The 144,179-nt window shown below is 41.8% G+C and overlaps 5 protein-coding genes and 2 long non-coding RNA genes across 11 annotated transcripts in view; 3 read left to right on the top strand and 4 right to left on the bottom strand.

The window, feature by feature from the left end:
- The window catches only part of LOC124285203, a 54,967-nt gene extending 13,384 nt beyond the window's left edge, over nt 1–41,583 (top strand). The window contains exons 8-20 of the mRNA XM_046721389.1: nt 701–722; nt 1,108–1,250; nt 1,937–1,973; nt 5,144–5,239; nt 10,547–10,692; nt 20,115–20,220; nt 21,389–21,538; nt 23,681–23,799; nt 30,259–30,403; nt 30,623–30,737; nt 30,840–31,083; nt 36,039–36,247; nt 40,035–41,583. Of these exons, the coding sequence (XP_046577345.1) occupies nt 701–722; nt 1,108–1,250; nt 1,937–1,973; nt 5,144–5,239; nt 10,547–10,692; nt 20,115–20,220; nt 21,389–21,538; nt 23,681–23,799; nt 30,259–30,403; nt 30,623–30,737; nt 30,840–31,083; nt 36,039–36,247; nt 40,035–40,039 (1,537 nt within the window). The 3' untranslated portion in view covers nt 40,040–41,583. The remainder of the gene's footprint in view (nt 1–700; nt 723–1,107; nt 1,251–1,936; nt 1,974–5,143; nt 5,240–10,546; nt 10,693–20,114; nt 20,221–21,388; nt 21,539–23,680; nt 23,800–30,258; nt 30,404–30,622; nt 30,738–30,839; nt 31,084–36,038; nt 36,248–40,034) is intronic.
- Nucleotides 41,584–55,159: 13,576 nt separating this feature from the next.
- LOC124285209 (persulfide dioxygenase ETHE1, mitochondrial-like) lies at nt 55,160–77,074 on the top strand. Of its 3 annotated transcripts, XM_046721397.1 has the most exons (9): nt 55,160–55,185; nt 55,338–55,400; nt 66,021–66,141; nt 68,232–68,376; nt 68,876–69,061; nt 71,622–71,714; nt 72,177–72,266; nt 74,431–74,547; nt 75,439–77,074. In XM_046721397.1, the coding sequence occupies exons 3-9, from the start codon at nt 66,097–66,099 to the stop codon at nt 75,477–75,479; spliced, it is 717 nt and encodes a 238-aa protein (XP_046577353.1). In that variant the 5' UTR covers nt 55,160–55,185; nt 55,338–55,400; nt 66,021–66,096; the 3' UTR covers nt 75,480–77,074. The 3 variants fall into 3 exon arrangements, 2 of the variants coding, with proteins under 2 accessions (XP_046577353.1, XP_046577352.1); XM_046721396.1 differs by lacking the exons at nt 55,160–55,185; nt 55,338–55,400 and having other exon boundaries at nt 65,814–66,141; XR_006900753.1 differs by lacking the exons at nt 55,160–55,185; nt 55,338–55,400; nt 75,439–77,074 and having other exon boundaries at nt 65,813–66,141; nt 71,622–71,736.
- A 775-nt stretch (nt 77,075–77,849) lies between these two features.
- LOC124285211 (splicing factor U2AF 35 kDa subunit-like) lies at nt 77,850–100,487 on the bottom strand. The gene is given in 9 exon segments (XM_046721398.1): nt 77,850–78,310; nt 79,298–79,393; nt 79,533–79,600; nt 79,602–79,667; nt 80,856–80,927; nt 85,054–85,130; nt 90,829–90,895; nt 94,228–94,315; nt 100,339–100,487. Coding segments are annotated over 9 exon segments (723 nt in total). The 5' UTR covers nt 100,383–100,487; the 3' UTR covers nt 77,850–78,165.
- Nucleotides 100,488–100,697: 210 nt separating this feature from the next.
- Nucleotides 100,698–107,518, top strand: LOC124285212 (gamma-secretase subunit pen-2-like). The gene is made up of 4 exons (XM_046721399.1): nt 100,698–100,814; nt 102,697–102,774; nt 104,152–104,256; nt 106,259–107,518. The coding sequence occupies exons 2-4, from the start codon at nt 102,714–102,716 to the stop codon at nt 106,396–106,398; spliced, it is 306 nt and encodes a 101-aa protein (XP_046577355.1). The 5' UTR covers nt 100,698–100,814; nt 102,697–102,713; the 3' UTR covers nt 106,399–107,518.
- A 1,690-nt stretch (nt 107,519–109,208) lies between these two features.
- On the bottom strand, nt 109,209–114,366 carry LOC124285232. Of its 2 annotated transcripts, none has more exons than XR_006900758.1 (4): nt 113,985–114,366; nt 112,233–112,484; nt 110,486–110,713; nt 109,209–109,656 (listed from the first exon to the last, which is right to left on the bottom strand). It is a non-coding gene; the product is annotated as an uncharacterized LOC124285232 (long non-coding RNA). The 2 variants fall into 2 exon arrangements; XR_006900757.1 differs by having other exon boundaries at nt 112,243–112,484; nt 113,985–114,361.
- Nucleotides 111,262–112,217, bottom strand: LOC124285233. Its single transcript, XR_006900759.1, has 3 exons — nt 111,785–112,217; nt 111,431–111,674; nt 111,262–111,313 (listed from the first exon to the last, which is right to left on the bottom strand). It is a non-coding gene; the product is annotated as an uncharacterized LOC124285233 (long non-coding RNA).
- Nucleotides 114,367–123,062: 8,696 nt separating the features above from the next.
- LOC124285230 (CD82 antigen-like) lies at nt 123,063–142,406 on the bottom strand. 2 transcript variants are annotated; one of them, XM_046721432.1, is made up of 8 exons: nt 142,306–142,381; nt 141,681–141,760; nt 129,876–130,097; nt 128,553–128,627; nt 126,053–126,161; nt 124,940–125,149; nt 124,093–124,176; nt 123,063–123,787 (listed from the first exon to the last, which is right to left on the bottom strand). In XM_046721432.1, exons 2-5 carry the CDS (start codon nt 141,732–141,734, stop codon nt 126,084–126,086), a joined length of 429 nt encoding a protein of 142 aa, XP_046577388.1. In that variant the 5' UTR covers nt 141,735–141,760; nt 142,306–142,381; the 3' UTR covers nt 123,063–123,787; nt 124,093–124,176; nt 124,940–125,149; nt 126,053–126,083. The 2 variants fall into 2 exon arrangements, with proteins under 2 accessions (XP_046577388.1, XP_046577387.1); XM_046721431.1 differs by lacking the exons at nt 123,063–123,787; nt 124,093–124,176; nt 124,940–125,149; nt 126,053–126,161; nt 128,553–128,627 and adding an exon at nt 129,512–129,751 and having other exon boundaries at nt 142,306–142,406.
- Between the last annotated feature and the right edge of the window lie 1,773 nt (nt 142,407–144,179).

The raw sequence follows: 144,179 nt of genomic DNA, 5'->3' as shown, positions 1-144,179 counted from the left end.
TAGTTGAAATAGATGCCTATGGATATAGTTATATTGCATTGAAGGATACTCTTATGGATATAGTTATATTGCATTGAAGGATACTCCTATGGATATAGTTATATTGCATTGAAGGATACTCTTATGGATATAGTTATATTGCATTGAAGGATACTCCTATGGATATAGTTATATTGCATTGAAGGATACTCTTATGGATATAGTTATATTGCATTGAAGGATACTCCTATGGATATAGTTATATTGCATTGAAGGATACTCTTATGGATATAGTTATATTGCATTGAAGGATACTCTTATAGATATAGTTATATTGCATTGAAGGATACTCCTATGGATATAGTTATATTGCATTGAAGGATACTCCTATGGATATAGTTATATTGCATTGAAGGATACTCTTATGGATATAGTTATATTGCATTGAAGGATACTCTTATGGATATAGTTATATTGCATTGAAGGATACTCTTATGGATATAGTTATATTGCATTGAAGGATACTCCTATGGATATAGTTATATTGCATTGAAGGATACTCCTATGGATATAGTTATATTGCATTGAAGGATACTCTTATGGATATAGTTATATTGCATTGAAGGATACTCTTTGTGCTGGGACTACAGCAAAACGAACCCATGGAGCCTTGTTATAGTGAAAAACACTCTCAAAACATGATCACTTGTCTCTTTTTCAGGTCGTCAGCCTTAAAGATTTTGGTACAGTATTTTGGAGACAAACGTAAGGTATGAAGTTTAATGTTTTCCTATATCAGACTTATTCATTGCATTAAATCATAGATGCATATAGTCCAGATTGGTCCACACCTATGACATTGGCAGGAAACACCGAGATCTATTAGCCAATGAGAGACCCACAGTTTATTACCTTATGTAGATGACGTGCATGGAAACATTCAATACAAGTGGCCAGTCAGGTCTGAGTGCCAGGGGCACACATCATTGACACATTATGTATATCAGACTGCCACTGAAGCAGGGCAGTAGTTGCGGACATGTCATAAGTCAAATATTTATGAACTGGAATGACTGGCAGTGTAACTTTGTCTACAATGTCACTGTGTTGACAAGACTATTTTGACAGAGCCACCCAATCTGGCCGCAAGTGCCCTTCTCAATACGGAAACGTCCTGCATTTGAGTTACCATGGTTACTGGAGGAACTGGGAGACAAGGGAGGGCTCAGCAAGACTCTGACTGATTTGAATGTGTTCAGCACTCTGATGAAGTAAGTGCACTGACTTCCCGATATGTACATGAATCACGTCCATGCAGCTGCTGTCAGTAGAACTAGGAAGGTCTTCTCATGTTACAGGTGTTAGGACATTTGACCCTCCCCACTCTCCTCCCCTCTCTCGCTCTTCCTCCCTCCTCTCTCCCTTTCCTCTTTCCCCCCTGGACACAGTGTTTTTGTAAAGATTAAAATGGGGTGTCCTTAAGAAACAGCCCCTGTCTAAATATAAATCAAGCAATCCAAATCTTTGACTGCTGATTATGACGGGAAGTTATCCAATACTATACTGAACATATTTTATATGATATTATCTGAGGGCATACCATTATCCAAGAGGTAACAAATGACGGATCGTTTTTCATTTTCTGCAATGTTTTTAGAAATATTATACCCAATATGTTGTGATGACTAATATCTCCTTAACCACATTACCCACATATGTGAAATTTTGGATATGGCTTTTCTATCAAAATAATCTGATTCCTTCCTTCTCCATGGAAGCTTTTTCAAACGTGGACATCAAGAAATTGTTAACCCTTGACAATATGGATGTTGTGGGTTTAGAGGGGATGAGTACAGTTTGGGACCTGTGGAAATCACTGGCCACTCACTGACCGCACTGGACTGGTACATGAGAAAGCATATGATGACGCCTGAAAAGTCAATAACACATCAGCCAGGTTGTGTGTTCTTTCCACATCCCACCTGTCACAGAAGGTAAAAATGTTCTGCATATCTCATTATCTTATCCTTCCATCACCACATCTCCATTGTCTTATCCCCTTCCATACCACATCCCATTGTCTTATCCCCTTCCACATACCACATCTCCATTATCTTATCCATACCACCACTCCATCCACATCCATGTCCATTGTCTTATCCCCTTCACATGTCCATCTTGTGTCTTATCCTTCCATTGTCTTATCCCTCTTCCACATCACATCTCCATTATCTTATCCCCTTCCATTATCCCGTCTCCATTATCCATTCCTCCCACTCCATTGTCTTTATCCTCTCCACATACCACATCCTCCATTGTCTTATCCCCTTGTCCATACCCATCTCCATCTTATCCCTGTCCATCTCCATTGTCTTATCCCTCCATTCCACATACCACATCTCCATTGTCTTATCCTCTCCCACATACCACATCTCCATTATCTTATCCCTTCCACATACCACATCTCCATTGTCTTATCCTCCCATACCATACCACATGTCCATTGTCTTATCCCTTCCACATACCACATATCTCCATTATCTATCTTCCATCTCGTTGTCTTGTCCTTCCATCTTATCCCTCTCCGTTATCACATCTCCATTGTCTTATCCTTCCACATCCTTGTCATGTCCATTGTCTTATCCCTCTTCCACATACCACACTCCATTGTCTTATCCTTCCATCATCCCCACATATGTCCATTATCTTTATCCCTTCCACATACCACATGTCCATTGTCTTATCCTTGTCCACATTCCACATGTCCATTGTCTTATCCCTCTTCCCACATTCCACATCCTCCATTGTCTTGATCCCTTCCCACATACCACATCTCCATTGTCTTATCCCTATCCTTCCACATACCACATCTCCATTGTCTTATCTTCTCCACATACCACATGTCCATTGTCTTATCCTCTCCACATTCCCATTGTCCATTGTTGTCACATCTCCATTGTCTTATCCCCTTCCATACCACCCACATGTCCATTGTCTTATCCCTCTTGTCATACCACATCTCCATTGTCTTATGTCCCATACCACATGTCCATTGTCTTTATCCTTCCATGTCCACATGTCTTGTCCATGTCCATTGTCTTATCCCCTGTCATATCCACATCTCCATGTCCATTGTCTTATCCCCTTCCCATGTCACATGTCCATTGTCTTATCCCCTTCCACATACCATGTCCATTGTCTTATCCCCTTCCACATGTCCGTTGTCTTTATGTCCATTGTCTTATCCCCTTCCACATACCCATGTCCATTGTCTTATCCCCTTCCATGTCCACATGTCCATTCATCTTGTCCCTTCCATTACCCATGTCCATTGTCTTTATCCCCTCCACATACCACATGTCCATTGTCTTATCCTTCCACATACCACATGTCCATTGTCTTGTCCTTCCCTCATCTATCCCTACATACCACATGTCCATTATCTTATCCCCCTTCACATACATACCACATGTCCATTGTCTTATCCCCTTTCCACATACCTTACATGTCCATTGTCTTATCCCCTTCCACATACCACATGTCCATTATCTTATCCCCTTCCACATACCACATGTCCATTGTCTTATCCCCTTCCACATACCACATCTCTATTGTCTTATCCCCTTCCACATACCACATCTCCATTATCTTATCCCCTCCCACATACCACATCTCCATTATCTTATCCCCTCCCACATACCACATGTCCATTGTCTTATCCCCTTCCACATACCACATGTCCATTGTCTTATCCCCTTCCACATACCACATCTCCATTGTCTTATCCCCTTCCACATACCACATCTCCATTGTCTTATCCCCTTCCATTTACAGAATCCATTTACATCCCCATTGTGCTGACACCCTTCTACAGAATCCACGTCTACAGCTGCAGACATCTGTAGCTCCACATACCCCATTGTGCTGACACCCTTCTACTCTCTATAGCTGCAGAATCTGTGTACATCCCCATTGTGCTGACACCCTTCTACTCTCTATAGCTGCAGAATCAGTGTACATCCCCATTGTGCTGACACCCTTCTACTCTCCATAGCTGCAGAATCTGTGTACATCCCCATTGTGCTGACACCCTTCTACTCTCCATAGCTGCAGAATCTGTGTACATCCTCATTGTGCTGACACCCTTTCTACCCTCCATAGCTGCAGAATCTGTGTACATCCCCATTGTGCTGACACCCTTCTACTCTCCATAGCTGCAGAATCTGTGTACATCCCCATTGTGCTGACACCCTTCTACCCTCCATAGCTGCAGAATCTGTGTACATCCCCATTGTGCTGACACCCTTCTACCCTCCATAGCTGCAGAATCTGTGTACATCCCCATTGTGCTGACACCCTTCTACCCTCCATAGCTGCAGAATCTGTGTACATCCCCATTGTGCTGACACCCTTCTACCCTCCATAGCTGCAGAATCTGTGTACATCCCCATTGTGCTGACACCCTTCTACCCTCCATAGCTGCAGAATCTGTGTACATCCCCATTGTGCTGACACCCTTCTACCCTCCATAGCTGCAGAATCTGTGTACATCCCCATTGTGCTGACACCCTTCTACCCTCCATAGCTGCAGAATCTGTGTACATCCCCGTTGTGCTGACACCCTTCTACCCTCCATAGCTGCAGAATCTGTGTACATCCCCATTGTGCTGACACCCTTCTACCCTCCATAGCTGCAGAATCTGTGTACATCCCCATTGTGCTGACACCCTTCTACCCTCCATAGCTGCAGAATCTGTGTACATCCCCATTGTGCTGACACCCTTCTACCCTCCATAGCTGCAGAATCTGTGTACATCCCCATTGTGCTGACACCCTTCTACCCTCCATAGCTGCAGAATCTGTGTACATCCCCATTGTGCTGACACCTTCTACCCTCCATAGCTGCAGAATCTGTGTACATCCCCATTGTGACACCCTTCTACCCTCCATAGCTGCAGAATCTGTGTACATCCCCATTGTGCTGACACCCTTCTACCCTCCATAGCTGCAGAATCTGTGTACATCCCCATTGTGCTGACACCCTTCTACCCTCCATAGCTGCAGAATCTGTGTACATCCCCATTGTGCTGACACCCTTCTACCCTCCATAGCTGCAGAATCTGTGTACATCCCCATTGTGCTGACCCCTGTCTTCCTGCTGCAGCTCCTGTTTCACCTGGAGAACGTGCGGTACTTCATGGACCTGGCAGGATGTAAGGACGGGGTGGCAAAGGCTGGACACAAGGTCATCCAAACCTTAGTAAGATCAACCAGCACTAAACACTCCTGTTACCATGTAGCTACATCAAGTACTGGACACTGCCATGCTTATTGTAATGTGACTGTTTGTGGCTCCATCTTGGCATGACAAGAATGTGTGGAGCTTGTTGTATATTTATTTTTGTCACATATTTGTTGTTTTCCTTCGTTTTGAAGAGAAGTATTGTTTGTTGATGTGATGCTTGAATAAGATGTTGTGTCACCTTGATCACTGCCTGTCAATGTTTTATTTTTATCACTATGGGGTAAGTGTTGTCATGCGTTCTTTCACTTTGTTTAAGGAAACATAAACTATAATATTGAACCATTTATACCTGTTACATTCATTATTGAAAAACATTTTTTGAAACAGTCATTGTGTCATATTTGTCAATCTTAACCTGGTATCTATGCAGAAAATCTTTTAACAACAATGACACCATCTTTAAAGGTCACATGCAACGTAAAACACAACTTTGCAGATTCTGATACCTTTCCGTATGGACTTACCGAAACAAATCATCAAAAATGCAAATTCAACAATAAAGTTGAAAAATAATGCGATGAAAAAAACCGCGCGAAATCGTAGTTCAAACGATTCACTAACTTTCCCCCAGCGTTTGGGGAATTGAAGTGGTTTCAACAGCTGGGCTGCGCTCATAGCACATGCGCAGTGAAATAGGTTCGCGGAGCTTGGAAGCGGGTTGTCCGGTGAATATTCGTTGAAGGCTTTGGTGTGAGCTATTTTTCTAATGTTTTGTTAAATATTTCACAGGCGCGAGCTTTTTATATGTTATTACAGTAGATTACCGATTTAACTGTTTTTATGATTTCATTTGTCTATTTCACCACACTTTCTTCTTACCGAGTCACTTTCTCAGTTCGATACTTAAAAGCAATGTCATTATTTAGCGTCGACAGAATTTCTGACTTTGATATAGATATGTCGTTGTCACAGACAAAACTCAAAGTCTGTTTTATTGGCACCTATGTGTCTGCCTGCCCGTCTGCTAATGACAATATTCAATACACAATTTCAATCACTGACCACATGCAATTTGAACCAAACACCTATCAGGCTATACACCATAAACAAAACGCATTGATTTATGGCCCGAGTTCGGTCTCTGTCACATTATGTAATTACACAGACAGGCAGGTGTGATACTTGTACACATGACATGTTATGATGTCTGTTGATTGCAAAATGTTATACACAAATAATGAGCATGTATTTATAAAACTCAACATCTCTATATATACACACACAATGAGCCGTGAGGGCATCTGCAAATGAACCGGCCGTTACACTTGAGTGCACACCCACCCGCTCTGACTGGGTTCGGTATCCCGGCTGCTTCGTTTCTTGGGAAGTAAACCCAAGTACAAAATATTGCACTTTTTATTTGCGATTGTACGCTTATAATTTTGTTTTTATGTTTTTTCATAACCAGCAATGTATATTATATGTCATGAATAAGTGATAATTGTGTTTTAATTATTATGTTTGATTTTTTGGTTACATGTGACCTTTAATGTAACTCCAACTTAATGCTAAGTCACAAACGGAACTAAACATGTGGACATTGCCAGTGGCCAGTCAGTGCGAGAAGGCTGGATTATGTTGTTGTATTGAGGCTGGAGAAGCTGAAGGGTCAGTGCGAGGAGACTGGGTTATGTTGTTGTATTGAGGCTGGAGAAGCTGAAGGGTCAGTGCGAGGAGACTGGATTATGTTGTTGTATTGAGGCTGGAGAAGATGAAGGGTCAGTACGAGGAGACTGGGTTATGTTGTTGTATTGCTGGAGAAGCTGAAGGGTCAGTGTGAGGAGACTGGATTATGTTGTTGTATTGCTGGAGAAGCTGAAGGGTCAGTGCGAGGAGACTGGGTTATGTTGTTGTATTGAGGCTGGAGAAGCTGAAGGGTCAGTGCGAGGAGACTGGGTTATGTTGTTGTATTGAGGCTGGAGAAGCTGAAGGGTCAGTGCGAGGAGACTGGATTATGTTGTTGTATTGCTGGAGAAGCTGAAGGGTCAGTGCGAGGAGACTGGGTTATGTTGTTGTATTGAGGCTGGAGAAGCTGAAGGGTCAGTGCGCGAGGAGACTGGATTATGTTGTTGTATTGGGCTGGAGAAGCTGAAGGGTCAGTGCGAGGAGACTGGGTTATGTTGTTGTATTGCTGGAGAAGCTGACGGGTAAGTGAGAGGAGGCTGGATTATGTTGTTGTATTGCTGGAGAAGCTGAAGGGTCAGTGCGAGGAGACTGGGTTATGTTGTTGTATTGCTGGAGAAGCTGAAGGGTCAGTGCGAGGAGGCTGGATTATGTTGTTGTATTGCTGGAGAAGCTGAAGGGTCAGTGCGAGGAGACTGGGTTATGTTGTTGTATTGCTGGAGAAGCTGAAGGGTCAGTGCGAGGAGACTGGATTGTGTTGTTGTATTGCTGAGAAGCTGAAGGGTCAGTGCGAGGAGACTGGGTTATGTTGTTGTATTGAGGCTGGAGAAGCTGAAGGGTCAGTGCGAGGAGACTGGGTTATGTTGTTGTATTGCTGGAGAAGCTGAAGGGTCAGTGCGAGGAGACTGGATTGTGTTGTTGTATTGCTGGAGAAGCTGAAGGGTCAGTGCGAGGAGACTGGATTATGGTGTTGTATTGAGGCTGGAGAAGCTGAAGGGTCAGTGCGAGGAGACTGGGTTATGTTGTTGTATTGCAGGAGAAGCTGAAGGGTCAGTGCAAGGAGGCTGGATTATGTTGTTGTATTGCTGGAGAAGCTGAAGGGTCAGTGCGAGGAGACTGGATTGTGTTGTTGTATTGCTGGAGAAGCTGAAGGGTCAGTGAGAGCAGACTGGATTGTGTTGTTGTATTGCTGGAGAAGCTGAAGGGTCAGTGCGAGGAGACTGGATTATGTTGTTGTATTGCTGGAGAAGCTGAAGGGTCAGTGTGAGGAGACTGGATTATGTTGTTGTATTGCTGGAGAAGCTGAAGGGTCAGTGCGAGGAGACTGGATTATGTTGTTGTATTGAGGCTGGAGAAGCTGAAGGGTCAGGGAGAAGCTGAGGAGACTGGATTATGTTGTTGTATTGAGGCTGGAGAAGCTGAAGGGTCAGTGCGAGGAGACTGGATTGTGTTGTTGTATTGAGGCTGGAGAAGCTGAAGGGTCAGTGCGAGGAGACTGGATTGTGTTGTTGTATTGAGGCTGGAGAAGCTGAAGGGTCAGTGCGAGGAGACTGGATTATGTTGTTGTATTGCTGGAGAAGCTGAAGTCAGTCAGTTGCATTGCAGGAGAAGCTGAAGAGGAGGCTGGATTATGTTGTTGTATTGCTGGAGAAGCTGACAGGTCAGTGCAAGGAGACTGGATTGTGTTGTTGTATTGCAGGAGAAACTGAAGGGTCAGTGAGGGGAGACTGGATTGTGTTGTTGTATTGCAGGAGAAGCTGAAGGGTCAGTGAGAGCAGACTGGATTGTGTTGTTGCATTGCTGGAGAAGCTGAAGGGTCAGTGCGAGGAGGCTGGATTGTGTTGTTGTATTGCAGGAGAAGCTGAAGGGTCAGTGTGAGGAGACTGGATTGTGTTGTTGTATTGCAGGAGAAGCTGAAGGGTCAGTGCAAGGAGACTGGATTGTGTTGTTGTATTGCAGGAGAAGCTGAAGGGTCAGTGCGAGGAGACTGGATTGTGTTGTTGTATTGCTGGAGAAGCTGAAGGGTCAATGCGAAGAGAGTGGATTATGTTTTTGTATTGAGGCTGGAGAAGCTGAAGGGTCAGTGCGAGGAGACTGGATTATGTTGTTGTATTGAGGCTGGAGAAGCTGAAGGGTCAGTGTGAGAAGGCTGGATTGTATTGTTGTATTGAGGCTGGAGAAGCTGAAGGGTCAGTGCGAGGAGACTGGATTATGTTGTTGTATTGCAGGAGAAGCTGAAGGGTCAGTGCGAAGAGGCTGGATTATGTTGTTGTATTGAGGCTGGAGAAGCTGACGGGTGAGTGCAAGGAGACTGGATTGTGTTGTTGTATTGCATGAGAAGCTGATGGGTCAGTGCGAGGAGACTGGATTATGTTGTTGTATTGCTGGAGAAGCTGAAGGGTCAGTGCGAGGAGACTGGGTTATGTTGTTGTATTGCTGGAGAAGCTGACGGGTCAGTGCGAGGAGACTGGATTGTGTTGTTGTATTGCATGAGAAGCTGATGGGTCAGTGAGAACAGACTGGATTATGTTGTTGTATTGCATGAGAAGCTGAAGGGTCAGTGAGAGGAGACTGGATTGTGTTGTTGTATTGCTGGAGAAGCTGAAGGGTCAGTGAGAGGAGGCTGGATTATGTTGTTGTATTACTGGAGAAGCTGACGGGTCAGTGCAAGGAGACTGGATTGTGTTGTTGTATTGCAGGAGAAACTGAAGGGTCAGTGCGAGGAGACTGGATTGTGTTGTTGTATTGCAGGAGAAACTGAAGGGTCAGTGAGAGGAGACTGGATTGTGTTGTTGTATTGCAGGAGAAACTGAAGGGTCAGTGAGAGGAGACTGGATTGTGTTGTTGTATTGCAGGAGAAGCTGAAGGGTCAGTGCAAGGAGACTGGATTATGTTGTTGTATTGCAGGAGAAACTGAAGGGTCAATGCGAGGAGACTGGATTATGTTGTTGTATTGCAGGAGAAACTGAAGGGTCAATCCGAAGAGACTGGATTATGTTGTTGTATTGCAGGAGAAACTGAAGGGTCAGTGTGAGGAGACTGGATTGTGTTGTTGTATTACTGGAGAAGCTGAAGGGTCAATTTGAAGAGGCTGGATTATGTTGTTGTATTGCAGGGAGGAGAAACTGAAGGGTCAATGCGAAGAGACTGGATTATGTTGTTGTATTGCAGGAGAAGCTGAAGGGTCAATGCGAAGAGACTGGATTATGTTGTTGTATTGCAGGAGAAACTGAAGGGTCAATCCGAAGAGACTGGATTATGTTGTTGTATTGCAGGAGAAACTGAAGGGTCAGTGAGAGGAGACTGGATTATGTTGTTGTATTGCAGGAGAAACTGAAGGGTCAATGCGAAGAGACTGGATTATGTTGTTGTATTGCAGGAGAAACTGAAGGGTCAATGCGGAGAGACTGGATTATGTTGTTGTACTGCAGGAGAAGCTGAAGGGTCAATGTGAGGAGACTGGATTATGTTGTTGTATTGCAGGAGAAGCTGAAGGGTCAGTGTGAGGAGACTGGATTATGTTGTTGTATTGCAGGAGAAGCTGAAGGGTCAATGTGAGGAGACTGGATTATGTTGTTGTATTGCAGGAGAAGCTGAAGGGTCAATGCGAAGAGACTGGATTATGTTGTTGTATTGCAGGAGAAGCTGAAGGGTCAGTGTGAGGAGACAGCCAGACAAGATCTCCTTTCTGAACATCGATACTACCTGGCCTGTTGTCTGTGTGACCGGGGCGAATACAGGGAGGCAGAGGCACTACATGCACAGGTCATCCAGTACTGGAGAGAGTGAGTAAACTGTTCCTGTAGTCAGGTGTCAGTATGATAGGGAGACAGAGTCACTACATGCACAGGTCATCCAGTACTGGAGTGAGTGAGTAAACTGTTCCTGTAGTCAGGTGTCAGTATGACAGGGAGACAGAGTCACTACATGCACAGGTCATCCAGTACTGGAGTGAGTGAGTAAACTGTTCCTGTAGTCAGGTGTCAGTATGACAGGGAGGCAGAGTCACTACATGCACAGGTCATCCAGTACTGGAGGGAGTGAGTAAACTGTTCCTGTAGTCAGGTGTCAGTATGACAGGGAGGCAGAGTCACTACATGCACAGGTCATCCAGTACTGGAGGGAGTGAGTAAACTGTTCCTGTAGTCAGGTGTCAGTATGACAGGGAAACAGAGTCACTACATGCACAGGTCATCCAGTACTGGAGGGAGTGAGTAAACTGTTCCTGTAGTCAGGTGTCAGTATGACAGGGAGACAGAGTCACTACATGCACAGGTCATCCAGTACTGGAGGGAGTGAGTAAACTGTTCCTGTAGTCAGGTGTCAGTATGACAGGGAGAGACAGAGTCACTACATGCACAGGTCATCCAGTACTGGAGGGAGTGAGTAAACTGTTCCTGTAGTCAGGTGTCAGTATGACAGGGAGGCAGAGTCACTACATGCACAGGTCATCCAGTACTGGAGGGAGTGAGTAAACTGTTCCTGTAGTCAGGTGTCAGTATGACAGGGAGGCAGAGGCACTACATGCACAGGTCATCCAGTACTGGAGGGAGTAAGTAAACTGTTCCTGTAGTCAGGTGTCAGTATGACAGGGAGACAGAGTCACTACATGCACAGGTCATCCAGTACTGGAGTGAGTGAGTAAACTGTTCCTGTAGTCAGGTGTCAGTATGACAGGGAGGCAGAGTCACTACATGCACAGGTCATCCAGTACTGGAGGGAGTGAGTAAACTGTTCCTGTAGTCAGGTGTCAGTATGACAGGGAAACAGAGTCACTACATGCACAGGTCATCCAGTACTGGAGGGAGTGAGTAAACTGTTCCTGTAGTCAGGTGTCAGTATGACAGGGAGGCAGAGTCACTACATGCACAGGTCATCCAGTACTGGAGGGAGTGAGTAAACTGTTCCTGTAGTCAGGTGTCAGTATGACAGGAGACAGAGTCACTACATGCACAGGTCATCCAGTACTGGAGGGAGTGAGTAAACTGTTCCTGTAGTCAGGTGTCAGTATGACAGGGAGACAGAGTCACTACATGCACAGGTCATCCAGTACTGGAGGGAGTAAGTAAACTGTTCCTGTAGTCAGGTGTCAGTATGACAGGGAGGCAGAGTCACTACATGCACAGGTCATCCAGTACTGGAGGGAGTGAGTAAACTGTTCCTGTAGTCATGTGTCAGTATGACAGGGAGGCAGAGTCACTACATGCACAGGTCATCCAGTACTGGAGGGAGTAAGTAAACTGTTCCTGTAGTCAGGTGTCAGTATGACAGGGAGGCAGAGTCACTACATGCACAGGTCATCCAGTACTGGAGTGAATGAGTAAACTGTTCCTGTAGTCATGTGTCAGTATGACAGGGAGGCAGAGTCACTACATGCACAGGTCATCCAGTACTGGAGGGAGTAAGTAAACTGTTCCTGTAGTCATGTGTCAGTATGACAGGGAGGCAGAGTCACTACATGCACAGGTCATCCAGTACTGGAGGGAGTAAGTAAACTGTTCCTGTTGTGTCCTGACAGAATGATGAAAACTTCAATGCATTTGATATATGTCATGCCCAATTCCTGGAATTACTCATTTCCTGGGTCTGGGCAACCGCTCTGCCCCATTCCTAGGAACAGGGCAATTCATGATTCAATTTGCACTATCCCTATGTCAATGGGCAGGGATTAAAAGATAATCCAAATGAGAGACATCATGACTAATGTTTATTCTGACAAAACAGTATCTTGATACAATGTAACACATCCAAACATTTAGTTAGTTGAAAGTTCAAATATATATTATTTTTAAAGCTGAAATTAATGGTTATTGTAACAAAACAGTATCTTGATACATTGTGACATATCAAAACATTTAGGTAATTAAAAGATCAAACATCAAAACTGAAATTATAACAACTACTTATTTTCACACTTGATATTTCGAAGATGGCAATGGCTAGAGCATTTATTTACATCTTTGCAGCACATGTGTTGTAGCCCTGTCCGGTGCCAACACTGTCCATTACCATACATGTGTTGTAGCCCTGGCCGGTGCCAACACTGCCCATTACCATACATGTGTTGTAGCCCTCTCCGGTGCCAACACTGTCCATTGCCATACATGTGTTGTAGCCCTCTCCGGTGCCAACACTGTCCATTACCATATATGTGTTGTAGCCCTGGCCGGTGCCAACACTGTCCATTACCATACATGTGTTGTAGCCCTGGCCGGTGCCAACACTGTCCATTACCATACATGTGTTGTAGCCCTCTCCGGTGCCAACACTGTCGATTGCCATACATGTGTTGTAGCCCTCTCCGGTGCCAACACTGTCCATTGCCATACATGTGTTGTAGCCCTGGCCGGTGCCAACACTGTCCATTATCATACATGTGTTGTAGCCCTGGCCGATGCCAACACTGTCCATGACCATACATGTGTTGTAGCCCTGGCCGGTGCCAACACTGTCCATTACCATACATGTGTTGTAGCCCTGGCCGGTGCCAACACTGTCCATTGCCATACATGTGTTGTAGCACTGGCCGGTGCCAACACTGTCCATTATCATAGATGTTTTGTAGCCCTCTCCGGTGCCAACACTGTCCATTACCATACATGTGTTGTAGCCCTGGCCGGTGCCAACACTGTCCATTACCATACATGTGTTGTAGCCCTGGCCAGTGCCAACACTGCCCATTGCCATACATGTGTTGTAGCCCTGGCCGGTGCCAACACTGTCCATTATCATACATGTTTTGTAGCCCTGGCCGGTGCCAACACTGTCCATTACCATACATGTGTTGTAGCCCTGGCCGATGCCAACACTGTCCATTGCCATACATGTGTTGTAGCCCTGGCCGGTGCCAACACTGTCCATTGCCATACATGTGTTGTAGCCCTGGCCGGTGCCAACACTGTCCATTGCTATACATGTGTTGTAGCCCTCTCCGGAGCCAACCCTGCCCATGACCATTCATGTGTTGTAGCCCTGGCCGATGCCAACACTGTCCATTACCATACATGTGTTGTAGCCCTGGCCGGTGCCAACACTGTCCATTGCCATACATGTGTTGTAGCCCTGGCCGGTGCCAACACTCGTCCATTATCATAGATGTTTTGTAGCCCTCTCCGGTGCCAACACTGTCCATTACCATACATGTGTTGTAGCCCTGGCCGATGCCAACACTGTCCATTACCATACATGTGTTGTAGCCCTGGCCGGTGCCAACACTGTCCATTACCATACATGTGTTGTAGCCCTCCGGAGCCAACACTGCCCATGACCATACATGTTTTGTAGCCCTGGCCGGTGCCAACACTGTCCATTATCATAGATGTTTTGTAGCCCTCTCCGGTGCCAACACTGTCCATTACCATACATGTGCTGTAGCCCTGGCCAGTGCCAACACTGCCCATTGCGATACATGTGTTGTAGCCCTGGCCGGTGCCAACACTGTCCATTATCATACATGTGTTGTAGCCCTGGCCGGTGAGCCACTGTCCATTACATACATGTGTTGTAGCCCTCCTGAGCCAACACTGCCCATGACCATACCTGTTTTGTAGCCCTGGCGGTGCCAACACTGTCCATTATCATAGATGTTTTATAGCCCTCCGGTGCCAACACTGTCCATTACCATACATGTGTTGTAGCCCTGGCAGATGCCAACACTGTCCCATACATGTGTTTGTAGCATGGCCGGTGCCAGCACTGTCCATTGCCATACATGTGTTGTAGCCCCATTGCCATACATGCTATATGTGTTGTAGCCCTCCGGAGCCAACCCTGCCCATGACCATTCATGTGTGTAGCCCTGGTCGATGCCAACACTGTCCATTACCATACATGTGTTGTAGCCCTGGCCGTGCCAACACTGTCCATTACCATACATGTGTTGTAGCCCTGGCCGGTGCCAACACTGTCCATTGCCATACATGTGTTGTAGCCCTGGCCGGTGCCAACACTGTCCATTATCATAGATGTTTTGTAGCCCTCTCCGGTGCCAACACTGTCCATTACCATACATGTGTTGTAGCCCTGGCCGATGCCAACACTGTCCATTACCATACATGTGTTGTAGCCCTGGCCGGTGCCAACACTGTCCATTGCCATACATGTGTTGTAGCCCTGGCCGGTGCCAACACTGTCCATTATCATAGATGTTTTGTAGCCCTCTCCGGTGCCAACACTGTCCATTACCATACATGTGTTGTAGCCCTGGCCGGTGCCAACACTGTCCATTACCATATATGTGTTGTAGCCCTGGATGGTGCCAACACTGTCCATTACCATATATGTGTTGTAGCCCTGGCTGATGCCAACACTGCCCATTACCATTCATGTGTTGTAGCCCTGACCGGTGCCAACACTGTCCATTACCATACATGTGTTGTAGCCCTGGCCGATGCCAACACTGTCCATTACCATACATGTGTTGTAGCCCTGGCCGGTGCCAACACTGTCCATTACCATATATGTGTTGTAGCCCTCTCCGGAGCCAACACTGCCCATGACCATACATGTTTTGTAGCCCTGGCCGGTGCCAACACTGTCCATTATCATAGATGTTTTGTAGCCCTCTCCGGTGCCAACACTGTCCATTACCATACATGTGTTGTAGCCCTGGCCGATGCCAACACTGTCCATTGCCATACATGTGTTGTAGCCCTGGCCGGTGCCAACACTGTCCATTGCCATACATGTGTTGTAGCCCTGGCCGGTGCCAACACTGTCCATTACTATACATGTGTTGTAGCCCTCTCCGGAGCCAACCCTGCCCATGACCATTCATGTGTTGTAGCCCTGGCCGGTGCCAACACTGTCCATTATCATAGATGTTTTGTAGCCCTCTCCGGTGCCAACACTGTCCATTACCATACATGTGTTGTAGCCCTGGCCCGTGCCAACACTGTCCATTACCATATATGTGTTGTAGCCCTGGATGGTGCCAACACTGTCCATTACCATATATGTGTTGTAGCCCTGGCCGGTGCCAACACTGCCCATTATCATAGATGTTTTATAGCCCTCTCCGGTGCCAACACTGTCCATTACCATACATGTGTTGTAGCCCTGGCAGATGCCAACACTGTCCATTGCCATACATGTGTTGTAGCCCTGGCCGGTGCCAACACTGTCCATTGCCATACATGTGTTGTAGCCCTGGCCGGTGCCAACACTGTCCATTGCTATACATGTGTTGTAGCCCTCTCCGGAGCCAACCCTGCCCATGACCATTCATGTGTTGTAGCCCTGGCCGATGCCAACACTGTCCATTACCATACATGTGTTGTAGCCCTGGCCGGTGCCAACACTGTCCATTACCATACATGTGTTGTAGCCCTGGCCGGTGCCAACACTGTCCATTGCCATACATGTGTTGTAGCCCTGGCCGGTGCCAACACTGTCCATTATCATAGATGTTTTGTAGCCCTCTCCGGTGCCAACACTGTCCATTACCATACATGTGTTGTAGCCCTGGCCGATGCCAACACTGTCCATTACCATACATGTGTTGTAGCCCTGGCCGGTGCCAACACTGTCCATTGCCATACATGTGTTGTAGCCCTGGCCGGTGCCAACACTGTCCATTATCATAGATGTTTTGTAGCCCTCTCCGGTGCCAACACTGTCCATTACCATACATGTGTTGTAGCCCTGGCCCGTGCCAACACTGTCCATTACCATATATGTGTTGTAGCCCTGGATGGTGCCAACACTGTCCATTACCATATATGTGTTGTAGCCCTGGCTGATGCCAACACTGCCCATTACCATTCATGTGTTGTAGCCCTGACCGGTGCCAACACTGTCCATTACCATACATGTGTTGTAGCCCTGGCCGATGCCAACACTGTCCATTACCATACATGTGTTGTAGCCCTGGCCGTGCCAACACTGTCCATTACCATCAACACATGTGTTGTAGCCCTCCTCCGAGCCAACACTGCCCATGACCATACATGTGTTTTGTAGCCCCTGGCCGGTGCCAACACCTGTCCATTATCATAGATGTTTTGTAGGCCCTCTCCGGTGCCAACACTGTCCCATTACCATACATACTGTTGTAGCCCACGATGCCAACACTGGTCCATTGCCATACATGTGGTTGTAGTTCTGGCCGTGCCAACACTATTGCCATACATGTGTTGTAGCCCTGGTCGGTGCCAACACTGTCCATTACTATATATGTGTTGTGGCCCCCTCTCGAGCCAACACTGCCCATGACCATACATGTTTTGTAGCCCTGGCCGGTGCCAACACTGTCCATTATCATAGATGTTTTGTAGCCCTCTCCGGTGCCAACACTGTCCATTACCATACATGTGTTGTAGCCCTGGCCTGGTGCCAACACTGTCCATTACCATATATGTGTTTGTGGCCCTGGCGGTGCCCAGCACTGTCCATTACCATATATGTGTTTGTAGCCCTGGCCGGTGCCAACACTGTCCATTACCATTCATGTGTTGTAGCCCTGGCCCGTGATGCCAACACTGTCCATTACCATATATGTGTTGTAGCCCTGGATGGTGCCAGCACTGTCCATTACCATACATGTGTTGTAGCCCTGGCGATGCCAACACTGTCCATTACCATACATGTGTTGTGGCCACAGCCTGTGCCAACACTGTCCATTACCATACATGTGTTTGTAGCCCTGGATGGTGCCAACACTGTCCATTACCATAAGTATGTGTTTGTAGCCCTGGCCGGTGCCAACACTGTTCATTATCATAGATGTGTTGTAGCCCTGGCCGATGCCAACACTGTCCATTACCATACATGTGTGTTGTAGCCCTGGCCGGTGCCAACACTGTCCATTACCATACATAATGGTTTGTAGCCCTGGCAGATGCCAACACTGTCCATTATCATAGATGTTTTGTAGCCCTCTCCGGTGCCAACACTGTCCATTACCATACATGTGTTGTAGCCCTGGCCGTGCCAACACTGTCCATTACCATACATGTGTTGTAGCCCTGGATGGTGCCAACACTGTCCATACCATACATATGTGTTGTAGCCCTGGCTGATGCCAACACTGCCCATTACCATACGTGTGTTGTAGCCCTGGCCGGTGCCAACACTGTCCATTACCATACATGTGTTGTAGCCCTGGCCGATGCCAACACTGTCCATTACCATACATGTAGTTTGTAGCCCTGGCGGTGCCAACACTGTCCATTACCATACATGTGTTGTAGCCCTCTCCGGAGCCAACACTGCCCATGACCATACATGTTTTGTAGCCCTGGCCGGTGCCAACACTGTCCATTATCATAGATGTTTTGTAGCCCTCTCCGGTGCCAACACTGTCCATTACCATACATGTGTTGTAGCCCTGGCCGATGCCAACACTGTCCATTGCCATACATGTGTTGTAGCCCTGGCCGGTGCCAACACTGTCCATTGCCATACATGTGTTGTAGCCCTGGCCCGTGCCAACACTGTCCATTACTATACATGTGTTGTAGCCCTCTCCGGAGCCAACCCTGCCCATGACCATTCATGTGTTGTAGCCCTGGCCGGTGCCAACACTGTCCATTATCATAGATGTTTTGTAGCCCCCTCCGTTGCCAACACTGTCCATTACCATACATGTGTTGTAGCCCTGGCCCGTGCCAACACTGTCCATTACCATATATGTGTTGTAGCCCTGGATGGTGCCAACACTGTCCATTACCATATATGTGTTGTAGCCCTGGCCGATGCCAACACTGCCCATTACCATTCATGTGTTGTAGCCCTGGCCCGTGCCAACACTGTCCATTACCATATATGTGTTGTAGCCCTGGATGGTGCCAGCACTGTCCATTACCATATATGTGTTGTAGCCCTGGCCGATGCCAACAGTGTCCATTACCATATATGTGTTGTAGCCCTGGCCTGTGCCAACACTGTCCATTACCATATATGTGTTGTAGCCCTGGAACGTTGCCAACACTGTCCATTACCATATATGTGTTGTAGCCCTGGCCGGTGCCAACACTGTCTATTATCATAGATGTTTTGTAGCCCTCTCCGGTGCCAACACTGTCCATTACCATACATGTGTTGTAGCCCTGGCCGGTGCCAACACTGTCCATTACCATACATGTGTTGTAGCCCTGGCAGATGCCAACACTGCCCATTACCATACATGTGTTGTAGCCCACTCGGTGCCAACACTGTCCATTACCATACATGTGTTGTAGCCCTAGCCGGTGCCAACACTGTCCATTACCATACATGTGTTGTAGCCCTGGCCGGTGCCAACACTGCCCATTACCATACATGTGTTGTAGCCCTGGCCGGTGCCAACACTGCCCATTACCATACATGTGTTGTAGCCCTAGCCGGTGCCAACACTGTCCATTACCATACATGTGTTGTAGCTCTGGCCGGTGCCAACACTGTCCTGTCTTGCAGCTGCTCTCACTGACATTTCCTCACTTCTTTTCACATCATCCATTTTCAGAATGTTTTGCTCACACCGCTCAAATTACTTCTATTATTTTGCTATAGTCTTCTTCGAAAATAACTCAGGTGTTTGTTTTCACCAAACTGTCAAATATTGCTTTTTGCACCATGGTCTGCAATTATTGTAAAAGAAATGTCAAATACATAGCAAAATAAACAGACCAAGCAAAGTTCACAGCACAACAACACAGTCAATCAGCATGTGTATGTTATCATCCAATCCCAAGGAATGAGCAGTCATTAACGGATTAGCTGGCCAATCAGCGAATTTGAGCAAGCCACCATCCATTCACGGGACTGGGTAACACTCTTGCTCCAACCCACAGAATGGGCACTTCCGGGAATTGGACATGACATATATATTTCTTTGGAAGGTTTCTAATTTGGTAACAATAATTCAATAACAATAACCATTTATTACACTACATCTATATTAAATTCCAAATCTCTATTACTCTTTACCTATTTCATATATTTCACCTATTTAATTCGGCCTCCCATTCAAATTTCCCTTAATACTCAGTTGCTTTTTTGTTTTTTTTGGCGCTTTTTCTGGGTAGTAACACCACTCTTTCAAACTTTCTATTTTTAGTTCCCCCTCATTTCTTAATAAGTGTACTACCTCGTCGCCGAAATAACTTAGTTGTGCGTGCGACGTTAAATAGAGCAAATAACAACATCTAATTTGGTGCATTTCATAAGCAAAGCGTCTTCACTTGAATTTGTTTAAAGCTGTATAACAGACATGAAAACTCTTTTCCAGCACAATTGCCAGTGGAGTAGTGGACATTAAACAAGCTGAGACTAAACTGGCCTGGGCTCTGAATGGACGTGGTTTGGTTCACTTCCAGCAGCAGCAGTATGCAGAGGTACACAGCAGGCACCATTGATTGACATTATAACCAGCCTACCCAACGCTCTAGATCATGTAGACATTACAGGCTACCATGTGTCCTATACTCTAGATCATGTAGACATTACAGGCTATCATGTGCCCTACTCTCTAGATCATGTAGACATTACAGGCTATCATGTGCCCTACTCTCTAGATCATGTAGACATTACAGGCTATCATGTGCCCTACTCTCTAGATCATGTAGACATTACAGGCTACCATGTGCCCTACTCTCTAGATCATGTAGACATTACAGGCTATCATGTGCCCTACTCTCTAGATCATGTAGACATTACAGGCTACCATGTGCCCTACTCTCTAGATCATGTAGACATTACAGGCTACCATGTGCCCTATACTCTGATCATGTAGACATTACAGGCTACTCTAGACATTACAGATCATGATCATGTAGACATTACACATGCCCTACAGATCATGTAGACATTACAGGCTACCATGTGCCCTACTCTCTAGATCATGTAGACATTACAGGCTATCATGTGCCCATGTAGACATTACTCTAGATCATGTAGACATTACAGGCTATCATGTGCCCTATACTCTAGATCATGTAGACATTACAGGCTACCATGTGCCCTACTCTCTAGATCATGTAGATCATGTGTAGACATTACAGGCTATCATGTGCCCTACTCTCTAGATCATGTAGACATTACAGGCTACCATGTGCCCTACTCTAGATCATGTAGATCATGTAGACATTACAGGCTACCATGTGCTAGATCCTACAGGCTACCTCTAGATCATGTAGACATTACAGGACATTACAGGCTACTCATGTGCCCTACTCTCTAGATCATGTAGACATTACAGGCTACCATGTGCCCTACTCTCTAGATCATGTAGACATTACAGGCTACCATGTGCCCTATACTCTCTAGATCAGTGGACATTACAGTGTAGACATTACAGGCTACCATGTGCCCTACTACTCTAGATCATGTAGACATTACAGGCTACCATGTGCCCTATACTCTAGATCATGTAGACATTACAGGCTATCATGTGCCCTACTCTCTAGATCATGTAGACATTACAGGCTACCATGTGCCCTACACTCTAGATCTGTAGACATTAGGTACCATGTGCCCTGTCTGTTCAGATCATGTTCATTCAAGGCTGAGCCCCAAATGAGAGAGTCTGAAAGCTACCACAAGAAACATGGCAACAAGTTGAATGAGGCGGACTGCCTGGTGAACCTGGGCCTGGTGCAGCTGAGGACAGACAACCCCAAGAAGGCTGTAGAAGAGTTCCTTGCTGCTCTCAAGGTGACCTGTCAGGCCATCTCACTAGGTCGTAGTTACACTGGAATCTCACTGGGTGGTAGTTATACCAGTATCTAACTCGGTGGTAGGTATACCAGTATTTCACTGGGTGCTATATATACAAATATCTCACTGGGTTGTAGTTATACTGGTATATCACTGGGTGGTAGTTATACCAGTATCTAACTGGGTGGTAGGTATACCAGTATTTCACTGGGTGCTATATATACAAATATCTCACTGGGTTGTAGTTATACCAGTATCTCACTGGGTGGTAGTTATACCAGTATTTCACTGGGTGGTAGTTATAACAGTTTCTCACTGGGTGGTAGTTATACCGGTATATCACTGTGTGGTAGTTATACCAGTATCTAACTGGGTGGTAGTTATACCGGTATATCACTGGGTGGTAGATATACCAGTGTCTAACTGGGTTGTAGTTATACCGGTATATCACTGGGTGGTAGTTATACCAGCATCTAACTGTGTGCTAGATATATGAGTATCTCACTGGGTGGTAGTTGTAACAGTATCTCACTGGGTGGTAGTTATGCCGGTATATCACTGGGTGGTAGTTATACCGGTATATCACTGGGTGGTAGTTATACCGGTATATCACTGGGTGGTAGTTATACGAGTATCTCACTGGGTGGTAGTTATACCAGTATCTAGCTGGGTGGTAGTTATACCAGTATCTAGCTGGGTGGTAGTTATACCAGTATCTAGGTGGGTGGTAGTTATACCAGTATCTAGCTGGGTGGTAGTTATACCAGTATCTAGCTGGGTGGTAGTTATACCAGTATCTAGCTGGGTGGTAGTTATACCAGTATCTCACTGGGTGGTAGTTATACCAGTATCTAGCTGGGTGGTAGTTATACCAGTATCTCACTGGGTGGTAGTTATACCAGTATCTAGCTGGGTGGTAGTTATACCAGTATCTCACTGGGTGGTAGTTATACCAGTATCTAGCTGGGTGGTAGTTATAACAGTATCTAGCTGGGTGGTAGTTATAACAGTATCTAGCTGGGTGGTAGTTATACCAGTATCTCACTGGGTGGTAGTTATACCAGTATCTCACTGGGTGGTAGTTATACCAGTATCTCACTGGGTGGTAGTTATACCAGTATCTAGCTGGGTGGTAATTATACCAGTATCTAGCTGGGTGGTAGTTATACCAGTATCTAGCTGGGTGGTAGTTATACCAGTATCTAGCTGGGTGGTAGTTATACCAGTATCTAGCTGGGTGGTAGTTATACCAGTATCTAGCTGGGTGGTAGATGTGTAAGTTATACGACGAGTATGTGCAGTTTTATCCACGGCCAGTAGTATAACCAACCAGTTCGTGGATTAAACTGCAGATACGAGTCGTATAACTTACTTATACCATGACTATTACGACAAAAATGTATAAACAATAGATATTTGAGCAAAACAACAAGTAAAATGTAAAAAAGGCGGCAAACTATTTTGTCTTGGCCGTACACTAAGCCACATCACGCTCTCATAAGCTACCAAATTTCCTGTAATAAACGTTCCTAATCGGCAAGGGCCTTTTCGTCTTTTAAAAGAGCGAATTGAGTAGCATACAAGACAGAAACTACGGTAAGCAGTAGCTCGTAGAGCGCATGTGTCATGTATTGCACGTGTACTCCACGAAAGGCGACATTGTCACTGACGCAATGGAAGGTGAAGACATCTCTCTTGAAACTTTGTTGGATGATGACGATTTGATATGCTCTGCTCAACTTCCAAACGAGGGTTTTGCTGCGTTTTCTTCCAATGAGGATAACATTCTTGTCAGTTCGTGCATTGAAGCAGAAAAAAGTTTTGAAAAAGCGTCAACCGAAACAAAGATCCCCAGAAGATATACTTTATTACAGATTAAAATTTGGTTATTGAAATATCTTATTTAGCAGGAAAGTTACTGTCAGTACTATATATTTTTGGAATCTAACTGAAAATCTTGGATTATTTCAATTAATCGGGACACCACTAGTATCATGTCAGAGAGGATGGTTGGTGTTGGATTTCTGATTTGTTGTTAAGGAAGGTGGTAACTTAAGTGTTGTCAGAGAGGTAGTTACGTGTTGCCACTGAGAGTCCCTGCATTTGGGCAGGAGTCAACAATGCATTGAGTTCTTTCAGTTGTATGAAGCTGTCCACTATGACTCTGTCCCACACACCATTGGGAACCTGTACACGAACTTGGGTCTCGCCTACAAACACATGAATCAACTCGACTTGGCAGAGAAGTACTATTTCCAGTAAGTTACACCAGTATCTAGCACCAGTAGCATACAGTAAAGTACTACGTCAATAGGTTACACCAGTATCTAGCACCAGTAGCATACAGTGAAGTACTACTTCAATACGTTACACCAGTATCTAGCACCAGTAGCATACAGTGAAGTACTACTTCAATACGTTACACCAGTATCTAGAATCAGTAGCATACAGTGAAGTACTACTTCAATACGTTACTCCAGTATCTAGCACTAGTAGCATACTGTGAAGTACTACTTCAATACATTACTCCAGTATCTAGCACCAGTAGCATACAGTGAAGCACTACTTCAATACATTACACCAGTATCTAGAATCAGTAGCACACAGTGAAGTACTACTTCAATATGTTACTCCAGTATCTAGCACCAGTAGCATACAGTGAAGTACAATACGTTACATCCAGTATCAGCAACCAGTAGTTACAGCAGTATCTAGCACCAGTAGCATACAGTGAAGTACTACTTCAATACGTTACACCAGTATCTAGCACCAGTAGCATACAATGAAGTACTACTTCAATACGTTACTCCAGTATCTAGCAACAGTAGCATACAGTGAAGTACTACTTCAATACATTACACCAGTATCTAGCAAAGGTAGCATACAGTGAAGTACTACTTCAATACGTTACACCAGTATCTAGCACCAGTAGCATACAGTGAAGTACTACTTCAATACATTACACCAGTATCTAGAATCAGTAGCATACAGTGAAGTACTACTTCAATACGTTACTCCAGTATCTAGCACCAGTAGCATACAGTAAAGTACTACGTCAATAGGTTACACCAGTATCTAGCACCAGTAGCATACAGTAAAGTACTACGTCAATAGGTTACACCAGTATCTAGCACCAGTAGCATACAGTGAAGTACTACTTCAATACGTTACACCAGTATCTAGCACTAGTAGCATACTGTGAAGTACTACTTCAATACATTACTCCAGTATCTAGCACCAGTAGCATACAGTGAAGCACTACTTCAATACATTACACCAGTATCTAGAATCAGTAGCACACAGTGAAGTACTACTTCAATATGTTACTCCAGTATCTAGCACCAGTAGCATACAGTGAAGTACTACTTCAATACGTTACACCAGTATCTAGCACCAGTAGCATACAATGAAGTACTACTTCAATACGTTACTCCAGTATCTAGCAACAGTAGCATACAGTGAAGTACTACTTCAATACATTACACCAGTATCTAGCAAAGGTAGCATACAGTGAAGTACTACTTCAATACATTACACCAGTATCTAGCACCAGTAGCATACAGTGAAGTACTACTTCAATACATTACACCAGTATCTAGAATCAGTAGCACACAGTGAAGTACTACTTCAATACGCTACTCCAGTATCTAGCACCAGTAGCATACAGTAAAGTACTACGTCAATAGGTTACACCAGTATCTAGCACCAGTAGCATACAGTAAAGTACTACGTCAATAGGTTACACCAGTATCTAGCACCAGTAGCATACAGTGAAGTACTACTTCAATACGTTACACCAGTATCTAGCACTAGTAGCATACTGTGAAGTACTACTTCAATACATTACTCCAGTATCTAGCACCAGTAGCATACAGTGAAGCACTACTTCAATACATTACACCAGTATCTAGAATCAGTAGCACACAGTGAAGTACTACTTCAATATGTTACTCCAGTATCTAGCACCAGTAGCATACAGTGAAGTACTACTTCAATACGTTACACCAGTATCTAGCACCAGTAGCATACAGTAAATGAAGTACTACTTCAACACAGTGAATTACCAATAGGTTACTCCAGTATCTAGCAACAGTAGCATACAGTGAAGTACTACTTCAATACATTACACCAGTATCTAGCAAAGGTAGCATACAGTGAAGTACTACTTCAATACATTACACCAGTATCTAGCACCAGTAGCATACAGTGAAGTACTACTTCAATACATTACACCAGTATCTAGAATCAGTAGCACACAGTGAAGTACTACTTCAATACGTTACTCCAGTATCTAGCACCAGTAGCATACAGTAAAGTACTACGTCAATAGGTTACACCAGTATCTAGCACCAGTAGCATACAGTAAAGTACTACGTCAATAGGTTACACCAGTATCTAGCACCAGTAGCATACAGTGAAGTACTACGTCAATAGGTTACACCAGCATCTCAGCACCAGTAGCATACAGTAAAGTACAGTAGCATCAATAGGTTACACCAGTATCTAGCACCAGTAGCATACAGTGAAGTACTACGTCAATAGGTTACACCAGTATCTAGCACCAGTAGCATACAGTGAAGTACTACTTCAATACGTTACACCAGTATCTAGCACCAGTAGCATACAGTGAAGTACTACTTCAATACGTTACACCAGTATCTAGAATCAGTAGCATACAGTGAAGTACTACTTCAATACATTACACCAGTATCTAGCAAAGGTAGCATACAGTGAAGTACTACTCAATACCGCTACACACCAGTATTCTAGAAGCACCAGTAGCATACAGTGAAGTACTACTTCAATACATTACACCAGTATCTAGAATCAGTAGCACACAGTGAAGTACTACTTCAATACGTTACTCCAGTATCTAGCACCAGTAGCATACAGTAAAGTACTACGTCAATAGGTTACACCAGTATCTAGCACCAGTAGCATACAGTAAAGTACTACGTCAATAGGTTACACCAGTATCTAGCACCAGTAGCATACAGTGAAGTACTACGTCAATAGGTTACACCAGTATCTAGCACCAGTAGCATACAGTGAAGTACTACTTCAACACAGTAAAGTTAGGTTCCAGTATCTAGCACCAGTAGCATACAGTGAAGTACTACTTCAACACGCTACACCAGTATCTAGCACCAGTAGCATACAGTGAAGTACTACTCAACACGCTACACCAGTATCTTAGAATCAGTAGCATACAGTGAAGTACTACTTCAATACATTACACCAGTATCTAGCAAAGGTAGCATACAGTGAAGTACTACTTCAATACGTTACACCAGTATCTAGCACCAGTAGCATACAGTGAAGTACTACTTCAATACATTACACCAGTATCTAGAATCAGTAGCACACAGTGAAGTACTACTTCAATATCGCACGCTACTCCAGTATCTAGCACCAGTAGCATACAGTAAAGTACTAGCATTGAACGTCAATAGGTTACACCAGTATCTAGCACCAGTAGCATACAGTAAAGTACTACGTCAATAGGTTACACCAGTATCTAGCACCAGTAGCATACAGTGAAGTACTACGTCAATAGGTTACACCAGTATCTAGCACCAGTAGCATACAGTGAAGTACTACTTCAATACGTTACACCAGTATCTAGCACCAGTAGCATACAGTGAAGTACTACTTCAATACGTTACACCAGTATCTAGAATCAGTAGCATACAGTGAAGTACTACTTCAATACGTTACTCCAGTATCTAGCACCAGTAGCATACTGTGAAGTACTACTTCAATACGTTACACCAGTATCTAGCACCAGTAGCATACAGTGAAGCACTACTTCAATACATTACACCAGTATCTAGAATCAGTAGCACACAGTGAAGTACTACTTCAATACGTTACTCCAGTATCTAGCACCAGTAGCATACAGTGAAGTACTACTTCAATACGTTACTCCAGTATCTAGCAACAGTAGCATACAGTGAAGTACTACTTCAATACGTTACTCCAGTATCTAACAACAATAGCATACAGTGAAGTACTACTTCAATACGTTACTCCAGTATCTAGCAACAGTAGCATACAGTGAAGTACTACTTCAATACGTTACTCCAGTATCTAACAACAATAGCATACAGTGAAGTACTACTTCAATACGTTACTCCAGTATCTAGCACCAGTAGCATACAGTGAAGTACTACGTCAATAGGTTACACCAGTATCTAGCAACAGTAGCATACAGTGAAGTACTACTTCAATACGTTACTCCAGTATCTAGCACCAGTAGCATACAGTAAAGTACTACGTCAATAGGTTACACCAGTATCTAGCACCAGTAGCATACAGTAAAGTACTACGTCAATAGGTTACACCAGTATCTAGCACCAGTAGCATACAGTGAAGTACTACTTCAATACGTTACACCAGTATCTAGCACCAGTAGCATACAGTGAAGTACTACTTCAATACGTTACACCAGTATCTAGAATCAGTAGCATACAGTGAAGTACTACTTCAATACATTACACCAGTATCTAGCAAAGGTAGCATACAGTGAAGTACTACTTCAATACGTTACACCAGTATCTAGCACCAGTAGCATACAGTGAAGTACTACTTCAATACATTACACCAGTATCTAGAATCAGTAGCACACAGTGAAGTACTACTTCAATACGTTACTCCAGTATCTAGCACCAGTAGCATACAGTAAAGTACTACGTCAATAGGTTACACCAGTATCTAGCACCAGTAGCATACAGTAAAGTACTACGTCAATAGGTTACACCAGTATCTAGCACCAGTAGCATACAGTGAAGTACTACGTCAATAGGTTACACCAGTATCTAGCACCAGTAGCATACAGTGAAGTACTACTTCAATATCGTTACACCAGTATCTAGCACCAGTAGCATACAGTGAAGTACTACTTCAATACATTACACCAGTATCTAGAATCAGTAGCATACAGTGAAGTACTACTTCAATACGTTACTCCAGTATCTTCAGCACCAGTAGCATACATACAGTGAAGTACTACAATAGGTTCAATACGTTACACCAGTATCTAGCACCAGTAGCATACAGTGAAGCACTACTTCAATACATTACACCAGTATCTAGAATCAGTAGCACACAGTGAAGTACTACTTCAATACGTTACTCCAGTATCTAGCACCAGTAGCATACAGTGAAGTACTACTTCAATACGTTACTCCAGTATCTAGCAACAGTAGCATACAGTGAAGTACTACTTCAATACGTTACTCCAGTATCTAACAACAATAGCATACAGTGAAGTACTACTTCAATACGTTACTCCAGTATCTAGCAACAGTAGCATACAGTGAAGTACTACTTCAATACGTTACTCCAGTATCTAACAACAATAGCATACAGTGAAGTACTACTTCAATACGTTACTCCAGTATCTAGCACCAGTAGCATACAGTGAAGTACTACGTCAATAGGTTACACCAGTATCTAGCAACAGTAGCATACAGTGAAGTACTACTTCAATACATTACACCAGTATCTAGCAAAGGTAGCATACAGTGAAGTACTACTTCAATACGTTACACCAGTATCTAGCACCAGTAGCATACAGTGAAGTACTACTTCAATACATTACACCAGTATCTAGAATCAGTAGCACACAGTGAAGTACTACTTCAATACGTTACTCCAGTATCTAGCACCAGTAGCATACAGTGAAGTACTACTTCAATACGTTACTCCAGTATCTAGCAACAGTAGCATACAGTGAAGTACTACTTCAATACGTTACTCCAGTATCTAACAACAATAGCATACAGTGAAGTACTACTTCAATACGTTACTCCAGTATCTAACAACAATAGCATACAGTGAAGTACTACTTCAATACGTTACTCCAGTATCTAGCAACAATAGCATACAGTGAAGTACTACTTCAATACGTTACTCCAGTATCTAGCAACAATAGCATACAGTGAAGTACTACTTCAATACGTTACACCAGTATCTAGCACCAGTAGCATACAGTGAAGTACTACTTTAATACGTTACACCAGTATCTAGCAACAATAGCATACAGTGAAGTACTACTTCAATACGTTACTCCAGTATCTAGCACCAGTAGCATACAGTGAAGTACTACTTCAATACCTTACACCAGTATCTAGAATCAGTAGCACACAGTGAAGTACTACTTCAATACGTTACTCCAGTATCTAGCACCAGTAGCATACAGTGAAGTACTACTTCAATACGTTACTCCAGTATCTAGCAACAATAGCATACAGTGAAGTACTACTTCAATACGTTACACCAGTATCTAGCACCAGTAGCACATAGTGAAGCCCTACTTCAATACGTTACACCAGTATCTAGCATCAGTAGCATACAGTGAAGTACTACTTCAATACGTTACACCAGTATCTAGCACCAGTAGCATACAGTGAAGTACTACTTCAATACGTTACACCAGTATCTAGCACCAGTAGCATACAGTGAAGTACTACTTCAATACGTTACTCCAGTATCTAGCACCAGTAGCATACAGTGAAGTACTACTTCAATACGTTACACCAGTATCTAGCACCAGTAGCACATAGTGAAGCCCTACTTCAATAAGGTACACCAATACCGAGCACCAGTTGTACATACTAATTGGTTCCGATTGTACTGAAATATTGTTGGAGAGCTATTGCCATGGTATATGGTCTGACACATCAAGTGACTGATGCCACTGCTGTTCTACCCAGGTCAGTGGAGGTGAAGGCCAAGTCAGTTGGTGGAGAGCACCCTACCCTGGCCACAGCCTACTTGAACCTGGGAACGCTGGAGGGTGCTCGCAAAGACTGGACTCGGGTGGAGGAGTACACACTCAAGGCCATTCACATCTATCAGGTACTCTTCATCACTGTGTTCCACTGCATATGTTCAAGACTGTATGGAGGAGTGTATGAACTGATGTGTGTATCCATGTGTGTTGTGTATTCATGTGTGTTATGTTTGTATTCATGTGTGTGGTTTCTGTATTCATGTGTATTCAAGTGTGTTTTCATGTTTGTGATGTGTGTTTTCATGTGTGTTCATGTGTATTTATGTGTGTGGTGTGTGTTTCAGGTGAACAGTTACGGCATTGAAAGCAAGGAGTACCGTAACTGCCTGGAGAACCTCGTCAATGGCTACCTGCACCAGGGGAAGTATGAAGATGCCACTTCCCCCTACTGGACTGTATGTACGTACACACATCTAGTCCTGACAGATAACAGCAGTTACTTAGAATAGGCTTGTCAAAGTCTCCCATCCACATGTTGATCATCCTACGTTGATGTTACAGTTGATGCCCTGACCTCTCAAGGTCGGATGAGTGAGTGCCTGACATGGGTACACAACACGATGGCAAAACACTACCTGGACAGAGGTCAGTACGACCAAGCAGACCGCATTCTCAAGGCACTGGTTCACAGTCCAAGGAAGACAGCAGCTACGTTTTTGTACATTGACCAGCTTGACCAGGCCAGATCAGCCAAGACCAGACCTGACCGCCCCAGAGAGGAGACACTTGACCATGGCCTGACTGTGTGAGTAATATAATGTCCGTAGTATGCTTGTGTATATTCAGTAGTATAGCAGTGGGATCAAGTGAGATGTCTGTATTCAGTAGCTTAAAGATCACATATACTCTAGGGGGTACAAATACATAAATCACTAATTGGCATCGTTATAAATGAAACCATGTCATTAAAACTACTCCTTTCGATCTTTAATTAACTTAAATCAACCTTTTTGACAACAGTGCACAATTCTTTCCCGCGAACGACATTTCAACCAATCAGAGGGGCCCGTCTCCGTCATGTAAAGTGAGGAATACATACAAGGGTCGCTTTAGAATAGACTGATCCAGTCTGTCAATCAAAACTGGCGCATGCGTCAATTTTGGCCAATCATCAAGCTGGCGGGCTTTGTAGATTTGTCAGACATATTTCCGGGGTCAAACGATGCCTCAGAAGCAATGTGCTTCGAATTATACCATTCAGACTCGTTATATCTATTACATATTGCTGCGATTCGATGTGTACCTTAAAACCATTACGATCAAGACAAAAGATCTGAGGCGCATCAAGGAATGCGATAGGCCTCACGAGCAGTTACATGTCGGCACCGTCGTTCACGAAACCTACGTCTGCTCGAAGGTGAGAATTTGCACGAATTTACACACTTTCGCACATGTGCATGTGCAAAATCATATCCAATAGATGACAACAAATAGCAGTTTAGGATTTTGTAAGTGTTATAAACACGGACAATTCTTGTAACTACAAAACTGTTTTTGCTTAACGTGTTTAGTCACTACTTGGCATTGAGTTGGTACACCATAAACCTGAAAAAGACGGGCGAGAAAGCCGTGACACAATGTAAACAATCTGACAGCGAGCTGATTTCGGTTAGGGTCGACTGAAATAGCATAGCTTGTTACATTAAAGAACAATGTGGTGGATATGGTTGCCTTTGCCCTTAGATATTCTTAAATTTGTCACACATTTTAGGATGTTTTAAAGTTTCAAAAGCACAATCTGAAGGCCTATGCACAGTACGGTATCTGTTGATAGTGCAAAATATTCGAAGAGTAATATTTTTTTATCCAAACGGAAATATTGTCAGTGTCAGCAGTTGCCTATCACGCAATATCTAAATGTCAAAATTAATTCAAATGAGTGTCTATAAAACCATGTCTTAAATATTTCAGAATTTCTATAAAGAGATGGGACCTTGAATTAAATTACCTTACTCCGTGTGGATCGGAGACGAAAACTATGTGAGAAGAATAGTGACTTTCTGGAATATCGGACGGAGTGAAATAAAAGTTTATTTCCTAAATATGAGAACATTATTTGTTTTGAACTTTTGTTACAACATAATTTTTTTACATGTAGGGGAGGGACATTGGTACATTTTAGGAGTAATAACATTTTAATTATAATTCACTAGAAATGATAGCAAGGTATGTTTTAAGAATGTCTCCTTCAGGAAACGTGGAAAGGTACGAAAGCCTAATGCTGCCACTTTTGCAGCACAAATATTTTTTTCTGCTACAATTCTTGTTGCTTCGATTATTTACTCGTTACTTCAAGTATTTTCTCGTAATTTCAATAATTTTCTCGTTACTTCAAATTGTTTTTTTGTTACTTCAAGTTTCAATCAAAAATTGAAATTTCAAATATTTTCTCGTTACTTCAAGTTTCTGTAAAAACTTGAAATTTCGAGTATTTACTTGTTGCTTCGAGTGTTTTCTAATTAATTCAATTATTTTTTCGTTGCTTCGATTAATTTCTCGTTGCTTTGAATATTTTCTCGCTGCTTCAAGTTTCTCTCAAAAACTTGAAATTTCGAATATTGACTCGTTGCTTCGAATATTTTCTCGTTATTTCAATTATTTTTTCGTTGCTTTGATTAATTTCTTGTTGCTTCAAGTATATTTCAGAAACTTGAAATTTCAAATATTTTCTCATTACTTCAAGTTTCTTTCCAAAACTTGAAATTTCAAGTATTTACTCATTGCTTCTCAAAACAACGAGAAGGGGGATGTCCTAAAACTCGGGCCGGGCCGAGCCGGGTCAAGGAAGGCCAAGTATATAATTGGCTACTACATTGATTATCGAAAACCATGTCTACAATTAATGAATCCAGCTTACACCCATGACAATATGGGCAGCAAGAAGCCACACACGTGTGTCATAATAACCTTATTACGAGTAAATCGCTTAAAACTCAGGAAGACGAGTGGCCTGTGAAAGTGACTAAGCAAGGTTATGTCTAAAAGAGAAGTCGTCAAACGAAACAGGATTCAAAACGTATAAATACTTCAGTCAATCCTGATATACATTTCGGTTGGCCCGGAAAGGTTTTTACCAATACTACCTCAGAAGTTCACTGTTCATCATATTTAAAGCATGCCCACAGATAAATGATACGATCTTTTCCCCACACTTTGACAATTGTTCAATTCTGTTTGGCCCGGGCCGTCAAAAGCAGCATAGATCTCACACATGTATCTTGAATTTTGTTTAAATCCATAGATTAGTATTATATCTACCTAAATAGCCTTACGTGGGATACAGCAGTCAAGTGTTAGAATGATGTATTCAGAGGAAGTTTGTATATTATCAACACCAATGATCATTCTTAGACTACTACTTGAGGATTAGGCCCACCCATCCTTCCAAAGGAATCCCAGAGTGCCTTCCTTCAAAGGTATCCTACGTAAAAGCTCAAGTTGATAATGTACAGATGTTTAGTATATACAGTCACTGCGTCATGAAGACCTACATATATATACCTGAGCTATCCGAGGTTCAACACAAAATGATGACTGAGAAAGGAGACAGCTGCAAGTGTAAAACATTAAAGTCCGACCCATGTTATTGTATTTATTTCATTTACCATGTGACAGAAGTTTATCAGGACCATACAGTTGAAAAGTGGGTTTGCAGAACAAATCAAGTTTTGAACTTGTGCAAATCTGTACAACAAATTCTCCAAATGCTACCAGCCTCCAGTAGGTGCTATTAAGAGGGAAGAACAAATGTGCAGACATTGGCAAAGACCCAGAAATCATCCCAGGGAAATATTTCTACTTCCAGATCTACGTCACAGATGGGTTGATATTTAGGTGTTGTTAGTAGAATATTATGTTTAAATTAACATCTTTCAAAAACAAAATTCTGAAATTGGATCCATCAATTTACTGAATCAATACCCTATAAAGCCACTGTCTACTATTCACTTCAGACTTAAGTGTGTGTATGTAGAATCACACTTTGAAGATGACAACAGGAAAACAGTGCTCCTTTACTTACAGATACCCACACAACCTGCACCTGTTGAAGCGGAAAGCTTACAGTGCTCCTTTACTTACAGATACCCACACAACCTGCACCTGTTGTAGCGGAAAGCTTACAGTGCTCCTTTACTCACAGATACCCACAACCTGCACCTGTTGATACAGAAAGCTTACAGTGCTCCTTTACTTACAGATACCCACAACCTGCACCTGTTGATACAGAAAGCTTACAGTGCTCCTTTACTTACAGATACCCACACAACCTGCACCTGTTGAAGCAGAAAGCTTACAGTGCTCCTTTACTTACAGATACCCACACAACCCGACCTGTTGAAGCAGAAAGCTTACGGTGCTCCTTTACTTACAGATACCCACACAACCTGCACCTGTTGTAGCAGAAAGCTTACAGTGCTCCTTTACTTACAGATACCCACACAACCTGCAACCCTGTTGAAGCAGAAAGCTTACGGTGCTCCTTTTACTTACAGATACCCACAACCTGCACCTGTTGAAGCAGAAAGCTTACAGTGCTCCTTTACTTACAGATACCCACACAACCTGCACCTGTTGAAGCAGAAAGCTTACAGTGCTCCTTTACTTACAGATACCCACAACTTGCACCTGTTGAAGCAGAAAGCTTACAGTGCTCCTTTACTTACAGATACCCACAACCTGCACCTGTTGAAGCAGAAAGCTTACAGTGCTCCTTTACTTACAGATACCCACAACCTGCACCTGTTGAAGCAGAAAGCTTACAGTGCTCCTTTACTTACAGATACCCACAACCTGCACCTGTTGAAGCGGAAAGCTTACAGGGCTCCTTTACTTACAGATACCCACACAACCTGCACCTGTTGAAGCGGAAAGCTTACAGTGCTCCTTTACTTACAGATACCCACACAACCTGCACCTGTTGATACAGAAAGCTTACAGTGCTCCTTTACTTACAGATACCCACAACCTGCACCTGTTGATACAGAAAGCTTACAGTGCTCCTTTACTTACAGATACCCACAACCTGCACCTGTTGATACAGAAAGCTTACAGTGCTCCTTTACTTACAGATACCCACAACCTGCACCTGTTGAAGCAGAAAGCTTACAGTGCTCCTTTACTTACAGATACCCACAACCTGCACCTGTTGAAGCAGACAGCTTACAGTGCTCCTTTACTTACAAATACCCACAACGTGCACCTGTTGAAGCAGAAAGCTTACAGTGCTCCTTTACTTACAGATACCCACACAACCTGCACCTGTTGAAGCAGAAAGCTTACAGTGCTCCTTTACTTACAGATACCCACAACCTGCACCTGTTGAAGCAGAAAGCTTACAGTGCCCCTTTACTCACAGATACCCACAACCTGCACCTGTTGAAGCAGAAAGCTTACAGTGCCCCTTTACTTACAGATACCCACACAACCTGCACCTGTTGAAGCAGAAAGCTTACAGTGCTCCTTTACTTACAGATACCCACAACCTGCACCTGTTGAAGCAGAAAGCTTACAGTCCTCCTTTACTCACAGATACCCACAACCTGCACCTGTTGAAGCAGAAAGCTTACAGTGCTCCTTTACTTACAGATACCCACAACCTGCACCTGTTGAAGCAGAAAGCTTACTGTGCCCCTTTACTTACAGATACCCACAACCTGCACCTGTTGAAGCAGAAAGCTTACAGTGCTCCTTTACTTACAGATACCCACACAACCTGCACCTGTTGAAGCAAAAAGCTGTGACACGCTACATCTGTAGTGGGGATGTGGATGGAGCCATGAAGTACTGGCGCTCAGTTGGAGCAAGAGCAGAGCACTATGCTTCACTTGTGGAGTGGTGTCAAGAGGCAGGCAAGCAACACATGGCAGCAGATGTACTACAGCAGGCCCTTAAACTGTTCCCTGATCTAGGTGAGCTATCTTGTACTGTGTAACAGTGTACACTGAGATTCATTCTGAAAATCACTGCTGATGTTGAGGTCAATGAATGGCGCTCAGTGATTGACCTCTTGTGTTGTACAGTGAGTGAGTGAATGAGTTTAGTTTTATGTCGCACTCAGCAATATTACAACTATATAGCTGCAGTCTGTTAATAACTGAGAGTGTGTGAGACTCAGTGTATAGTCTTGTGTTGTACAGGGGAGTATGTGAGACTCAGTGTATAGTCTTGTGTTGTACAGGGGAGTATGTGAGACTCAGTGTATAGTCTTGTGTTGTACAGGGGAGTGTGTGAGACTCAGTGTATGGTCTTGTGTTGTACAGGGGAGTGTGTGAGACTCAGTGTATGGTCTTGTGTTGTACAGGGGAGTGTGTGAGACTCAGTGTATGGTCTTGTGTTGTACAGGGGAGTGTGTGAAACTCAGTGTATGGTCTTGTGTTGTACAGGGGAGTGTGTGAGACTCAGTGTGTAGTCTTGTGTTGTACAGGGGAGTATGTGAGACTCAGTGTATGGTCTTGTGTTGTACAGGGGAGTATGTGAGACTCAGTGTATGGTCTTGTGTTGTACAGGGGAGTGTGTGAGACTCAGTGTATAGTCTTGTGTTGTACAGGGGAGTGTGTGAGACTCAGTGTATAGTCTTGTGTTGTACAGGGGAGTATGTGAGACTCAGTGTATGGTCTTGTGTTGTACAGGGGAGTATGTGGACTCAGTGTATGGTCGTGTGTTGTACAGGGGAGCGTGTGAGACTCAGTGTGACTGACCTCTTGTGTTGTACAGGGGAGTGTGTGAGACTCAGTGTATGGTCTTGTGTTGTACGGGGGAGTATGTGAGACTCAGTGTATAGTCTAGTGTTGTACGGGGGAGTATGTGAGACTCAGTGTATAGTTTTGTGTTGTACAGGGGAGCGTGTGAGACTCAGTGTATGGTCTTGTGTTGTACAGGGGAGTATGTGAGACTCAGTGTATGGTCTTGTGTTGTACAGGGGAGTATGTGAGACTCAGTGTATGGTCTTGTGTTGTACAGGGGAGTGTGTGAGACTCAGTGTATGGTCTTGTGTTGTACAGGAGTATGTGAGACTCAGTGTATGGTCTTGTGTTGTACAGGGAGTATGTGAGACTCAGTGTATAGTCTTGTGTTGTACAGGGGAGTGTGTGAGACTCAGTGTATGGTCTTGTGTTGTACAGGGGAGTGTGTGAGACTCAGTGTATGGTCTTGTGTTGTACAGGGAGTGTGTGAAACTCAGTGTATGGTCTTGTGTTGTACAGGGGAGTGTGTGAGACTCAGTGTATAGTCTTGTGTTGTACAGGGAGTATGTGAGACTCAGTGTATGGTCTTGTGTTGTACAGGGGAGTATGTGAGACTCAGTGTATGGTCTTGTGTTGTACAGGGGAGTATGTGAGACTCAGTGTATAGTTTTGTGTTGTACAGGGGAGCGTGTGAGACTCAGTGTATGGTCTTGTGTTGTACAGGGAGGGTGTGAGACTCAGTGTATGGTCTTGTGTTGTACAGGGGAGTGTGAGACTCAGTGTATGGTCTTGTGTTGTACAGGGAGTATGTGAGACTCAGTGTATGGTCTTGTGTTGTACAGGGAGTGTGTGAGACTCAGTGTATAGTCTTGTGTTGTACAGGGAGTGTGTGAGACTCAGTGTATGGTCTTGTGTTGTACAGGGGAGTATGTGAGACTCAGTGTATGGTCTTGTGTTGTACAGGGGAGTATGTGAGTCTCAGTGTATGGTCTTGTGTTGTACAGGGGAGTGTGTGAGACTCAGTGTGACTGCCTTTTGTGTTGTACAGGGGAGTGTGTGAGACTCAGTGTATGGTCTTATGTTGTACGTGGGAGTATGTGAGACTCAGTGTATGGTCTTGTGTTGTACAGGGGAGTGTGTGAGACTCAGTGTATGGTCTTGTGTTGTACAGGGAGTGTGTGAGACTCAGTGTATAGTCTTGTGTTGTACAGGGGGAGTATGTGAGACTCAGTGTATGGTCTTGTGTTGTACAGGGAGTGTGTGTGAAACTCAGTGTATGGTCTTGTGTTGTACAGGGAGTGTGTGAGACTCAGTGTATGGTCTTGTGTTGTACAGGGAGTGTGTGAGACTCAGTGTATGGTCTTGTGTTGTACAGGGAGTGTGTGAGACTCAGTGTATGGTCTTGTGTTGTACAGGGGAGTGTGTGAGACTCAGTGTATAGTCTTGTGTTGTACAGGGGAGTATGTGAGACTCAGTGTATGGTCTTGTGTTGTACAGGGGAGTATGTGAGACTCAGTGTGAATGACCTCTTGTGTTGTACAGGGGAGTGTGTGAGACTCAGTGTATGGTCTTGTGTTGTACGGGGGAGTATGTGAGACTCAGTGTATAGTCTAGTGTTGTACAGGGGAGTATGTGAGACTCAGTGTATAGTCTTGTGTTGTACAGGGGAGTGTGTGAGACTCAGTGTATAGTCTTGTGTTGTACAGGGGAGTGTGTGAGACTCAGTGTATAGTCTTGTGTTGTACAGGGAGAGTGTGAGACTCAGTGTATGGTCTTGTGTTGTACAGGGGAGTATGTGAGACTCAGTGTATGGTCTTGTGTTGTACAGGGAGTGTGTGAGACTCAGTGTATAGTCTTGTGTTGTACAGGGGAGTGTGTGAGACTCAGTGTATAGTCTTGTGTTGTACAGGGGAGTATGTGAGACTCAGTGTATGGTCTTGTGTTGTACAGGGGAGTGTGTGAGACTCAGTGTATAGTCTTGTGTTGTACAGGGGAGTGTGTGAGACTCAGTGTATGGTCTTGTGTTGTACAGGGGAGTGTGTGAGACTCAGTGTATAGTCTTGTGTTGTACAGGGGAGTATGAGACTCAGTGTATGGTCTTGTGTTGTAAAGGGGAGTGTGTGAGACTCAGTGTATAGTCTTGTGTTGTACAGGGGAGCGTGTGAGACTCAGTGTATAGTCTTGTGTTGTACAGGGGAGTATGTGAGACTCAGTGTATGGTCTTGTGTTGTACAGGGGAGTGTGTGAGACTCAGTGTATGGTCTTGTGTTGTACAGGGGAGTGTGTGAGACTCAGTGTATAGTCTTGTGTTGTACAGGGAGTGTGTGAGACTCAGTGTATGGTCTTGTGTTGTACAGGGGAGTGTGTGAGACTCAGTGTATAGTCTTGTGTTGTACAGGGGAGTATGTGAGACTCAGTGTATGGTCTTGTGTTGTACAGGGGAGTGTGTGAGACTCAGTGTATAGTCTTGTGTTGTACAGGGGAGCGTGTGAGACTCAGTGTATAGTCTTGTGTTGTACAGGGGAGTATGTGAGACTCAGTGTATGGTCTTGTGTTGTACAGGGGAGTATGTGAGACTCAGTGTATGGTCTTGTGTTGTACAGGGGAGTGTGTGAGACTCAGTGTATAGTCTTGTGTTGTACAGGGGGAGTGTGTGAGACTCAGTGTATGGTCTTGTGTTGTACAGGGAGTGTGTGAGACTCAGTGTATAGTCTTGTGTTGTACAGGGGAGTATGTGAGACTCAGTGTATGGTCTTGTGTTGTACAGGGGAGTGTGTGAGACTCAGTGTATAGTCTTGTGTTGTACAGGGGAGCGTGTGAGACTCAGTGTATAGTCTTGTGTTGTACAGGGGAGTATGTGAGACTCAGTGTATGGTCTTGTGTTGTACAGGGGAGTGTGTGAGACTCAGTGTATAGTCTTGTGTTGTACAGGGGAGTGTGTGAGACTCAGTGTATGGTCTTGTGTTGTACAGGGGAGTGTGTGAGACTCAGTGTATGGTCTTGTGTTATACAGGATGAAGATGGAGTCCCAGTGAGGTGACTGATCTGCCCGGCTCCTGAGCAACAACTGACTTCCAGCGAACATTGTTTTTTTATCCAAAGAAGAAGATAACATTTTCAGACAACTTTTTTTGCCAGCTTAACAAGTTGAAACTCGACATAAAACAGGCTGCTAATCATTTAGAATAATTTAGATTTATGACTGATGATGACGAGCTTTCCCCTCTTCCTCTCACATTCATTCACATGCAACCACAACAGCATTTAGAAGAGAAGTGGCTGAAGAGCATGTAAAGGAAAGAATTTGGTAGATAAAAAAACAATGTGAAACACTCTTACGTAATGCCAGACCTGTGATTTCTGTCCAATCAAACCTCACTTTCCCAGACACATGCATATGATAAATATTGTCTGCATAAATACACTTCCACATATCTGAATCCCAGTCATGGACCGACCATTCTGGCTGTGAGACAGTGAGCTGTGCTGACACTCGGTCACCCTTCCCTATTGATGGGATCATCTCTATCCTCATTTCAGTGTCAAATGACAATGACTGCTCAACTAACGATCCAGATGCAAGTAATTAACGCAGTTCATCTGTTGGTGAAGTATTGATGTATATGCATTGTCAGACATCCCCAGTGGTGACTGTTGTGTGGTGGTTCTCATGATGTGTATATGTTGATAACTGAAGACTCTTTTCTGAAAAACAGAAGCATTTATGTAGTAGTAGTAGTAGTAGTAGTAGTTATTTTTCTCACAACTATCCTATGGTAGGCCAGGTTTGTGGAATTCTACTGTACATCTTAAGTATACCATGACAGATTGAGGTAAATACATCATGGTATATCATTGGAGACTGTGGTCAGTACACCATGGTATACCATTGCAGACTGTGGCCAGTACACCATGGTATGCCATTGCAGACTGTGGTCAGTACACCATGGTATACCATTGCAGACTGTGGCCAGTACACCATGGTATGTCATTGGAGACTGTGGCCAGTACACCATGGTATGCCATTGCAGACTGTAGTCAGTACACCATGGTATATCATTGGAGACTGTGGCCAGTACACCATGGTATACCATTGCAGACTGTGGTCAGTACACCATGGTATATCATTGAAGACTGTGGCCAGTACACCATGGTATACCATTGCAGACTGTGGTCAGTACTCCATAGTATATCATTGCAGACTGTGGCCAGTACACCATGGTATATCATTGGAGACTGTGGTCAGTACACCATGGTATATCATTGCAGACTGTGGTCAGTACACCATGGTATATCATTGCAGACTGTGGCCAGTACACCATGGTATACCATTGCAGACTGTAGTCAGTACACCATGGTATATCATTGCAGACTGTGGCCAGTACACCATGGTATACCATTGCAGACTGTGGTCAGTACACCATGGTATATCACTGGAGACTGTGGCCAGTACACCATGGTATACCATTGCAGACTGTGGTCAGTACACCATGGTATATCATTGAAGACTGTGGCCAGTACACCATGGTATACCAATGCAGACTGTGGCCAGTACACCATGGTTTGCCATTGCAGACTGTGGTCAGTACACCATGGTATGCGATTGCAGACTGTAGTCAGTACACCATGGTATATCATTGCAGACTGTGGTCAGTACATCATGGTATACCATTGCAGACTGTGGCCAGTACACCATGGTATATCATTGGAGACTGGTCAGTACACCATGGTATATCATTGCAGACTGTGGCCAGTACACCATGGTATATCATTGGAGACTGTGGCCAGTACTCCATGGTATATCATTGCAGACTGTGGCCAGTACACCATGGTATACCATTGCAGACTGTGGCCAGAACACCATGGTATGTCATTGGAGACTGTGGCCAGTACACCATGGTATGCCATTGCAGACTGTGGTCAGTACACCATGGTATGCCATTGCAAACTGTGGCCAGTACACCATGGTATATCATTGCAGACTGTGGTCAGTACACCATGGTATACCATTGTAGACTGTGGTCAGTACACCATGGTATATCATTGGAGACTCTGGTCAGTACACCATGGTATATCATTGGAGACTGTGGCCAGTACACCATGGTATATCATTGCAGACTATGGCCAGTACACCATGGTATATCATTGGAGACTGTGGCCAGTACACCATGGCATAGTAACAGAGTGATGTTAGTCATTTCTGATTCCTTTTTAATTCCAGCACAAAACGTATCAAATCATAACCTGATCCAGCCATTTCAGCCCCATTCAGAATCTTGCATGGACATCTTGCACACCCAAAAGTCGGTCTCAAATCAATCAGTTGACACAGGCAACTGAAGCCCAATAGCCACTATAACAGAGGGTGTGAGGTATTAGGTACCTCCTGTGTTCGTGGTGGTGTCGATACATCTTGAATATACAGACAACATGGAGGACAGTGTTCATGCATAAGCTGACGGGCAGCAGTGGCTGAATATATAGACTGTTGCAAGTAGGCTACCTGCGGTCCTATTTCAACACCAGTGAAGGGTACTATTATAAAGTAGGGGATGTTCAACAAACAAATTTGGCAACTATGGATATGTTTAGTAATAGTTAACAGTGTGACAGGGATTTGTATTAGTCTTTTAATGTCAGTTGATTTGTGTAGAGAACAACTTTTGTTCAGGTCATTATTCATGAAAAGTCAAACTTCTAAGTGTCGCGTGAGTCCTCCTCAACTCTCGAGACAATCCCGGACTCGTTGTGGCATATTACTAATCAAACGGCCAATGTCAAATTGGTTCATTCTGTTCATTCTTTCTGCAAAGCAACGCCAATTTTGTTAGAATGGTCGATGGGTGTTACCGGTGACGTACCAACATATCCCAGACATGTTCCAGGGGTGACTGTGTGCCGGCCATGTCCTGGTTTCCGATTGGTGGTACACAGAAACAACAGAAGCCCTGTGTGCTCGTGCGTTGTCAACCTGAAACGACGTCCACCCCAGGGGCGGATACAGCTTTTTGAGAAAGGGGTGGGTGGGTGGGGGTGCACACTATTGAGAAAAGGAGGGGTGCACACTTCATTTTCACCCAAGTTTCAGTAGTCGTTTCATAAGTTTCATTGAGAAAAGGGGGGTGCGCACCCCTGCATCCCCCCTCTGGATCCGCCTAATCACCCCGACCCTATCATGAATGTACCATGTATATACTGCCAGTATTTCCTCGATCCTGTGTGTTCCATGTATTCCCTTGTCATTGTCGACTATTGTTGACCCACTTGTTGTAACCATCTGTTTTACATTGCATTGTTTATGTTTAGTACAACCTACTGTGATAAATCAAACACCGTATTTCTATCTGTTACTTTACTTTTACTGTTCACAATGAGAATAAATGCTCTGTAATGGCGGCACAGTGTGTTGAGTCATCACTCAGACAGTTCCCGTAGTTCATTGTCTTCGAAACTCTTCACACAAATCCAAAATTATACAAAACATTTTCTTTAAAAAACAAAAACAAAACACTTTTCTTTACCTATCACATGAAACAATATCATTTTGCCTTGCAAATGCATAATTGAATGTAAATATTCAGTTCAGCTTTCTTAATGCAATATTTCTCAATTAATATTGATAAACAAACGCATGGGTGAAGATCCGGAAATGGGTGTGCGGAAAAACAGTCCTCGGAAAAAAGTACCGGAAAAAAGTCCTAAATTTGCCTAGGAAAAAAAGTCCTCCAGAAAATATTCCTAATTTGAAAAAGGAATTTTTTACAAAAGAATAAAAAGTATTTTTTGGTTTTTCATAGATTTTCATAGCGTTTATTGACTTTCATGTATTGTATATTCGTACAACAAATGTAAAATAGACTGATTCTGTACATACATTACAGATTTCTTCAGCTTTACTCCTACTACAGAATATTGATGAATATTAATGTCTACTGACTGGTATTCATACTAATGTTTACTGCCACGCCATACAGCATAGGTCTGGAATGTCTGTTGAGTCTTATTCTAATCTGTCCGTTCTAATGACACTTACAACTCATGCCTTTGAAAACATTGTTTTAAAGATCAAAGATCAGTTTGAATATCTAATCTGTCCGTTATAATCACAAAATGTAAGTACTTCATGTTTCTAAATGTCATTTAAAAGATCAAAGACCTATCTAAATATTTAATATGTCCTTTTAATAGGTTAGGTCCCATACTGCCTTCAGTTCCAAACTGCCTACATCCCAAACTTCCAACAAAACTATTGTAGGCAGCGTGGGAAATGATTTTTAGCCCTGTAGAATAATGGAACAGCCCAATTAACAATGAAGAAGGGGTGTGTCGTTTGGAGTAAGGTAGTAGTAGTTATTTGTTTTATTTAATGTGGCACACACAACTAAGATATTTCGGCGACGGGATAGTACACTTATTAAGAAATGAGGGGAACAAAAATATAGAAATTTTGAAAGAGTGGTGTTACTACCAAACAAAATCCCTAACAACTGAGTATTAAGGGAAATTTGAATGGGATGCCGAATTAAAAAGGTAAAAAAATATAAAAATGAAATAGGTAAAGAGTATAGAGATTTTGAATTTAATATAGTTGTGGTGTAGTAAATGGTTATAAAGTTAAAAGAACATATATACATATTTATAACAATTTTTAAAATGGTAAAAAGTGGTATTGTTTTTGTTGCTAGATTGTTTGGTATAATTTTGTATGAATGAGATATTTAGTTCGTGGTTTAATTCATTTGGGATTTGTTAGAATGTGCTTGAAATTAGAAGAGTACTACTGGATGTAATTTACATACCCAAAAAAAGCCTTAAACAATCCTACAATCTCCCGGCAAACTCCAGTATCTTCACAGCAGAACTCGCAGCCATATTTTAGGCCTTGCAAACAGCATCTGACCAAACAAACACTACCATCTGCATTTTTGCGGATTCCTTAAGCTCCATACAGGCTCTCAAAATTACTCTACAACAAAAAGACCAGATCTAATAAATAACATATACAGAAGAATACTATACCACCAAAACAAAAATAATCAAATACATTTTATCTGGGTGACATATGGGAGTCCATGGAAACGAAATGGACATCCTTGTCAGTTGTGTGTAATTGTGAAACCAGTAAAAGACTGTAAAACTTATCAATTTTTCATGATATATCCTTGTCTCAATGTAAAGACCCTTTGTATGGGAGTACTTCATGTTTTCATAAGTGTCACTAAAAAGATTCTATATGTGTGAGTTATCAATGTTTTTTTCCAAAATCGTTGACCTCAAAGTTGATGAATAAATAGTTTTTTTATTACAATAGGACTTTTTTTTCCGGTACTTTTTTACATAAGACTTTTTTTACCGAAGACTTTTTTCCTACAATCCGGAAATGAACCTAGCTATCAACTTATGTCCAACGTGTTGTCTTGAACAACTGGAAAGGATATTTGACAAACATCAAGAGAATATAGAGACGAAGGGGCAATTATCTCTCCCTGCAGATCAACATACAGTTTATACAAACATCAAGAGAATATAGAGACGAAGGGGCAACTATCTCTCCCTGCAGATCAACATACAGTTTATACAAACATCAAGAGAATATAGAGACGAGGGGGCAATTATCTCTCCCTGCAGATCAACATACAGTTTATACAAACATCAAGAGAATATAGAGACGAGGGGGCAATTATCTCTCCCTGCAGATCAACATACAGTTTATACAAACATCAAGAGAATATAGAGACGAAGGGGCAATTATCTCTCCCTGCAGATCAACATACAGTTTATACAAACATCAAGAGAATATAGAGACGAGGGGCAATTATCTCTCCCTGCAGATCATACAGTTTATACAAACATCAAGAGAATATAGAGACTGCAGATCAACATACAGTTTATACAAACATCAAGAGAATATATAGAGACGAACAATTATCTCTCCTGCAGATCAACATACAGTTTATACAAACATCAAGAGAATATAGAGACGAGGGGCAATTATCTCTCCTGCAGATCAACATACAGTTTATACAAACATCAAGAGAATATAGAGACGAGGGGGCAATTATCTCTCCCTGCAGATCAACATACAGTTTATACAAACATCAAGAGAATATAGAGACGAGGGGCAATTATCTCTCCCTGCAGATCAACATACAGTTTATACAAACATCAAGAGAATATAGAGACGAAGGGGCAATTATCTCTCCCTGCAGATCAACATACAGTTTATACAAACATCAAGAGAATATAGAGACGAAGGGGCAATTATCTCTCCTGCAGATCAACATACAGTTTATACAAACATCAAGAGAATATAGAGACGAGGGGCAATTATCTCTCCCTGCAGATCAACATACAGTTTATACAAACATCAAGAGAATATAGAGACGAGGGGGCAATTATCTCTCCCTGCAGATCAACATACAGTTTATACAAACATCAAGAGAATATAGAGACGAGGGGCAATTATCTCTCCCTGCAGATCAACATACAGTTTATACAAACATCAAGAGAATATAGAGACGAGGGGCAATTATCTCTCCCTGCAGATCAACATACAGTTTATACAAACATCAAGAGAATATAGAGACGAGGGGGCAATTATCTCTCCCTGCAGATCAACATACAGTTTATACAAACATCAAGAGAATATAGAGACGAGGGGGCAATTATCTCCTGCAGATCAACATACAGTTTATACAAACATCAAGAGAATATAGAGACGAAGGGGCAATTATCTCTCCCTGCAGATCAACATACAGTTTATACAAACATCAAGAGAATATAGAGACGAAGGGCAATTATCTCTCCCTGCAGATCAACATACAGTTTATACAAACATCAAGAGAATATAGAGACGAGGGGCAATTATCTCTCCCTGCAGATCAACATACAGTTTATACAAACATCAAGAGAATATAGAGACGAGGGGCAATTATCTCTCCCTGCAGATCAACATACAGTTTATACAAACATCAAGAGAATATAGAGACGAGGGGGCAATTATCTCTCCTGCAGATCAACATACAGTTTATACAAACATCAAGAGAATATAGAGACGAGGGGCAATTATCTCTCCCTGCAGATCAACATACAGTTTATACAAACATCAAGAGAATATAGAGACGAGGGGCAATTATCTCTCCCTGCAGATCAACATACAGTTTATACAAACATCAAGAGAATATAGAGACGAAGGGGCAATTATCTCTCCCTGCAGATCAACATACAGTTTATACAAACATCAAGAGAATATAGAGACGAGGGGGCAATTATCTCTCCCTGCAGATCAACATACAGTTTATACAAACATCAAGAGAATATAGAGACGAGGGGCAATTATCTCTCCTGCAGATCAACATACAGTTTATACAAACATCAAGAGAATATAGAGACGAAGGGGCAATTATCTCTCCCTGCAGATCAACATACAGTTTATACAAACATCAAGAGAATATAGAGACGAAGGGCAATTATCTCTCCCTGCAGATCAACATACAGTTTATACAAACATCAAGAGAATATAGAGACGAGGGGCAATTATCTCTCCCTGCAGATCAACATACAGTTTATACAAACATCAAGAGAATATAGAGACGAGGGGCAATTATCTCCCTGCAGATCAACATACAGTTTATACAAACATCAAGAGAATATAGAGACGAGGGGGCAATTATCTCTCCCTGCAGATCAACATACAGTTTATACAAACATCAAGAGAATATAGAGACGAAGGGGCAACTATCTCTCCCTGCAGATCAACATACAGTTTATACAAACATCAAGAGAATATAGAGACGAAGGGGCAATTATCTCTCCTGCAGATCAACATACAGTTTATACAAACATCAAGAGAATATAGAGACGAGGGGCAATTATCTCTCCCTGCAGATCAACATACAGTTTATACAAACATCAAGAGAATATAGAGACGAGGGGGCAATTATCTCTCCCTGCAGATCAACATACAGTTTATACAAACATCAAGAGAATATAGAGACGAGGGGCAATTATCTCTCCCTGCAGATCAACATACAGTTTATACAAACATCAAGAGAATATAGAGACGAGGGGGCAATTATCTCTCCTGCAGATCAACATACAGTTTATACAAACATCAAGAGAATATAGAGACGAGGGGGCAATTATCTCTCCTGCAGATCAACATACAGTTTATACAAACATCAAGAGAATATAGAGACGACGAGGGGCAATTATCTCTCCCTGCAGATCAACATACAGTTTATACAAACATCAAGAGAATATAGAGATAGGGGCAATTATCTCTCCCTATCAACATACAGACAAGAAGGGGCAATTATCTCTCCCTGCAGATCAACATACAGTTTATACAAACATCAAGAGAATATAGAGACGAGGGGCAATTATCTCTCCCTGCAGATCAACATACAGTTTATACAAACATCAAGAGAATATAGAGACGAGGGGGCAATTATCTCTCCTGCAGATCAACATACAGTTTATACAAACATCAAGAGAATATAGAGACGAAGGGGCAATTATCTCTCCCTGCAGATCAACATACAGTTTATACAAACATCAAGAGAATATAGAGACGAAGGGGCAATTATCTCTCCCTGCAGATCAACATACAGTTTATACAAACATCAAGAGAATATAGAGACGAAGGGGCAATTATCTCTCCCTGCAGATCAACATACAGTTTATACAAACATCAAGAGAATATAGAGACGAGGGGCAATTATCTCTCCCTGCAGATCAACATACAGTTTATACAAACATCAAGAGAATATAGAGACGAAGGGGCAATTATCTCTCCTGCAGATCAACATACAGTTTATACAAACATCAAGAGAATATAGAGACGAAGGGGCAATTATCTCTCCCTGCAGATCAACATACAGTTTATACAAACATCAAGAGAATATAGAGACGAGGGGGCAATTATCTCTCCCTGCAGATCAACATACAGTTTATACAAACATCAAGAGAATATAGAGACGAGGGGGCAATTATCTCTCCCTGCAGATCAACATACAGTTTATACAAACATCAAGAGAATATAGAGACGAAGGGGCAATTATCTCTCCCTGCAGATCAACATACAGTTTATACAAACATCAAGAGAATATAGAGACGAAGGGGCAATTATCTCTCCCTGCAGATCAACATACAGTTTATACAAACATCAAGAGAATATAGAGACGAGGGGCAATTATCTCTCCCTGCAGATCAACATACAGTTTATACAAACATCAAGAGAATATAGAGACGAAGGGGCAATTATCTCTCCCTGCAGATCAACATACAGTTTATACAAACATCAAGAGAATATAGAGACGAGGGGCAATTATCTCTCCCTGCAGATCAACATACAGTTTATACAAACATCAAGAGAATATAGAGACGAGGGGGCAATTATCTCTCCCTGCAGATCAACATACAGTTTATACAAACATCAAGAGAATATAGAGACGAGGGGGGCAATTATCTCTCCCTGCAGATCAACATACAGTTTATACAAACATCAAGAGAATATAGAGACGAAGGGGCAATTATCTCTCCCTGCAGATCAACATACAGTTTATACAAACATCAAGAGAATATAGAGACGAAGGGGCAATTATCTCTCCCTGCAGATCAACATACAGTTTATACAAACATCAAGAGAATATAGAGACGAAGGGCAATTATCTCTCCCTGCAGATCAACATACAGTTTATACAAACATCAAGAGAATATAGAGACGAGGGGGCAATTATCTCTCCTGCAGATCAACATACAGTTTATACAAACATCAAGAGAATATAGAGACGAAGGGGCAATTATCTCTCCTGCAGATCAACATACAGTTTATACAAACATCAAGAGAATATAGAGACGAAGGGCAATTATCTCTCCCTGCAGATCAACATACAGTTTATACAAACATCAAGAGAATATAGAGACGAAGGGGCAACTATCTCTCCCTGCAGATCAACATACAGTTTATACAAACATCAAGAGAATATAGAGACGAGGGGCAATTATCTCTCCCTGCAGATCAACATACAGTTTATACAAACATCAAGAGAAATATAGAGACGAAGGGGCAACTATCTCTCCTGCAGATCAACATACAGTTTATACAAACATCAAGAGAATATAGAGACGAAGGGGCAACTATCTCTCCCTGCAGATCAACATACAGTTTATACAAACATCAAGAGAATATAGAGACGAGGGGGGCAATTATCTCTCCCTGCAGATCAACATACAGTTTATACAAACATCAAGAGAATATAGAGACGAGGGGCAATTATCTCTCCTGCAGATCAACATACAGTTTATACAAACATCAAGAGAATATAGAGACGAAGGGCAATTATCTCTCCCTGCAGATCAACATACAGTTTATACAAACATCAAGAGAATATAGAGACGAAGGGGGCAATTATCTCTCCCTGCAGATCAACATACAGTTTATACAAACATCAAGAGAATATAGAGACGAGGGGGCAATTATCTCTCCCTGCAGATCAACATACAGTTTATACAAACATCAAGAGAATATAGAGACGAGGGGGCAATTATCTCTCCCTGCAGATCAACATACAGTTTATACAAACATCAAGAGAATATAGAGACGAGGGGGCAATTATCTCTCCCTGCAGATCAACATACAGTTTATACAAACATCAAGAGAATATAGAGACGAGGGGCAATTATCTCTCCCTGCAGATCAACATACAGTTTATACAAACATCAAGAGAATATAGAGACGAAGGGCAATTATCTCTCCCTGCAGATCAACATACAGTTTATACAAACATCAAGAGAATATAGAGACGAAGGGGCAATTATCTCTCCCTGCAGATCAACATACAGTTTATACAAACATCAAGAGAATATAGAGACGAAGGGGGCAATTATCTCTCCCTGCAGATCAACATACAGTTTATACAAACATCAAGAGAATATAGAGACGAAGGGGCAATTATCTCTCCCTGCAGATCAACATACAGTTTATACAAACATCAAGAGAATATAGAGACGAGGGGGCAATTATCTCTCCCTGCAGATCAACATACAGTTTATACAAACATCAAGAGAATATAGAGACGAAGGGGCAACTATCTCTCCCTGCAGATCAACATACAGTTTATACAAACATCAAGAGAATATAGAGACGAAGGGGCAACTATCTCTCCCTGCAGATCAACATACAGTTTATACAAACATCAAGAGAATATAGAGACGAGGGGGCAATTATCTCTCCCTGCAGATCAACATACAGTTTATACAAACATCAAGAGAATATAGAGACGAAGGGGCAATTATCTCTCCTGCAGATCAACATACAGTTTATACAAACATCAAGAGAATATAGAGACGAAGGGGCAATTATCTCTCCCTGCAGATCAACATACAGTTTATACAAACATCAAGAGAATATAGAGACGAAGGGGCAATTATCTCTCCCTGCAGATCAACATACAGTTTATACAAACATCAAGAGAATATAGAGACGAAGGGGCAATTATCTCTCCCTGCAGATCAACATACAGTTTATACAAACATCAAGAGAATATAGAGACGAAGGGGCAATTATCTCTCCCTGCAGATCAACATACAGTTTATACAAACATCAAGAGAATATAGAGACGAGGGGCAATTATCTCTCCCTGCAGATCAACATACAGTTTATACAAACATCAAGAGAATATAGAGACGAGGGGCAATTATCTCTCCTGCAGATCAACATACAGTTTATACAAACATCAAGAGAATATAGAGACGAAGGGGCAATTATCTCTCCTGCAGATCAACATACAGTTTATACAAACATCAAGAGAATATAGAGACGAGGGGCAATTATCTCTCCCTGCAGATCAACATACAGTTTATACAAACATCAAGAGAATATAGAGACGAGGGGGCAATTATCTCTCCTGCAGATCAACATACAGTTTATACAAACATCAAGAGAATATAGAGACGAAGGGGCAATTATCTCTCCCTGCAGATCAACATACAGTTTATACAAACATCAAGAGAATATAGAGACGAGGGGCAATTATCTCTCCTGCAGATCAACATACAGTTTATACAAACATCAAGAGAATATAGAGACGAGGGGGCAATTATCTCTCCCTGCAGATCAACATACAGTTTATACAAACATCAAGAGATATATAGAGACGAGGGGCAACTATCTCTCCCTGCAGATCAACATACAGTTTATATAAACATCAAGAGAATATAGAGACGAGGGGCAACTATCTCTCCCTGCAGATCAACATACAGTTTATACAAACATCAAGAGAATATAGAGACGAAGGGGCAACTATCTCTCCTGCAGATCAACATACAGTTTATACAAACATCAAGAGAATATAGAGACGAAGGGGCAACTATCTCTCCCTGCAGATCAACATACAGTTTATACAAACATCAAGAGAATATAGAGACGAGGGGCAATTATCTCTCCTGCAGATCAACATACAGTTTATACAAACATCAAGAGAATATAGAGACGAGGGGCAATTATCTCTCCCTGCAGATCAACATACAGTTTATACAAACATCAAGAGAATATAGAGACGAGGGGGCAATTATCTCTCCCTGCAGATCAACATACAGTTTATACAAACATCAAGAGAATATAGAGACGAAGGGGCAATTATCTCTCCCTGCAGATCAACATACAGTTTATACAAACGACACCATTGTCCAACAACAGCAAATTCCTCTTTGGTCAGGTTGATGCAATTTCATACATCTTGTCAAAAGTCTTGCTTATGTCACAGAAAACTGCCCTGACTTCTTTCCCATTGTCTAATGCACGTAGTATAAAATCATACAAGTATGTCAGTTGGTATACAGTACTATCCCCAGGCATGAATCCTGACTGCAAATTGGTCAAGACGTTATTATCTAAAAAAAGTGAAACACATGTTTAAAAATACATTTCTCAAATACCTGTGATAAACAGCTGATAAGAGCTACTGGTCTGTAGTTTTTACATTCTACCTTTTTTATGAATAGGAATGACAATAGCTTCCTTCCATATTGTTGGGAATTTACAATATTCTAATGATAAATTGAATAGATTAGTAAGAGGAGTACAAAGGGATGGCACGATCATTTTGATAAATCTGTTACCTATTTTGTCTGGTCCACTGGCTTTGGAAATATCAACTGATAATAGGATGTCTCTTACTTCTTGTGTAGTCAATACAATAGACGCATGTTGAGTCTTTACTTTACATTCAAGTGTAGGAGTCTCCTTATCAGGATAGTCAACTTGTGCATGGTTAGCAAAATATTCATTAAATATATTTGCTTTATCTTTACTATCATTGATCAGATTATCGTTATGAATAATCGAAGGAAATTTCTTATAATCTCCATTTTTGGATTTTATATACTTGTTCACTAAAGCCCACCAAAATTTAGAATTACTCCCCTGATTGATCTTATCATCTAAATCAGAAATATATTTCAATGTGGCTGCTCTCACAGCTGCTGTTACTTTGTTCCGTAAAAGCCTAAATTTTTGCCAGTCTTTATCATGATTTCGAGTCTTTGCTTTCTTATGCTGTCTATTTCTTTTCCTGATAAGTATTCTTATAGCACTATTCATCCATGGATTTTCCCGAGGTCTTATAGTTACCACATTGTTTGGGACATAAATATCACATATATTTTTCAAAACATCAACAAATTCATGTGTTAGAATATCAATATCATTACATCTAAAGATGGTATCCCAGTCAACGTTGTTGAGGCCTCGATTCATTCCCTCAATATTAGCTAAATCATAGTAAAACACTTTCCTTTTAAATTTTAAAGGAGTTGAATCAGAGCCCCCAACAGAGACAAAAACTGGACAATGATCACTGCAAAAAGGATCAAGCACACCCGAAGTGCGAATACAATTAGGGTTTGAAACAAAGATTATATCAATTAACGTACTAGTTGTTTGGGTGATCCTTGTTGGTCCTGTGATAAGTTGCTGTAAGTCATATGTATCAAGAAGATTGTCAATCATGTTATTAGTCTGGTTATGTATATTGATGTTAAAGTCACCAGCAATAATAGTATCTATGCCCATGTCAATGCCATTACCAATTGATTGGAGGACTAGTTCACAATAACGGTCACTTTTATCAGCTCTGTAAAAGTTCCCAATCAAATAGCTCTTGTTTTTACACACAACTTTAACCCAGATCGCTTCTACACCTAAGGGAGACAACTTATCAGCATGCGTAACATGCAGGTTCTCTCTCACATAGATAGCAACACCTCCACCTTTTGGTGGTCTATCCTTCCTAAAAGGGGCGTGGTAACCGGGGATAAGAATATTATTGTTATCACTTGTGACATTCAACCATGTTTCTGTTAAACATATACATCATAATTCTGCCTGGATTAATGCAACCTTTTCTCTTAAGCTACGCACATTAAGATGAACTATTTTTAAGTCAGGATATGCAAGTGGGCCTGGGTTTGGGTGCACATCACCACAGCATAGTAGAATTAATAATATAATCAGCTGCACTTGTACATTGTATAAACATAACGTCATTATGGCATTTAAATTTTGCATAGGAATTTAACTGTACAATCATGTTTAGAAACCCCTTAAGACTTGTTTGAGTGAAGCAAAACGTTCCTTGAACTGTTTAAATGGCTTGCAAATTCAATGTTTCTCCACACTGGTATTTGACACGATGTCATGAAGTTCCCAACAGACTCCGTTAGTTGACGGAAGCTGTTCCTCCATAGGAATTAATTTGAGTTTAAATTATAACGACAGATGGTTGATCAGTGAGGTTTATTTTAAATACTCCTCCAGTCAATGTAAGGATGATTTAAAGACAATTATTTTGGGACACTGTATCTCTGCTCCTTATACACCGTTATTAAAATGCTCACCATGAATAGTGCCCTATATGTTAAAAGCATCTTAAATTCGATTTTAGAGTAAGAAATGGTCATCGATTACGACTATTTAAACTTTCCTCCCGTAATCTTGACGATATTATATGCTTTCATAAAAAGTCAAATTAGTTTGATACATAAATATCTGATTATGAAAATGAACCTATTTGTTCAGCCATGTGGTAAAATCTGATCACATGATATAAATTAAGACATTTGATTGGTCAACAAACACCGAACACTTCAAGACTGACCTTTAGGTATCATTTTCTTGATGAAAAAAATAATTCTGTAAATTGTTGCTCAGATATTGACTGTCTCAGAATATGTTTTGCAAAGTCGTAAAGATCAGAACTTGCGCTTTTCAACGTATACCAAATATTCAAATTGAACGGTATATTTCTTATTGCAGAAAGTGCTGGAGAAGAAAGGAGACATCGCCAGCCGCTCATCAGAACACTCTCTGACCTGTGGCGTGAGTAGATTACAGTGCTACACTGGAATAATACAATTCAGTATTTAAAGGAGATAATAGCAAAGATGTAAAACATCATACAACAGGTTTCAAATGCCTTGATACCTGTATTGTTCAGACTGTTTACCCCCCTGGATGCACGAAAACAAACGCCGAAGTGAGATTCCCGCCATATTGGATAGTGTTTACAAAATCACGTTTCGTGAAGGCCGGTTATGAGGCCTACAACTGGTATATTTCATATTCAGCTGCGACAAATACATCACTGAATTCCTCATACATTTTCGAATCAAATTATAAATGGTGTTTGTCACCAATACCAATTGTCTAGATGAAAATCTAACGAAACATATTAGATGTGAAAACGAACGCTGTGCTCGTAAGACCGTGCTTGTTTGAACTGTAAACAAAGTCAAATTTTACACTGTCTAGAGCATTTTCTCAATTTCTCAGATATCTATTCGTCTATCGGGAGCATGTACAGGCGTGGAAAGAGCATCGTAGCATGAAATAGGAAACTGAAAATAGATACCATACAGCAATTTGATAAATTCATGCGAAATTGTCAGTGTACAACGTGACGCCATGACTGGCTCAAAATCACGCAGAACGACAACGGTCATCATCGACATGTCTTGCTTCTTCTACTTACAATGAAAATAATAAAAACAAATAACCATACGCAGATAGTCAAACTTTTCCTGGTTACTTACATCACATATTTATGTACAAACGCTTCCTGTATCAAGGGAACTGCCCACGCAAAATCCAGTGTACCGATCGATGTCAGCGAACCCGCCATATATGTGAAAAATGGTCACCAGTCATACGTCAACATTGTTGTACATGTTTGGTAATTTTTTCAGGGTGAAGTTCGGTTGAATCAGATGAACAATCCGATCCTTACAGTTTCATTATTATGATTTATTTTGAGTATCTTTCAGGTATTTTTTCAGAAAACTCACATCATTATCTACATTTTGCCATGCACAATATCATATCATACGTTGATGATGGCTATGAGTAAAGTTATGTTTATCCTTTGAAAGTTATTGTTTGTTTGAATACTTTGTAGATATAGACGGGGGAATATACGCATCACACCACACTACCCTTGAAAAATTCTAACAAAAGGTTTCTCAGTGGTTTTCACTTCTACTTGGTATAGTTATCAACAGAAAAAAAGTCTACCAAAATCCCACTGTGCAAAAGGGGTTAAAATCGGTTATTTCTATAACATGGTATCAAGCAGCAGCCAACTACAAGCGATACAGATGAAGAACAAGTTTTTAGGTGAGTAGTATCCACTGCTTGTTTACATTGGAGACAACACATTTGCCAGCATATTTACATGAAGTCTTCTTCCTGCCCATAATGTCAATTTAATGGAAATGGTAATTATTGAGATATGAATTTTGTTGAGTTAGAATATACATCAGCTTAAACTACTCCAAAAAATGGTGTATGATATTAAATGTATAAGTAAATCCATCTCAATGAATGTGCTGTCTGCTATGATGTCAATATGACCATCAGAAGCATATCTACATCGAATAAAGGGTAATCCATAATAAAACTTATGATAATAGTTGTTAAATACCAAACAAACAAGATTCACAACAATGTTCATTGAGGAAATTGCAATATAAAGCTTAAATTCAAAGAAAAGTGCAGCAAATTTACAACACCTCCAGCCCCTCTGATTGGAGCCAAGCTCCTCTGCAGTGTGTTTCACTTTCTCTGCATGGAGTTTGACCTATATAAAAAACTGTTTTCTTGATGCCTTATCATACATTCTTAAATACCAAGATGAATTTTTAAATATGATTTTTTTTTAAGTAGTACCTACTTTTTTTATCATAATTTCCTATAAAGTTACATGTGAACCATTTTAAACAATTAGTTTTTATATTGATTGATATAATTTCCACAAACATAAAACACTTAAGTGCCCTGATTAAGAAAATGAATCTGAATTTTAATGTTTTTTTCAAATAAAATATAATGCAAAAAATCCTATTTTGATCATGATATTTTAGATTTATAGTAATGAATGAACATGAAATATTCAAGTGCTTTGCCTAATAAAATTCAATTGCATGAATATAAGATCTTGCTATTTAATTTGGATTTTTTGAACAAATAACTATCTAAAGCATTGACATATGAATAGGTATGAAAATGTTATTATCTCTCTACATATATTTTTTGGTTATAATAAAACTTAAGTTTAATGTTGTCTTATGATGTTCCAATATACTAGTATTAGCAAAAAACTTTGAAATCGAGGAAAAATAAAAATGTTTTATAGGAAATAAATATTACCATCTTTTCTCTATATAAATGCCAGTGTGAATTGTACCACTGTTTCATCATTTGTTTCAGACCACAGTTGGAGAACACTTATTCAAGTGTCAGTTATGTCTGAAAAGACTTGACAATGGCCGTGACATTGTGAAAATTCGTCAGAAGGGAGCCGATGGTATCAACGCTGCTAGTGCTCAGAGAGGTGATGACATTAGTGTGGAAGCAGGATGCAAGGTGCACTTGCACTGTCGCAAACAGTATATCAATCAGCATGATATTGAAAATCAGAAGAAGAAACAAGAGACACAAAAAAAACCTTTGAAGCGAAGTTCTCGTGTTTTGAAGGATACTTTCAATAGTAATTCCGACTGTATATTTTGTGGTAACACAGTTTCCTTGCGTAGTCCAGATTTCAGCTACGTTAAGACTTTCAACTTTGCAAAATCAATACTAGATTGTTGCGAAAAAAAGATGTGATGATTGGTCTCTTGCAGTGGAAGGACGCATTCAGTACTATGGAGGAGATCTGCATGCAGCCGATTGCATCTATCATCATCAGTGCAGTGTACACTTCAGTAATGGCAGTGATGTACCAGTCAAATTTCGTGATGTCCCTAGAACTAAAACACCTGGGCGTCCTAAAGACAGTGATCAAGAGCAGGCTTTTGCCAAAATGTGTTTGTATCTCGAGGACAATGATGAGGAACAGATGACTATTACATACCTTCGGGAAAGAATGAGGAAGTATCTGATGGGTGAAAATTCTCTCCCCCTACACCAACTCCCATTTGAAGAACAAACTGAAGGAACGCTATGGGGACTCTATCTATATAGCTGACAGAGAAGGACTAAGTGACATTATCACATTCAGGGAGAAAACATCTAATATCCTCCAAGCATATTACAAAAATGCAGAACGTGAAGGTGACGAGGAAACACAAAAGAAGGCCATAATTGCGACCGCTGCAAGATTGATCAAGAGTGACATTAAAACAGATGTACCAACTTCTACTGATTGCTATCCAAAGTCAGAAGAACTTGGACTTGATTCTGCACTGTCATTCCTTCCAGATACACTACAGAACTTGCTCAACTGTCTGTTTGTTGGAAAGAACAAATCAAGAAAAGTTGCTGCTATTAGCCAAGCCATAATACAGGCAGTCAGACCAAGGGCTGTTATTGCACCTCTCCAGATTGGCCTCAGGGTACAAGTGCATCACCTTTATCGCTCAAAATTCCTTGTGGAAACATTGTCTTGCATGGGGTACAGTTCATCATACAGGGAAGTATTATGCTTTGAAAAAATGCTGCAAGTTGTGTCACACCCGACTTGCTGCTTGAAAAGCAGGATGTGCCAGACATATCAGTATTGTTTGCCTGTGACAATGTTGATCACAACACCATTACCATCGATGGGAAAGGTACCTTTCATGGAATGGGCATGATAGCTGCAATGACTCAGGTGGAAAATCATGTCATCTGGTAACAAGGCAAAGAACATCAGAACTGAACATTGCAAGAATGTCAAAATTGATATTAAAGAATACAGATTCACCAGCCATGTTCTTCACAAGGTTAAGTTCAAACACCTCCCTTGTTTTCAGGCCTGTGACAGAATGGTTGATATTTTATGGGAACTATCCTTCAGTTTCAAGCAGACAGTTCGAATTGGCGGGGATGATGCACATCCTTCATCAAAAACAGAAACATCCCGGTGTGTCCTCTATAGTCTATCTGCCCATGATTGATATGTATCCAGGTGACAAGTCATGCATTCTGTCAACGTTGGAATACCTGACCAGCCTATCCTTCAGACACAATATCTTTCCAGTGGTAACATTCGACCAGCCCTTGTATTGGAAAGCTTCCGAGGTCATTCAAGCTGCACCAGGGAATAGCCCTTTGAAGAGTATCATACTTAGGCTAGGTACTTTCCACATGTTCATGAATCTACTTGGAGCAATAGGCACACTGATGGCTGGGTCAGGTCTGAAAAACATTCTGGAAATAGTGTATGGTGAAAATGCCGTGGTTCATATGATGTCTGGCAAGGCTGTTCAAAGGGCATTTCATGGGCACCTTCTAGTAGACAAATGTCTCCACCAAATGATCTTGAAATCGGCAGTGGAAGATAACCCAGATCTTGCAAACCATGTGCTTGAAATTGAGAAAATTTATTCCTCCTTGTTAAAGGGAGACAAACACATTGAAGAACTAAGACAATCAGTGTCCTTCATTCAAGTGATCAATGAACTTGACAAAAGAGGTCCAAACTTAGTGCAGACTCCAAAACAAGCCAGTTGTGGATAGGATATCAGAAGATGCTTGTCGTGGCTCGAGAACTGATCAAAGCTGATCGCACTGGATCCTGGGATGATCATCTCTGTGCTATAGCTAATGCATTGCCAATATTTGCTGCAGCTGGACATTACAACTACCTAAAATCGGCTTACCTCTATAGTCAAGATATGGCTGAGCTCGACACCAGAAACCCAGAAGTTTTTAAGAAGTTTCAAGATGGTTTCCATGTGATCCGAAGAACAAACCAGTTTTGGGCTGGCCTCAGTAGTGATCTAGTCATTGAACAAACACTAATGAGATCAATAAAAAGCACAGGAGGCTTGACCCATGGCAGTAAGATGACAGAAGAACAGCGAACACTATGGACAATGTCAGCACCCATTACCTCTGAGTTGAACATTGCCATGCAAGACTTCAATGAACTCACATACTCCACAAGTGAGCAACATAACGAAGCCAGTGTCGCCAGGATTGAGAGAACGCTTCTGATCTGTTGAAGATACATTCCAAACTCTCTTCTTGCTCTCCTTTCACCTCAGACCCAGCATTGAGAAATATCATCAATGGTATCGTTGCAAACGAGGATGCAAATGTTCATGAATATGACTCAATAGGGAAAAATATTATTGACAAAATGGTTGGACAGCCTGTATATTCTTTCTCCATCAAAAGGAAAGAGAAAGCCAAGACCTTGGGAAATTCTACTGCTGTCCAGGTTGCTCCTGACAGAACAATGGATCCCAATTTGCTGTTTCAACGATTCCTGGTGGTGTCAAGAACAGGGGATTTGGCATTTGAAGAAGTGCTGAAATATGAGTTAAGTCCATACCCACCATCTCTGTTTGAGGACAATAAGATTATGAGAAAGGCAGACAAACCTCAACTAGCTGAAGCTGTCAATGATCACTGTAAAAAGATAGCAAGATGTGATCACACATCAGATGTCATCCACAGACTGAAAAGTATGTGTGCTAGATGGAGAGCTCCTTGCTACACAAGCTAAAGTGGAACAACGGTGACACTTACGGGAAAATTGCCAAGGGATATGCAGATTTCACATCTAAGCACTATGGGATGGCAACTATTGTGTTTGATGGGTATGGGACTGGCCCTTCAATAAAGGATAACACACACCAACGGCGGGGACAAAAAAACAGCTTCCGAACTGTTAACTTTACACATGAAACTGAATTTGAAGGGAAGAAGGAAGAGTTCCTATCCATAGACAAAAACAAACAAGGTTTAATCAACTTGATAAGTGAGAAACTTAAGGAAGCTGGATGTAAAGTCATTCAGGCACATGGAGATGCAGATGTTGACATCGCAAAGACTGCAGTAAACAGTGCAAAGACCCATTCTACCACACTGATCGGAGAGGACACTGACTTATTGATTCTTCTGCTGCATTACTGTATAGCAGGTGGGAATTCACTCTATTTCAGATCAGACAATTCTTGAAAAGTCAGTCTGAAAGTGTACAACATCAACTGGATGAAGCAACTTTTTGGCAATAAGCTGTGCACCCAACTGTTATTTCTGCACTCATTTACAGGCTGTGATTCCACGTCTCGGATTTATGGCATTGGGAAAAAATCAGTGTTCCAGAAACTTGTCAAAGGTGATCAAGCCCTCCAGCTATGTGCAGATACTTTCACTGCAAAAGAGGTCGAACAAGCAAAGATAGAGGAAACCGGTTGCCAGGCCATGGTGATCCTATTTGGTGGAGAGAGAAGATGTTCCCTGGCTGCATTGCGTTACAGTGTATTCGCAAAGAAGGTTGTGGCTGCTAAATCTTTTGTTACACCTGAACGCCTTCCCCCAACGGAATCAGCCACCAAGTTTCACTGTCTGCGTGCCTATTATCAGGTCATGGTTTGGATGGACATGCAAACTAACCTCGATCCATTGCAATGGGGTTGGAAACTTGAAGACAACCACTTTGTTCCCATCATAACATCACTAAATGCTGCTCCAGACAGTCTTATCAAGATCATACATTGTAACTGCACAACTAGTTGCAGTTCCGCACGCTGCAGCTGCAGAAAGAATGGACTTCAATGCACGACTGCCTGTGGACTGTGCCAAGTGACATGTTGTGACAATCCAGTCAATGAACCCTCAAAAGAAGAAGTGGAGGATAGTGATGAGGACAATATTGACAATGATGAGGACAAAGATGAGGACTAAATAGTGTCCTTGGTAAAAACCTTGTTATGGAACATTATCCTAAAATTGTTTTTTTAGATGATATTCTTCTACTTAAAATGTATACCAATGGCAACATTTTCAAATTTCCACAAGTCAAATCCTAAATATTTTGTCACCAGTTGTTTGGTCATCCTTCAAAACCATAGATAACAACAAAAAACTATGCTTTGGACTCAATTATTGACAAAGGTATAGTGATTCTGGAGATTGGAAAGTCCCAACGGCGGCCATCTTGGAAATACCCTTTTTTACCCATAATGCACGGTTGGATTTTGGTAGACTTTTTTTCTGTTATAAAGCATACCTGGTAGGAGACAACGTCACCAAGAAACCTTTTGTTATAATTTTTTTAAGGTTACTTGCCATATTCACCCGACTAATAAGAAATTGACATATTTAGCGTAGAACACACTATTTTTAACCTTTACACGGGTTTTAGACTATGAAACGTAGGTATAACTGGAACATGGACGTAGTTCCTGGCAAGCGTCTATTCAATGGTTTAATTTCATATAAACGGGTTAGTGAACAGCGACTTCATTTCATTAATAAGTAAACTTGAATATACTACTTTAGAACGTGATTTAATGAAAAAAGAATAGAAATATTACATGTAAATTCACATATATTTAAGAGAAATGTTCTTGGTAATGGAATCTTCTTTCATATCGTTTTATGGACGGTAGAAATTATGTCTATGATAAAATAATGACCAACGTTTAACGATTTACACTCACTCTTAATAACGGGGTGCAAATACTGTCACTGCCGTGCTTCTCTAGCAAATGTTATGATCGGTCTGATTGGATAATGGTACAATCATGCATAAACAGTCCAATAACCCCCAAAGTATATTTCTTACAGGCTAACAGCTAAGGTAATAGGTCAATTTGAAATGTTCGTTACTGTCGCCGGTAGCAAAACCTTACTTTGCAGTGTAACTTCACACTTTGGTATACAAATACCTGGATATTAGTACTTTAGGACATTGATATTGATCAAAAGTTTCATTTTCTGCAAATTGTTGAGCGAATGCATTCTTTTTAGATCAATGAATTTGGTCTAATGCCACGTCGCCAGTTTTGAGGAAATGTCCGTGACTAATTTTCAGCTTGACATATACATGTGTAGAACCAAGTAGATCTATACTCTTACCCATTCTCTTTGAATGAATACAATTTATCTTTACATTAATGGTACTTGTCCTTATTTGGGGCTTAGAATATCTATCTGCATAACATATCACAAAATATTCCATGCGTAGAATTAAGAGTGAAATGTCCGTTACCACCGCCAAATAAGGGAATAGTGCTCTTTTTCACATAGTTTAAGTTACATTTAGAACAGGAAGTATGGCAGATAGGAAAAGAAAACAATATTCAAAGCTTATGTGGGTAATGGTAACTTACTGCTTGATTTGCCAGACTATGTAATCTCCGTTACTGAAATGTTCGTTATCAGGGTATTCGAAACCACATAGCTTATGAAGTTCTGATACTATTTTTCAAATACCACGTGACTCCTATCCCATCTGGGAAGAGGATGTATACAATCACCAAAGATTTAAAATTGAGATTCATCAGAAATAGGAAGTAACGATGTAACGAACATTTCATTGCAATCGGTCTGAACCAGAGAGTTAGCCCCATGGTGTTCCAGAATATATCTCGGCCCAGGACGAGGAAATGGTGTGACAGCTGCTCGCCATATTGACCAAGTCATAAGACCCCAGGTTATACCAGATATTGGACGTAACACTACAATGACCTCCACTTAGTCCGGATTTACGTCCAATAGAACACCTTTGGGACGAGGTTCAAAGAAGACTGAATGACCTCCAACCAATGCCGACAACTGCGGCTGGACTCGATCACGTATTTCGCAGAGTATATGGTCCAAGTGCCTATGGCACAGGGGCGGATACAGCATTTTGAGAAAAGGAGTGGGGGTGGGAGGGTGTGTGTGCACACTTCCTTTTCACCCGTTTTCACGGGTCATATAATAGACTTTCAGGACAAAATGAGGGGTGCGCACCCCTGCAAAAACACACACACCCACCCCACCCCCTGGATCCGCCTATGCTATGGCCTTCATCAACCGGCTAATTCATTCCATGTACAGACGATGCAACGCCGTCATCGATGCCCATGGAGGCCACACACGAAACTGACTTAAAGGTATCCTAATGGTACCACTTATTGGTGATTGTGTTTGTGTGAACTCTAAATGTGATTCTTGAAAATGTGTTAAATATAATTAGGGATGCTACGATACGTCGATACCTCGATACATTTTCAAAGACGATACAATTATAGATACATTCAAAACTGTATCGATATTTAGTTTGAAAGTATCGGTTTAAATCGTTTATGTATCGTTTACATTTTGCAATTGTATCATGTTTTTTTATGTTATGAGAGTTATAAATGATTATTTTTCATGCACAAAGATGGGATATTAGAACTTTTTAATCTCTGAGAATAATAAATGTTGATCTTTTATTGACAATTATAAACTGTGAAAATGTAACTAAATTTACGCAATAATGCTGCGAAAATAAGTATCGTGATACGTATCGAGTCATGAAGCTTATGTATCGTGACATTCCTAAATATAATTGTCAAGTTTGAACTCAATCCGCCGTTTTGATTGTTAATTAGAGCGAATTAAAGTGTGTGCATTAAGAGGTGAAATGGGGTTTAACGTCTTACTTGAGAATATTTCACTCATATGACGACGTGCATGCATGTGTATGTGCGGCTGCTTGTACTAGCCCAGACTTATGCTGGTTTTATAGTGCTAGCCCGCTGAGATACCATGCCGCAGTGAAGCATGAATACCCCACTCAGACACATTATACTGACTCCGAGCCGACCAGTCCTTCTTGTACCTATAAATGCCGAGCGCCAGGCAGGGACCAGTCCTTCTCGCACCTATAAATGCCGAGCGCCAGGCAGGGACCAACAAATACCACATTTTAACGTCTTTTGACGGGCCGGGGATCGAACCCGCGACCTTCCGCTCTCCGGGCGGACGCCCTAACCACTACACCACGGAGGCGGTCCGTGTGCATGAAGAAACCTCTTTCAATGTGGCGTTTCTTTTGCCGTTCAGTATATATATAATTAAATATGTCTATATATCTTTGGTCAAACCGTACAGTAATATTCTGGTAGGTTCATACAAAAGGGACAGTCTTTCTCACTTTTCAGATCTTTTTAAAATGTGCGCCAGAAAAAACCCATCAGCATTCAGAGGGTTGAACACGCCCGTGTCATCCTATGTTGTGATACGTACTGTACTATATATACCAGCTTGCCCATAAAGGGACCGACTATACAATCACTATATTAGTTGAATATCTCTCTCTTTCGATCGATCGACATAATATGTACGTCGATTCGTGATCATTAATCCATATTAAAAGACGACGGAACTCATTTGGGGACAAGATCGTGATCGGCAGCATATACTTCCTAATCTTCAAGGTCGTGGGTTCTATGCGTCGGTGACTTGAATGGGGTAGGGAAGCTAACCTGCTTGTTCATTGGCTACATCAAACACACCTCCAGTGTTGCGCATGCGTAAACCCCTGTTACATGCACGTTGCTGTACGATGTCAACAACTTAGAGGCCAGACTCTGTCGGTAATTGCTACAAGCGCACTGTTTACTAACCGCTCAACACAGCCATGAATAATATGATTAAGAAATGTCTTGGAGCTGTAGGAAAACCATTGACATTGGCGTGTCAGAAATACGCTAATCAATTCTCCATTGCCACCTTCTTCACTTCGGCTAACAGGTGCCTTTTGTGTGGAGATCGTCTCAACCCTGATCGTTCATGTCAGGACACACCTGTCAACAAGAATTGCCGGAGTATGTCAGCATTCGCAGGAAAACAGCAAGAATTCTTATTTAGACAGGTAAGTTGTTGTGGAAGACTTTCTTTCATTACATGACTGACACTCGTACACTAACGTCTGGCTAATACAACTGACCCAAAGAGACTACAATATATAATATTTACAGTAAACTTTTCCTTACTGCAGAAGGTAATATTTGTCTCTTCGTAGTTTTCATGATGTTGTTTTCACATGATTCACTACTGAAGTAGTCGAAATGTGAAACCTGAAAGAGATATAAGGGAGCTGTTGAGATTTTGTACCCAAACCAACATATATATATGACTTTGTTACCCATATTGAATCACTGGGGTGGTGACATGGCAACAAAGGATGTTATGTTTCTGATTTAACAACCCTGAATGGAATATGTCTCATTATATTCCTTAAATGCTGCAACATAAACAACTATTAGGAGAAGAGATTTGACTAACAAGCTAGCCAGGTAGCTATTAACAAAGCAGACAGCTATTAGGAGAATTCATATTGAAAGACATAAAAATGAGTTTATAAAAATATTAGCATTTGGCAAGCTGTTGTATCTGTTGCATTTACTAAGACTTTAAAAGAAGATCTCACATTCTGTAATGTACTTACTAATGTATCTTGAAGACAAAGGTCGCCATCTTGTGAGGGACACTTTAAGTTAATAACTACATAAATCATGACTAATGCAGATCAATCAACATTTGTATTTGTTTTGTTTAATCGTGCAGTCATCAATTAAATTACATAATAAGTGTATGGTAATTGTATTTGAACCTAGTGGTAGGCACCATCACCATTTTATCACCATGACCTAATTTTGAAGATAGTTATGAATTTGATGTGGCACCAAATTAATGTAAGTATCAACCCTTTGCTTAAAATACATCATGAAATTAGAGTGAATAGCACTACATGTATTTCAGCACTATAATCCGAACCTATCTGTAAACAATAACACAAAAAGTGTAGACTTAGATTTCAGTGCTGTAGTATGGGGAGATAGCAGTTCAGTTGCATAATATCATATGGAACCTGCACAACCTTAACATCACCAGCTTAATGTGTGATGTAACTTCCAGGTGATCAAAAGATCAGGGTGATATTCAGTTGAGATAGGACTGATCTCCTGTGAAGATTGTACAGGTTTCAAGTGTTGTGACACAAGATAGAGCAATAATCCTTGAATGAGCAGTCTCATGTGTGTAACTTCATGGCTGCTTATGTAGTACAGGACATTTTCACCCTATGACATGTGTGGGCAGTGATTGGCTGGTAATTATGAGAAGATTTGACACGGTTATAAAAAAAACGATACCACCATACTTAATCTTTCTGTGTAAACAAAGTGCTGAAACTTGCAGAGTTTGGTGAGACCACGGACTAATTCTAGTGCTCTTTATGTAATAAAATTACCTTGTTTATGTGAGCTCTGGTATGGATGTCTCCTCTCCTGTAAAACCTACATATACATGTACTTCAAAATGTCATGATTTATAGTACATAGACTCAGTTTAGACAAATATGTTCAGCACTATATTACTAATATACTATTTTCACTCAGTTGTTCTGCTCAAGTATTGTGATTTTTCAAACATTGAATTCTGAAAACCAAACATCCATCAATAAAGGTCCTTCGGTTGCAAGCTTGTAAATTTGCATACCAGGAACAGATTGTGCATGTCTGTGGTAGTGTCATGCATATCCTAAGGAAACAGGTCATTCAACCCATCAAAAAATTATCTTGTTCATTTAAATCCTTCACATTCTTTGGGGGGTGTTGGGGTAGCCTAGATGTTGAAGCGTAAACACAACATGCCGAAGACCCTGGTTCAATTCCCCACATGGGTACAATGTGTGAAGCCAATTTCTGGTATCCCCTGCCGTGATATTGCTGGAATATTGCTAAAAGTGGCTTAAAACTAAACTCGCTCACTCACTTTCATGAACTTTTTCTAAATGGACCGGAGGAATTTCTCAGCACTGACCTGCCTCATACTAGTATTCTCTGCCAACAGGAATTTATTCTCTTTCTCCCCCCCTTCATAATCAAATTTCCACACCAAGTAGGATGTATACCTGAGTTTGGAGTATGCTTGTCTGAGGCAAGGTTTTCTTTGTTGCAGCTGCTTGACTACAAGTCATTTACTTACACATACTTGCTAGCAGACACTACAACTAATGAGGCGGTTATAATCGACCCTGTCATCGAAATGGTGGAAAGAGACTGCCAAATTGTCAAAGACCTCGGCCTCAATCTGGTTTATGCAGGTAAGATGTTTTCTTAGATCTTGTATATATGGGGCAAGCAGTTGTCAGAGCTCTTGTGAATACAGTCCTGCAGTTATCATGTTTAAAGTGGTGGTGGGCGGAGAAAGTATTCAAAAACGTTGACTTGTTATGTTGTCCAGATGGGAATGTGCTCCAGATGGTTACTCAGACAATATCAGATATTGGATGTAATTCAGGAAGACGTAATTGAACTGATTAACAGAACACATTATGCCTGTGCAGTATCCACTATCCCACAATTATATTTCAAACAAGTGACTTTGTTGAAACTAGTCTTGACTGACAGTCTAGTCCCAGGTTAATGCAGACCATGTGTTGTTTTTCAGTGAACACCCATGTACATGGTAACCTTGTGTTGTTTCAGTGAACACCCATCCACATGGTAACCTTGTGTTGTTTCAGTGAACACCCATCCACATGGTAACCTTGTGTTGTTTCAGTGAACACCCATCCACATGGTAACCTTGTGTTGTTTCAGTGAACACCCATGTACATGCAGACCATATAACGGGGACAGGGGAGATCAAGAAACGACTGCCAACATGTAAGAGCATGATAGCACAGATCAGCAAAGCTGTTGCTGATATCAAGCTGAAGGAGGGAGATGTCATAAAGTTTGGTTCCCATCAGTTGGAGGTCCGCAGCACACCCGGACACACTGATGGTGAGATGACTAGGTAGCTATACTCCAGTGAGCATGCCATATACTACCCCTGTATACAGCAGTTCAAAGTGTTCCATAAAACCCTGACAGTGTTCTGTAAAACCATGACAGTGTTCCATCATACCCTTACAGTGTTCTGTACAACCATAACAGTGTTCTGTAAACCATGACAGTGTTCTGTACAACCATAACAGTGTTCTGTAAACCATGACAGTGTTCCATCATACCCTAACAGTGTTCCATCATACCCTTACAGTGTTCTGTAAAACCATGAGTGTTCTGTAAAACTCTGACAGTGTTCCATCATACCTTTACAGTGTTCCGTCATACTCTAACAGTATTCTGTAAAACCATGACAGTGTTCGCTCATACCCTGACAGTGTTCTATCATACCCAAACAGTGTTCTGTCATACCCTGACAGTGTTTCATCATACCAAACAGTGTTCTGTCATACCCGGACAGTGTTCCATCATACCCAAACAGTGTTCTGTCATACCCTGACAGTGTTCCATCATACCCAAACAGTGTTCTGTCATACCCTGACAGTGTTCCATCATACCCTAACAGTGTTTTGCAAAACCATGACAGTGTTCTGTCATACCATGACTGTCTTTCATCATACACTGTGTTCTGTCATACCCTGACAGTGGTCCGTATAACCCTGACAGTGTTCTGTATAACCCTTAGTTCTGTCATACCCTGACAGAGTTCCGCATAACCCTGACTGACCCATCATACTCTGACAGTGTTCTGTAGTTCTTTCACACCCTGACAGTGTTCCAAATAACCCTGTGTTCCGTCATACCCTGACAGTGTTCTGTATAACCCTAACCTAGTTCTGTCATACCCTGACAGTGTTCCGTCATATCCTGACAGTGTTCCGTATAACCCTGTGTTCCGTCATACCCTTACTGTGTTCCATCATATCCTGACAGTGTTCGCGCATAACCCTGTGTTCCGTCATACCCTAACTATGTTCCATCATACTGACAGTGTTCCATAACCCTGTGTTCCGTCATACCCTAACTATGTTCCATCATACTCTGACAGTGTTCTGTATAACCCTAACCTAGTTCTGTCATACCCTGACAGTGTTCTGTAGTTCTGTCATACCCTGACAGTGTTCCGTCATATCCTGACAGTGTTCCGTATAACCCTGTGTTCCGTCATACCCTAACTGTGTTCCATCATACCCTGACAGTGTTCCGTCATACCCTGACAGTGTTCTGTATAACCCTGTGTTCCGTCATACCCTAACTGTGTTCCATCATACTCTGACAGTGTTCCGTATAACCCTGTGTTCCGTCATACCCTGACAGTGTTCCGTATAACCCTGTGTTCCGTCATACCCTAACTGTGTTCCATCATACTCTGACAGTGTTCTGTATAACCCTGTGTTCTGTCATAACCTAACTGTGTTCCATCATACTCTGACAGTGTTCTGTATAACCCTAACCTAGTTCTGTCATACCCTGACAGTGTTCCATCATACCCTGACAGTGTTCCGTCATATCCTGACAGTGTTCCGTATAACCCTGTGTTCCATCATAACCTAACTGTGTTCCATCATATCCTGTCAGTGACAGTGTTCTGTAAAACCCTGATAGTCATATGAGCGAAATATTCTGAAGCACGACGTTAAACCCAATTTCACCTCATCTCACCTGTAAAACCCTGACCGTTGTCCATCATACCCTGACAGTGTTCCGTCATACCCTGTGTTCCGTCATACTCAACAGTGTTCTGTCACACCCTGAATGTTATACGCTGACAATGTCAACTTCAGGATTGCCTTGTCCAGATTCACTTGTTTTATAAAGGCCGCTGGGATGCAGCTGGAATATTGCTGACTGCAGCATCAAACAACAATTCTAGCACGACATGGTGTGATACTCGATTCTGATTTGCTGGGAGCTCATCAAAACCGTACTTAAATGGCAGTTTAAGACCGCTAATTAAAGTGACTGATTCACCGCGTATGAATACAACGAACTCGTTGACCCACACGTCCTGACCTGACCGCTTCCATCCCGGCCGTAATGCCCAGTCCTTCCACTTCCACTATCCATGTATCCCTCATAAAACGTGGCATGTCAGGCCTTTTCCAAATTGGGAATAGTAGGGTGGTTATGAACAATTATTTCCGTGAATAAAGTTAGCGGCGACTAAACTTAGCGAGTTCACGGCTTGAATTGGGGCGAGTCGATTGTCATACAGTAGTGGAGATCAATAATTCGCTTTAGAAAAATCAAATAATTGTACTTGCTCACAGTATAACCTGTATTTTTTTTTATTGTGTATGCTACTTCTTACAAATACAAGCATACTGGTGTTGAAAATGTCTTATTTCGTTAATTACACAACCTGTCCCTCAATGGAACGATTCCAAGCAATTTCCAGGAAAAAGGCCCCTTCACGCCTTGTGTTCTTGCGCACCAAACAGTTCGGTTTTAGTCGTGCTAGAATGAAGATAAAGCTACTCGTTTTTCAATTTTGGCGGTCCTTTATGGTTGATTTAAGACCGCTAAATGTAATTTAAAAGCCGAATGCTGTTTGCAGGATGCTTGACCTACGTGTGGCAGCAGCAAGGCCTGGCCTTTACAGGAGATGCTATACTCGTCAGAGGATGTGGGCGCACAGACTTCCAGCAAGGTCATATTGTCACATCTCATGTGTCAGTAACCCTATTCCAATGATCATGATGATAGTGTGTTAGAAGTATTTGCAGAAGACTGTTGTACTGTTGATTTTGTCTTCTTGGTGCTGAAAGTATCTGGATTCCAGTTTCCACAGAATGTATTGGTATACAAGAATGTGTACGTATAAAAGTATGTGTACGGAAATATACATGCATAAAAGAATGTGTGTGCGTACAAGACTGTATACACAAATGAACATATTTAATCCTAAAGTATGTGTATCTGGATTCCAGTTTCCACAGAATGTATTGGTATACAAGAATGTGTACGTATAAAAGTATGTGTACGGAAATATACATGCATAAAAGAATGTGTGTGCGTACAAGACTGTATACACAAATGAACATATTTAATCCTTGTGTGATATCCAAGTTGATTTGTTTATGAAGTGTTATGCTTATGTTTTGTGTTGCAGGGGATCCAAGCGTGTTGTATGATTCAGTACACAACAAGATCTTTTCACTTCCGGACAATTTCCGTCTCTTCCCAGCACATGACTATACAGGTGAGGATTGCTAGCAGTCTACCCAGCACATGACTATACAGGTGAGGATTGCTAGCAGCCTACCCAGCGCATGACTATACAGGTGAGGATTGCTAGCAGCCTACCCAGCACATGACTATACAGGTGAGGATTGCTAGCAGCCTACCCAGCACATGACTTTACAGGTGAGGATTGCTAGCAGTCTGCCCAGCAGCCTCAGCACCCAGCACATGACTATACAGGTGAGGATTGCTAGCAGCCTACCCAGCACATGACTATACAGGTGAGGATTGCTAGCAGCCTACCCAGCACATGACTATACAGGTGAGGATTGCTAGCAGCCTACCCAGCACATGACTATACAGGTGAGGATTGCTAGCAGCCTACCCAGCACATGACTATACAGGTGAGGATTGCTAGCAGCCTACCCAGCACATGACTATACAGGTGAGGGATGGTAGCAAGAATGTAACAGCTTGTTACATTGGTGGCCAAGCTTTGATAGCGACATTGGCACCTAGTTTTTATTTAGTGGCCAGGCTTTGAAAGCGACATTGGCATCTCAGTGGCAGATCCCCTGAACCCCCACCTTTGAAAATTTCTGGATCTGCATATGTATCTGGTTACATTTGGTGGCCAGGCTTTGATAGCGACATTGGCATGTACAGGATGTTTATCATGTAGCAATGTGTCATCTGTAGCACCATTGCACACACTGGTGCGGCACACAAGACCTTGCAATGTAATCAGATTAACTTTCATGGTACTTTTCAGGAAGAAATGTTCTTTATTATGCTACACACTCCTTCTAAATGAGCTCAAATATTTATCATGAAGACAACAACATCTTAAATGTTTATGACTGTTAAGAGAAACTGTCGGTTGCTGTGGTATTCCAGAGCAGATCATAAGGGACAAAGGCCCACACTTCATGAAAACAACCTCCCCAAGTCTAATGGTAATGAGAATATCATCTCTGCACCTTCCTTCTCAGATGTGCAGAACATTTTGTACAGAGACTATTTTCCGAGTCTCAACAGTGTATATTTGGCTATTTGGTGCCAGTAACAGAAACAGACTTGTCAAGTGTACAAAGTCTGATGCCAGAATCACAGTGTAGTTCAGAAACAAATTGATCATTTGTTGAAAAATTCAACAGAGTCTGAGATGGTGTACAGAAATGTTGTTCTAGAGGAGTTAGCAGTTTGTTGTGCCTGGTGTTGATATTGGGCCTAGCACAGTAGGGATTGGCTTGAGAGCAAGAAGTGGTAATAGTGCTATGTTACCACTTGTTTGAATGGAATGTAGGCAGATGGGAGCTTGCATTGTTTTCATGGTGGTGTATCAGTAACTATGACAACATGTCATTAGTCAGCTGTTATTATTATAATCTATTTATATAGCACTGAGTTCCAGCTAGGCTGCTCACAGGCGCTTTTGCTTTCCCTCGATCATAGGATGTCAATCTCAACGGCACTTCGTATTATCAATCTCAACTCACTGGGGATCATACAACTCTTGCAGCCACTAGGCGCACCAAGTTAATGTGGCTTTTCCATCCTTACGAGGTACCCATTGACAGCTGGGTGGACTGGAATATATAGTCACAGTACTTTGTCCAAGTTTACAGCACGTTGTTGTACCCACAACTATGTGTTTGCACGTATTCATGTGGCCACCATCTGGTCATATACCAACAGATTCGTGGGTTCTTTTACTGTGTACTGTACACTAGGGGTTGTGACAACACTGAAAGAGTCTGCACACAAAGTTGACTCCAAGGTTTTTACACAGGTGGGCTCGATCCCAGCACCTCAATCTCGCTGGATCACTAGCCTGGCACCTGAGACAGCTCACCTACCACGCCCCCTACATGTAACTGACATGCTTGATGTCCAATACTGTTTTTGAAGTATTGTTCAAATCAGTAGCATGTGGCAATATTGTTACAGTAAGAAACATAGTGAGACAGAATGTAGCTTTACAGATTCGGGGGAGAAATATTGTGTGTGTGAGTACACATAGTAGCCCCCTGCTATGAAAGTTTGGCCAGTCAGGGACTTCTATAACTTGTCCGCACCTTGTCATTTGTCTGCCCCCTTACAAGTCAACTCCAGGTTTGTCACTCAAACAGCACTATTAGTGAAATATTTGGTTAACTTCCACTGTGCTGCTAATGTTGCAGGTCAGACAATGACTACAGTTGCAGAGGAGCGCAAGTACAACCCTCGCCTCACAAAACCTAAGGAACATTTCATCAAAATAATGGAGGACCTCAAGCTGCCCTACCCTAAACAGATAGGTGAGAATCAGTTAACAACAGTGTCTCTCTATGTGAACAGACAGGTGAGCGTCAGGCCTCTGCAGTGTCTCTCTATATGAACAGACAGGTGAGTGTCAGGCCTCTGCAGTGTCTCTCTATGTGAACAGACAGGTGAGTGTCAGGCCTCTGCAGTGTCTCTCTATATGAACAGACAGGTGAGTGTCAGGCCTCTGCAGTGTCTCTCTATATGAACAGACAGGTGAGTGTCAGGCCTCTGCAGTGTCTCTCTATGTGAACAGACAGGTGAGTGTCAGGCCTCTGCAGTGTCTCTCTATGTGAACAGACAGGTGAGTGTCAGGCCTCTGCAGTGTCTCTCTATATGAACAGACAGGTGAGTGTCAGGCCTCTGCAGTGTCTCTCTATATGAACAGACAGGTGAGTGTCTGGCCTCTGCAGTGTCTCTCTATATGAACAGACAGGTGAGTGTCAGGCCTCTGCAGTGTCTATCTATCTGAACAGACAGGTGAGTGTCTGGCCTCTGCAGTGTCTCTCTATATGAACAGACAGGTGAGTGTCAGGCCTCTGCAGTGTCTATCTATCTGAACAGACAGGTGAGTGTCAGGCCTCTGCAGTGTCTCTCTATATGAACAGACAGGTGAGTGTCAGGCCTCTGCAGTGTCTCTCTATATGAACAGACAGGTGAGTGTCAGGTCCTGTAGTGTCTCTGTCTGTTCAGCTTGACACTCAACTGTCTGTTCAGATAGGTGAGTGTCAGGTCCTGTAGCGTCTCTCTATCTGAGCAGACAGTTGAGTGTCAGGTCTTTCAGTGTCTACCCACAAATAGGCTTGAGACTGCAGAGGAAAGTAACTTCATGAACTAATTATATATTTGCCTGTGGTTGGAAGTAAATTGAGTGCTTGCTGTTGCAGATCGAGCATTACCAGCTAACATGGTGTGTGGGGTGTTTTGATCGGATCCTCACACAATGTCCACCTGAACCAGTGTCTCGCATCTCTCACAGCCTTCTCTTGCCTGGGGTCTACTTTTCCATGCTGCAAAGCCTGGAGTTTAACACAAATCCTAATCTTTTTCTTTGCTGCGCTGAGCAACAAACAACAATAGTGGTCCATTTGATGATATCTTTCAATGCCAGATATGCTCATCTGTGAACCTTTCAAGGTCATGATATCTCATGACACAACTCAGAATGAATTATCTCACAAATAGAATCTTTCCAGATTTTTAATCAAAATAATGATATGTAGCTACTCAATTGAAAGTTTGATTTATTATTATTTTTCACAATTAATTATTAAATTTTTAATCAAAATTTGAAAAATTGAGGCAGTAGTCACAATGTTTTCTCTGCATCTATGTATATTTTGATTGACACATTTACTTGTTATAGTTTTTAATGTATTCGACCCCTTATTTGTATTGAAATTATAACTTTATCCCATTCATCTCTAATGTATTAAAAAAAATAAAACCTATGCAAAAATTAGCCAATATTCCCTGGAATATGCAAACAAGCTTTGAAGTTTGTCTGACTGGACCAAAATGAAACAATATTCTTAGTTTGGTGATCGGGTTGAAATCCTTGGTTTAGGTCGGATGATGGAGGTAGAAGACATTAGAGAGACAACCTCCCACCGACTACTCCTGTGAAAGTTATGGGTGTCCCATCTCGTGTAATGTGTATTATTGGATAGTCAAGTTATGCAATATTTTGGTCATTTCATTCCATATCAAGTCCATCAGACCATATTTCAGTCTTGTGACTTTGTACTGCTGACATATTAAACATGGGAGTCAAATGAAGTTTGTAGTTTCTGAAATTATTTGTATGCTCGGATATAGTCAGGTTGGCTTTTCTCAGAGCAATACCTTTGGGACCTCTTCCACATCATCAGTTTAATTTTTTCATATTTGAGACTCTCAAGTATAGTAGCCGACTAAAAGAAAAATATTACTGTTTTCTGGACCATGGATCGATATTTTGCTGTCACACAAAGCAGGTGAAAACAAAAGTCAACAATACCTGTGATTTTGTTGAAAGTAAATGTATGAAACTTTTTGCCATGGAAACTTGTCTATGCGTCGAATTTGGTGACAATATAATCTATAGTTTACTGGATCTAGAAAAGGAGCACTACAGCCATGTTCAAAGTTGTTGCCATGGAGACTTGATAGCACTAGATGTACACATGCGCTAAGATAAGCAATATTTATGAATGTGAACTTCTTTTTAAGTTTGTTAAAGAAATATTGTATGGTTTTCAAGACCTGCTCCAGGAATGACATCTTGCACAAACGCATTGTGGACAATAAATTAATGTGTGACCTAAATGCAATTGATATATGTAATGGTAGAAACTTGTGAAACAAGGTTTTATGCCTTTGGAGGTAACCATGCCTCAGAATATATCAAGTACAATATTTAAACAAATAGAATGCTGACTGTACCTATAACCTTGAATCTTCACCAAAATCTTTCAGAGGAGGATTATACCAAGAGAAAGAATTGACCAAATGTTAAACACATAATAAATAACTCCATCCAGACACTTTGATCTTTTCGTTTCAGTGCTGAGAAATTCCTCCGGGTCCATTTAGAAAAATCCATGAAAGTGAGTGAGCGAGTTTAGCTTTACGGCGCTTTTAGCAATATTCCAGCAATATCACGATGAGGAACACCAGAAATGGGCTTCACACATTGTACCCATGTTGGGAATCGAACCCGGGTCTTCGTCTTGACAAGCGAACGCTTTAACCACTGGGCTACCCCACCACCCCAGTTCATGAAAGAATATCTATGTCAGCAGTGTGTTGTAAGTGGCAAGACCACAAAAAACAGTAACGGGACAGTAATTATTGTTCATTATGTGCATATGCTCTACAAATTAGAGCTCAAACAACAAATCAGATTGCAGCAAATTTCATCAGGCCACCACTTATAGGTCCTTGATAACGGACAAGCAGGCTCATATGCAGTATGATTTGTCAAATGAATGAAAGTTCGACCAATAGTGGTGGCATTACTCGTTGATTAAAAAATATCAACTTTGGGGTAAAGACGTGATTGTTTCAATCATTATCATACAAGTACATAACAAGGAAGACTGACTGAGTTTAGTGTTACGCCGCTTTTAGCAATATTCCAGCAATATCACGGCAGGGGACACCAGAAATGGGCTTCACACAATAACAAGGAAGATGCTCGCTAGATAAAGCTCATTTTCAAAGAACAATGAAAGTGTTTTTATCCTATCAACATGCAGTGAACCATTGGTAAGGATATCAATGACTGGGTGACCTTTACATTCAACACAACATAAAGTATCTATAAAAGGTATTTATTTCATATTACAATTAAAACATGAATAACGCATGTTGCACAATGATGACATTATGGATTTGTCAGATGATTTTTTTTATCAGCGCATTATGAAAATTTCAAATGAAACCAAAAATCATAGGTGTCTGCTCAGTGGACAGAGAAACAGAGCATTAACATAACTTGCAATGCTATCATCTAAACTGACATTCCAAGATCATGTCACAATGATACAGTTCTGTGATGAAAGAGACATATCCTTCCATTTACTCCTCAAAACTTCACCACAATAATGTGGAAAATATTTATCCAGATTCCCTCAGTATCGTCCATGTCGATCACGTGACCGGGACCTCCTGCGCTCACGACTACGTGACCTCCTCTCTTTGCTGCGAGACCTACGGCGATCCCTTTCCCTACTGTTACTGCGGTTTCGGCGTGTGGGTGGTGACCTTGACCTTGATCTAAAAGAACAAATTAAGTCATGTAATGAGCTGATACTGCCCTTAAGCATTACAGAGAACGCTGCAATCTGATAACATACTACTCACACTTGGCTAAGGATCACAAGAATTCACAACTTCACTTAAATGTAGATTTATAATTTGAAATTGTATCCATTTAAAACTGGATAAATAATAATGTAGTAACACCCCTTTAGGCACAGTCAATTTAATCTAACATTATGCACTTGATACATAAGGAACCATGAAAATGGTTTTCATGGCACCAATCAACCATTTTGCAAATCATGGAAAAAGTTATTGACAAGTACAGGACACCTGTCAAAACCTGGGATCCATGCTTGCAGTAAGCTTAGATATTTAAACCAAATTTGACCCCACAACATAGTTTTCTGTTGAATCCATGATTTCATCCTTAGCAAAGTGTGAATAGTATATATATATAATGGGGGAAAACAATCTTGATGGAGATAATGTTCCGTGAAGAAGTAGTTAACCTCTAGTTGACCTTGGTGTTCAACATTTGGTAACTAAGTCCTGGCCAACAGAAGATTAGAGTGCATACAAGTCAGATTCCTTCCTGTCACTTCGTTGTCTCATACACACAACAAAACAGTCCTTTGATTATGAAAAATGCTACACATTGTGGCAGAATGGCAAGTCACATTTTCATGATTCCCACAGTTGAGACAATATGTATGTTTTCAGCTGCTAAACCCCAGAGATTTTGGGACCGAGAAACTAGAAACACATGTTTAAGATTAGAAACAATAGTTAGAAACACAATTGCTAGGATCACCCTGTAAAACTTACAGCTTCATAGGCCTTATTTTTTCCATTGAAAAATGGAAGGATGACACTTCGACAGGCTCAATATGGTAATGACTGTCTTTCAGGCACGGGGATCTTCAGTGAAACATCTTATTACGACAACAAACGGAACTTGGAAATCAGTATCATGTCTTATAACACCTATTATCAACTCACCTCTTCTTCCTGCGTCGACCATACAACTCTCGTCTCAGTTCCCGGGAAATAGGTTTCAGATGCATGAAGTTGCAGAACCCTCCTCGTGTACACTCACTGACAACAAAGTCACAGAAAGGTCAGGTTATGTGTTGTACATGGGACAGATGAATGTACAAACCTTAATAACTACCTACACAATGCTGAATATTTTCGCACATAAAATACAGTATTTGCAAACCTATTCCCCACTCACCCCATCTCATACTGCCGACAGCATGCCTCTCTGAAGTCAGTCACTGGCGACAGCTCAGCATGGATGGGGGCGGCCATTAAACCAGCGATTGTTAAGGTCATTCACAGCCTTGTCAGCATCTTCCTCATAACGGAACTGAAACAAATCATCAACACGTGTTACATGCTTGGAAACAGATTCAACAGCAATCTGCAGGTGCTTTCAATGGCAATGAAAACCTTGGGAAATAAAGGCTGTTTACAATATTGACATGCTTAGCTTAATAATGTCAAAACACTCAAATACTGTTTCACAAAATGAAATCCTATAAATCGAGACATTAGACATCAATGCACTATTTGAGTATTACTAGCTAATATTGTATTGCAATATTAGTAATTTATTCTTAGTCTGAAGTTAAAGGTATTTCCTGCTTAATTTCCATTAAATATCAGAGCGAACATATTCTTCACAGTTTGACAATTTGTCAACAATATTTGTTTTGTGTAGGTTTAAAGAATAGTGCCAGAATATAGTTCTGAGCCATGAATGCGTGTCAGAGAAAAGCTGGCATCCCTTAAACTTCAAAATATGAATGTACAGGATGTGAATTCATATTATGTTGGTTTACTGGAGTATGTTGCAAGCACCAGCATACTAACAAATATATATATTGCAAGTTTAAAGTATTTACAAACAAAATATGGATTCTACCATGACCAGTAAATACTGGATTGTGATTGGGTAATCAAAGTCATTTAGAGGTATATAATCACGTTATGGGCTATATAGTAATATGTATCAAATTAGGAACATAACTGTTGGCAGTTAAGCTGTATGGATTGTAGCATTCCAGTACAACTCAAACTATCATTCAATTATATGGTCAATGCCACTACATTTGTAAGTGCAATAAATTACAGAACACAAATAATGTTAGATGTTACAAATGAAACAGTCTTCTTTACTTTCATCAAGTCATAATCTTAATCACTAATGGCAAAACAAAAAAAGGTCAACGTAACACTTCTTAGTTTGTTAGTGGCCTGCACTCCTACACATTCAAATATCAGAAACTACTACATTAATTGCTATTTGTTACGCTTGTGTGGAAACTTTGGGTTTAATCATGTTAATGGAACATGTAACATGCATGTCCAAGTGTTTGGTATCCTCGTGCAGCATTATATGGTATTGGAGGGTTGAGTTAGGGCACTATCATATTTGAATGTGTTATACTTGGGTGACATGTGGTACTGGGCACCTGTCCTGGAATCACCACAAGAGACAAACCAATATCAAAACCCAACAAGGATATGTTCAAATGTATTCAGTGATTCTTACCTTCACATAGACATTGCCCACCAGATGATCTCCAAGATTGTCACACACGTTCATCTCCTCGATTTCACCATACTGAAATAGACACACGTGTAACTATGCAGGGACTGTTCAAACAGCAACAAACTGTGCTAGTCACGGCTCCTCACTATACTCTCCTACTTACAATAGTATATCTGTTCTTGTTCCAAGTTTAGTAGGTGATGAAATTCAGTTAGGAATACATGTCTCCAAGCCTTTAGCATCTTAAAATGCCACTGTCCCTGAGTAAACATTTTGTTGTAATCAAACCTGTTCCTTCACGGCAACTTAAACTCCTGGTCATATACACAAAATATTGTCTTCAGTGATAATTTTTAACATTTCCCCAACATTAAGGCTAAAATTGCGAGCAATATATCCAAATCTGAACCGGTGTCGGGTCTCTTGCCAGCCTCATTTTGTACTTCTCTGGTATAAGCTGTCACAAGTAACATCTGTTCAGTAGGTTCCAAAATTAAAGTCAATACAAAAACAACAACAAAGATTTAATGAGATAATGCCAAGAAACAGGTTTGGGCTTGTAGAATCAAAGGTTTTTGGCACGGACAATTTGTCGATTCTGTGATGAACCTTATGTCTCATTTATGTAACCTAATTCACATTATTCAAGAGATCCTAATCAAAACAGGTAAAAAGGAGAGATAAAAAGTGGCACACAAAAGGAAGTCAAGATAATATAGAGAGATTTTTTTATCATATACCATTTCTAATAAACTCATGGGCCAAAGAAAGTATAGGACTGGAAAAAGTATTGTTTCACTGTCATTGACATGGTTATGAGAATTAGACATTCTGGCAATGTTGGCCCCACTACTGGGAAGGGAAATACACCGCCAAAACGCAACACGTTCGAACGGTGAGAGTGATGACGTCACAAATGTGGAAAGCATGTTCCATGCTCCTAGCACACAATGCACTTACAAAGTTTCAGTAAAAATGTGATGCATCAGTCCCGTCATATCACAGCTGCTGAAAACACATGAAAATTATGCCACGACTGACGCCAGAACAGAGAGAGAGGGCCAAAAGGATGTCCGATATGGGAGTGACGAACGTCAGAATTGCATGAAGAGTTGGTTGTACGCCACTAACGATAGCAAGACTCCTCCAACAATTCAGACAGACAGGTCGAACACAGGACAGGCTGAGGAGTGGACGTACACGTGTAACCAGCGCACGTGAAGATCACCATATACGCCTGATACACCTCCGAAATTGATTTGTTACGGCAACGTCAACGGCCGAAACAGAGTTGGGACGTCGCATCAGTCGTAGGACTGTCCTCAGACATTTGAGAGCAGATGGAATACGTTGCTATCGACCATTCCGTGGAATGAGGCTAACTCAACAACATCGACTTGAAAGACTGCAATGGGCAAGATGAGTATAATGCTAGCAAGTGCGTGATTGGCGTAGGGTCCTCTTCACTGATGAAAGTCGGTTTTGTCTGCACAAAAATGACGTCCGACAGAGTTTACAGTGACGGGGTGAACGTTTTGCATCAGCATGCATTAAAAAAGACCATGCTTATGGTGGAGGTAGTGATGGTATGGGGGTGAGGTGGCATTATTGGCGACCAAACGACACCCTTGGTAGTTATTCAGGGGAATCTCAATGCTAATAAGTACCGAAATCAAGTCTTGCAGGCTGCTGTCTTACCTTTCTTGATCAATCAACCAAAAGGTATATTGTTTCAGCAAGACAATGCAACTCCCCATACAGCAATAGCGACGAGAAACTTTCTTAATCAGAATAACATTAATGTTCTACTCTGGCCTTCTCGATCACCAGATATGAATCCGATTGAGCATTTGTGGGATCATTTGGGAAGACAAATTTGTGGTCGTCATCACCCTCCACACACAAGACAAGAGTTGGAAGGTCACTGAGGGACGAATGGCAGCAACTGCCAAATGTCGTCATCCGACGCTCTACGCCATCGATGCGACGAGGCTGCTGGCGGACACACGCTACTGACGTGATTGTTCTGGAACAAACTTTTCTGTCTTTTGTGTGCGCAATTCGTCAAAGGAAGATCATTGTAACTTTGATATTTACCCCCTGACTGTTTGAATGTCAATGTCACCTTTCCGTTCTTTCAACAAGGTGATGATTTGTACACACAGCAAAGTGCAAATGAATTTGCTACAAATTACATCTATTACATAATTCCAAATCTTGTGTTGTTTCTGTTTTACTGAGATTTCAAAATGACCTATACTTCCTTTTGCCCATGAGTTTACATAATAATTCACTTACAATTTGAAAAAAACAAACCACTCTGTTAATAATCTTGCAAATAATTAATGTCATTTATAAACATGTTTAGGTAACTGATGTTTGAGGCCTAATTCCCCACGATGGAGTAACCACAGAAAGCATATAAATAAACAGTGTTTGGGAGAACCGCACCATTTATTACCATACAGTGCCACGATGTGCAACCAGGTCTATCTTTCACACAATCCACATATCAGGAATCCCAAATTTAAGTTTAGAGTGAACTTCAATCAATAACAATCATCTTAGCATGTATGGAGTTTAAAACCATTTCCTGTGACCTCCTTTAAGTATTAACCACTGTACTACTTAGTCTATCAAAATGGCTTACTGCATTATATTACCCGTCATATGAGTAAACACCCACCCACTCATATACATTAAGTCAGGGCTGTGATTGCTTTAGATACTCGTGGAACAAGGACAAATCTTTATGACTTCAATTAGTGTCCTCCATAGAATACTGGACAATACAAGTTAGATTTGATTTCAGCCTTCACAATTCTTCTTTTAACATCTCCCACTGGACAGCCCCATTCCCTGCCAACATGCTTGGGATGGGATTTTCAGGCAAGAGGTAAACCCATACAGGCCACGTAACGAGTATCACATTCCTCCTACATCTCCAACTCTTGAATACTACCTCAGCAATCAACACTTCATTTATCTTTGGATGGTTAAAAGTGCAGGGCCCAAGCACAAATGATTAATGAATTCCCCACGCGATGAATGAAATACCACATGCATGCCATGTTTCAATATTCATGCTAAGACAGGCCAACATGGAGTCAACAGCGACTGACATCCAGCATACTATGTCCACCAACATTGTCATATTACATGCCCCTCCCTGAACAAGGGAATGCCACAATATAATATGCCCTTCCTTCAGAATCTGAACGTCACAACATGTCTCTTCCCCCAATCCCCTACCACAACTAAATGAAATTTGATACAATCAAAACTGAACAGACAAATTCTGATTCAGTGCAAACCTTTCCATGTGTTACGTTCTTTAATACCATTGAAAGTCACAGTTTTAAGTTATTGTTACATACACATCAATAATATTTTTGTCATGAAACATGCGAAAGGCCTATGGAATATTGGATTCTTGATCCAGCTAGCTATGACAAAACTTTAAGTTAATGTCTATGGTCACAATATCCCACAGTGCAATGACATGCTTGGTGTTAAAGGCTCAACTGTAATCTCCCAACATATATAGAACTAAGACCACTGTAGTGTCAAGTGTGTACAAGCTCCTGTAAGTAGTGGTTAGTGCAGTATGCCAGTCCTGAATAGCAAGACTGACATGCAGTAGCAGGGAGTCACAATGTTAATGATGTAAGTTGCTGGGGGTAGGGGACGAGCTGCAGCCTACCTTTTCCATTTCAACATAAACTTCTTCAAAAAACTCGTCATAGTGCTGCTGAATCTCAAACTCGTCCATTTGGACTAAAATAGAGTGGGAAAAACAAAAATGGTGGCCATTAATTCACATATGATGACAATGAAATTACTTCGCTATAATGATAACAATACCCTCCGCTGGCTACAAACAGAAACAAAGTGGGTGTTACTGACGATGATGACATGGGGTGATGTGTGTGACTTGCACAGGACACCACACAAGGAGGACAGACAGACCTTGCCGACAGTTTACAATTTCTCAGAAATACATTCATGCGTTTACCTCTTACCAAATACTAACATTGCTCTACATAATCTGTCTGTCCTCCCATGTGTGATCACCGACAGAAACACAAGACACAGTACACACAGTACATGAGGCCTGTACTTCGTATGTCAACGATGATGGTGAGATAACTGTGGGTGGGTCTGGCAGCACTGAAATCAGATGACATGTATCAATTACCTTGTCCTCTAATTCAGTAAATACCTCCTCAAAAAAATCGTCAAACTCCTGTTGTGCTTCCACTTCATCGACAGTGACTGAAACAAAAAATACACATGAATGTCTGGTGTAGTAATGTATACAAGACACCATGCTTCTATAAGTGATAAAACATAAACTCTTCACCCAGAGAGGTTACCAACAGGCAACATACCGAGAAACATACACTGTGACATAACACATACATACAGTCACACAATGTACACAGTGACGACACAGACAACATACATGCCTCACACAGTGACAACACACATACACACCTCACACTGAAACAATACACACACAATGACACACCTCACTATAAACACATGTCACACACTGTCACTATAGACACATGTCACACTGTCACTACAGACACAGTCACTATAGACATACATCACAATAGACACACATCACACACTGTCACTACAGATACTTCTCGTGCACTGTCACTATCGACACTAGTGTTGGGAATTGGTTGAAATCTCACAATTAATGATTGGTTCGATACCAACGACCAATCATCGAAAAAAATTGGTTAGCATCATTTTTTAGATTTTCCTATTCAGGTTGTAGTTGCAGACAAGTATAAAGAAAAAAACATTTGGTTCTCTGTTGTTTTTTTTTGTTTTATTTAGAAACTGCACAAATTACATTTGCAAATTTCACATCCAGTGGAAAATGATTCTGTTCCAGTGTAACATAAACTTCCCAGATCCTTCAAGAAATATTCAGTCATGACTTTTCAGAAAGTGAAGTGAGTTTTCTAAGAATTAAACACGTTTTCCGGCCCTGACAACGTCCTAGATATGTTCCATCATCAAGTATTTCAAACTCTATTACAGCGGTTCCAAAATCGTTTGTGTTCGATTATGAGAAAATGGGATCGATTGCTTGGTCGTTTGGCCACTGCGACCAATCTTCGATTATTTCAATTAATCGGAACACCACTAATCGACACATCACAAATGTCACTATAGACACGTCACTATAGATACTCCTCACAATCAATATAGATACTTCTCACACACTGTCACTATAGACACACGACACACTGTCACAAGAGACATTTAACACACATCAATATAGACACACAGTCTCTATAGACACACATGACACACTGTCACAATAGACACCTCACACACAGACTAAACTTACACACCTAACACAAACCACATACACACCTCACACACAGACAACATACATAAACCACTCAATGAATATACTTCCCCCCATTCCTGTTGCCTAGGATTTGTCAGTTATGAAAAACTCACTGGATCATGTTATTATTTGAAGAAATGCTTCAGTGCAAATACTCTCTACATATTACTGGACAATCACAAGTGTACACATAACAAAGACACGCTGATAAACTTCCAAACAGAATACAACTGCAATATTACATTTGTCCTAAAGTAGTAATTCGGAGAGTTAACTTCTTGATCTTTAATCAACGTTGAAGGTGGTATCCAATGTACAATTCAGACACTGTACTTATATGTATAATCAATCATGTCAATAAGCATAAGTAGCACAAAGTACATTGTGGGTTTTAAATGGTTTCAAATTGTATCATGTTTTATAAACAGCCTAACTTACATTCAATGATATAATGTTATTACATCACAGAGTTCAGTGGTGTTTTCATGACATTTTATATGGAACTCCCATTACAGAAACAGGATGGAAGTGAAGTGTACACGACAATCACAAGACAATCAACATGCAATCCTGAAATAGCAGGTAGACATCAACCTTCAAGGTTGAAGCCCATCCATGATGAGGTACCTTCAAACTTATTACCTACAAGCAGCTGTAACCAATAGCAGCTTGCAAATTGTATGATGATAAAGAGAACATGTTTATTACATAGTAGAGATCACATGGATATGGCTACAACACTTAGTGCCATAATACATATCACGAACACCACCAAGTGAAAATAGGAACAGGCAAAAGAGACAAAAGTTACAAAAACAAAATTAAAGCAAAATAAGGATACTGAAATAAAATGTTGATTACTGTTCAAAATAGACCAGTTGCAGCAGGAGACTGTAAAATTATTGTCATTATGATAGCATTGTCAAACAAAATGATAGACAGCCCTTTCACTGCCACTTCCTGAAGGCTCCAGACACCATTACATTTCACCATTCATAACGCCATTACTCCTTGTTTTGGGGAACAACTTGTCAACTAGTATAATTAATGAATGCTAAACACTTCTCAAATCCAAATGCAATTTTACAAAGGGTGCCACGGGGCTCCAGACAGATAATTTAGATGTGTCTTTGTGAGAATATATGTGCCCATACCTTTGGATAATCTAATTAAACTTAAAACATTACAATAATTATGTCATTTGAAACATACTACTGTCACAGCAATAGTCTATTGCAACATACTACTGTGACAGCAATAGTCTATTGCAACATACTACTGTGACAGTGATAGTCTATTGCAACATACTACTGTGACATTGCATTTGCAACATACATACTGTGACGGCAATAGTCTGTTGCAGCATACTACTGTGACAGTGATAGTCTATTGCAACATACTACTGTGACAGTGATAGTCTATTGCAACATACTACTGTGACAGCAATAGTCTATTGCAACATACTACTGTGACAGTGATAGTCTATTGCAACATACTACTGTGACAGCAATAGTCTATTGCAACATACTACTGTGACAGTGATAGTCTATTGCAACATACTACTGTGACAGCAATAGTCTATTGCAACATACTACTGTGACAGCAATGATATACTACTGATTGCAACATACTACACGGTGATGTCTATTGACAGTGATATGTCTATAGTCTAACATACTACTGTGACAGTGATAGTCTATTGCAACATACTACTGTGACAGTGATAGTCTATTGCAACATACTACTGTGACAGTGATAGTCTATTGCAACATACTACTGTGACAGTGATAGTCTATTGCAACATACTACTGTGACAGTGATAGTCTATTGCAACATACTACTGTGACAGTGATAGTCTATTGCAACATACTACTGTGACAGTGATAGTCTATTGCAACATACTACTGTGACAGCAATAGTCTATTGCAACATACTACTGTGACAGTGATAGTCTATTGACTACTGTGAAATAGTCCGGCAGATTGCAACAAGGTCTGATGATAGTCTACAACCCGCCGCCCCAGTGACAGACTGTATATTGCAACATATGACTTTGACTGAAGTTGTTATATGCAACATGTGTCACTTGTTTGCTGTTTATAAATCTTATGTTTGTTAATAATGACAATGATAGTCTATTGCAGATAATACTAAATCTGAATCTGTGTGTGTTTGACATTATACTCTGACAGGATAGTGTGAATTGCAACATACTACAGACAGATATATTGAAACATACTACTGTGACTGTGACAGATAGTCTATGTTAGTTTGAAACACCATTAAGTGATACTGCTGTGACAGTGATAGTCTATTGCAACATACTAGTCTGTGACAGTGATAGTCTATTGCAACATACTACTGTGACTGTGACAGTGATAGTCTATTGCAACATACTACTGTGACAGTGATAGTCTATTGCAACATACTACTGTGACAGTGATGTGCAACATACTACTGTGACAGTGATAGTCTATTGCAACATACTACTGTGACAGTGATAGTCTATTGCAACATACTACTGTGACAGTGATAGTCTATTGCAACATACTACTGTGACAGTGATAGTCTATTGCAACATATTGCAACATACTACTGTGACAGTGATAGTCTATTGCAACATACTACTGTGACAGTGATAGTCTATTGCAACATACTACTGTGACAGTGATAGTCTATTGCAACATACTACTGTGACAGTGATAGTCTATTGCAACATACTACTGTGACAGTGATATAGTCTATTGCAACATTGCAACATACTACTGTGACAGTGATGTGACAGTGATAGTCTATTGCAACATACTACTGTGACTGCAATAGTCTATTGCAACATACTACTGTGACAGTGATAGTCTATTGCAACATACTACTGTGACAGTGATAGTCTATTGCAACATACTACTGTGACAGCAATAGTCTAGTGTGACAGTGATAGTCTATTGTCTATTGCAACATACTACTGTGACAGTGATAGTCTATTGCAACATACTACTGTGACAGTGATAGTCTATTGCAACATACTACTGTGACAGTGATAGTCTATTGCAACATACTACTGTGACAGTGATAGTCTATTGCAACATACTATTGTGACAGTGATAGTCTATTGCAACATACTACTGTGACAGTGATAGTCTATTGCAACATACTACTGTGACAGTGATAGTCTATTGCAACATACTACTGTGACAGTGATAGTCTATTGCAATATACTATTGCGACAGCGATAGTCTATTGTGAATAGCTATTGCAATACTATTGCAATAGCTTTTTTCACCATGAATTTTCTCATTTGAAGTCATTTCCCAAATGAATGTATAGTTTCTAAGAAACAAGCTGAAGTAGTTTCAGTCTCTTTTGATAACTGACAAGAAACTTGAAACCCAGATCAAGTAAACATTTCATATATAAACATATTGTTATTCACAATTTCAAACTCTGAGTCGCATGCCGTGTTTGCCCCCGTGTTTGTTTATGAGGTAAAAGGGGCAGATAACTCTAAATCAAAGTGAACAAATCTGATACTTCTTTATTTTGCTCTGCGCATTTATCAACAGAAGTCAATTAGTAAACTATTGACAGTCACACATACTATCTATGTATTAACAGTTTTTCGTTTCTACCATCGATTATTTGCTATCGGAAACTCAACAATTGCAATCCATCGATAGTTTGATGCATCATTAAAGCACTTCAAAACATCATTTAGAAAAAAGTACAACTGTGCTCTTATCCAGCAATAAATACATAATACTGACAATATACAGCTCTCAAGGAATGACATGACACAGCTACAAGTACAGATGAAAATAGGCTAGAAATTATATAGAACTTACTTATGATTGTAAAAATATCCTATTGTCTTGGTGAAGACCAAGTGACACACTGTATTTATCTAAGCATACATTGTGGTGAAATGAAATGGTATCTGCAGTCAGGGAGCGAAGAGTTGAAGACAGCACTCAGACAGATATACATGCTCACTGAAAACATCATTGTCAAATACTACATGCAAGACTGAAACTGCACATAAAAATGTCTACACAAAAATTCATATGGGAAAAAAAGGCATCTTGACAAAAACAAGAACAGCAGTACCATAAGATCACACTTCAAAATGATGCAATGTCAAAGCATATCACTAAGAGCACCAAGGCACATGCAATTCCAAGTTTCAGGCTAATCCCAAACTTGGAGGATAAGAAGTCCAACCAGACAAACTCACAGTATATACTGTTTATTGAGGAATCTTTGATCAAGGAATATTAATAAGGTTACATTGAACAGCTGTAGGATGAGTTATGTTTAACTAATACATGATACTAGCTTTACTGAATGTCCAATATTCCAATTACATAATTATAAGCATGCACTTCAGTGTTACGCTTTACTTCAGCATGGACATGTGTTCAAGCCTGGTGTTTATGGATAGAAGGGCCTCCATCTGCCACTGCCTTCCCTTCAGCACAATCATCATCACAACATAGACACATGGCTATAATAGACAACATGAAGCAAGTGAGCGGACACCGTGTAGACAGAGTATGCACAACAATGAGAGCAGGAGAAGCAACTGTGGTGGGAGATACTCACTGTGGGAGCCATCGGCTGTGAGAGCTGCATTCTGGGGATTCAGGTACAGATTCTGCAGCAGGACCGTCTAGACACAGATGGGAGCAAAGTATGTAACACGAATGGTATACTTCTAGTTGCGCTATGGACTATGTATACCTACTGCAATATAGTTGTATTATTACCAATGACAATGTATACCTCCTACTATATTGTTGTATTATTACCCACAACAATATATACCTCCTACTATTGTGATTCTGGTACCCATATTCCAATACGTATTGCAATATATTGTGATTCTGGTACCCATATTCTGATATGTATTGTGCAATATATTGTGATTCTGGTACCCATATTTTCCGATACATATTGTGATATATTGTGATTCTGGTACCCGTATTCCAATACGTATTGCAATATATTGTGATTCTGGTACCCGTATTTTCCGATACGTATTGTGATATATTGTGATTCTGGTACCCGTATTCTAATATGTATTGCAATATATTGTGATTCTGGTACCCATATTTTCCGATACGTATTGTGATTCAGGTACCTGTATTCTGATATGTATTGTGATATATTGTGATTCTGGTACCCGTATTCCAATATATTGTGATTCTGGTACCTGTATTCTGATACGTATTGTGATATATTGTGATTCTGGTACCCGTATTTTCCGATACGTATTGTGATATATTGTGATTCTGGTACCCGTATTCTATCACGTATTGCAATATATTGTGATTCTGGTACCATATATCTACGTTTTCCGACACGATATTGTGATTCTGGTACCTGTATTCGATCATGTATTGTGATATATAGTGATTCTGGTACCCGTATTCCAATACGTATTGCAATATATTGTGATTCTGGTACCCGTATTTTCCGATACGTATTGTGATATATTGTGATTCTGGTACCCGTATTCTAATACGTATTGCAATATATTGTGATTCTGGTACCCATATTTTCCGATACGTATTGTGATTCAGGTACCTGTATTCCGATATGTATTGTGATATATAGTGATTCTGGTACCCGTATTCCAATATATTGTGATTCTGGTACCCATATTCTGATACGTATTGTGATATATTGTGATTCTGGTACCCATATTCCAATACGTATTGCAATATATTGTGATCCTGGTACCCATATTCAATATGTATTGCAATATATTGTGATTCTGGTACCCGTATTCTGATACCTATTGTGATATATTGTGATTCTGGTACCCGTATTCTGATACGTATTGTGATATATTGTGATTCTGGTACCCGTATTCCAATATGTATTGCAATATATTGTGATTCTGGTACCCGTATTCTGATACGTATTGTGATATATTGTGATTCTGGTACCCATATTCCAATATGTATTGCAATATATTGTGATTCTGGTACCCGTATTCTGATACGTATTGTGATATATTGGAGCCTAGGTGTTTGACTGTTGCTGACATCGATTGTACATGCAGAGCCTATTTTCTTTGCACTAATGCCATAAAAGTAAACGTAATGGTTGTGATAACACAAATTTCAAATTTAGATTTCATTTTGAGGGACTGCATTTTCTTTATCATAAAATGTATTGCATGCAAAGTATGCTGCTTTGTCAATTAATTACAATGGAAAACTTCAGTGTGAATGAAAAGTCTGTGTTGATTTAAACTCTTAAATCATACAGATAATCACAAAACTTCATTTATACTTTATTACCCAATATGATAGTTCTGAGAAAAAACATTGCAATACGAATCGTTTGAAAGGTGTATTGCGATGAAGTAATACTGTGCAGTCCTAATGTATACCTAGTGTAATCATGTGGCCAGTCATGTGACTTTTTAGCGCGGAGTCACTACCTTCAGTCTTGCTCAGAGTACAATACAATACATACAGAGTACAATACATACAGTGTACAGTGGTACTATAACTAAACATACAGTTTATATTTCAGAGAAGACATTTCCCCCATTACATATACCACCACAAAAGTTATATCACAGAGCTACAGATAACTTTTTGGGTCATTGAGTTATGTACTCCCTTGTGTTCATCTCAATTGGGTATCCTAAGTTTCCTTTGAGTAAAGAAATAAATTGTACTCACCTCAATCAAACCCAGTTGGGTATTTTGCCATTTTCCATTAATTTTAGAAATATAATATAGTTTAAATGTTAGTGTTTGTGATTTACCTTTGATCTCTAATATGAGAAACGATAAGAAAGACTGCAAGATGTCAAGTTCATGTCCTAAAATAGAGCCTCTCAGTATACATCAGCTATTTTATCTATCCACCGGTACGCAAGCTACGACTTGACATTTTTGTGTGTACGCATGTAAGATCACATTTATTGAGTATTTACAAAACTTCAGGCGTACTTGTACGCAATAGACGTAATAGGAATTGGGTTTTCATATAAATGTTTGCGTAATTTACGCAGATACGCAGCTTATCTGTACCTCTGTATCAGATGCAATGATACAAACTGCTGTGTTATATCAAGGAAAGGAAACTGTTTGTCAGCACAAGCAGATATGTATCTTAGACCATGACAGTTATCTATATATCCGTCAAAGGCTTCATGTCAGACAAGAGCATTGCTTCCATTTAGTTTTAAACTATTGGTCGAGAGAAAAGGCAATCATAATAAATATTGGTCCTGGCTGTTTTTGACTGGACCCATACTAAATATAGTCAACAAGACAGAAACCTGAACAGCAAACACCTGAATGTACATCTCATCAGTGCTGACACTACTTGGATGGTGGTAGCAAGGATCCAATCTTTATATTCATCATTGTTTAATGTTACTATAGGAATTTCCAATACTTTTGTTAGATTTAGTCCCACCTTGGATTCAATCCCACACTCAATGTAATCGCCAGCACACAAAGTTAGCGATTTAACCCACTCAGACAACTGGTAGTTTAGATCATATAATCACAATACTCAGATCGATCATTGGAGCTCAATCATCAATCAAAAATCAGTTGTAACACTGAAAACTTATGTGGGGACACAATCATGACATTGTGTAAACGATGATCTTATGGTTAGAAGTACAAATTGATCAACATCCAAAGTATATAATATACACCTTCTGTTCCAGTACAACATACACATTTCCAAAGTTTTATCAAATTTGTCAACAAAATAGACAATGTCATTGATTCAAATAGATTTTTAATAGGACCATTTGAATTTGAACCTCTCGAGCTGTCAACAATGGGCCATATCTCAATGAAGATGACAGTGATTAAAAGAAATTAATGATCCACAAAATTTCAGTGACAAAACAATTAATTAATAATCTTAACAGATGGCACACTGCTTAAATAGAACTTCCATTCAACTGCAACATATCTTGAAACTTCATTTTTTAAAATTTGAGGTTTGACAGTCACATACCTGGCTAAATGTTGGTTTGTTATGCAGTCGGGAGCATCTCTCACCATGGCGACAGGCTCCAATTTTAAAGTAAAAAGAACAGTTGACTCTGTAAAGGAAAGAAACACAAATGTTATACTGCAATGTATATACTGATACATGAATCGTGATATAGCACATGACAAATAACCCAAATCATGTGATCATGTGGAATAACATCAGGGTGCTTTCTAGCAATAATAACGACTGGTGTTGGAGAAAACTACTGTAGGCTGTGGAAATAAGACGACAAACTGGCAATGAATCGTGTTCAAGGTGTCTACCTGCCAAGTGTGTGGGACCTCTTGATTAACTTTTGATGAAATTTTTATACATCTGAAGCCGTTTATCTATTCATTTGGAAAATCCTACTATCAAGTATACATTGTGTAATCAGCAATCATTGTGTAATAACAATTCAAGTTTCAACTCTATTATCTAGCAAGAATAAATCATCATTATTTGGTTAATAACAGTTCAAGTTTTCAACGTCACTTATAGTACTTCCTTGTGGATTGTTTCTTTGAGTGGCATTTTAGAAGTTGGGAAGTACAATATAGAACAAACTTTATGGATAACAACTTCTTTTTATTCGTGAGTGCGACGTTTCGATACAGATTCTTGTACCGTTGTCAAGCATAATGGAACATGAAGAAGGGGGAAGTGTATATATACTGGATGTAACAATGTAACAAAGAAAACAACATAATTAACATAATTGGCTAGGCAGAAAGTTGATGAAGCCAGAGTGTAGACAAAGGACAGGCGTGGAAGCCAATGATGTACAAATAATAATGAGATGTTTATACAGCAGAGTTTATACAGTAGATTGGGCTTGGTGGATGAGTGCATCATAAGCGGGTGGAATGAAGTATCCTTGGTCTCGGTTGATGGTGGGCTTTTGGCGTTTGATGTGGATGGCTTCGGTGAGCTTGCGTTTAGTGAAGTCTGTTTGTTTGTTAGAGAGAATGGTGATGTCAGACCACTCTATTTGATGATTGGGGCTTGCCTTGATGTGGCAAGATCCGTGACATCTCCAGTGACATGATGGAGTCGGTTGAGAGGCTGGTGTTGAGGGGTTGTTGAAGTTTGTCAATTCTGTGGCGTAAGGCTTTGAGCGCTTCTTCTCTAGGTACACTAGTAAATAGGTCCACAACATCGTAGCTGATGATGGGACCTGGATTGGAGATGTCACGGATCTTGCCACATGAAAGCAAGCCCCAATCATCAAATAGAGTGGTCTGACATCACCATTCTCTCTAACAAACAAACAGACTTCACTAAACGCAAGCTCACCGAAGCCATCCACATCAAACGCCAAAAGCCCACCATCAACCGAGACCAAGGATACTTCATTCCATCTGCTTATGATGCACTTATCCACCAAGCCCAATCTACTGTATAAACTCTGCTGTATGAACATCTCATTATTATTTGTACATCATTGGCTTCCACGCCTGTCCTTTGTCTACACTCTGGCTTCATCAACTTTCTGCCTAGCCAATTATGTTAATTATGTTGTTTTCTTTGTTACATTGTTACATCCAGTATATATACACTTCCCCCTTCTTCATGTTCCATTATGCTTGACAACGGTACAAGAATCTGTATCGAAACGTCGCACTCACGAATAAAAAGAAGTTGTTATCAATAAAGTTTGTTCTATAACTTGTGGATTGTGATGTCATAACACAGTAATCATCGATGCATCGAACTATCGATGGATTGCAATGGTTGAGTCTCCGATTTCAATTACTAGTAATCGATGGTAGAAACAAAAAACTATTGATGAATCAATGGTATGTGTGACTACTGGTATTGAGTAATTGACTTCCTTTGATAAACGATACCAAAAAAGTATTTGGCAATTCCTGCTACGTCAGAGCGTGTTTTTTCAAATGCTGGCGATATTGTTACTGCCCAATGACCATCTCTAAGAATTGAGTACTTGTGGATCACTTGCTGTTCCTCAAAAAGAAATTGAGAGTGTAAACCTGTCACTGAGAATTAAGTAACTCTGCTGTAAAATGTATAACAGGAATTGACAAATACCTTTTTTGTCTAAGAACATAGCTGTTCCCCATGTTCTTGAAGAGTACCATGTCATTCTTTAAGAGTTGTAACTTTAACTAGCTCATGTACACAACTAAGTGGAAGATTATTCTTAAAAGATATTTTAGAAGTGGTAGTTCAAAATCAATCGCACTAATGGATGTTCAACCTTGTGAAGATTTTTGAACTTCTGTAATTTAACAAGTTGATCATGACATGTATATACGTTTTTGTAATTAATATAAAACTACATGTCTAATACAAAGTCTCCCTTATGCAAGTCTTATTAGTTATGATTCAACTTATAGCTTCTAAAGTTGTTACTGTGGTACCTTTGAAACAGTGTCATATCCGCCTATGTTGCAAATTACTGTTGTTATACATGTGCTATGGTTTAACTTCTTGTCATCTGCATTGTGACTGATGAACGAGTAGTTTTATCTAAGTAAAAGTGATGTGTTTCACTTGTGACCACTATTTTTGATTGATTCAAGTAAGGAAGATTTCTTCATGCTATTGGTTGAGATTATAAAGTTAGTCTGTAATGTTCAGTCATTTCTTTATATAAAAATTGCATTTTCATTGCCAAAAGGAATACAAAATTGTAGCTTGGAGATCAATATTTGAACTCATTCTGCTAAATGAACAATTATATATCACATGGTGTTATACTATTATACCCTTGTACTTGACACTTGACTGATGTAAATGTTTTGTAAGAACTGAGCGCTGATTGAAGTTATTGAGTTAACGATAATATTGAATATTCATGCTAATGGTTATAAAGTTACTATGTTTATTCAGACACTTTCTGAATTATTCAACATTCTTTCTTTGCTTAATCCATAATCATAGTTTGACAAAATATGTTGAAACATGGTTACGTTTTGGTACCTGTAAATTTTCAAATATTCTTTGACTTTGATCTGGACACTTTATTATTGTGATATCTCACTGTGTTGTGTTCTGAGGACTTACACAAGTTACTCTATTAGAGGTGCAATTCCTAGATACTTTCAGTTTTCATGCTCAATCCAAATGGGTATTTAGATGGGTATTTATGTTGTTTTGTAATTTGTTTTATTGTTTGGGTGCAGACTTGCAGCTTCATTGAGTTTATTATGTTTTAACTGTTTACTTGATCTGGGTTTCAAGTTTCTTGTCAAGTTATCAAAAGACACTGAAACTACTTCAGCTTTTTTTTATTTCACATAGACTATACAAATAATGGGAATGACTTCAAATGAGACAATTCAAGTAAAACAATAACAATTGCAATAGTATTGCAATAGTGGGTAGCAATAGCATGTTGCAATAGACTACCGCTACCGTAATAGTTTCCCGGAAAGACTTCCACCCTTATCCCCCCTTAAATTTCATTCTTGTCAAATCATATCACCTGAATATATATTCCATATCTGGATAAGGATGGGTTTTAAGATGTTTCTTTAATTGTATCTGAACATACTGAAAGACAAATTCAACTTCTAAAATGCCACTCAAAGACATTAATAATAATAATAATAATAATTGATTTATAGAGCGCCTATTTCCAAAGGATATTGCTCAATGGCGCTATGAAGAGAAAAGATTGTAGACAATGTCTATGGAAAAGAGAGTTTGAACAGATGAGTTTTGAGGGCAGTTTTGAAAGCATCAGCAGATTCTATTTCTTTTAGGGTGAGTGGTAGAATGTTCCAGACATAGGGGGCTGGGAGCACCTTTAGAATACAGCACCACAACTTCTCGTGAGGACAATCTCTGCCGTAGGTCACATATCATTAAGACAAGCAACCAGTTTGTGAGAACCTGTTGGACGCGAACCCGCGACCTTGGATTGTTAGCTCGACAGCTAACCGACTGAGCTACGTCCACAATGTTGCACAATGTGCAAATTTATCGAGTCATTCCTGTGACGTCACGGAAATGAACGGAAAGAGTCGAATAGGTCACGGACAATTACGAATGCTACGGGTAGACTTGGTGTCGGCGTGATTTTATTCTTCGGACAATTGCTGAATGGATCCGATGCCATTTGGCACACTTCGTCCCATTCCGTAATCTACAAATTAACGTGTGGCGTGGAATGAGCCGATATGCCTCAAACTGAAAAGGGTTGTTGGCGTCAAGCGTCAGGCGTGAATTTCCACGGTGCATGCATGAATGGCGCTTTTATATAAATCGGTGATTTTGTGACAGAAAAGTGATGTAGGGAACACTGTAAGGATAATGTGGATCGCACTAAGGAGCGAGGGAGACATGAGCATGTGCAGTAATGCACGCGAGGGTGAGTTAGCCTTGAATCATTACTGAACAAAATTTATGTTGCGTGTGAAATAGGCTTGAGTGCAAATTCCAGGCCAATTTCCATTAGCCAAAAATTTCTACATTAACCCATTTCATAATGTACTTTCTACGTTTTTGGTTTCCCGTTTTTGTGTGAAAAAAAAGTATTAAAATGCAAAAAAGAAAAACAACAAATGGTACTCACGTATTACACCGGACATGTACCTGCTATATTGGATTAGGTCCCTAACCCTAACCCTAACCCTAACCCCTAAACCCTCAGCCCTAACCCTAACCCCTTGAAATAATCCTAATAAATAGAATGCATTGACCGAACCACCGGACATGTACCTACTATATTGCATTAGGACCCTAACCCTAAGCCCTAAGCCCTAGCCCTAACCCTAACCCCAATCCCTTGAATTAATCCTAATAAATAGAATGCATTGACCGAACCGGCACAAACACGACTGACGTGTCTAGTGTAATGCATTATTACCACTTCGAAAAATAAAATACTAATAAAACACTTTTCTGTGTAATGGTGCAAATTACTGAATGACAAAAATATATATGTAAATTTAAAAAATTACAAAATACAAAATACACAAAACATAACACCTCAGCAGCCCGCAATACCAATAAATATGAGCGTATTAGTGAAAAAAGAAAAATATTTCAAACTGGTGCATGCAAAATATTGAGCATCCGCCGGTATACAACTACTGGAAACTCTCAACAACGTTGGGCTTGTGCAATGACATAGCTCGTAGAAATGAAACACCAGTGAGCGGAGCTTAAACGCACTCGCTGAGCCAGACAACCGTGTTGCCATGCAGGCGTCATAGGGCATTGTATCGAGAACGTGCTTTCGAACAAAATCACATTACATTACGATAATAAAGGGTATTATGACGTATTTTTAAAGTTTGTGGTGCTGTATTCTAAAGGTAGGCCGGGGGCTGCAGCAGAGAACGCTCTTGATCCCATTGCTGTTTTGACGTGAGGCTGTGTAAGCAGTAGGGAGTTTGACGAGCGGAGCAATCGGCTTGGAACATGGAGATGAATGAGGCTTTAAGATATTGAGAAAACATGTTTTCATAGATGCAGCTGTGTGTAAGAAGAAGAAGTTTGTATTGAATTCTGCTTGATACATTTTCCTTTATCGTTAAAATCTAGGGGGGATATAGGCGGAAGTCTTACCGCAAATTATCATGCCCTTGCTGAAAGTAAAACTCAACTACCGCTTCATAATATGACATAAAAATCAAATCCATGTTACATTCTTTAAGTGCTCATTCAGTAACTTAAGATGCAAATGTTCAGATAAATCCGAATTTATAAGGTTAAACATCCACTTCGTGAGCAAGTGAAAGTAAGAACATCCATTAGAACCTATCAGGGCTTAGCCTACAAATTTTATAGTCATATGGAAATAACGACTGGGGATATTTGGTAAAGACATCCAAAAGACGGCGCTTAATTTGTTATTTATGGTAGAAATCTGTGTTGCAAATGTAAACGACATACACACCCAATTACATATAAGTTAAGAGTGACATAATTCCAGATTTATATTTCATTTGATCAACTTTAGTAGTCGTAGAATATTGCCCTCCAGATTCTTAGTCAGACGCATATTGTGAAACATATACACGTGGGCGAGTCTCCTTTCATGTGAATAACTAAACTGTATGGTAAAGAATGTAAATTTGCTATTCATCAAATAAAAGTACCAAACAGAACGACTCTTACTTATCCTTTTCTGTACCAAAAATTGACGCCAAGTACTCAGCCATCTTCTGGGTTAACCAGTTATCACTCCTGACAGTGCTGAAAATTCGTTTTCGCTTTGTCTACTCCTAGAGAAAGGTTTCGCTTTAGAGCAAAGCGAGTGCGGAGTTTTGAAATCGTCCCATGGACGTTTACTCCTCGTTTACTCCTTTTCTTTGAATATTTATATCCAAACACACGACTCATGTACATGGATACATATGACTTAAAATATAAAAAAAACAGGCAAATAATTTGGTACCATATGTTTTCGCGAATGTTTAAGGTTCTCAGCAAACTGTATTTTTTGATAAATTGCGCAAGGTTTTCCGTGCGCTACCAATTCAATGACGTTTTGAACAGGTTATGGTGACATCATTTGGTAAATACGACGGAAGTTGTACTGCCTTCCTTCAATGCAAAATTAAAGAAGAGTGTATAATATTTGCATTTTGTTGGTAAGTGTGTGTAAGTTTGGTACTAATTGAATTTAACAGAACCAATTTTCCGATACTAACTTCAGATTTGGTGTGAATTTCCTGAATCACCCTTGTTATATGGGTTTTCGGACCCTAAAGGCTAAAGAGGCAATTGTTTCAGGAAAATTAAATATCCAGCTGTAAAAAATCTCACTAACTTAAACATAACAGAAAACTGTGTCTGAAACACTAACCATCATCCGAGTAATAACAATGTTTGTGTGATCCAACACACCTAGCTTGTTACAGGGAAAGTAAACACAGCCGTCAGAAAACTGACGATCCAGCCATACACGGAAGTGTGATAACCAGCTAACCACCACCCACACATATCCCACCCAGACAAAATGTCTGGAAAGAGTTCCTTCCGTTTCCCCATATTTTTTCTGTAACATTACCGTGCCTGGGGCCCTTATCATACACCGTGGTTCGACCCTATAGGAAAGTGTTTCCTATTCTCGCGGTACGGATATTGGCTGAAAAAATAACACAAACAATTCTTATCGTATTAATGCTTGCTGTTTTTAAATGAAAGATCTTCTCCTCTAACATCTACATCTATCAGCTACCAGATCCATCAGGTGAATTACCACTCGTGAGCCCGGTGATAAACAATGCGATCCGCCATTGACGAAACGAGGCTTCTCCCATTCACGCGGTATTACCAGGAATTAACGTTATTGAGTTTATGTAAGAGCAACCCTGCCGGAAAGGGCGGGAAAAAGTAACAATATGTCCAAGTTGGTATAAACTCCCCAATATTCGTGACACTGCAAGAATTTGATCACTCACAGACTTGGTCCACTTCCTAGTTACCAGTCGGTGATGTAAACAACCGCTAAGTGTCATGCATCAGCGATTTCGGCAGAAAATGTGTTTACCGCGAGAATAGGAAACCCTCGAGAATAGGAGACGGACCTATATATATTGTATTTATTGTTTGGGCTTTTAGTTATTTTTGTGAGTTCTCTAGTAATTGTTGTGTTAGGTTTTGTTAATATTTTCAGTATAATACATGTTATTTGGTATGAGGGAACGGGAGGAGCTCTTACCAAATGTCTGCACACTGCGGACAACATGACCACAATGTGAACAATGACATACATTTTATTGTTTTTAGATATTTTTCCTCATAAATAAGCAGTATTGATCATAAGCACTAATAACATGATTAAACGTAATCTCATAACATAATGCATCATCTTGGTATATTTTCATGGTACATGTAAGCATCTGAAGCATCATTCTAGAACATCACTACCTTTGTACATATTTATTGATGTACATAAGCCCTAATAACCTGATTCAATGCAAACTCATAGCATAAATCAACACAATCTGATGTTGTGGCCAGTGCCAGACAGAAGGGTAGCAATAACATGAAACTGGGATTTTATCCTATGTTGGTCATTTTGGTGTGGGATTTTGTCCAAAGAAATTTTGTCTGTACCTGATCGGAGCACTATGACAGTCTTAAGTCTATGTTATGGGGGTTTTGTGGAATGGGGCCCAGGTTGACCAGTATTGAGCACCAGTCAACCCAATTTCCCAGGTTAGGAGACTGTACCCCAGGAAGGAGAGAGATAGTACTCAGTGCACAAATTTGATTCTATGGATATTATTTTCATTATTTTGGAAAGTGTGTTGTGACCTAGTGGCTCAAAGTGGACCAAATTGAATTGATTTCACTGGCGTGTTTTCTAGGTTGCTGAAGAAAATATGAATTGACTTTTCCTTCTCTCAGGTTCAGTAGCTGTGCTGGAGATGATGACTGTTTTTCTTTTAGATCAGGGATTTCAACAAAGTTTGACACACTTTATCTCATAATGTAATTAACATTACGTTGTATCTTGTGTGACAGGTTGGACGTTCTCTACTATGGATTTGCGGAGAGTGAAGAATGAGGATAAGCTGGACTTGTGTAGAAAGTACTACCATGGTAAGACACCTGATGTGGGACTGCGACTGTAATACCCAGATTAAGTCAAATAGTCTTTATTTAAAATATGATCTTGTTTGAGACAAGAACAATACATGAGATGACTAAATAAGGACTTGAGATAGGATAAAGTATAAATGCGAATGAGTACTAGATTAATCATCTACTTCTGTTCATGTGCAGGAACATCTCCCACTACCACTGGACTCATGTTCATTATTTAAAGTTTTCAATGTATTAGGTCATCTGGACAAATTGCATCCTTGATAATCTCCAGGGAATACGTTACGATCACTCTCCACTATTCCCTGGATGCATCCATGGCTTGGCCCGATGATTATATTACCTCCCTTTGCTGGCTCCGCATTCTCACAGTAGCCAATCAGCGAAGCCGCCGTTACATCTGAGCTTGCCAGTGTCAACAAAGATAGCGGTCAGAGTCTCGAAGGTTTCTTCGCAGTGCCACTCAGATTTTGGGGGAAATAAAACAGACAAATTGACAGATCTAAAACTTTAAAAACATATGAAAGAACTCCTTCTACCTCTTTCAGAGTACCTGTGCATCAATTGTGTTGCCAAGTTTAAACGGTTAGATAATTTAAGAAGCGAAAGTGAGTTGTGATTGGTTCGCTCAACTTCCCAGCTTAGACACCTGATTGGATAAAAAGCCAGCAAAGGGAGGTAATAAAATAATCGGGCCAAGCCGTGGATGCATCCAGGGAGAGTGATCGTAACGTATACCCTGGAGATTATCGAGGATGGACAAATTGTTGCTGTGCTAGCATCAGACCATGTTGTACAGCCCCTTCATGCAGAACGTTAAACCCTTGCTTCACCCTTGACACTCCAGTGTTTCTTGTGCTGTTTTGTCCAAGACTGACTGACTGACTGAGTTTGGTTTTACGCCGCTTTTAGCAATATTCCAGCAACATCACGGCGGGGGACACCAGAAATGGGCCTGACACATTGTACCCATGTGGGGATTCGAACCCGGGTCTTCGGCGTGACGAGACAACGCTTTAACCACTAGGCTACCCCACTGCCCCATTTTGTCCAAGAGCAATTAGTTGCAATGTCATAGCAAACAAGTAATTATTTTGGCTTAGGCCTTAGATTTACATAGTTTAAACATAGTGGTAGTTGATACATGGAACTGGATGTACTAGGTTTGTCATATATATACTTTTTGTATATGTACATACATTACTGTGCAGTTTGTCACTGATTTCAAACTAGTGGACTATCTTACTTTAGTTAGAATGTACTTTGGATATATTTTTGCTACTTCTAAGATCTGCTGCAGTGAATTATAAAGGCAGAAAGTGTCTACATAAACATGGAAGTGACTTATCACCTATGTTGTTTTCTATTCTTCAGGGGGTTTTGCATTGCTGCCATTTCTCTGGTTCATCAACTTCTTTTGGTTTTTCAACGAAGCATTCAGGAAGCCCCCATATGAGGAACAGAAACAGATCAGAACATGTATGTCTAATTTGTCAGTGGCATTCAGTGTACAACTTGTGAATGAATTCAGTACATGTTTCTGATAACCAAAAGCACCTTCATGTGACATATTGGACAGTTTGATGTAACTTGTTATTTTACATCCTCGATAACCTCCAGGGTATACGTTACGATAACTCTCTACTATACCCTGGATGCATCTACGACTCGTCCCGATGATTTTATTACCTTCCTTGGTTGGCTTTTTATCCAATCAGGGAAGTTGAGCGTACCAATCACAACTCACTTTCGCTTTTTAAATTATCTAACCGAATAACCTTGTCAACACAATAATATATTGTTGCAGATACTCTGAAAGAAGGAGTTCTTGCATATATATTTTTAAGGTTTCAGACCTGTCAATTTGTCTGTATGTTTTCCCCCCAAATCTGAGTCGCACTGCGAACAAACTTTGGCGGCTGCGACCGCTACTTTTGTTGACACTGGCAAGCTCGGTTGTAACGGTGGCTTATCTGATTGGCTACTGTGAGAATGTGGATCCAGCAAAGGGAGGTAATAAAATCATCGTGCCGAGCCGTAGATGCATCCAGGGTATAGTGGAGAGTTATCATAACGTATACCCTGGAGATTATCAAGGATGGTTATTTTAGGGATTGTATTTTTTGTAAAGTACAAATTGTAGTACCTGCTTGGGTTGCGTCCCATCTAGTACTTGAGCCTTATAACAAAGAGACACCTAATAGCCTGTTTTTGACTGAGGAGGGTAATAATCTCACTATCATGTAACTTCTGTCTTAAAATTAATCCATGATTGTACATTTGAACTGTGATGTATCTTCAGAAACAGTGTATGTTTACAGGAGTTTGAGTGAGCAGCCCCATTTGTCATAATGTCCTAAGTGATTTAAAGTCATGTTGTCGACAAAAACACTCAAACATTGAGAAACCCTTATCTGAATCTAACAGAAACATAAGATAATAATTTATTAATGAAGCATCACACTGATATAAGACAATAAAAGTTTATAAGTCTGAGGTTATGTAGACACAGATTAACAACACTACAAGCAGTGTAACAAATTAGGAAAAGGTAACCCACACCAGATGGGCCAACAAATTCTGTTCAACACCAGAATATCATTAACTGGCTTGATAAATGTCACAGTTGAATAGGGGTATGGTACTTTTGCGGTACATGGTCTTCTGTTCGGTCCGTTTCGGTTCGGTCCGGTTCGGTTAATGCAGAAATTTGACAAGAACCAAAGCTTACATTAATTAATAACATGGGAAGAAATAACCATAATCTTTGTGATTTTGAATGAACAAACCTACCATTTTATGATAGAAATTTTGGATTGCATTACGGTATACCAAACTGAAGGCAAAATACTGCAGTTCTACTAATATCGTGGTATACCATTTCACCCCTAAGGTTGAAGGATAGAGAAGTTTATGTCCATTAGTCTTCCCAGTCTTCAGCGGTCACATCATGCTATTTAATTTACCCGTGAAGGTCTCGGTTAGAATATTGATCTTCAGTAACCCATGCTTGTCGTAAGAGGCTACTAACGGGATAGGGTGGTCAGGCTCGCTGACTTGGTTGACACATGTCATCGTATCCCAATTGCGTAGATTGATGTTCATGCTGTTGATCCCTGGATGTCTGGTCCAGTCTCATTTATTTACAGACTGCCACAACATAGCTGGAATATTGCTGAGTGTGGCGTAAAACTAAACTACACTCACTTTTTAATCTGTTGTTCTTTGTCCATGTTTCACCACGTTATTTAGAGGGCCCTGAACCAACCACTTTCAGGCTAACCAGCTTATTGTGGTGAAATATCAACACATATATATATGTAAACAGTGCCCACCACTATTGTTGTACTTTGCTGTGTCCAGCCACTCAGGGAACAAAGTGTAGTGTCCTGAAGTTAGATTATATTCCCTATAGTGGTTACAAGATCAGCTAGTATAACATTTACAGATGTAGCTGATTGTGTTGTGTTGCATGTTACAGATGTGATCCGGTCACTGATAGGGACAGTGATATGGACAGCTGCCCTCGTCACATGGGTGGTCATCTTCCAGTTGAACCGGGCATCGTGGGGAGCAACAGCTGACTACATGTCTTTCATCATTCCTAAAGGGGAGCCATAGTGGCCACTGATTGGTTGCTGTAGACACAGAGGAGGCCACTGATTCAGTGCTTTGCTGGTAGCAGGACACGTGGGGCTGTGGACTCCTGTCAGACATCACAAAGCTGTATATATGTCATCTAATGAATGAATGAAGAATGAAACGGAGAGTAACAATTTATATAGATGTAACATAGGTACCTAAGAAAGTGTCTGGCCCACAAACTTGGTTTACCTGAAACATGGAAAATGAATACTGGTATGTTGCATGGCCACACGTTTCTTTGTGTTTTTCAAAGCAATCAATGTTCCAGAGTGTGAAATGAACACTTTCAACAGGTTACCAACTGAATAGTCAGATTATATAATGTCCTCACTACAATGAGACTGGAGAAGAAGTAAGACTATGGTAGTTCTGTGTCACAGGTATAAACCTATCGGGCCATCTCCATCATCACCAATTAGCCAATCACTGTGTGCTGTTCACACACAAAAAACCCTTCCAAATTGTGTTCGATGCAGGACCATCCATGATAAGATTTCAAAATCACCACACAGTCATGTCTACATGAATTTACATTGAAAGATTGATAGTATAATTTCAGAATATTGGTTTAACTTCATATGAAGCACTGTTATTTTGCCTGTTATATCAACACACGTTATAAATAATCTAGGACCCACAACATGATATTTCACAGTTTTATTTTATGGAACAGCTGTGTTCTAAGTGAGGATTACTGTATGATTTGAGAAAGAAGTGACTTTCAAACAAATACTCTCCTTCAGGATGATGATGTCATCAGCAAAAGTCACAGTCTACAACTGATTCAGTTCTGCTGGCTGGCCAGGAAGAATAAATGATTCCATATTGTCATGGTTGAGTATGTGTTACAATAACCTGACACTGACACTCACATTTCCCTCACTTATACTCTTTTCAGTCCGTTGTATATCTTTGTTTAGGTTTTACTTTGCAATATTTTTAACCATCTAGAAGATATCACACCTTGCAGTAGCTCTTCAAACTACAACAGCAAATTGAGGGACCAAGGTTTATCTGGTGTTATTACACTGCTGGTACTAGATGCTCTAGATCAGTGGTTCCATTGTGATATAATAAAGATAATTGTGTATTGTCATTTGCCATCTCAATTTTGTCAGCCAGGAATAAGCATTAATGTATATAACACCATGTGTTTGAGTGTTTATACCACAGCTGTACCATTAGAACCAGTATGAAGACAGTGTCTGGCCTGTGTTATGGTGCAGCTGTACCATTAGAACCAGTATGAAGACAGTGTCTGGCAGTCATCTGGCCTGTGTTATAGTGCAGCTGTACCATTAGAACCAGTATGAAGACAGTGTCTGGCAGTCATCTGGCCTGTGTTATGGTGCAGCTGTACCATTAGAACCAGTATGAAGACAGTGTCTGGCAGACATCATCTGGCCTGTGCAGCTGTTATAGCTGCAGCTGTACCATTAGAACCAGTATGAAGACACATGTCTGGCAGTCATCTGGCCTGTGTTATAGTGCAGCTGTACCATTAGAACCAGTATGAAGACAGATGTCTGGCAGACATCTGGCCTGTGTTATAGCTGAGCAGCTGTACCATTAGAACCAGTATGAAGACAGTGTCTGGCAGTCATCTGGCCTGTGTTATAGTGCAGCTGTACCATTAGAACCAGTATGAAGACAGTGTCTGGCAGACATCTGGCCTGTGTATAGCAGCTGTACCATTAGAACCAGTATGAAGACAGTGTCTGCAGATATCTGGCTGTGTTATAGTGCTGTACCATTAGAACCAGTATGAAGACAATGTCTGGCAGTCATCTGGCCTGTGTTATATAGTGCAGCTGTACCATTAGAACCAGTATGAAGACAGTGTCTGGCAGTCATCTGGCCTGTGTTATGGTGCAGCTGTACCATTAGAACCAGTATGAAGACAGTGTCTGGCAGTCATCTGGCCTGTGTTATGGTGCAGCTGTACCATTAGAACCAGTATGAAGACAAGACAGTGTCTGGCAGTCATCTGGCCTGTGTTATAGCGCAGCTGTACCATTAGAACCAGTATGAAGACAGTGTCTGGCAGTCATCTGGCCTGTGTTATAGTGCAGCTGTACCATTAGAACCAGTATGAAGACAGTGTCTTGCAGTCATCTGGCCTGTGTTATGGTGCAGCTGTACCATTAGAACCAGTATGAAGACAGTGTCTGGCAGTCATCTGGCCTGTGTTATGGTGCAGCTGTACCATTAGAACCAGTATGAAGACAGTGTCTGGCAGTCATCTGGCCTGTGTTATAGTGCAGCTGTACCATTAGAACCAGTATGAAGACAGTGTCTTGCTAGTCATCTGGCCTGTGTTATAGTGCAGCTGTACCATTAGAACCAGTATGAAGACAGTGTCTGGCAGTCATCTGGCCTGTGTTATAGTGCAGCTGTACCATTAGAACCAGTATGAAGACAGTGTCTTGCAGTCATCTGGCCTGTGTTATAGTGCAGCTGTACCATTAGAACCAGTATGAAGACACAGTGTCTAGCAGAGATCTGTCCTGTGTTATAGTGCAGCTGTACCATCAAACTATCAACTCTCACTATAATCATACAGAGGTTGACATTCTCCCCAGACCTATCCACCATCCTACCCACCTCTACACGTATGGTAGGTCAGAGTATGTATACTCCTGTCAGAGTGAAACCTCAGCCACTTCGTTAGAAGGGCTCCTGTCGACTTGGGGCATGGAAGCAAACCTGGGTTAAAGTAGTATAATAAAGACGGGACAGCTTCTGTGGCAGACAGACAGATGCTGTAGATATAACAACACATCAACTACATCAACCAAATGTATTTCTTGTAAATGTCACCAATGCACCAATCATCTTTATTGTTCAGACAACTGTGTGCCCGGCAGATGCACAACAAAATGGAATATCATCATGTTAAAGACAAAAACATCTTTATCAAAACAATCATATAAGAAAATGAAATAACAAATTGCAAGAAAAAGCAACAACCAAAATATGGTGCCATTATTCGCCTCGATAGAAGATATTGTGCTGTATTGCTGCTGTTGCTGTTGTGTGCCTTCAACATTCCGATGTATAAACCACTTGTATGAAAGAAAATGTGTTTATCACAGTAGTTGAGATTCAGTGTTGCACTTGTGCTGCAGGTAAATGGAATCCAAGAGTGGTAAAACCATCACATCCGGGTATTCCTGGCCCTTATGTTTTACCGCTACTGAAGTGCCAACCTCTGACAGTGGTGGTCTGGTCAGACTGTAACAGAAAAAACATTGCTATGACAAGCCGTTCCCCATGTTTTACCGTATTGTCATCAGTAATTCTTCATATCACTATTTGCCGTGTACACTTGTAGAGATATGTAAAGTTAGTCAAATATGACCAGCTGAGCAGATTATTCATGTCCATGAGAATTGCCGACCTAAGCAGATTGTCAGGCGGCAGACGGCATGCCAGGGACAAGGAGGATCTGTACACCCGGCGTCCCCGGCCGTTAACATTCCAGTCACACGCACATATTGTTCTGAGTGTAGATACTGGAGAAAGTTTCGTCAAACGAGTGTCATTTATGCATTGGGATATGATGATATATATACACATGGAAGAAAGTATAACAATACCTTTCCTACTCTCACATAGCCTTTTATATTCTAATATAATTATGTTTGTATGATTTGTGTACCCTTCGGATATGCACGTGCTACGAGTGCTGGCGAGTCCTTGAGGACTACTGCAAGTAAGAGACGTTGACTTCAGAATCACAAGACCTCATCCCGCCATGTCAGTTGTAAACAGTGTGGCGTTTGTGCCGACATCGCCTATAATCGACAGGGTATGGAGCCATAACGTTCTCTGCCATGGCTAATGGTAACACATTGATACTGTGAAAAACTATGGTGTGCAACTACTGAGTCTGACATCCATGTCACCTATTTTGACAAGCTGTATAGGGAAACCTACCTGAGGTCTAACCCTGTACATTAAAACATACTCGTGGTCCAACCCTGTACTGAGAATGCTACACGAGGTCCAACTCTGTACAGGAAAACGTACCCAAGGGCCAGTACTGAATACAGAAACCTACCTGCAGTTTCGTTGCTGGGAGAGGAATGATTTGATATTACGCCACGCACTCTATCATCCAGAGCGACCTTGTACATGGAGGTAGACGTGTCCAGTCTACACTAGGGTAGACCGTGTGGCCGCTACTTGTATTGCGATGTTTGAAGTCAGGCCGATCTGGAGACAGCCATGTGCCCCATCCACAGTGACGGGCAGATCCAGCAGCATCCCCACACATGGAGCCGTGTACCTGTTTATAGTCCACATTTTCAACATGTTTTAGTAACTACCCGGACCTTGTAACGTAATCAAACATCCTTAGCGTGTTTCAAAAGCATAAAGCAAAGCAACTACACACCGTAACACTCACCAACTATACACCGTAACACTCACCAACTATACACCGTAACACTCACCAACTACACCCCACCTATACACCGTAACACTCACCAACTACACACCACCTATACACCGTAACACTCACCAACTACACACCACCTATACACCGTAACACTCACCAACTACACCGTAACACTCACCAACTACACACCGTAACACTCACCAACTACACACCACCTATACACCGTAACACTCACCAACTATACACCGTAACACTCACCAACTATACACCGTAACACTCACCAACTACACCCCACCTATACACCGTAACACTCACCAACTACACACCACCTATACACCGTAACACTCACCAACTACACACCGTAACACTCACCAACTATACACCGTAACACTCACCAACTACACACCACCTATACACCGTAACACTCACCAACTACACACCACCTATACACCGTAACACTCACCAACTATACACCGTAACACTCACCAACTACACACCGTAACACTCACCAACTACACACCACCTATACACCGTAACACTCACCAACTACACACCGTTACACTCACCAACTATACACCGTAACACTCACCAACTACACACACACACCTATACACCGTAACACTCACCAACTATACACCGTAACACTCACCAACTATACACCGTAACACTCACCAACTATACACCGTAACACTCACCAACTATACACGTAACACTCACCAATACACCGTAACACTCACCAACTATACACCGTAACACTCACCAACTATACACGTAACACTCACCAACTATACACCGTAACACTCACCAACTATACACCGTAACACTCACCAACTATACACGTAACACTCACCTACTATACACCAGCTATACACCGTAACACTCACCGACTCTACACCGTAACACTCACCAACTATACACGTAACACTCACCGACTCACCAACTATGCACAGTAACACTCACCAACTATACACCGTAACACTCACCAACTATACACCGTAACACTCACCAACTATACACTGTAACATTCACCAACTATACACCGTAACACTCACCAACTATACACCGTAACACTCACCTACTATACACCAGCTATACACCGTAACACTCACCAACTATACACCGTAACACTCACCAACTATACACCGTAACACTCACCAACTATACACGTAACACTCACCGACTATACACGTAACACTCACCATTGGATGGGGTAAGCGGTTGACAGTGCACAGAAATGCTTCTTTCCATGCTGAGCCAAATTACTGTCTTGTTTGCGAAATCAAGACAATATGTATATACGTAGTACTCGTGTCAATTTATCAGTACCACAGCTGTCAGTTCTATAACCACACCATCAGGTACACTCACATTACTAATTAAGGATGAGTGAATAACTGTTATTCATTACCAGTGAATACCTTCGAAGCATTAAAGCTGTCTGTCCCTGAGAAGAACCTGTTTGAGAAGACTTCCTGTTGTGGTCTGTGAAGCGGTCGTAAAGGCAGGTACTGCTTTGCGTTTCTCGTATCTGGACACAACCGCCCGTCTTGCAGCAGCGTGCTCGCTTTCCATCACGACGTAGATCAGCACACACTCACACGTCATCATGACGAGGAGGAACACCGCCAGACGCCATTGGTCCCGACGACAATGTGCCATCCTGTAACGTAAACCCCCCTAACCTTGTCAACGTACACCAAAAAACAATCCTTAGATTTCGTGCTAATCAGACAATAAATGCACGCGCCAGTACAGATTATTATGATCTGTCATGTTTGATAAATGGCTGGTAATGACAAATCATATTGGCTGTAGGCTAACAGTGTTAAACTGTAACAGAAAACTATATTTTACTGTTCTGCATATGAATGTATTTGATGCTGTCTTATACATACACTGACCACGTCCTCATTCTGAGACGAGGACACCTACAGGTGCTTGATATAGTGACCCACTCCTGCATCGTGTCCATACATATATTCCTGTACGCCCCCGTTCTGCCGAGACATCTTCATCCAAACACGGACACCCTGCTCCTCCCCCACCCCTGCATGCCATGTACAAAATCAATGCTGCCCCTAGTACATGTGCAAGTCTTGATGACCCCCTACCTACCTCCCCAGAACAAAATGGGTGGCCCCACCTTAAAATCCTCCTCACCCCCAACCCCGCTATAAATTAAGAACGGTCCCTTACCGATGATTTTGAGTTTTTATTATTTATAGATATGCTGCTACGCGTACAGTTTAACGGTATAGTTTTGTTCAAAGCCAAGATTAAATTTCCGCAAAGGTTGCTACTTTCATCATCGCGCATAAGATTTTGAAAATAAAGCCCAGAGAACCCATTGTGTGTGTCTAGATGTATATATTGGGACCACTGACTGGATTGCAGCGTTAGTTACCGACACAGGATCCACTGACGGTCACAAGGCGGAGACAAACTAATTCATTTATGAGGACCCGTGAAGGTCCGGGTTAGAATGTACCTTCAGTAATCCATGCTTGTCGTAAGAGGCGATTAACGGGATCGGGTGGTCAGGCTCGCTGACTGGGTTGACACATGTCATCGGTTCCCAATTGGGCAGATCGATGTGTTGTCCACTGGATTGTCTGGTACAGACTCGAGTATTTACAGACCGCCGCCATAAAGCTGGAATATTGCTGAGTGCGGCGTAAAACTTAACTCACTCATTTTATGAGGCCTGCATGCACGCCTTCGACTGTCTCCGGGTTCATATCGCCACGATGACAGTTTACTGGTGCACTCTGTGGTGTTCGATTATAATGACATCGACGCTGTATTGTCAGATATGTTTTTATGGAATGTAGTCAATGAGCTGTGTATTTGCGTTTATGTATTTTATATCGGTTTGGTTCACTTAGTACACATTTCATTGATCCCGTAGCAACACGGTCGATAAAGCGCGATATGATTCACTTATTGAACACCTTAGAATTATTAATACACTGTCTACACGTCGGTGTCAATGACCCTGCTCTGTAGACTCGTTGCTGTAACCAAGACGAATGCGCCTCACTCAACGTAAATGATAAAATAAGCAGAAACAGAAAACACACGTAGATATCAACTGAGAAGAAACACAGACCAGCCAATCAACTACCGCCGCTACTGGACACAGCTCGATAACATAACATACCAATGTTGAAGATGGCGGCCGACTCCTGGTGGCGAAGGACGCAGTCTGGCGTGGAAGTGCTCCCCTTCTTGAGAGGGAAGAGGACGTGGCGGCCGGTCTGATGCACATTGATCCGTTTATCGATCAGTACAGCCTAGACACGTTCTCCCCGTGCAGATACAGCGAGGCGTGCACGAGGAACGTTAACATATATTCTCGTAACGTCCCTGCCTGCAATACAGAGCCCTCACAGCTGCTGGCGGCATGGCGTGGTGTTGTGCCACATTACGACAAGAATAATGATGGCGATGCACAGTCACAGGCGAATCTCGGGAGACACCGATGTACACCGACTGTTCCAGGTATCCACTGTTAATGGACACAACAAGGTCTCCGCACACAGTCGTACTATGCTCATACTATCGACTGCAGCAGGCAATGGCCTAGTAACTCACAGGGGATTGAGGCCCGCATTAACCAATTGATCATACTCGGAGATTTAAGTATCTCACAAAATATGCTTGTGACGTCATCCTATTGTTCTATATGTGAGTGAGTGAGCTTTTTGCAATATTCCAGCAATTTTAATATCACGGCGGGGAACACCAGAAATGGGCTTCGCACATTGTACCCATGTGGGGAATCGAACCCGGTGTAGCAGCCCAGAATAACCCCCACCAGATTATACCCCGGGGTAAACTATAGGCTAGCCAAGTTTATACCCCGGGGGTATATTCTGGACCAGGCCAAAGTATACCCCTCCAGCCCAGACTATACCCCTAAAAAATTATGTTGACAATTCACTCAATATGTGTGTGTGACTCCGGGCAATGGTCTTGGTGTCATTTAAAGGAATTTGTAGGTGCATTTCATTTACATTACTGCATAATACAAACTTTTATCAAGTATTTGTTGAGTACCTCTCTGGTATGTGATGTTTTCGACTTTGCGTAACGTAGTTTATTTAGTGTCGCACGCACAACTGAGGTTTTTCGGCGACGGGGTAGTACACTTATTAAGAAATGAGGGGGGACAAAAAAATTGAAATTTTGAAAGAGTGGTGTTACTACCTAAAAAAACACAAAAAAAACTGAGTCTTAAGGTCTTCGGCGTGACAAGCAAACGATTTAACCACAAGGCTACCCCACCGCCCCTTTCTTTGTGTGAAAGTTGTCCGGCAGTATTACATCCTGAACAACCACACGTCCCTTTACTGTTTGTCGGCCACAGTCGGCGTTCTTGTGCATGCATCACATGACTGTGGAATTAATTATGTCGGAGAAAGCTCGGTATTCGTTGATAAAATGAACGAGATTTCAAAGTGACCCAGTCTTCCAGTCTGACATATGGGAGTGACATGTTTCTACCGACCAGAGCAGTGTTTAGTTCAGTATAGAAATGACATGTTTTTACCCGCCAGTTAATGACTTGACTGTGTTTGTGATGTACTTCCACGACAATGTCTTGTGTCAAAAACATGCCGGGTAACAAGACCAGTGCATCCTAAATAAGTGTGACAGGGTTAATGTGTGTATGATGATGACGGGATTCGTGTGTGTATGATAAGTATGACAGAGCTTGTGTATAAGTGTGACAGGGTTAATGTGTGTATAATGATGACGGGATTCGTGTGTGTATGATAAGTATGACAGAGCTTGTGTATAAGTGTGACAGGGTTAATGTGTGTATAATGACGGGATTCGTGTGTGTATGATAAGTATGACAGAGCTCGTGTATAAGTGTGACAGGGTTAATGTGTGTATAATGATGACGGGATTCGTGTGTGTATGATAAGTATGACAGAGCTTGTGTATAAGTGTGACAGGGTTAATGTGTGTATAATGACGGGATTCGTGTGTGTATGATAAGTATGACAGAGCTTGTGTATAAGTGTGACAGGGTTAATGTGTGTATAATGATGACGGGATTCGTGTGTGTATGATAAGTATGACAGAGCTCGTGTATAAGTGTGACAGGGTTAATGTGTGTATAATGATGACGGGATTCAGTGTGTGTGATAATGATAAGTATGACAGAGCTCGTGTATAAGTGTGACAGGGTTAATGTGTGTATAATGATGACGGGATTCGTGTGTGTATGATAAGTATGACAGAGCTTGTGTATAAGTGTGACAGGGTTAATGTGTGTATAATGATGACGGATTCGTGTGTGTATGATAAGTATGAGCTTGTGTATAAGTGTGACAGGGTTAATGTGTGTATAATGATGACGGGATTCGTGTGTGTATGATAAGTATGACAGAGCTCGTGTATAAGTGTGACAGGGTTAATGTGTGTATAATGATGACAGGATTCGGATTCGTGTGTGTATGATAAGTATGACAGAGCTTGTGTATAAGTGTGACAGGGTTAATGTGTGTATAATGATGACGGGATTCGTGTGTGTATAATGACGGGATTCGTGTGTGTATGATAAGTATGACAGAGCTCGTGTATAAGTGTGACAGGGTTAATGTGTGTATAATGATGACGGGATTCGTGTGTGTATGATAAGTATGACAGAGCTTGTGTATAAGTGTGACAGGGTTAATGTGTGTATAATGATGACGGGATTCGTGTGTGTATGATAAGTATGACAGAGCTTGTGTATAAGTGTGACAGGGGGTTAATGTGTGTGTATAATGATGACAGGATAAGTGTGACACAGGGTTAATGTATGATAATGATGACAGGATTCATGACAGAGCTTGTGTATAATGTGTGACAGGGTTAATGTGTGTATAATGATGAATGGGATTCGTGTGTGTATGATAAGTATGACAGAGCTCGTGTATAAGTGTGACAGGGTTAATGTGTGTATAATGATGACAGGGATTCGTGTGTGTATGATAAGTATGACAGAGCTTGTGTATAAGTGTGACAGGGTTAATGTGTGTATAATGATGACGGGATTCGTGTATGTATGATAAGTATGACAGAGCTCGTGTATAAGTGTGACAGGGTTAATGTGTGTATAATGATGACGGATTCGTGTGTGTATGATAAGTATGACAGAGCTTGTGTATAAGTGTGACAGGGTTAATGTGTGTATAATGATGACAGGATTCGTGTGTGTATGATAAGTATGACAGAGCTCGTGTATAAGTGTGACAGGGTTAATGTGTGTATAATGATGACGGGATTCGTGTGTGTATGATAAGTATGACAGAGCTCGTGTATAAGTGTGACAGGGTTAATGTGTGTATAATGATGACGGGATTCGTGTGTGTGTATGATAAGTATGACAGAGCTCGTGTATAAGTGTGACAGGGTTAATGTGTGTATAATGATGACGGGATTCGTGTGTGTATGATAAGTATGACAGAGCTCGTGTATAAGTGTGACAGGGTTAATGTGTGTATAATGATGACAGGATTCGTGTGTGTATGATATAAGTATGACAGAGCTGTGTGTATAAGTGTGACAGGGTTAATGTGTGTATAATGATGACGGGATTCGTGTGTGTATGATAAGTATGACAGAGCTCGTGTATAAGTGTGACAGGGTTAATGTGTGTATAATGATGACGGGATTCGTGTGTGTATGATAAGTATGACAGAGCTTGTGTATAAGTGTGACAGGGTTAATGTGTGTATAATGATGACGGGATTCGTGTGTGTATGATAAGTATGACAGAGCTTGTGTATAAGTGTGACAGGGTTAATGTGTGTATAATGATGACGGGATTCGTGTGTGTATGATAAGTATGACAGAGCTTGTGTATAAGTGTGACAGGGTTAATGTGTATAATGATGACGGGATTCGTGTGTGTATGATAAGTATGACAGAGCTTGTGTATAAGTGTGACAGGGTTAATGTGTGTATAATGATGACGGGATTCGTGTGTGTATGATAAGTATGACAGAGCTCGTGTATAAGTGTGACAGGGTTAATGTGTGTATAATGATGACGGGATTCGTGTGTGTATGATAAGTATGACAGAGCTCGTGTATAAGTGTGACAGGGTTAATGTGTGTGTATAGTATGATGACTCGTGGATTCAGGGTTAATGTGTGTATGATAAGTATGATAGACAGGCTCGTGTATAAGTGTGACAGGGTTAATGTGTGTATAATGATGACGGATTCGTGTGTGTATGATATGATGACAGAGCTCGTGTATAAGTGTGACAGGGTTATGTGTAAGTAATGATGACAGGGATTCGTGTGTATGATAAGTATGACAGAGCTCGTGTATAAGTGTGACAGGGTTAATGTGTGTATAATGATGACAGGATTCGTGTGTGTATGATAAGTATGACAGAGCTCGTGTGTATAAGTGTGACAGGGTTAATGTGTGTATAATGATGACAGGATTCGTGTGTGTATGATAAGTAATCGTAGAGCTCGTGTATAAGTGTGACAGGGTTAATGTGTGTATAATGATGACGGGATTCGTGTGTGTATGATAAGTATGACAGAGCTCGTGTATAAGTGTGACAGGGTTAATGTGTGTATAATGATGACGGGATTCGTGTGTGTATGATAAGTATGACAGAGCTCGTGTATAAGTGTGACAGGGTTAATGTGTGTATAATGATGACGGGATTCGTGTGTGTATGATAAGTATGACAGAGCTCGTGTATAAGTGTGACAGGGTTAATGTGTGTATAATGATGACAGGATTCGTGTATGATAAGTATGACAGAGCTCGTGTATAAGTGTGACAGGAGTTAATGTGTGTATAATGATGACAGGATTCGCGTGTGTATGATAAGTATGACAGAGCTCGTGTATAAGTGTGACAGGGTTAATGTGTGGATATAATGACAGGATTCGTGTGTGTATGATAAGTACGACGGAGGCTCGTGTATAAGTGTGACAGGGTTAATGTGTGTATAATGATGACGGGATTCGCGTGTGTATGATAAGTATGACAGAGCTCGTGTATAAGTGTGACAGGGTTAATGTGTGTATAATGACGGGATTCGACGTATGATAAGTATGACAGAGCTTGTGTATAAGTGTGACAGGGTTAATGTGTGTATAATGACGACGGATTCGTGTGTGTATGATAAGTATGACAGAGCGTGTATAAGTGTGATATAATTCGTGTGTGATGATAAGGGTTGTGTAAGTGACAGGGTTGCATGTATAATGACGACGGATTCGTGTGTGTATGATAAGTATGACGGAGCTCGTAGTGTGACAGGGTTAAGAGACAGGATTCGTGTGTATGATAAGTATGACGGAGGGTATAAGTGTGACAGGGTTAATGTGTGTATAATGATGACGGGATTCGTGTGTGTATGATAAGTATGACAGAGCTCGTGTATAAGTGTGACAGGGTTAATGTGTGTATAATGACGGGATTCGTGTGTGTATGATAAGTATGACAGAGCTCGTGTATAAGTGTGACAGGGTTAATGTGTGTATAATGACGGGATTCGTGTGTGTATGATAAGTATGACAGAGCTTGTGTATAAGTGTGACAGGGTTAATGTGTGTATAATGATGACGGGATTCGTGTGTGTATGATAAGTATGACAGAGCTTGTGTATAAGTGTGACAGGGTTAATGTGTGTATAATGATGACGGGATTCGTGTGTGTATGATAATGTATGACAGAGCTTGTGTATAAGTGTGACAGGGTTAATGTGTGTATAATGATGACGGGATTCGTGTGTGTATGATGATAAGTATGACAGAGCTCGTGTATAAGTGTGACAGGGTTAATGTGTGTATAATGATGACCAGGATTCGTGTGGATTAAGTATGTGTATGTATGACAGGGATAAGTATGACAGGATTCGTGTGTGTATGATAAGAGCTCGTGTATAAGTGTGACAGGGTTAATGTGTGTATAATAATGATTCGTGTGTGTATGATAAGTATGACAGAGCTCGTGTATATAAGTGTGACAGGGTTAATGTGTGTATAATGATGACAAGGATTCGTGTGTGTATTATGATAAGTATGACAGAGCTTGTGTATAAGTGTGACAGGGTTAATGTGTGTATAATGATGACGGGATTCGTGTGTGTATGATAAGTATGACAGAGCTTGTGTATAAGTGTGACAGGGTTAATGTGTGTATAATGATGACGGGATTCGTGTGTGTATGATAAGTATGACAGAGCTCGTGTATAAGTGTGACAGGATTATGTGTGTATAATGATGAGCCAGGATTCGTGTGTGTATGATAAGTATGACAGAGCTTGTGTATAAGTGTGACAGGGTTAATGTGTGTATAATGATGACAGGATTCGTGTGTGTATGATAAGTATGACAGAGCTCGTGTGTATAAGTGTGACAGGAGTTAATGTGACAGTATTATTATAATGACGGGATTCGTGTGTGTATGATAAGTATGACAGAGCTCGTGTATAAGTGTGACAGGGTTAATGTGTGTATAATGACGGGATTCGTGTGTGTATGATAAGTATGACAGAGCTCGTGTATAAGTGTGACAGGGTTAATGTGTGTATAATGATGACAGGATTCGTGTGTGTATGTATGATAAGTATGACAGAGCTTGTGTATAAGTGTGACAGGGTTAATGTGTATATAATGACAGGATTCGTGTGTGTATGATAAGTATGATATGACAGAGCTTGTGTATAAGTGTGACAGGTTAATGTGTGTGTATAATGACGGATTCGTGTGTGATGATACAGACAGAGCTCGTGTATAAGTGTGACAGGGTTAATGTGTAATATAATGATGGAGATTCGTGTGTGTATGATAAGTATGACAGAGATTAATGTATAAGTGTGACAGGGTTAATGTGTATAATGACGGATTCGTGTGTGTATGATAAGTATGACAGAGCTCGTGTATAAGTGTGACAGGGTTAATGACGGTATAATGTATGATGAGTATGACAGAGCTTGTGTATAAGTGATAAGTATGAAGAGCGTGTATAATGTGACAGGGTTAATGTGTGTATGATAAGTATGACAGGGCTTGTGTATAAGTGTGACAGGATTAATGTATATGATAAGTATGACAGAGCTTGTGTATAAGTGTGACAGGGTTAATGTGTGTATAATGATGACAGGGATTCGTGTGTGGATTCGTGTGTGTATGATAAGTATGACAGAGCTTGTGTATAAGTGTGACAGTGTATTAAGTATGTGTGTATAAGTGTGATGACGGATTCGTGTGTGTATGATAAGTATGACAGAGCTTGTGTATAAGTGTGACAGGGTTAATGTGTGTATAATGATGACGGGATTCGTGTGTGTATGATAAGTATGACAGAGCTTGTGTATAAGTGTGACAGGGTTAATGTGTGTATAATGATGACGGGATTCGTGTGTGTATGATAAGTATGACAGAGCTCGTGTATAAGTGTGACAGGATTAATGTGTGTATAATGATGACAGGGATTCGTGTGTGTATGATAAGTATGGCAGAGCTTGTGTATAAGTGTGACAGGGTTAATGTGTGTATAATGATGACGGGATTCGTGTGTGTATGATAAGTATGACAGAGCTCGTGTATAAGTGTGACAGGATTAATGTGTGTATAATGATGACGGGATTCGTGTGTGTATGATAAGTATGACAGAGCTTGTGTATAAGTGTGACAGGGTTAATGTGTGTATAATGATGACGGATTCGTGTGTGTATGATAAGTATGACAGAGCTTGTGTATAAGTGTGACAGGGTTAATGTGTGTATAATGATGACGGGATTCGTGTGTGTATGATAAGTATGACAGAGCTCGTGTATAAGTGTGACAGGGTTAATGTGTGTATAATGATGACGGGATTCGTGTGTGTATGATAAGTATGACAGAGCTCGTGAATAAGTGTGACAGGGTTAATGTGTGTATAATGATGACGGGATTCGTGTGTGTATGATAAGTATGACAGAGCTCGTGTATAAGGGTGACAGGGTTAATGTGTTTATGATAAGGCTGATAGGGTTAATGAATGAGTGGGTGTAGTTTTACGCCGCATTCAGCAATATTCCAGCTATATGGCGGCGGTCTGTAAATAATCCGAGTCTGGACCAGACAATCCAGGGATCAACAGCATGAACATCGATCTACGCAATTGGGATACGATGACATGTGTCAACCAAGTCAGCGAGCCTGACCACCCGATCCCGTTGGTCGCCTCTTACGACAAGCATGGGGTACTGAAGATCAATTCTAACTCGGACCTTCACGGGTCGATAGGGCTAATGTGTGTATGATAAGCCTGGCGGGATGAATATGTCTATGATAAAGTGTTCATGTGTCTATTATAAGAATGGCGGGGTTAATGCGTCTATGATAAGGATGGTAGGGTTAATGCGTCAATGATAAGGATGATAGGGTTAATGCGTCTATGATAAGAATGGCAGGGTTAATGCGTCTATGACAAGGAGGGCAGGGTTAATGCGTCAATGATAAGGATGGTTTGGTTAATGTGTCTATGATAAGGATGGTAGGGTTAATGTGTCTATGATAAGGATGGTAGGGTTAATGCGTCAGTGATAAGGATGGCAGGGTTAATGTGTCTATGATAAGGATGGTAGGGTTAATGCGCCTATGATAAGGGTGACAGGGCCAACGTGTCTATAATAAGGATGGTAGGGTTAATGTGTCTATGATAAGGATGATAGGGTTAATGTGTCTATGATAAGGATGGTAGGGTTAATGCGTCTATGATAAGGATGGTAGGGTTAATGCGTCTATGATAAGGATGATAGGGTTAATGTGTCTATGATAAGGATGATAGGGTTATTGCGTTTATGATAAGGATGGTAGGGTTCATGCGTCTACGAGTGAGTGCGTTTAGTTTTATGCCCCACTCAGCAATATTACAGCTATATAGCGGCAGTCTGGACCAGACAATCCAGTGATCAACAGCAACAGCATCGATCTGCGCAATTGGGATACGATGACATGTGGTCAACAAAGTCAGCGAGCCTGACCACCCGATCCCGTTAGTCGCCTCTTACAACAACCACGGGTTACTGGAGATCAATTCTAACCCGGTACTTCTATCATAAGGATTTATGCGTCTATTATAAGGATGGTAGGGTTAATGTGTCTATGATAAGGACACCAGGGTTCGTGTGTATATAGGTACATGTAAGCATGTTCATTTGTACAAAGTGAGTGTTCCACGCTTGTAATGTGATTGATAAGATTCAAGGCGAAACTGAAAAAACATGAATATTTTATTTGACGTGACACTATTGCCCGTGACTTATCAACGAAACGTAACAATGTATATTTGGAAAAGTTGGGTGTAGGTGAAGACGATGCGCCTACGTATGTCCTAGTCACTTTGTGAACGCAGATTACCTGCCACAACAAATAATTTCAACGCCGGCAAGTAAAATTACAAGATGTGATTAACATGGATATATAGAAAGGGAAAGCGGAAGAAGCTGAAAGAAGACTGTGGGCGTACCCTGTTGACTGATAGGGTGTTATATATAACACAAATATGTACAGCTTTGATCATTAACGTCTAGCCTCATAATTAATTAGGAGAATGACCGCAAGAGCCCTTAGGATTTGGTCAGAGCATTTCGGCCTGATATGGCCTACAGCACCATTGTAACAATCTTTTATAACGTATGTTATATTACAGACATATGATGACAGTCCATCTGAGACAATAATTATTCAGATATTACATTTGTACATGATCAATGATGTGCGGTGAGTCTCAGGTCTTGACGAGTAGTCCCATCGTACATTCGGGTCCTCAGTCGCCAGACACTGCGCGGCAGAGACAGAAGGACGTGATTGACACCATTATCTGTAAAATCAAACCAGCAGACGACGACGACGTCGGCCCGGCAGAGTAGGCTCCTCACAGCTACACATACTTATCTGAGCTGCTCCGACACATGCAGATGGACAGCACAATGACCAGCAGCTGAAACACAGAGGAGGACTTGCAAGCAGCGGGACACACGGTTCATACAGGTCGACAAAAGCACTTACATGTATGAACAAATAGTGAACTGTGTCAATATTTTAATGATAGTTTGTTACACAAATTCTTTTATTTGTGGGCCATAAATTCTGCAAAAACCTCGCAGATTTGGTCTGTTTTGATTATGATCAACATTTCATTGAGTGTTTTATGTTTTTTAGTTTTCGAGTTAGATTGCAATTCATCGGTCGGCTTTAGAGGCAAAGGGACTAGCTGCTTGGCTTTGACTTTACACATACACGTACCTCTATCAGGAATATAGTGACACCAACTCCAATAGCTACGTATTTGTAGTGGTCAACGAAGTCCAGCAGACTGGTGTAGCAGCCCTGGAACGAAACCCATATTACATCAGGCTAGATACACTAATGTTAATGTACTCTAAGTACAGACACGTCGTTCGTTTCTTTGTTAACGCCGCACTCTGCAATATTCTAGCTAGCCTAACCGCCCGATAACGTTAAGATTACATGCATTTGTTTTCATTGATTGGCATTCTAGAAGTTGAGGACAATGTTTTATGGATATACAACTCTTTATTCTGTATTTGCGACGTTTGGACATAGCTTGGCTTGACAACAACATTAGAATCTATGTCGAAGCGTCGCCTATACAGAATAAAGAAGGTAAGGTGAGGTAAGGAGGTGAGGTGAAATTTGGCTTAACGTCGTGCTTGAGAATATTTCGCTCATATGACGACGTGCATGCGTGTGTATGTGTATGTGCGGCTGCTTGTACTAGCCCAGACTTAAACTGGTTTTATAGTGCTAGCCCACTGAGATGCCATGCCGCAGTGAAGCATGAATACCCCACTTACACACATTATACTGACTCCGAGCCGACCAGTCCTTGTTGTACCCATTAATGCCGAGCGCCAGGCAGGGACCAACAAGTACCATATTTTAAGGTCTTTTGGTATGACGCGGTCGGGGATCGAACCCGCGACCTTTCGCTCTCCGGGCGGACGCTCTAACCACTACACAACGGAGGCGGACCAGAATAAAGAATAAAGAAGTTGTATATCCATAAAAATTGTGCTCATTCTACATGCATGTGTACATACATGAGGCGTAGGTAAAGTAACATACTCACACTAGTATAGGCATACTCGCTGTCCATGCTGGTGAGGCTCAAACACTTCTGTATGTCTGCATTAGTGAACGTGGTGTTTGAAATATCTTCGTAGTTTGTCTTCTTACAGCAGGCCACGGGGATTTTCTTTTGGGTATTACGCGGGTCCCAGTTTGTGTGAATATCGAGGTCCTGGAAGTCCGTGTAGTTGTCGACGCCGCAACATTGGAACTGGATGGACACAACGAGTTGTCTGTTATTGGTCTATAAGTCTAGTGTGTGCACTCTGTATGTCATGTGTATGTCTAACGCCATCAGGGTAAGGCCGTAAGCAGTGTGCGAAATAGCCACTGGCCCGCTAGCCTTTGGCTAGTAAAACTCCAGTCGACTGGCTGGTGAATTCTCATGGGGGTCATATGGTAAATATATCACACTCTCCGACTTGTTAAGTTATAATACACTTTTTAATGATGAAACCCGTGTCTACATTCAAATTTCGGGCTAGTGAATTATTTGTGGGCTAGTAACCGACTGGCTAGAAAAAGTTGGAAACAAATATTGCGTCTCCTATCTTCGATCACGCCAGAACGACTGGCACGTGGACAAATCACAATAATAATCATTATCAAAATAAGATGTCATACCAAAGGGCAGCGTAGCTGTGGCCTTTATTGCGTGTAGGCAACATTGAACATATCTTTGACAAGAAATTTAGCGAGGATTTTTGGGATAATGGTTCCCGTAACTATGGTCGTGAAGAGTGTTATATATAATGCTCTGCGAAAATATAACCACACTGTTAGTCGGATGTTCCCCAAAACTACCACGTTAAAGACAAATTACAGCACTAGGGGGGTGGGGGTGGGGATGGTGGTTGGTTCAATGAAGACAACCAATGTTCCAGGAACGTAATCACGCCGGTCTCTCCTGATATACGTCGGATCCTCCCGATAGGCGCCATGCATAGACCACCAGACGTTGTAGCCAACATAATTGTTACGGACGCTATGACAACACACCTGTATGCAGCTCTGGATAACTGGGATCACTTTAACCGGATCCTGCTGCTTAACGGGGAACAAGGTGTTACATAACACAAAGGGCGTCAGCAATATTCAGATGCAGTCTACTTACGGTGGAAAAGATGGCGTCAAAGGATTTATCTTTAGCATTCTTTTGGGCAACGGAAGTCGTGGTATCCTTTCAGCGCACCTCTTAAGCCTGTTTCCATGACATTCTTTGCCTAGAAACACAAGCAACTGGTGAGTAGTGTGCAGAAGGGCGCTGGTATTGTATACTTCAAGGTATTACAGGTAATTGTATACTTCAAGGTATTACAGGTAATTGTATACTTCAAGGTATTACAGGTAATTGTATACTTCAAGGTATTACAGGTAATTGTATACTTCAAGGTATTACAGGTAATTGTATACTTCAAGGTATTACAGGTAATTGTATACTTCAAGGTATTACAGGTAATTGTATACTTCAAGGTATTACAGGTAATTGTATACTTCAAGGTATTACAGGTAATGTAGGAACAAGAAATACATTCAGTTTTGGTCTGTGAGTCTGAGTGCAACTAGTAACTCGTCTACTACGTGTACGTTATTACCACCTCTGGCTTGAAGAGGATGGGTTGCGACAGCTGGACTCAAGACAATATACAGTGCAGAAGATCACAAGGCCAAGTTAAGGGCCTGCAATAGACCGGCGGGGACACCAGAAATGGGCTTAACACAGGAACAGTACCGAGGAACAGTACCGAGGAACGCTTTAACCACTAGGCTACCCCACCGCCCCCAGTACCGAGGAACAGTACCGGGCACGCTATGCCGAGTGTCAATAACATCATCGAAAGATTAAGCATCAATAAACGAGATATTAATCCATTTGCAAAAGCTGGGTTTCGCCAGTAAAGAAATGGTGATTTGTAAAATTGTTATCATTGCATCAATTCTTCACTTTTGAACACAATTCTTATGGCTTTTGTAGAATCATACATGATAATGATATGTACAAACGCGATTCCATAAGTTCGGACACGAGTAAACAATTCGTCACATATTCACACTGCACGTAGGGGGGAGTGAATTCAAACAGAGCAAATCAAAGACATGCTGCTATTGTTAAAGGATCTTTGTTGACGCCAAACCTGCTAAAAGGTATGCTGCGCTTGACTGAATATAAGCGACTGCGTGCAATTATGCCTGAAACCAGAGTTGTTGCTGGGCGTTTTGTTGTTCATAGAAACATCATACAGCCACTCAGGGTCGGTAGCACCAGACTGGCAATACCAGGGACCGACCACGTTCCGGACGTCCACGAGTAACATCTGACCACCACGTCCTGCTGCCACGTCATCTACATGCACGCACGACATGGTGAAGACAGCATACATGTTAACAGAGTCCGCTTCACAAATGAGCCCATGTTTGAACTTGACAGCATGGCCAGTCTGTCATACAGACCCTGAAGCAAATATATCCAAGAAAGCCCACGCAAGTCTAGAAAATGTGGCAAGTCTAGAAAATGTTGCTGAAAATGAAGAAAGTCTCAGGGATCCTTTTCATTATATTATATTTTTTTACTATGAACTTTGCTTTTTTCTGTAAAATATGTTCTTTTCAGAGACTAGCTGTTAGTCTACAGCATTGCTTGCCGTCAGTGTTTTGTTGACGTCAGATGGAACATGAAGTTGACGGCTGTTTTGTTAACGTACTGCGGGCAGTGTTAGGAGCCTCTTCTGGTCAGATGGAACATGACGTTGACGGCTGTTTTGTTAACGTACTGCGGGCAGTGTTGGGAGCCTCTTCTGGTCAGATGGAACATGACGTTGACGGCTGTTTTGTTAACGTACTGCGGGCAGTGTTGGGAGCCTCTTCTGGTCAGATTGAAAGGTAAGTTATCTCCATGTTCTCCGTTCCTTCAGACCCATGCGCGTACCATCGCTCTAGAGCAGATCTGTCGCCCATCCGACATATGTATAATGACATAAAACACCATTTATACCAACTTTTAAATCAACTAGGGACATAGTTTCAGCTGCGATGGGTCTCGGTCCTGATCTGGCCAGACCTACCACAAGCCATCAATCTTTGGGTCCTCTGTGAGGCGCCGTTGCTTGTGTCACTGCTGGCGGTGGTCACCCAGTAGAGATAACCCACCTTGAGACCTGGATGGCCATCACAGGGGGCAATGCAGCATGCAGTCATGCTTCCTGGACATCAACATATTGTTCCGTAGCAAACTCTTTGCGTGTATTCATCCTATTCCATGTTATTCAATAAGGGCGATACCTACCACGTGTACTAGCACACGTGTCACAGCACGTTCCACACACCTGAAGACAACTCGTTTCAAACACTACTTAAGTTGACAGCTGCTCGACAGACATTGTATACTTCATGGTGTTACTAAAACAGTGTTGTCAACTGATGAAAGAGGATCAGCATGGAAATATATGTCCTTGCTGAAAATTTGGAAATGTCACCAACTGAAATTTAACGAATTAAAATTACAGCCTTATCATCGCGGAGTGTAAATTACTGTGTTGATCGGAAAAGACTGTCTGTCGTTCCATAACACACTGTAAACACACTGTAAACACACTGTAAACACACAGAATACATACCTCACTCCCCTTGGCCAGGACGACGGCCACAGCGATGATCTCCGACAGCAGGATCACACCGACAATGACGCCATACTGTAACATAGTACTATACATGTATATCACATCGACAATGAAGCCATACTGTAACACAGTACTATACATGTATATCACATCGACAATGACGCCATACTGTAACACAGTACTATACATGTATATTACACCGACAATGACGCCATACTGTAACAGTACTATACATGTATATTATACCGACAATGAAGCCATACTGTAACAGTACTATACATGTATATTATACCGACAATGACGCCATACTGTAACAGTACTATACATGTATATTACACCGACAATGAAGCCATACTGTAACACAGTACTATACATGTATATCACACCGACAATGAAGCCATACTGTAACAGTACTATACATGTATATTACACCGACAATGAAGCCATACTATAACACAGTACTACACATGTATATTACACCGACAATGAAGCCATACTGTAACACAGTACTATACATGTATATTACACCGACAATGAAGCCACTGTAACAGTACTACACATGTATATTACACCGACAATGACGCCATACTGTAAACAGTACTATACATGTATATTACACCGACAATGAAGCCATACTGTAAACAGTACTATACATGTATATTACACCGACAATGAAGCCATACTGTAACAGTACTGTATATACATGTATATTAACACCGACAATGACCGACAATGACGCCATACTGTAACAGAGTACTATACATGTATATTACACCGACAATGAAGCCATACTGTATATTATATTCCACAAGCCATACTGTAACAGTACTATACATGTATATTACACCGACAATGAAGCCATACTGTAACCCAGTACTATACATGTATATTACACCGACAATGAAGCCATACTGTAAACAGTACTACACATGTATATTATACCGACAATGAAGCCATACTGTAACACAGTACTATACATGTATATTACACCGACAATGAAGCCATACTGTAACAGTACTATACATGTATATTACACCGACAATGAAGCCATACTGTAACACAGTACTATACATGTATATTACACCGACAATGACGCCATACTGTAACACAGTACTATACATGTATATTACACCGACAATGAAGCCATACTGTAACACAGTACTATACATGTATATCACACCGACAATGACGCCATACTGTAACCAGAGACCATATAATCTGCTGTAACATAGTACTACACATACATATTACACCGACGACACCATACTGTAACATAGTACTATACATATATACAACAACAAATTACATGTATCAACTCACAATGCCGAGCAGCACCCGCCACTGACAGCAGGCTCCCAGACAGCCGAGTCCAGCGATCAGAAGGATGACGCAGCCGAAGGCAATGACGATCAGTCCGAAAGTCTCGCCAGCATACTTCAGGTTGAAGTCCACCTTATCACCGTTGTCCACCAAAGCATCTTTGAACTCGTCAAAGCCAACTTTGAAAACGATCCCAGCAATCAGGATGGCCAGCCCAAAGATCTAGAGAGGCAGGACAGTTAGAGGCATATGCTTGCGTGTAGTAGGCATTGTACGTAACGGCTATAGTGAAACACTGCCTCTCCACAGTTGGTGGTCCTTGTCGTACTACATGTATATATGCACACAGCTAAGAACGCCACTATTGTTTGGGATTTTCACATCACATCACATCACGCTCAACACAACACTAATGACGCGGCTCTCAAAGACAACATGCGCATACCATTATCATAGCACTAAACAAACCGCATTACCATGGCAACATGACAGCACGGCTGTCAAAGATACGACATTTGACTTAAAACGGATTAATTTGGCGTATATATTCCCTCTGACTCAAATTATCGGCAAGAAAGGCCTCGGCTTGATGAAATATATTGGTACCTGCTTTTAGCAGAACATACACCCTTCTCCAACAGTGAGAAAACGCGTGTCCCGCCCATTCTGCGCTACCCGTCATAACAAACACGCCTGCAGTTCACCTTTCCTCCACTTGTCTACGTTAAAACATGGAGCCTGCTGTAACAGAGGCCTTGAATTCCGTAACAGTGACGTAACAATAAACAAACAACTTATGTGGTTAGGTGGACAAGGTCGTGAGATTGTGGACAGACTGTGGTGTACTTTGATACCAGCTAATTTAAGAAAGACCTGTGATAAGGTACTTTGTCTATAAACTGACCCGACCTGAACGTATAGAGTGTATCACTGTGTGTCGCTCATGTAGGTTGTACAGTAGTGTGCCATAAACAACTCTTTCGTGTAATTATGTGATGTGTCCCGTGTTGGACATATTAGGTACTGGGTGATAGGCAGTTGCGTGTGGACATAACAGATACAGGCTGATGGACAGTGGGGTGTGGACATAACAGATACAGGCTGATGGGCAGTGGGGTGTGGACATAACAGATACAGGCTGATGGACAGTGACGTGTGGACATAACAGAAACAGGCTGATGGACAGGCTGATGGGCAGTGAGGTGTGGACATAACAGAAACAGGCTGATGGACAGTGAGGTGTGGACATAACAGAAACAGGCTGATGGACAGTGAGGTGTGGACATAACAGATACAGGCTGATGGACAGTGGGGTGTGGACATAACAGATACAGGCTGATGGACAGTGGGGTGTGGACATAACAGATACAGGCTGATGGGCAGTGAGGTGTGGACATAACAGATACAGGCTGATGGACAGTGAGGTGTGGACATAACAGATACAGGCTGATGTGAGGTGTGGACATAAGTGAGGCTGTGGACAACAGATACAGGCTGATGGACAGTGAGGTGTGGACATAACAGATACAGGCTGATGGACAGTGAGGTGTGGACATAACAGATACAGGCTGATGGACAGTGAGGTGTGGACATATAACAGATACAGGCTGATGGGCAGTGGGGTGTGGACATAACAGATACAGGCTGATGGGCAGTGAGGTGTGGACATAACAGATACAGGCTGATGGGCAGTGGGTGTGGACATAACAGATACAGGCTGATGGACAGTGAGGTGTGGACATAACAGATACAGGCTGATGGGCAGGTTTGGTGATACAGGGTGTGAGGTGTGGACATAACAGATACAGGCTGATGGGCAGTGGGGTGTGGACATAACAGAAACAGGCTGATGGACAGTGAGGTGTGGACATAACAGATACAGGCTGATGGGCAGTGGGGTGTGGACATACAGAATACAGGTTGATGGACAGTGGGAGGTGTGGACATAACAGATACAGGCTGATGGGACAGTGGGGTGTGGACATAACAGAAACAGGCTGATGGGCAGTGGGTGTGGACATAACAGACAGGCTGACAGGCTGATGGGCAGTGGGTGTGGACATAACAGATACAGGCTGATGGGCGGTGGGGTGTGGACATAACAGATACAGGCTGATGGACAGTGAGGTGTGGACATAACAGATACAGGTTGATGGACAGTGAGGTGTGGACATAACAGATACAGGTTGATGGACACTGAGGTGTGGACATAACAGATACAGGCTGATGGGCAGTGGGGTGTGGACATAACAGAAACAGGTTGATGGGCAGTGAGGTGTGGACATAACAGAAACAGGCTGATCGACGGTAACAGATACAGGCTGATGGACAGTGGGGTGTGGACATAACAGATACAGGCTGATGGGCAGTGAGGTGTGGACATAACAGATACAGGGATGGACGGTGATGGACACCAGCAGATACAGGCTGATGGGCGGTGGGGTGTGGACATAACAGATACAGGCTGATGGACAGTGAGGTGTGGACACAACAGATACAGGCTGATGGACGGTGAGGTGTGGACATAACAGATACAGGCTGATGGACAGTGAGGTGTGGACATAACAGATACAGGTTGATGGACGGTGAGGTGTGGACGGATAACAGAATACAGGCTGATGGACGGTGGGGTGTGGACATAACAGATACAGGCTGATGGACAGTGGGAGTGTGGACATAACAGAAACAGGCTGATGGACGGTGAGATGTGGACATAAAAAAAACAGGCTGATGGACAGTGAGGTGTGGACATAACAGATACAGGCTGATGGGCAGTGAGGTGTGGACATAACAGATACAGGCTGATGGGCAGTGGGGTGTGGACATAACAGAAACAGGCTGATAGTCAGTGAGGTGTGGACATAACAGAAACAGGCTGATGGGCAGTGGGGTGTGGACATAACAGAAACAGGCTGATGGGCAGTGGGTGTGGACATAACAGATACAGGCTGATGGACAGTGAGGTGTGGACATAACAGATACAGGCTGATGGACAGTGAGGTGTGGACATAACAGAAACAGGTTGATGGACAGTGAGGTGTGGACATAACAAAAACAGGCTGATGGGCAGTGGGGTGTGGACATAACAGATACAGGCTGATGGGCAGTGGGGTGTGGACATAACAGATACAGGCTGATGGACGGTGAGGTGTGGGACATGCAGAAACAGGCTGATAGGCAGTGGGGTGTGGACATAACAGATACAGGTTGATGGACGGTGAGGTGTGGACATAACAGATACAGGCTGATGGGCAGTGGGGTGTGGACACAACAGATACAGGCTGATGGGCGGTGGGTCGTGGACATGGATACAGGCTGATGGACAGTGGGGTGTGGACACTAACAGATACAGGCTGATGGGCAGTGAGGTGTGGACACGCAACAGATACAGGCTGATGGACAGTGAGGTGTGGACGCTACAGATACAGGTTGATGGGCAGTGGGGTGTGAATACAGGCTGATGGACAGTGAAGTGTGGACATAACAGATACAGGCTGATGGGCAGTGAGGTGTGGACATAACAGATACAGGCTGATGGACGGTGAGGTGTGGACACGCAACAGATACAGGCTGATGGGCAGTGAGAGGTGTGGACATAACAGATACAGGCTGATGGGCAGTGGGGTGTGGACATAACAGAAACAGGCTGATCGACAGTGGGGTGTGGACATATCAGAAACAGGCTGATGGACAGTGGGGTGTGGACATAACAGATACAGGCTGATAGGCAGTGGGGTGTGGACACTAACAGATACAGGCTGATGGACGGTGAGGTGTGGACACTGGAACAGATATAGGTTGATGGGCAGTGAGGTGTGGACACTTAACAGATACAGGTTGATGAACACTGAAGGTGTGGACACCAACAGATACAGGCTGATAGGCAGTGGGGTGTGGACACTAACAGAAACAGGTTGATAAGGCAGTGAGGTGTGGACATAGCTGCAGAAACAGGCTGATCGACAGTGAGGTGTGGACATATCAGAAACAGGCTGATGGACAGTGGGGTGTGGACATAGCAGATACAGGCTGATGGGCGAGTGAGGTTTTAAGACACTAACAGATACAGGTTGATGGACGCAGTGAGGTGTGAGACGCAACAGATACAGACTGATGAGCAGTGGGGGTGTGGACATAACAGAAACAGGCTGATGGACGGTGAGGTGTGGACACATAACAGATACAGGTTGATGGGCAGTGAGGTGTGGACATAACAGATACAGGAGGCTGATGTGGCGGTGGGGTGTGGACATAACAGAAACAGGCTGATAGTCAGTGAGGTGTGCACATAGCAGAAACAGGCTGATGGGCAGTGGGGGTGTGGACATAACAGAAACAGGCTGATGGGCAGAGGGGTGTGGACATAACAGATAGAGAGGCTGATGGACGGTGAGGTGTGAACATAACAGATACAGGCTGATGGACGGTGAGGTGTGGACATAACAGAAACAGGTTGATGGACGAAGTGAGGTTTGGACATAAAAAACAGGCTGATGGGCAGTGAGGTGTGGACACTAACAGATACAGAACTGACGGGCAGTGGGGTGTGGACATAACAGATACAGGCTGATGGACGGTGAGGTGTGGACATAACAGAAACAGGCTGATGGGCAGTGGGGTGTGGACATAGCAGATACAGGCTGATGGACAGTGAGGTGTGGACATAACGGAGAATACAGGTTGATGGGCAGTGGGGTGTGGACACTGCTAACAGATACAGGCTGATGGGCAGTGGGTCGTGGACACGCCAACGAATACAGGCTGATGGACGGTGGGGTGGACACTTAACAGAAACAGGCTGATGGGCAGTGGGGTGTGGACATAACGGAGATACAGGCTGATGGACGGTGTGAGGTGTGGACATAACAGGTACAGGTTGATGGGCAGTGAGGTGTGGACATAACAGATACAGGCTGATGGACGGTGAAGGTGTGGTTATAACAGATACAGGCTGATGGGCGGTGAGGTGTGGACATAGCAGGGAAACAGGCTGATGGGCAGTGGGGTGTGGACATATGCAGATACAGGCTGATGGACAGTGAGGTGTGGACACATAACAGATACAGGCTGATGGGCGGTGAGGTGTGGACATAACAGATATACAGGTTGATGGACACTGAGAGGGTGTGGACATAACAGAAACAGGCTGATGGGCGGTGGGGTGTGGACTATAACAGAAACAGGTTGATGGGCAGGTGAGGTGGTGGACATAACAGAAACAGGCTGGATCGACAGTGAGGTGTGGACATATCAGAAACGAGGCTGATGGACGGTGGGGGTGTGGACATAACAGATAGAGCTGATGGACGGCAGTGAGGTTTTGGACATAGCACAGATACACAGGTTGATGGACAGTGAGGTGTGGACGCCAACAGATACAGGCTGATGGGCAGTGGGGGTGTGGACATAACAGAAACAGACTGATGGACAGTGAGATGTGGACAACAACAGATACAGGCTGATGGACAGTGAGGTGTGGACATAACTGGAGATACAGGTTGATGGACAGTGAGGTGTGGACATAACAGATACAGGTTGATGGACACTGAGGTGTGGACATAACAGATACAGGTTGATGGGCAGTGACGTATGTGGACACCAACAGAAACAGGTATTGATAAGGCAGTGAGGTGTGGACACAACAGAAACAGGCTGATCGACAGTGAGGTGTGGACATATCAGAAACAGGCTGATGGACGGTGAGGTGTGGACATAACAGATACAGGTTGATGGGCAGTGGGGTGTGGACATAACAGATACAGGCTGATGGGCAGTGGGTCGTGGACACTTAACAGATATGATACAGGCTGATGGACGCAAAGTGGGGTGTGGACATAAATACAGAAACAGGCTGATGGGCAGTGGGGTGTGGACATAACAGATACAGGCTGGTGGACGGTGAGGTTGTGGACACTATAACAGATAATAGGTTGATGGGCGGTGAGGTGTGGACATAACAGATACACAGGCTGATGGACGAGTGAGGTGTGGACATAACAGATACAGGCTGATGGGCGGTGAGGTGTGGACATAGCAGAAACAGGCTGATAGGCGGTGGGGAGTGGATAACAGATACAGGCTGATGGACGAGTGAGGTGTGGACATAACAGATACAGGCTGATGGGCGGTGAGGTGTGGACATAACAGATACAGGTTGATGGACTGAGGTGTGGACACTGGCAGAAACAGGCTGATGGGCGGTGGGGTGTGGACATAACAGAAACAGGCTGATGGGCAGTGAGGGTGTGGACATAACAGAAACAGGCTGATCGACAGTGAGGTGTGGACATATCAGAAACAGGCTGATGGACGGTGGGGTGTGGACATAACAGATACAGGCTGATGGGCGGTGAGGTTTTGGACATAACAGAATACAGGTTGATGGACGTTGAGGTGTGGACATAACAGATACAGGCTGATGGGCGGTGGGGTGTGGACATAACAGAAACAGACTGATGGACGGTGAGATGTGGACATAACAGATACAGGCTGATGGACGGTGAGGTGTGGACACAACAGAGTACAGGTTGATGGACGGTGAGGTGTGGACGTAACAGATACACAGGTTGATGGACACTGAGGTGTGGACATAACAGATACAGGTTGATGGGCGGTGACGTTGTGGACATAACAGAAACAGGTTGATGGGCAGTGAGGTGTGGACATAACAGAAACAGGCTGATCGACAGTGAGGTCGGTGGACATATCAGAAACAGGCTGATGGACGGTGGGGTGTGGACATAACAGACACAGGCTGATGGGCGGTGAGGTTTGGACATAACAGATACAGGTTGATGGACGGTGAGAGTGTGGACATAACACAGATACAGGCTGATGGGCGGTGGGGTGTGGACATGCTAGTAACAGAAACAGGCTGATGGACGGTCAGATGTGGACACAACAGATACAGGCTGATGGACGGTGGGGTGTGTACACATGCACAGATACAGGTTGATGGACAGTGAGGTGTGGACATAACAGATACAGGTTGATGGACGGTGAGGTGTGGACATAACGAGATACAGGTTGATGGACAGTGAGGTGTGGACGCACAACAGATACAGGTTGATGAGCGGTGACGTTGTGGACATAACAGAAACAGGCTGATGGACAGTGGGATGTGGACATAACAGATACAGGTTGATGGGCAGTGAGGTGTGGACATAACAGAAACAGGCTGATCGAGACAGAGTGAGGTGTGGAGATATCAGATACAGGTTGATGGACAGTGAGGGTGTGGACACATAACAGATACAGGCTGATGGGCAGTTAGGTTTGGACATAACAGATACAGGTTGATGAACAGTGAGGTGTGGACATAACAGATACAGGCTGATGGGCGAGTGGGGTGTGGACACAACAGACAAGCTGATGGACAGTAAGTGTGGACCCCTGCATAACAAACATAGCTGATGAACAGTGAGGTGTGGACCTGCAACAGATACAGGTTGATGGACAGTGAAGAGGTGTGGACATAACAGATACAGGTTGATGGACAGTGAGGTGTGGACACTGTATGCTGAGATACATGCTGATGGACGGTGAGGTGTGGACATAACAGATACAGGCTGATGGGCAGTGGGGTGTGGACATAACAGAAACAGGCTGATGGACAGTGAGATGTGGACATAAAAAAACAGGCTGATGGACAGTGAGGTGTGGACATAACAGATACAGGTTGATGGGCAGTGAGGTGTGGACATAACAGATACAGGCTGATGGGCAGTGGGGTGTGGATATAACAGAAACAGGCTGATAGTCAGTGAGGTGTGCACATAACAGAAACAGGCTGATGGGCAGTGGGGTGTGGACATAACAGAAACAGGCTGATGGGCAGAGGGGTGTGGACATAACAGATAGAGGCTGATGGACAGTGAGGTGTGAACATAACAGATACAGGCTGATGGACAGTGAGGTGTGGACATAACAGAAACAGGTTGATGGACAGTGAGGTTTGGACATAAAAAAAACAGGCTGATGGGCAGTGAGGTGTGGACATAACAGATACAGACTGACGGGCAGTGGGGTGTGGACATAACAGATACAGGCTGATGGACAGTGAGGTGTGGACATAACAGAAACAGGCTGATGGGCAGTGGGGTGTGGACATAACAGATACAGGCTGATGGACAGTGAGGTGTGGACATAACAGATACAGGTTGATGGGCAGTGGGGTGTGGACACTAACAGATACAGGCTGATAAGGCGGTGGGTGCGTGGACACAACAGATACAGGCTGATGGACGGTAAGGGTGTGGACATAACAGAAACAGGCTGATGGGCAGTGGGGTGTGGACGCTTACAGATACAGGCTGATGGACAGTGAGGTGTGGACATAACAGATACAGGAGTTGATGCAGGCAGTGAGGTGTGGACATAACAGATACAGGCTGATGGACGGTGAGGGTGTGGACATAACAGATACAGGCTGATGGGCAGTGAGGTGTGGACATAACAGAAACAGGCTGATGGGCAGTGGGGTGTGGACATAACAGATACAGGCTGATGGACAGTGAGGAATTGTGGACATAACAGAATACAGGCTGATGGACGGTGAGGTGTGGACATAACAGATACAGGTTGATGGACACTGAGGGTGTGGACATAACAGATACAGGCTGATGGGCAGAAGTGGGGTGTGGACATAACAGAAGCAGGTTGATGGGCAGTGAGGTGTGGACATAAGCAGAAACAGGCTGATCGACAGTGAGGTGTGGACATATCAAGAAGCAGGCTGATGGACAGTGGGGTGTGGACATATAACAGATACAGGCTGATGGGCAGTGAGGTTTGGACATATGCTAGATACAGGTTGATGGACAGTGAGGTGTGGACATAACAGATACAGGCTGATGGGCAGTGATTGTGGACATAACAGAAACAGGCTGATGGACAGTGAGATGTGGACATAACAGATACAGGCTGATGGACAGTGAGGTGTGGACATAACAGATACAGGCTGATGGACAGTGAGGTGTGGACATAACAGATACAGGCTGATGGACAGTGAGGTGTGGACATAACAGATACAGGCTGATGGACAGTGAGGTGTGGACATAACAGATACAGGCTGATGGGCAGTGGGGTGTGGACATAACAGAAACAGACTGATGGACAGTGAGATGTGGACATAACAGATACAGGCTGATGGACAGTGAGGTGTGGACATAACAGATACAGGTTGATGGACAGTGAGGTGTGGACATAACAGATACAGGTTGATGGACACTGAGGTGTGGACATAACAGATACAGGTTGATGGGCAGTGACGTGTGGACATAACAGAAACAGGTTGATGGGCAGTGAGGTGTGGACATAACAGAAACAGGCTGATCGACAGTGAGGTGTGGACATATCAGAAACAGGCTGATGGACAGTGGGGTGTGGACATAACAGATACAGGCTGATGGGCAGTGAGGTTTGGACATAACAGATACAGGTTGATGGACAGTGAGGTGTGGACATAACAGATACAGGCTGATGGGCAGTGGGGTGTGGACATAACAGAAACAGGCTGATGGACAGTGAGATGTGGACATAACAGATACAGGCTGATGGACAGTGAGGTGTGGACATAACAGATACAGGTTGATGGACAGTCAGGTGTGGACATAACAGATACAGGTTGATGGACAGTGAGGTGTGGACATAACAGATACAGGTTGATGGACAGTGAGGTGTGGACATAACAGATACAGGTTGATGGGCAGTGACGTGTGGACATAACAGAAACAGGCTGATGGACAGTGGGATGTGGACATAACAGATACAGGTTGATGGGCAGTGACAGGGTGTGGACATAACAGATACAGGCTGATGGACGGCAGTGAGGTGTGGACATAACAGATACAGGTTGATGGACAGTATGAGGTGAGGTGTGGACATAACAGATACAGGCTGATGGGCAGTGAGGTGTGGACATAACAGATACAGGCTGATGGACAGTGAGGTGTGGACATAACAGATACAGGCTGATGGGCAGTGGGGTGTGGACATAACAGAAACAGGCTGATGGACAGTGAGGTGTGGACATAACAGATACAGGCTGATGGGCAGTGGGGTGTGGACATAACAGATACAGATTGATGGACAGTGAGGTGTGGACATAACAGATACAGGCTGATGGACAGTGGGGTGTGGACATAACAGAAACAGGCTGATGGACAGTGAGGTGTGGACATAACAGAAACAGGCTGATGGGCAGTGGGGTGTGGACATAACAGAAACAGGCTGATGGGCAGTGGGGTGTGGACATAACAGATACAGGCTGATGGACAGTGAGGTGTGGACATAACAGATACAGGTTGATGGACAGTGAGGTGTGGACATAACAGATACAGGCTGATGGACAGTGAGGTGTGGACATATACAGATACAGGTGGACTGATGGGCAGTGAGGTGTGGACATAACAGATACAGGCTGATGGGCAGTGGGGTGTGGACATAACAGATACAGGCTGATGGACAGTGAGGTGTGGACATATCAGAAACATACAGTGGGGTGTGGACATGATACAGGCTGATGGGTGAGGTGTGGACATAACAGATACAGGTTGATGGACAGTGAGGTGTGGACATAACAGATACAGGCTGATGGGCAGTGGGGTGTGGACATAACAGAAACAGGCTGATGGACAGTGAGGTGTGGACATAACAGATACAGGCTGATGGACAGTGAGGTGTGGACATAACAGATACAGGCTGATGGGCAGTGAGGTGTGGACATAACAGATACAGGCTGATGGACAGTGAGGTGTGGACATAACAGATACAGGCTGATGGACAGTGAGGTGTGGACATAACAGATACAGGCTGATGGGCAGTGAGGTGTGGACATAACAGAAACAGGCTGATGGACAGTGAGATGTGGACATAACAGATACAGGCTGATGGACAGTGAGGTGTGGACATAACAGATACAGGCTGATGGACAGTGAGGTGTGGACATAACAGATACAGGCTGATGGGCAGTGAGGTGTGGACATAACAGATACAGGTTGATGGGCAGTGAGGTGTGGACATAACAGATACAGGCTGATCGACAGTGAGGTGTGGACATAACAGAAACAGGCTGATGGACAGTGGGTGTGGACATAACAGATACAGGCTGATGGGCAGTGGGGTGTGGACATAACAGATACAGGTTGATGGACAGTGAGGTGTGGACATAACAGATACAGGCTGATGGGCAGTGGGGTGTGGACATAACAGATACAGGCTGATGGGCAGTGAGGTGTGGACATAACAGATACAGGCTGATGGGCAGTGGGGTGTGGACATAACAGAAACAGGCTGATGGGCAGTGGGGTGTGGACATAACAGATACAGGCTGATGGACAGTGAGGTGTGGACATAACAGATACAGGCTGATGGACAGTGAGGTGTGGACATAACAGAAACAGGTTGATGGACAGTGAGGTGTGGACATAACAGATACAGGTTGATGGACAGTGAGGTGTGGACATAACAGATACAGGCTGATGGACAGTGAGGTGTGGACATATCAGATACAGGCTGATGGACAGTGAGGTGTGGACATAACAGATACAGGCTGATGGACAGTGAGGTGTGGACATAACAGATACAGGCTGATGGGCAGTGGGGTGTGGACATAACAGAAACAGGCTGATGGACAGTGAGGTGTGGACATAACAGATACAGGCTGATGGGCAGTGGGGTGTGGACATAACAGATACAGGTTGATGGGCAGTGAGGTGTGGACATAACAGATACAGGCTGATGGACAGTGAGGTGTGGACATAACAGATACAGGCTGATGGACAGTGAGGTGTGGGTAGCACTCACCATAAAGATGACATTTATGATTATAAGGAAGATCTTCGAACAGCCGCCTTCCATTGTGTTTGATATCCCTTGTACCGACCCTGAAACACAGTATGATTGTGTTTGATATCCCTTGTACCGACCCTGAAACACAGTATGATTGTGTTTAACAAGCTGGAGATGGAGACTCTATCGGTGGAGTCGGCTGTGTCGCAACCCTGACGCACGTACATTGGTTCCACGGACTGCACGGATTGCGTGATGTCGTCAGTCAAACATCTCTCGCTCTGCCACGTCGGCTGTTGAGATTTGTAGTAAGGAACTAAAGATTACTTTGTACCCTGTTATACCCGGACACATAGCAAATGAAGGCAAATCACTGAGATTTTGTTTCATGACCGATCCTCTGTAACAGCCACACTCACAGACACAGACACAGACACAGAACTACATCGTGTAATCACAGAGGTAACAACTTACAACAACCAATATAGATCCTGGACATTAGCCGTTCAATATACTCTCTCTGTTAAAGTTTTTACTCTTTCTTACCTTCTCACGAACGCTAAACACATAATAAAATTAACATGTAACCATTTCATGACAATACACTACTTAAAAGTATGGCGGAAATTGTTAAACTTACAGGTGATCCGTATTCCACTCGATATCAAGTCAGAAATGGCGTTTAAGTAGTGAGCGCATTTGTCTGATCACGAGAACCTACGTCACAGCAACTTATCAGGTGTCGGAATGTTGACATAACCATCATCGGGGCCACGTTGTCTGTAGGTAAGGACCCTATCGAGCATAGATACATTGTTTGGGAAAACAGTGAGAGAATGATACTGAGTCACTATCTACTGACTGGTGATCATGACTGATGTTGTGAAATACGGTCCCGTCTGTAGCGTGTATGGTGATACACGTTTGTGGGTGTTGAAGTGAGCTTTGTGTATAGTAACACCTTCATGTCACTTCTCTACAAGTGAAAGTGATACCCACGTCCAAAGTCTGGCTTATTTGATAACAAGATTGTTTTGCCTCGACCAACATGATGTCGGATGCATTAGTGGTTAGTGAATATACGTGTTGTTCTCTCCAGCGTGGTGATTGTGACCCGTGAAGATACGGGTTAGTCTTGGTCTTCAGTAATCCATGCTTGTCGTAAGAGGCGACCAACGGGATCGGGTGGTCAGACTCGCTGACTTGGTTGACACATGTCATCGTATCCCAGTTGCGTAGATCGATGTTCATACTGTTGATCCCTGGATTGTCTGGTCCAGACTCGGATTATTTACAGACCGCCGCCATATAGCTGGAATATTGTTGAAACCAACGAAACACCATACTCACTCACTCACTGGTGATTGTTTCAACGAATATACTGTATTGTTCTGACCTGTTTGCTATTTGGTGTGGTGGTGATGTGCTAATGAACATACTTTACTGTTGTGACAACAAGGGGGTGCATCAGTGACAGTAAAATGCCTCAATTACGTACCTGATGGACTCGGTATATATTCAGTATATTAGACAGTAGGGGTGGGCGATAATATCGGTTAACCGGTATATTGCAAATCGAACTTCACAATACGATATATTACGGTACATTTTTAGCGAAACGGTTCACCCGATACGATCGGCAGTTGCCGTGACCATGATCGGTAATTTTCGTGATGATGTATTTCCTTTATATTTATGATACAATAATAGTTTTGAGAATGTTTTTTGGTCATATAATTGCGCATTTGCGTGACTTTTAAACCATATGAATAAAAAGCAAATAGATTCGTACCGGCACTCATTTATAAACAAACCAAAACGGCGGACGCCGCTGCAGACGCTTTTTCTCGAGTTCCAAACTTTAGAGTGAAGTCTTTAATTTGGAAACATTTTCAACTGATCTCTTGTACAATCTCATCTGAGTCCTGACAGTGGCCAGTGGCATTGTTTCAAAATAAAGGAAACTATAATTTCATTGCCTTAACCCATGTGTTACACTTTCACAATATATTGCAATACATATCCAATACGCCAACACATATCAGAATATCACAATTTTGGCAATACCTAACTCTATTAGACAGTCACTTTGATAATGAAAACATGTATGTCAGCACTCTCTCTCTCCGAAAGATTTGGGATTTGGGACCACACCTTCTCAGTACAAAGGAAGTCCGACAACTGGTAGTCTAGCTCATGTGCACCGTGTACGTCTCTGGCAAGTGCCTCTTTGGCTGAACGCAATTCCATGATAGCGTGCGGAACTGGTCGGTCTTGCTTTAAACTAAAGGAGGAATGCTCTTAGACTGAGAGCGGTACATTGCATAGTTCCTCAACTGCTTGTAACACATTTGGCAATAAAATCGCCCCAATATTGATGTATGGCTCGGAAATATGGGGTACTAAATAGCATGACACAATTGAAAAGATACAAGCATGCTATTTTAAATCTTTTCTTGGTGTGGTTAAATCTCGCAGCAAACAAAACTATTCTGGGTGAAACTGCACGTCATT

This window comes from Haliotis rubra, unplaced genomic scaffold (genome assembly GCF_003918875.1).
Source record: "Haliotis rubra isolate DU_JTF1 unplaced genomic scaffold, ASM391887v1 Scf355, whole genome shotgun sequence".
Classification (NCBI taxonomy): domain Eukaryota; kingdom Metazoa; phylum Mollusca; class Gastropoda; order Lepetellida; family Haliotidae; genus Haliotis; species Haliotis rubra.
This window is presented reverse-complemented; position numbering and strand designations above follow the sequence as displayed.

What these genes read in the sequence shown, in the direction of transcription:
- LOC124285230 (XM_046721431.1), bottom strand. Translation starts at nt 141,734, where the DNA reads ATGGAAGGCGGCTGTTCGAAGATCTTCCTTATAATCATAAATGTCATC. An exon ending in TCATAAATGTCATCTTTATG is followed by an intron (nt 130,098 to 141,680) that starts GTGAGTGCTACC and finishes CTGCCTCTCTAG; the next exon opens with ATCTTTGGGCTGGCCATCCT. An exon ending in GGCGGGTGCTGCTCGGCATT is followed by an intron (nt 129,752 to 129,875) that starts GTGAGTTGATAC and finishes CTCTGGTTACAG; the next exon opens with TATGGCGTCATTGTCGGTGT.
- LOC124285212 (XM_046721399.1), top strand. Translation starts at nt 102,714, where the DNA reads ATGGATTTGCGGAGAGTGAAGAATGAGGATAAGCTGGACTTGTGTAGA. An exon ending in GTGTAGAAAGTACTACCATG is followed by an intron (nt 102,775 to 104,151) that starts GTAAGACACCTG and finishes TCTATTCTTCAG; the next exon opens with GGGGTTTTGCATTGCTGCCA. An exon ending in ACAGAAACAGATCAGAACAT is followed by an intron (nt 104,257 to 106,258) that starts GTATGTCTAATT and finishes TGCATGTTACAG; the next exon opens with ATGTGATCCGGTCACTGATA.
- LOC124285209 (XM_046721396.1), top strand. Translation starts at nt 65,908, where the DNA reads ATGAATAATATGATTAAGAAATGTCTTGGAGCTGTAGGAAAACCATTG. An exon ending in CACACCCGGACACACTGATG is followed by an intron (nt 69,062 to 71,621) that starts GTGAGATGACTA and finishes TGCTGTTTGCAG; the next exon opens with GATGCTTGACCTACGTGTGG. An exon ending in GCCCTACCCTAAACAGATAG is followed by an intron (nt 74,548 to 75,438) that starts GTGAGAATCAGT and finishes TTGCTGTTGCAG; the next exon opens with ATCGAGCATTACCAGCTAAC.